Raw genomic sequence first — 144,179 nt, 5'->3', positions numbered from 1 at the left:
TGGAACTCCCATTTGACCCAGTGATCCCACTTCTAGGAATACATCCCAAGAAACTAGAAACACCAGTCAGAAAGGATATATGCACCCCTATGTTCATAGCAGCACAATTTACCATAGCTAAAATTTGGAAACAGCTTAAGTGCCCATCAGCAGATGAATGGTTTAGAAAACAGTAGTACATCTACACAATGGAATACTACGTTGCTATAAAAAGAAGGAATTCTTACCATTTTGCAATAGCATGGATGGAACTGGAGAGCATTATGCTAAGCATAATAAGCCAGTCAGAGAAAGATAAATATCACATGATCTCACTCATTTATGGAATATAATGAACAATATAAACTGATGAACAAAAATAGATCCAGAGACAGATCAGACCATCAAACCTCAGAGGAAAGGTAGGGGAGTGTGGGGGTAAGGAGGAGAGATCAACCAAAGGACTTGTGTGCATGCATAATAAGCCTAACCAATGTACACAGACACTGGGTGGGGGGGGGGGTTTGAGGGCATGAGTGGGGGTGGGGGTGGGGAGGGCAATGGGGGGATAAGGACACATATGTAATACCTTAATCAATAAAGAAAAAAAGAAAAAGAAAAGTTGCAGGATATTGGGCAGAAGGAAACAGATTTTCACAGAGGATAGAGGAATGTTGCAAGATAAGGGGAGAGAAAGAGAGGGCATCACGTGGGCTTTGAGCTTTGAAATTGATACTATGTAGTAGAATGACCAATGAGAAAAGCACACGGGTCCTAAATTAAGGAAGGATCAAATTAAAAAGGGTCAGGTTCAAACAAAGAACTGCAATATATATAAACCAGAGACAAAGGGACATGAGACAGATTTTTATATTTAGATTTTTCCCATTGGAGAGAGAGAGAGAGCAGGCTTTTCCTATTTGGGGGATCCCTCCCCATGGGGTCTCCTTTGGGAAATCTATTAGTCCACGAATTTATTTTTCATCTTCGTGAACGAGGACCCACGAGAAGAAAAGTCTGCACTTCGAACCCCACATTTCACTATCTTCTCTAACCCAAGGACACTCAAGAGTAAATGGTTTGTGCCTTGCCAGTATGGCTCAATGGTTGAGCATTGATCTATGAACCAGGGAGGTCACGGTTCGATTCTCCATGAGGGCATATGCCTAGCTTGTGGGCTTGATCCCTGGTGAGGAGCATGCAGGAAGCAGCCAATCAATGATGTTTCTCTCTCTCTCTCTCTCCCTTCTTCTCTGAAATCAATAGAAGTATCTTAAACAATAAATAAATCAGGACAGATACAACCAAATATACAAGATATCCTTGAAAGGGCAAGCAACATACAGACTGCTGGGGACTCCCCTGGAATAGCAAATATTGGCTTCTCTCCCTCATGCTTCCCTTTGCTGCACCCATAATTATCTTCATACTGAGAGGAGAGGAAGTGAGGAAAAGGGGGGTCCATGGGAGAGGAATGCCTACATGACTGGCAAAGACAACTCCAAACCACCAGATTATTTACAAGAAAAAGGGAAGAAGAGGGGGGCATCAGGTGAGCTTTGAAACTTTGAAACTAATACCATGCAGAAAAAAAGGGGAACGTGTCCAATTAGGAAAAGCAGGGGGGACATAAAATAAGGAAGGGTCCAATTAGAAAGTGGAATAAACGGGCAAAGAAGCTGCTAGCATTTATAAATCCATAGACAAAGAGACTGACTGGACAGGTTTTTTCCATTTTGGAGGAGAGAGAACAGGACTCTCCCATTTTGGGGGCCCCTCCGGGGCGGGGACGGGTCGGGGGTTGTATATTCTTGAAATAAATTTCCACACTTTTGCTTAAAATCTTTTAGTCCATGGATTTTATTCTTCAAACTTTGTAGGACAAGAACCTGTGAGGAGAGTCCCAGCTTGCCGTTTGGGGTATCAATACTACTACTAATATTTGGACCCATGTTACTCAATTTATTAAAACAATTAATTTCTTCTTATATAGCAGCCATACAACTCAAAATGGTACTGTCTGAAGGATAATAAGCCCTCATTCCCATGAAACACAATTCTTATTTTGGGTCTCTGGATGGACATTGGCAACCACCTCCTTTAGCCGACATCATGCAAGTATGGTAACCCAAAGCCCCACAAAGACCCCAGATCAGCTTGAAGCAGCAAGAGTGGTCTTCATCCAAAAGTTCCCAAAGAATTGGGTTCCTATAACTTGAGGGGGGAAATGTTAGGTAGGAAGTTAAACATGAACGGCTGGGTGGGGCCTGCCCTGGGGTCCTGAACAGCGGTCGGACCAACATTGCCTTCAGACCAACATTCTATGGGTGGCTCAGCAGCCAGCAGACAGCCAGCGGGCAGGTTCAGAACCAAATGGTTCTTGGTGCAAGCTCAGAGGAAAAGGACATGACCTCAATGTGACCTTAGTAAGGTCCTGAACTAATTATAATAAAATTTGCATTTTGGTTTTGATACCCCACCCACTGTGGATTTTTCTGTATGCATTATGGGTAAAAAAAAATAAATGCAAATGAAAGTCTCCACCCAGAAAATCCCTCTTTTAAACCATATAACTCAGGAGTATTGTCTCTCTCAACTGGCCCACTCCTCACTTGGAGTGTATCTTCAACAAATCCCACTTTGCTTTACTTGCATCTTTGTTGACCTTACAATCTTTTCTGCGCCCTCAAGAAGAACCGAGGTCCCAGCTGGTAACCCAAATCAGATTGGTGTCAGATCAGCTTTAATTTAAATCTTAATTCTGAAATTTACTAAGATTATGGCCTCAAGAAGATAACTTGCCCTCAATAAGCCTTATTTTCTCATCTGCAAAAATGGATATATTTGTATAAGGTTGTGAGATAATGTCCATAAGATGTGAAGCATAGTGTCATATTATAAGAAATCAATCTTGACAGCTGACTGTTTTCAAGGGAAATTAAATAGCATAGCTTGCCTAATGTTCACAATTAGTCAGTGACATAACAGATTTTAACTGTGGGCTTCCAAAAGAGTCACCCAAGCTGTGGCTCTATGGTATGCAGATTGTTTTGAGCTAAAAGCAAATTTAGCTTCAGGCTCAAGAGAAACTTCTGCCCACTCCCCATTAACTCTTCCTAGAAGAATTTGATTTAGAAGCCTTGTCCATAAGAGATTATCAGAGATAACCTCTTTTGACCTATCTATAGGGCAGGGAAAAATTCTATTTACTAATGGTCTGCTCTTCTAATCACCCTGCAAGGATCTCTTGAGGCCCCCAAGGCATTTTCCCTCATCCCTAGTTCAGGATGCTTATATACCTCTGTCCACACATCACAGCAGTTGAGTCTTCCCACTCATTCATAGTCTCCAAGCAACTACTTGTGCATATGAGAGTTAAAGCCAGTTCTTCTGATCCCTAAAGCATTTCACAAGATTTTTCTGTTACCGAACTAAAGAGGTATGTTCACTTGCATGCATCAAAGTCCAATCAAATATAAACAGGAGTTTTCAGCCAAAAAAGTAGAGGTGTATTTAAGGAAATGGTTTCAAACCTGGAAGCATAGGTAAACCTGGTTCTCTGATGGCTTCTAGGGTATGAGTTATATATGGGAAAAAGCATTAATCATAGTGATTAAGGGTGTTGGGACATGGACTCTACTTATTGGTTGGGGCCAGGGTAAGGAGTAGTTGATCCTCATATGAGGTCCTGATGTCAACTATGGGGTAGTTCTGTCTAGTTTCATGAGAGTGTTGTTGCTAGGGTCTTTACCCTTTCATAGACCCAGGGGTGGGGGGTTGGGGGGTGGGGATGGGGGTGAAACACAACTGCTCTCACGATGTTATCTTTAGTTTGATGAAACTCTGTTTCTGTTGTCAACAGACCTAAGGCTTTGTTCTTAAAACAATTTGATGCTGACCAGAATCTGATAGTCCTGAGGGCTTAATGATTGTGGAAGAGAATTCAAGAACATTAAGGAAAAAGGGTCACGTTAAAGTAATGGAGTTTCTGCATGGTTACATTTCTAGAACAATTCTCCTACATAGTCTTGAAAAGGGCAATTGCTGAAATTATACACTAACCTAATATAAAAACAAAACAATAAAAACACAACAGCTTTCTCTACTCTTAGGAGAGAATACTTATCTTCTTCTGCATTCCTGTTAATCTATGTTATAAGCTTATCAGGGAAGACAGACTTTCAGTTTAAGGACACATATTAGGGAGTGTGATTTTGACCCTATGTTGAACCATTTCTCCTAATCATACTCCTATGTCTTATGGCTCAATTGTTTCTAAACTCAATTTTAGAGTGATATTTATTGACTCTTATAAATACTGTTACAGAAAACTGAAGAAGAACAAAGCAATACTTAGAGCAGTGATGGGCAACCTTTTGAGCTTGGTGTGTCAAACTTCGCCAAAAAACTGAGCGTAACTCGGGTAGTGTGTCACTTTGAGGAAAAAACTAACTCCAAGACTCTAGTCGTAAATGTTTCATCCTCAGGAGCAGCAAACGTTTCATCCTCGGCATGCGGCCGCGTGTCATCAGAAATGGCTACGCGTGTCAGTGCTGAGACGCGTGTCATAGGTTCCCCATCACTGACTTAGAGAGATGGAGTTACATTTATTACGCACGGGTCCAGAGGAAAATGTATCTCAAATTCTGGGCCCCAACATACAGGAATTCTCCCTATTTATATGATTTTACCTTCTTTGTCTCCCAAATATGGAGTGTTTCCGGCCCCTTTTGCAAGTTCTTAAAGAGCCCGTATGTACTGGGCCTTGAGACCTCAACCAGAGGCCTGGCCTGGCACCAGCACTGATAACCTTGTCTGGGGAAGGTTCAATGGCCCCTCTGAAGTGGGAGTAGTCTTAGCAAGTAAGAATTTACAGAAGCCAATTAGCAGGGTTAAAATTTCAAACAGCAGTTTTCATACAAGATGGATGCTTCAATACTAATACCCATTGATAGTCAACTTGTGTAGTAAAGAAGAAAAATGAACACAAAATATGTCTCATTTATATATGGAATCTAATGAACAAAATAAACTGATGAACAAAATAGATCCAGAGACATAGAAGCATGCAGCAGACTGACATATTTCAGCAGGAAGGGCTGGGGGAGAGATTAACCAGAGAAATTATATGCATGTATGCATAACCCATGGGCACAGGCAATAGTGCAGTGAAGGCCTAGGGAGGAGGTGGAAGTGGGGAGGAAGGGGTTAATGGGAGAAAAAGGGGACATCTGTAATACTTTCAAAATAAAGATAATTTTTTTTAAAATGGACACAAAATATGGCTGTATTTCTCAAACCTTAATATATGCCTTGATGTGTTCTTTACCATCTGTCATGGCAATTGGTGATGCCCAGATAATGGAGATTGCTTCACCTTATGTCCCAGAGGAACTGTTGTATTGTACCCCGAATCTCACAAAGGACGCCTCAAGAAGTCAAAGTATGGAGTCATTTATTAAAGGCCAGCGGCATACGAGGAGCAAAAGTGCTCTAGATCTTGCAGCGCTGAAAAGCTTGCCGCATCTGGCTTATATAGGCAGAATATCACAAAGGTATCAATTACATCTTTGGGTTTGGAATGAGGAACCTGGTTTGCACAAAGCAGTTACAGAAGCAAAATTGAGCAAGTTAGTTATCTATAAAGATTAAGTATAGTTTTGGGTCTACGGATCACTGAATCAACAGAAACACATTATCTGAGGCCACCGAGGCAATTTAGAATAATTGTGCTGTCCAGATTCCGGGACCACTGAGTCAACCGAAACTCATTATCTGTAGCTACTGAGACAATTTAGGGTAATTGAGCTGTCCTGGTTCCCAGAAGAATGTGCTTCGATAACCAGTGAGATCACAATCAATGGGATATTCAAACCACCATCAATGAAGTATTCAATCGATTGGGATAGCATACATAAGTTCAGAAAATCAAAATAACTTTTCTATTGTTTTAGCAAGCAAATAATTACAGAAGCCAAACAGCAGGGTTAAAGTTAAGGTTAAAAAAACTGCAGTTTCTACCTGAGATGATTACTATCATACTTCAGAACACATCATAGATGATGGTTCCACAATCACTGTTTCATGCATGTGAGGTGAGCTGGTATATGTGGTCAACTGTATGTATGTTATATTTTAGAATTAGAAGAGGATATTACATTTTATGTTACATATTAGTGATATGGAGTTTTTGGACTACAAACCGGAATCTTTGTCCGCCGGAGTCTAATCCATGGACAGAAGATGGTATAGCAAAGGTGGAAATTTATTAAAGAACAAGTACAGACTCCCACGTGGGAAGCGGGAAAGAGTCCCACAGAATGGACTCCCACATGGGGAGGGGGAAAGGGTTCCACTGAGTTCCTTTTCCCTATGGCTTATAAAGGCTGCAGATCCTGGTGCCTTGCTATCCCCTCTGATTGGTCACTATTCCCTTAGACTGACTACTATAGTAACACCTAGGGCCCTCCTCCCTCATAGTCCTTCCATTCCTCTGGGCTTTCTTCTTTTCTATCTGAATGAAGGGCTTCCTTCTCTGTATTTTGTAAATATAGATCTTTCTTGGCTACTTCCAGTTCCCTTGTCTTATGTAAATGCAACTGTTGCTGCTCCCTTGTGTTATGGAAATGTACCTTTTCCCAGTCTGGACCCCACTTCTAAAAAATCCCTAAGCCTGCCTATATTCCCCTAAAATTCCTGCTTCAAATTTTTGTTTGTGTGTAGAAGTTCATATGTGTATATGTGTGAAACCACTGAGATTTGGGGATTCTTTTACCACATTTTAACTTACCTCATTTTGACAGTTGAGATTGGTACATAAATATTCAGTACTATATAAGAAAAGCTTAAACTACTGTTGCAGAAGACCAAAGAAAACCAAGGACGCTTCTGAGAAAAAAAGGAGGGACAGTTTAATACGCCAGCGGACTCAGGGAACAGCCTTCCAAATCTGAGTGAAGGAACATGCATGGAGCCCTCCCTTATATCTCCCTGTGGTCCTTGTCCCGCAAACATGGATTATGCTTCCGGTCCTTTTCGCGGGCCTTGCAAGAAGGCCCCCAGGTGTTGGGGGTCTCCAGGCCATATCTGATGGTCTGGCCTGGTGTCAGCGTTAATAACCCTCCCTCTGGGCAGTGCACTGTCCACAGCCCAATGGCCTCTGTAACCGGTTCTGCAAGACCAGTATCTGGGAAAGAGGTAATGACTTAATTATAGGTTATCAGGAATGTACACTGAGCTTGCTGACTTGGATTCAGATCACTAGCCTCTAAATATCATGGTTACATTGGAATTACCCCTTTTAGCCTCCTCACTACTACACTGATTTAGTGGTCACTTGGTGGGCATAAGGAAACTGTTATCAAAGACTGGAAAGACAGTGTTCTAGATCCTTCAGAGGCAAAATATCTGGTAAACTCCAATACCTGAGGTAACTAAGAAACAGACACTGTGTTATTAAAAGTTTGGATATTAAAAGTTTGTACTGTGTAGGTTTCTTTTTTACAAAAAAAAAGAGAGAGAGAGAGAGAGAGAGAGAGAGAGAGAGAGAGATGAGCACAAAAAAAAATGTCTAATTTTAAGAGAATAGAAAGAATCTATGAATTGAGGGAACTGTAGGATTTGAAAGAGAAACAACCTCCCCTTCCTTGAGAAGAATGAACAATGTGTGAGCGAATGAGAAAGAAAGAGATAGTGAGAAGGAAAACTCCTATTTTGTAAAACTACTGTTTGGAATTCTTTGAAGATAAACTTAGCTGCCTGACCTTGTAGGCCAGACACTAGATATGCCCATAATCTCTATGCCATGCCAGGTGCATTTTTTAATTGGATAGAACTGGGTTGTTTTCAAGGCCAGCTGCGAGATAACCACTAAGTGCACATAGGGCTGGCTCCTTAATACAAAGGGAAGTTCTACTTGTAGCTTGGCTTAGAATTTGAATTCATTTTCTCTAGGCCCACCTCGGTGATTAAAGTGAATCTCTCCAACCTCTCCTGCATTGTTTGATTGTTCCGAATCTCTGTAACAATGGTGTTGGGGTAAATTTATTTTAAAATGAATAAGCTATCTTTGGTGAGAACCAGAGAGCAAATTGTTGCATACACTAAAACAGGTCTTTATTTTATACAGAATCTCTATATCCTCTTCTCTCTTTTATAGCACATAATTTGGGAAGGAAAATCAATGATGTAGTTTCTGCTTTCTGAAATTATATGTCTGAGATGCATGGATTCTTTGGGTCATTGCTTTGCTTCACTAATGGAAAATATAATGAAACCTGCATAATAGAGCAGAAAAACAACCCCAATGAGAGCAGGTTAAACTGGTGCAGAATTTTAAATTTGAAATGTGAGCTATGATATAAGTTTCTAATATAAGTTGTCATCTCCGTGAAAATAAGCATTTCTTCATATGGAATGCCACTGAATTTTTAAAACCATTTTGAGTTTAGAATCTTTTCCTGTATCAAAAGATTTATTTTAATATTAAGTGAAGTTTTTACCATAGCTAGATAGTTAATAAAGAAAGGAGAGTGGAGGGAAGTCAGATATTGTTGAGCATATTCAGCGGGGAAGCAGAGGACTGTTTGCTTTTGAGGAGGAAACTGGTCTTGCAGAACTTGTTATCTAAATGCAGAGGCCATGAAACTGTGAACAATGCACTGCCCTGGAGGGGGGGAAGTGGGGGGGGAGGGTTTGCTATGCTGGACCATTGGATGTGGCCTGACACCTGGGGGCCTTCCTGCAGGGCCACGAAGGGGGCAGGGGGCATATCTGCAGGACAAGGACCCCAGCGGGATATATGTGGACAGGCTCTCTGCATGTTTCTTTACTCTGATTTGGAAATTATTCCCTGAGTCCACTAGTGTTAATAAACGAGGTCCGCCCTAACCGGTGTGGCTCAGTGGATAGAGCATCGGCCTGTGGACGGAAGGGTCCCGGGTTCGATTCCAGTCAAGGGCATGTACCTTGGTTGCAGGCACATCCCCAGTAGGGGGTGTGCAGGAGGCAGCTGATCGATGTTTCTCTCTCATCGATGTTTCTAACTCTCTGTCCCTCTCCCTTCCTCTCTGTAAAAAAAATCAATAAAATATTTTAAAAAAAAATAAACGGGGTCCCTCCCTTTCTCTAGGAAGCGTGCTTGGTATTTCTTTGATCTTGTGTAACACTTTACCAGGAAACCACCAGTCCATTCCCCCAGAACACATGGGGAAGGAATAGAACAGAAGGGAGGTAAGCACATGTGCAATGAAGTCAAAATGTCACAGGGAGAGGTGCTGGACCATACAGGCCTGCCAGTCTAACCTGGGGAAAAGATCGGGGGGGGTTGCGGGGGGGGGGGGGGGGGGAAGGGTGTGAAACCAATGCAAGCCTGTGAAAGTCTGGGAGCTAATTGTTCATTTTGAAAGAGCTTCTGGTTCCTCCCAAGCCTGAGAATACATAACTCCAGGTAAACAAAGAAGATTCTCTCTCTCTCTCTCTCTCTCTCTCTCTCTCTCTCTCTCTCTCTCTCTTCCTGGGGGGGGGCCCACAGCAGAATGCATCCACTCTGGAAGACTATGAAGCAGTAACTCTGGGCACTGGCCTTTCAGTATCCACTTTATTAACGTAATCATTTCGCTATTAAAAATGAGACTTTCATTATGTACAGTTTTATTATCTTTTTTCTTCTTTTAAAAGTATACCATCAGAGCCCTAACCAATTTGGATCAGTGGATAGAGTGTCGGCCTGGGGACTGAAGGTTCCCAGGTTTGATTCTGGTTAAGGGCTCAAGCTTGGGTTGCAGGCTCAATCCCCAGTAGGAAGCTTGCAGGAGACAGCCAATTAATGATTCTCTCTCATCATTGATGTTTGTACCTTTCTCTCCCTCTCCCTTCCTCCCTGAAATCAATAAAACTATATATATATATTTTAAAAAAGTATACCCTCAGAATTTCCACATGCCATTAGTATTATTTGAACACTTTAGGTTTTGGGATATGTGGCATTTCATTCTCTAACTATATCACAATAAATCTGACTTTTATGATTTCTAGTATTTCATTTGTTGATTTTTGGAAATAATACTGTTTGGACATTTTTACTTCTAAGAGAGCACATCCCTAACTATATTTAAGAATAAGTTTCTAGATCTCAAAATTTTATTATTTTTTCAATTAAAATGACTACTAAGTCACTAGTAACTAAGTGGAGATTTTAATATTATGTAGTATTGCCTGTTTCCCTCAAATGCTATTGAGTGAAATGTGAGTTCAGCTACATAGGCTCAACTAGAGTAATAGGCATTAATGCTTAATAAAAGTTAAATAAATATAATTTAATGATTGTGGTCAAATGTTTTTATTCTGCTAAGAGTAATAAGCCTCTGGTAAGAGGTTTAAATTCTCTTTGCTGTTTGTCTACACTTACTTTAATCATTTAGTGTTAAATTAATTTAGACCTGACTTTTGATCCAAAATCAAATTTTATAACTATACAAGCTTACAAAATCAAGAGACCTTAAATGGGAAATCTATGAAAAGCCTGATAGATTCCCAGATAAATGGCAGAGGTGACATTTTTAAAAATAATTTACAAAAAAAATAACCAATTTTTAAATTCTCATGTAAAATTTAACTGGGTATCTTTTCATTATAAGCAATACTTTTATTCATAGCTTTGACCCTAGATCATGATAAAATCAGGCAAGGTTTCATCTCAGAAAATATTGTGTTCACTATCGCACACAAGCTTAAATATAAGGAGCATAGAGCTGTCATTTTTGGCATGGCAAGAAAATTAAAGTTTGCTCTATAATGCTCAACCGATATCTAAAGTATTATTTTCTATTCCATTAGCCTGGTTTCTTATCTCTTCAGTGTGTCAAGCATTTTTGAGAACTTCTTACATGTATAATTTAATATTGACCCATAAGTCATCTACCATTCAACACTTGAATCAGATATGTACATGACTCAGTGTGAATGATTAATCCTCACATATGTCTGGCATAAAATAGTCTTTTAAAATTTATTTGTATTGGAACTATGGGAATTGAGGGCATTTGTAGCAAGGGCAGAAAAATTGTTTTAAAAATTACTTTAAGACCTAGACAGTTTGGCTCAGAGGACAGAGCATTGCCCTGCAGACTGAAGGGTCCTGGGTTTGATTCTTGTCAAGGGCATGTATCTCGGTTGCAGGCTTGATCCCAGCCCTGGTCAGGCATGTGCAGGAGGCAACCAATCAATGTGTCTCTCTCACATTGATGTTTCTCTCTCTGTGCTTCTCCCCCTCCATTTCACTCTCTCTAAAAAACAAACAACAAATAAACAAAAACAATGGAAAAATATCCTCAGGTAAGGATTAACAAAAAAAATAAAAATCACTTTAAAATATATGTAATAAAGAATAAACCTGACCAAATTTATTTGAATCAACTAATTATTTCAAATTAAGTAGAAACAATAAAAGCACCACCACTTTATAGTTTCTGGTAAATTCTACAGAAGTTTACAAAATGTGCTCTCCAGACAATTTTTTTTTTTTTTCTCTCCAGACTATTAAAGCAGAAATGTAGCCAGTAATATTAACACAAAAAGTAAGGGGGGTTGTTGAAGTCCTATAGTCAAATAATTTGGGGAAAGTTAGCTAAAGATAATTATATAATTTTAATTGTGTTTTGTGGTTGTTGTTCTGCAGTTTCTTATTTTATAGTTAATACTAGTGGCCCTGTGCATGAAATTCATGCACATTAAAAGAGGATTAATTAGAGAAAATATTTTAATATTGCTATTTTCCCTTTCTCTATAATACAAGTGTCAGAGATGAAAGAAAATTAGTAAAATGTATATGAAAATCTTCCTCCTGTCAGAGTCTGAGGTGCACCACGGGACCCAGAGTCAAGTCCCTGCCCACCCACGTGCACCTCAAACTAGCGAGAGACCCAGACCCAGCAGGCCCCACCCCCATTGGGCTAGATCCAGACCCTGCCAGTCCCACCCTTGTCAAGCCCCGCCGGGTGGGGGGCGTAGCCTCAGGTCCCCTGACCCGGTGCCAGGGTGGGGGGTGCTGCCTGAGGTGCCCTGTCAAGCCGCTGCTTGCACCTCCTGACAGTGCCGAGCAATAGGGACTGGTGTCGGGTGCCAGCAGTGGATGTGAGCACTAGCTCTGGCACCAGCGGGGCCGGCGCCAGTAGTGGGTGCGAGTGGTGGCTCCGGCCACAGCAGCAGGTGAAAGCATGGCAGGTGCTGGCAGCAGGTGTGTACCGTGGGGCAGGACCACAGAGCACGGGAGCAAAGAATTTTCAATAACCACCAGAGGCTTGCCCTGATGACAGCAACCAGCGCCCCGCCTTGGTCTGGTGCCCCTGCTCACCTGCTCTACCATCCCACTGCAGCCGACGCCTGCCATGTTCCACGCTCTGCCACCTGCTGCTGATGCCCGCCATGTTCCACACGCGCCCCCTGGTGGTCAGCACACGTCATAGTGACGAGTTGTTCAGCACGGAAGAGCTGACAATAGGTACCAATGTGGACTTTATCAGTAACTGTGGATTCCAGGTTTACAAACACTGCCCTAGGCACATGCTTGCCACTGAAAATGATATTGAAGGAGTCATCCCCCCTTCAATGGTCTTGTCACTTGGCATCTACCCATTGGGCTGGGTGCCTCATTCTAAGCAGGTGAACTTCCAGCAGGCATTGCCAATCTGGATACCAGTCTGGCCAACATGGATGGAGATGCACTCACACATAGCTGTTGCTTGCAAATGCCAAGCTGAAGGCAGTGAGGAAGAGGAGAGGTTGTTTGTTTTTACAGTGCTACTCTAGGTAGTTGATATAAAAGAACCTGTGAATGGGATTGTTTTTATACCTTCATCAATAAAGGTAAGTAAAATCTAAAAAAGAAGTAAAGCTAAAAAAAAAAGAAGAACCTGTGTAAACATGGCATTTTGGACTCATTAAGAACTTAAGGGCATTAGGCAAGAAAGCATCAACTATATGAGCCTCAAATAAATCATTCATGATAAACCAACATGAAATTTATTTCCCATGTTTAAAAATACAGTAGTAGTTGGCATGTGTTACACTGGATGAAGTAGTTATTAAACACAGTACATGCTTTACTTTTGTTAAGTTTATTAATTAGTAATAATTGTACTCATTTCAGATATTGTTACATGATTCATTTTTCTCAAAAACTAAAAGAAAAAAATTCCTAAAATATAAATGTATCTCAAGAAGATTATAAAAAAAACTGAGCTGTCTATAAAATTTTGTCTGCTTTTATTTACTTGATCCATGATAGTCTTCTAATTCAGATTTCTTTCCATTATGAATAATCAACACCTTGAGATCGAGAACTGTATGTGGACTACAAGATTCTCAAGCATTACATCCCATATAATAAAAGGCTAATATACAAATAGACCAAATGGTGAAACAATCAAACAACTGGTCACTATGACATGCGCTGACCACCAGGGGGCACGTGTGGAACATGGCGGGCATCAGCAGCAGGTGGCAGAGCGTGGAACATGGCAGGCGTCGGCCGCAGCGGGATGGTAGAGCAGGTGAGCAGGGGCACCAGACCAAGGCGGGGCGCTGGTTGTTGTCATCAGGGCAAGCCTCTGGCGGTTACTGAAAATTCTTTGCTCCCGTGCTCTGTGGTCCTGCCCCACGGTACACACCTGCTGCCAGTGCCTACCCTGCTTGCACCTGCTGCTGGCACCAGAGCCACCACTCGCACCCACTACCGGCGCCGGCCCCGCTAGTACCCACAGCTGGTGCCAGAGCTAGCGCTCACACCCACTGCCAGCACCCGGCACCAGTCCCTATTGCTCAGCACTGTCAGCAGGTGCGAGTGGCGGCTGCAGGCCCCGATTACCCCTGAGGTCTTCTCCACCTCTCGCAGCTCCTGAGGGGCTACTGGGGCAGCAGCCACCGCTCACACCTGCTGACAGTGCAGGCTCCGCTTGCACCAGCTGCTGGCGCTGGCCCCAATCATTCCGTATCATCAGCGTGTGGGAGCGGGGCTGCCAGCAGACAGGGGACCAGAGGCTGTGGTGGGAGGGGCCGGGAAGGGGGCACGGAGGATGGGCCAAAACCCACCCCTGTGCCCACTGCAGCCTCACAGCCACAGTTCCTTTCAAGGTGCATGAATTTGTGCACTGGGCCGCTAGTCTTAAGATAATAGAACATTTTTTGACTCCTACAGAGTCGTATATAACTTGTTTGAAGTTTATAACTGGAAAAATGGTAAGAATGTTTTGGTGTCTCTATCATTAGAGCAGCTCAAATCAATAAACAACTATCTTTTTTTTTTTTTTTCTCAAAATAGCTATCTATCATTTTTTATTCAGGTGAAAATTTTAAAAGCTGAGCAACATACAAAGTATATTCACTGGAAAACTATCATTTTTCTTGACACAACAGTGCCAGGCTTTATAAGGTGCTATTAATTTTGGAATGGGTTACACTATCATGAGCTTTGGGCAATATTATGATGTCATTCTATAAAGAAAAAATTAACTTGCATAGTAGCTACTTTATTTTAAATAATGCTGTTTTAAGACATCAAATAAAACTAAAAGGCAACAAGATTATGTTCATAACTAAGGCTCTAAACACAAGCAGGCTGGTTTCAAATTCAGCTTTTGCAACTTACAGCATATGACTTTGATCAAGCTATTAACTCCTAAAGCCTGAATTTTTTTCACTTTTAAAAATAGTATAATAATAATACCACACTATACTTATGTGAGACTTGATTAAATATTGCCTATAAAGTGCTTATTAAGTGCATATTATTTTTTAATAAATAATTTCAGCTTTTCTTGGAACACGAATATAATAGGGCAGGGTGAAAAGTAGGGGCACAATTAAATTGTGGAGAGCACTTTAAATAGCATGCAAAATTATTTCTTTTCTCCTAAACAATATGGTATAATTTATAACACTACTATTAACTGACTCATGACCAGAGAATTTTTTTATTAATTGTAAAGATCTCCTTAAATCGCCCCTGTGAGAAATACTCCTTTCTACATGTTTTCTTTTTTTACACATTTTCCCCGTAGAGGAGGAAAATATCCCTTCTTCCCTTATGGGTTTTTTGTTTGTTTGTTTGTTTGTTTTTCTAATAATTAAATTTACATAGCCGATTAACAAGAGAAAAGCAAATTTAATTTCTTACTTATAGTAACTCATAGAAATGAGACCTAAAGTGACTAAAGCAGGTAGCCTTTATACCTTTTAGACAAAACACACACACACACACACACACACACACACACACACAATTTGTGAAGAATTAACTAAAAAGGGAAATTGGACTTTAGGTAACTAACTAGTGAAGAAATAACAAGGTTTGTTTATACAGCCTTCTGGGCCCTGGATTTTTTATCTCTGGTGATAAGATGTTGTCTATTCTCCTGGTGTGGGGAAAGTACCTTCACATGGAGATTGATTTCCTGTTTTCATGGGGACAAAGGCAGATCAGAGTGTCCTTCCTTGCACTTGCTATTTCTTAAGTAAATTTAAATTCAATATAATTAATATGCCAAAGTGATATATTCTGGGGTAGCATATTCAGCTCCCTTTCACCTCTAATTTATAGATAGTAAGCACTGTACTTTCTTAGTGTGTAACTAATAAATTCCAAGAATAGATTCAGTACCAGAATATTAAGATGATATCTCCCATCAAAGAATGAGTATTATTTTGACAACAATTCCACTGGTGGCTGATTGTTTATTCCTGGTGACACCAAAAATGCAATGCCACCAACGGCAACTGGGTAGGTGGAAAGATTAGTAGAGCACATGATCAACAGATCGATTTCCTCTAAAAAGCTACAACTGAGTTTTCATTTGATTTTACACTTTTTCTATAAATTGTAGCTTTATCAATTTAAGAAGATACATTGATTAAATAAAAATAACTAAACACAATTTTAACCACTCACATATTAGCAGTCAAAGAAAATTCTATTTGAACCATGTAAAGATCTTAAGTTTATGGAGATACAAGATATTGATAAGGCTTTAATATGAATATGTCAATGTTAAATGTGGGGATATGGAGCTGGATGGGAAGAAAGAAGTCTGATCAGTCAGCAAATGTTAGAAGTAAAAGGAAAGTCATAGTAAATAAAGCAGTGACTATCCATTCATTGTCCAGCTTTTTTGAATTCCAAAAATAGCTATAGAGAATATAATGGGAAAGTCCTACAGAGAATGAGGTGTGAAGTTTATGCCACAACAAATGAAGAAAATAACAGAGTAAAATAGTGTTATAGGTTGAATTGTGTCATCCCCATCCCCAAATCCATATATTGAAGTCCTAATCCCCAATACTTCAGAACATAACCATATATGGAGACAAGATCTTTCAAAGGCTAATTAAGTAAAATGAGGTTTTTAGGGTGGGTCCTAATCCAATATTACTGTTGTCTTTATTAAAAGAAGAAATTATGTACAGACATGCATATCCACACATGAAAGACCATGTTAAAAAAAAAAAAAAAAAAAAACAGAAAAAGAAGATGGCCATCTACAAGCTAAGGAGTGAGAAGTCAGAAAAATCAACCCTATAGTTAAAAGACACTTTAATCTCAGACTTTTCACCTTCAGAACTGTGAGAAAATAAATGTTTAAGCCACCCAGTCTGTGGGACATTGTTATGGCAGCCCTATTAAACTCATATGAAGAGAAAGAGAAAGAGGGAGGGTGGGGGAAGGTAGAAGCTCCACTTCATCCAAGGTCATTTGGTGACATCATCATCTCCTTCCCATCAAGGAGATCCTTATGTAGTTTCCAAGAACCTACATAGGTCTTCCCGAAGGAACTTGTGATCTGTTTCCTGATCTCCTTGGGGTTCTTTATTTTTAAATTTTATCTACATTATGGTCAAACTGATTATCAACTCTTTCTGCTAAACTTCCAAGATTTCCTGGAAATTTTTGTTAACAGTCCTCAGTCAAAGGTAGAAACCTTTATCCAGTTGAGTATCGGCACAAAAAAAAATCATGGGTCTTGACCCCAAGATTGACCTTCTCAGATAAGCACATAGGTTGTCTTTCTAAGATTTAATAAAATTACTAATGGGCACAAACTATTTAATTCTGTATGCCAGTAAAAAATTTCAATTGTTAATTAATTCATTGGCATCTGAGAATCAGGCCACTATATCTAAATATTAGCATCTGTTTGTTCTATCTTTTCTTTCTTCACTTTTCTGCCACCCTTACTGTCTTCCACCAAACTAGGTAGCGCGGCTTGGAAAGTCCAGGGATATTGGGTGGAGTGGAAAGCTTTAGAAGTTAAGTGATATCATAAATACATTTTTATCTTAAAAATTTTTAAGTGGGGGATAAAATAGGCCTATAGGAGTGTTGACTATGTTAGATACTATGGCAGTGTTTGGAAGAAAGAGTATCTTTCAGAATCAAGGAGGCAGAGAAACTGGATTACGAATTGGGAGATAGGAATCTTAGCTGCATACCCAATGAGAATCTAAACACTATTGGAACAGAGGGGCATTTCTCCGCCTTTGTAGATATGGTTGTCTGATATATTTAGGTAGGTGTCATATCTGTTACAAAGGACAGAAAAACAGATTCAAAAGCTTAAACAGAAAGGCAATCTATTGGCTTACACGACTGAAAAGTTAAGGAGTTATTTGATCAACATTGAAATAATGTCCCAGGATTCAGTTTCTGATTCTCGGTCTTTTAATTCTACTCACAATATGTTAGTGCTATTCTCCAGAAAGCTCTTTCCTATTGGTTTTAAGATAGCTCAAACAGCTCCAAACTATACATATTCTGAGCTTCATATTTTAAAAGAAATAGTAATATTATTCATTACACCCCCATTAGAATTCATTTTGTCACATGTTCATCTATGAACCAATTACTGTAACCATAGAATTGTGTTGTGTTGATTGGCCAGATAAAGGTAATATGTCTATTTCTGGGTCTTAAGAGTAAAATAAATTTTATTCAAACCACATAGAATTGGGTTGAAAGAGGTGATAGTTTTAAAAACCATCCTTGGTTTCCAAAACAGAATAAGTAACTCCTGGGTGCAAAGTTTTCATATCTCAAATCAAACTTCCCCCAAGATTACTATCATTTACTAAACCCTATCTTTAAAACTATACCTTTGATGCTACAGGGCCAGCCCGTGAATTTAAGTAGTGTGAAAGCATGGAACTACTGACATCAAGGGAACACTACAGACAGACATGATGGATTTAGAAAGTAGCATTTCTTTTACACTTGGACTTGAAAAGTGAGATTAATATATTTTAACATATTTATAGCTTATTAAATCACTCTATTTTTCAATTACAGTTGACCTAAAATATTATATTAGTTTCAGGTATACATCTCAGTGATTAGACATTATAAAACTTATTAAGTGATCATCTCCCAAAATCATCATATCTACCTGACACCATAAAGTTATTAGAATACTATTGATGATATTCCCTATGTTGTACTTTACACTCCCATGACTACACTGTGACTACTAATTTGTACTTTTAAATTCATTTACCTTTTTCACCCTTCACCCAAACCTCCCTCTCATCTGGCAGCTTGGATGGGAGGGGCAGGGTCTCAGGGAATCACCAGGGCAGGGCAAACAGTGTGAGCCGGGTTCATGGAGACTCAGCTATGGTGCCTGTATGTCAGCTCTGTGGCAGGGGGGTCTCAGCAAAGGAACAATGAACTCTGCCAGCACTTTTATCTGGGAGAAAGCTTTGCCCCCAGCTCTTGTCTTGATGCCCGACATTTTAACTCCCTTCTGTATGTCCTGGTTCTTTGCAAGCTGCTGTCCCAGCACTGGAGCTCAGAGGGAGTGAGTCTGAGTAAATCCCTGTTTGGGCCTTTAAGAGAAACTGCCTGGGACCCTAGCAGTCTCCATGTCACTCAGCCTAAATCCCCGCTGGTTTTTACAGCTCAAAGTTATGGGTACTTTTCTTCGTGATACTGGAACCCTTGGCTGATGGAGTCTACAGTGGGGCTGGTACCCCTCACTCTTCAGGAAGGACCTCCGCACCCAAGATTCAAAACCCACCATACACGATGTCAAACCAGCCCACACCTCGCCTTCACCCTTCCTACCAGTCTCAAGGTGGTTTCTTTAATTCTCTAGTTGCAGGACTTCTATTCAGCCAGATTTCAGATGGTTCTGAATGGTGGTTGTTCTGCAGTTTAGTTATAATTTTGATGTTGTTGTGGGAAGATTTGAGTACTACTGCATTTACCTAAGCTGCCATCTTGACCTTCCCCCAAGATTACTATCTTGTGATAAGTATTTTAGACTTGCTTAGTAAATGTTGACCCAGAAAGGTTTCTGAATGTGTATTAGTAACTGTTATCACTGGAATATTGGAAAATCATCACAGAAATGCCAAACTATGATGACTATATATGACTCAGGTGATTTCTTATGACATATTCATGAATTAATAAATATACAAAACTATAACCATCTAATAATGTAATCATTTACTAAACCATCTCTTTAAAACTATACCTTTGATGCTACCGGGCCAGCCCTTGAATTTAAAAAAAAAATAGAGTAGATGGAGAGGGACATTTTACTTAAGGACAAAGCCTCTTTAAATAGAAAAAAAAAATCAAAGAAGAAAATAAAATCCTGGACCCATGTATCATATGTACTCTTGATACCCTTTGATTTAACTTCTTTTTCTGAAATATTAAAAATATACATCTATACTTCAAGGAGAAGATACCCTTTTGTTACCAGCATTAGGGCTGTTTTTTAATGTAAGAATGATGAAAACTATAAATATAGTCCCAACAATAAATATATATGAACTATTTCAAGTTCTAAAAACCTACATTTTGGCTCACACACTTCAGCAGAATAAATAATGAAGCCAGATGACCTCCGGTGGTGACAGATGGGCTCAGCTTTTGACAATGTAACTCTTCCATTTGTTCTAAGCTAGAATATCTTTAAATTTGATGAGGAATAAAATGAGAATTTTATTACACAATATGAAATAAGACACAGTCATATAAATTGAGCATGAACCCAGAGCATTAATTTGCAATTACTTTAGCTACATACAATTATGCAAACATTTATTCTAAGTTGGTAAAGCAGAAGCAATTTTACTATATAATAGTTCAGTTTCTTAGGAAGCTCAGGGATGATGTTTAATTAGTTTGCTCTTTTAGTTCACAAGAATATTTAAAAATTAATTCATTTTATTTTTCCTGGTAACTTGGTTAATTAAATGATATGTTTCCCCACGAGATATCTTTCATGCCAAAATTCAATACTTCAAAAAAAATTCTAAAAAATTGTCTTCACTTGATTACCTGTATGTCTATGGTTTAGAAACCAATTTCTCCCTGTAGAAAGTTTATTTTATTAATCATTAGTTACCTAAGTTTTTTTTTTTTCTCCTGGTACCCAAAGCATTCATTTAAAAATAGGTTTTATTTTTATTACCTATGATGTTTTGAGTCAACAAATAAGAAGAGTCCAAAGAAACTAAAAGTTAGAGATTTTACATATAGCTTTTATTATCCCTCAATATACTGAGATAGACCAATTGCCAAACATTTATGTAGTTATTTATTTAAATGGCAAGATACCCAATTTTTTCCAAGTTATTATAGTTAGCTGGAAATATTTTCATTTTTCTTTAAAATTGAATCAATGGGGGGGCAAGTGTGCATGTATTTTAGAATATATCACAGAATGATTTTTCAATATAACTTTCCTATGGGAACACTCTGCTACCAGACAAGTGTTTTAGCTGCTTTCCATCAGCTCATCTGTACCCAGTTATGAAATACATAATGACGTTGAATCTTGTTTCTTTTTCTTTTTTATTAGTTTGGGTTGTTGAAATCAATATCTTGGGTACATTAAAAAACAAGTATGAGTAAATCAACTAGTTCAGGAAAAGAGAGAATTTTTCTTTTTGTATTATTTGAACAAATATATATGTGCAACAGTTTTTTAAGTGTGATTAATTAAAATTTTTAGGACAAACTAACCAATCAGTTTACTTAATTCTCTGCTATCTTTGAGACTTTATTTGTCCTAGGAAAAAGTCATATTCAATGGTGAATAAAAATACAGGTTATTCAGTAAGGTTACTTGAATCCTAATGTTTATTTGTTACATGTGTAACAGTGGTAGTCAGAACTCATAAGACACAAATGAAAAACCCCAACTTATGCTCTTATAGAGAAAGAGAGAGAGTTCATTGACTCCTGGAACTATAAAAGACAAAATATAGATTCAGATATTACCGTATTCAGGGACACAAACAAAATCACCAGAACTCTGTCTGGCTCCATCCTCCAGTTTTTCTTCTTCCTGCAAAATCTATTTTCAGAGAGTTTCTCTCTTTATGTTATCAAAAAATGGCCACTAGTTGCTCTAGGCTGACACTATTTCTACAAGTAAGGGAAAAGTTTTCTTGGGAATAACTCTGGCTTGAAACTTGTTATATGTTCTTCACTGAAGTCAATCATTATAGTTAAATGAATGGGAATGATGTGCATGGCCTGTGTGACATAGATCCAAATACTAGATTAAAACTCCAATAGGTTAAGGAGGCAATTCCCAAAAGGAAAAGATTGTAAGCAGATAAAAAGACACAGATAACCTTGAGTGAGTTAACCAGTACACAAGTTGGTTCCCTCATCTAAATATATATATATATCATTGCTATATATATATATTTAACTTTATCTCTTTGATATCCTATAATAATAAAGACAACACAGAAATCATCAGTAGCAGAGATTTTGTTTTTAATTCTAGAGAATCAATAGTAAAAAGAACTCTATTGATAATTTAATAGAGTGAATGAGGTAACAGAAGAAAAAAAAAGTACAGGAGGGGCCTTTAGAAAAAACAGGAGTGAACCTGTCACCTTTAAAGAACTCTGAACTTGAAATCATTGGAGAATTAGAAGAAATAAAACATTAAGAGGATAAATTGAAAGTATGTTTAAAAGGCAAGTGGTGTCTCTACTTCTTTCTTTCCCTAATCCATCTACTCTACTGCCTTGCTTCTTAGGTACAAGTATCTGAGTATTTGCTCTCAGTCAAAAAAAAAAAAAAGTGTTCTCTAAAGAAATGAAAGAAACTGCATGGGGAAAACCAGAGCCTTTATGCCTCAGGGCAAAGCTTCCCCCGTCAGGTACTTGGGTCTCCATCACAGAAAAGGCTAGCTCTGCATTGTGTAGAGAAAAAAATGACAAATACACACCTGCAATGGAAACCTACGCCTTCACCAAGAATAATCAACTAAAGTTCTTCTAAATATAATAAAAGTATTAAAGATCACTAGGCATATGAAGAAAACCAGAAGTATAAAGTATTGAAATTATATAACAATTTGCCCTATACAAAATAAATAATTCAGGAACAAAAATAACTTTAAAAAAAATCAAGCATCCTTGGGGATATTCAGGTCAGACTATTTTGTCCCATAAAACAGAAATAGGTTATCACTTTAAATCAACAATTTCGGAGTTAAAAATTCTAAAAAGAGAGAACAAACACAATTGGGAAGATAATAAAAATAATTAAAGAACATATTCCAAAATTAGAAATATGATGATTCTGGATATTTTAAAGGGTCCCTACAGTGGCAACCTAAATGAATAAAAGATTCATCATTATGAAATATCAGTCTATAAAGAAAATATAGAGGATTTTAAAGGCTATTAAAGAGAGAGAAAAGTTAAATGTTGATCATGATAGAGCAATGAGAATCAAATTGGCAGTATGCCCTCAACAGAATACCAGATGGTTGAGGACATTAGATCAATGCCTAAAGCTCTGAGGGAAATGAATTTTGAATGAAGAATAGTCTACTCAGAAAAACTACTATTTTAGAAGAAGAAAATAAACATTTTTATGACAAATAGTGCACTCAATCTCAATTTCAAAAATGATAATGCACATAAGTGGTTACCTTCCAACCTCCCCCCAAAAAAATGAAAAAATAAAATTCAAGGAAATAAACAAAAAATCCAAGATCACAGCTGTGCAATGAGTCCAGAGTCATTCCAATTTAGAAAAAGTATTTGGTGGGATCCAAGAACAGTATCCTCATAAAAGATAATGGAATAGATATCAATAAATTGATAGTGTCAAATAATGTTTTGGATATTTTTTAAGATTTTAGAGAGAGACAAAGAGAGAGGGAGAGAAACATTGATGTGAGAGTGAAACATTGATCAGCTGCCTCCTACACACCCCCTACCATTGATCAAGCCCACAACCATGCATATGACCTGACTGGTAATTTAACCAGAAACCTTTCGATGAAAGGGTTGACACCCAATCAACTGAAATGTACACTTAACTCCCATAAAATGAAGGTATGTCAATTGTATTTTCTAATTAATTATTGGAGTAAACAATAAAATTTAACAACTAATTCAAAGAATACATAAATATAGGTAATCAGAAATCCTAAAATAGCCCACCCAGGATGGCTCAGTGGTTGAGCATTGACCTATGAACCAGGGGGTCACGGTTCAATTCCCAGTCAGGGCACATGTCTGGGTTGTGGGCTCCATCTCCCTTGTGGGGCGCATAGGAGGCAGCCAATCAATGATTCCTTCTCATCATTGATGTTTCTATATATCTCTCCTTCTCCCTTACTCTCTGAAATCAATAAAAATATATTTTTAAAAATGTTAAAATATATTTTTTTCAAAATAGAAAACTGTTCACTATCCACATGACAATAAATTGATTGCATTCCATGTAACAAAATCTATTTATATTTCTATGGACATGAATTATTTGCTTTCCTATACATTTTCTACAACTTGGAGCTGTAAAAAAGCTAAAAAACAATAAATGGCATAGATAACCCCTAAGGGTGAGAAAGATGGTACTTGCAGGAATCTTTTTTACACATTGCAAAGTCCTTACCATTTTTCCTGATACTAGAATGAATAGGAAGTTAGAGATATTAGTTATTTAATGAAAATAGTATGTTATTTTTTCCAGATTAAAAAAAAAAAGGAGAAAGGGGATGAAATAGGTGAAGGGAGGGGAGAGGAAGAAAGGTGAAGAGAAAGGAGGATAGGGAAAGAAAAAGAAAGGCAGGCAGGAAAATTGAAACTTCACAAAGAAAAGAAATGTCTACAAAACAATGGTCCAAATAGGAAAAATAAATAAATTGGCATTATTTAAATGACAATGGGATGCAAGAAAAATAATCTCTTTTACTTCAACTCTAAAAACATTCTCTTTCAAAGAGCAATTCCAAACCAAACAGATGTTATCTGCAGTAACTAAAACTCACATAATCATGAAAACAGAACTTGTTTTAATATTTTTGAATTTGTATTAAAAAGTAAGCAATTAATTTCGAGTTACACAAAAATTAATATACATAAAAGGCTAAGTGACCAACCGTATGTACATCCAACCATCTGACCGACTGGTACATTTGATGCACACTGGCAATTTAAAAATAAACATTGACTCACTCATGCATGATACATATAAAGCTCTTGCTGGCACCAATCGCATGTTTTAATTTTATAATATTACTAGAGACCGGTGCATGAATTCCTGCACAGGTGGGGTCCCTCGGACTGGCCAGTGATCAGAGCTGATTGGGCTGGCTGGCCAGAGGGAGGGACTGTTGGAGGTTGGCCAACAATGGGAAGTTGGCTGTGGGAGTGCACTGACCACCAGGGGTCAGCTCCTGTATTAAACACATGCCCCCTGGTGGTCAGTGTGTTTAATATATACATATATATATATATATATAGTATATTATATACATATATATTATCTACACTAATAAAAGAGTAAGATGCAAAATGACCATACCATCATGATGCCCACCAGCCAATCAGGAGTGAGTATGCAAATTAACTCGAAAAAGATGGCGGGTTAATTTGCATATGCAGGCGCTGGGGTGGGACACTTACATTATCACCATGGTGACGACGCAGGCATTCCACACAGCCCCAGCTGCTCCAGGCCTCTGGGCAGCGTGGGAAGGTGGAAAGGTGGAAAGGTGGCTCTGGGCCAGAGTGGAAAGGCGGCTCCAGCTGGAGCGAAGGCAGTGCTGGCAGCCAGGGGAAGGAAGGCCCATTCTTGCACGAATCTTCATGCATTGGGCCTCTAGTATATAAAATAATATTATATATATATTATATATTATATATAATGTTATATGTAATATATATATATATTATATAATAGTATATATATATATACTATATATATATATATATATATATTATTCTGACATGTAATTTTTTTCAGTAACATAATTACCACACGAATCTTTCTTCTAATTAATTTCCTTTCAATGTGCATGAATCTGTGCACCGAGCGAATAGTATATAAATCTAAAGGCACCCCTGCAAACTTTTGGAAATAAAGATACACCTGCACAAATTTTGGATGCTGTGATGGAAAGAGGCAGAAAGAAGCATAAAAATCCGATAACAAGACCAGGTAATATTGAAATTAAGCAGAATAAAAAATAGCGTTGCTTTTTTTAAAAAATTAAATTGTATTGGGGTGACATTGGTTAACATGAACATATAGGTTTCATGTGTGGATTTCTAAGTTACAGAATCTGTATATAGCACCATGTGTTCACCACCCAAAAGTCAAGTCTTCTCCTGTCACCTCATATTAGAACCCCCTTTCCCTCCAACCCCCAGCAACTATCACACTGCTGTTTGTGTTCATAAGTTTCAGTTTCATATCCCACATATGAGTGAAATCATATGATTCTTAGCTTTTTATAGAGGTTTAAAGTATGTAAAGTTAATAAGCCACAGCATCACTTGCAGGACTTACTATCATCCACTTTATTCATTTTTTAACGTCTTCTCTGTATTACTTAAGAGATCCAGGAACTACATTTTCCAGAATTTAATTCCCTGTGTGGTTGTGGGTTAGAACTCAGCAACACTTGGGAGAAGGGATGCCTTTATTCTCTGGAGGAAGCTGTGGCTTGATGTGCTGGGAGGTGTGAGACTGACTCACAATGGGTTTTGGTAAAACCCATTTTATATTATTTAGATCATTTAAATCATTTAATTAGATCATTTTACTGTGACTTGAGAATAGTAGGATCTTCCTGGAAAGTTCTTGTAAAATTATCATTTGCTGAGCTTTAGAGTGCTATCTTCCCTGACCCTGACCTTTAGAAGCGAGGTCCTTAAGCTTGACCCAAAATCTGCCCGTGTTTGTGCATGCCTCTAATGCTATACTATATCTTTTATCTTGGAACATATGGGATAGCATCTGTTTTCCTGAGCAAATTCTGATTGGTATAAGCTATAAGCAAATTGGAAGAAGAAATGGAAGTAGAAGTAAGTCAATAACATTTAGAGCTGATAAAACAAGAAATATCTATATGAGTGGGCTGTGAGTAAGGAAGGTTTGACTGGGTACAGGAATAAAACCCCACTATCTTGGGATATGTACAAGATTATCTCATATTAAGAACATTAAGAACCTTCTCTGTTCTTTTGTTTTTCTATCACAGGTACATTTAAATGTGGGCAGAAGAAAATATCTGAATTGGTAATCATGGTTTTGAAAAATATATAGTACAACATAGATCAAATTTGTTCCAAACACTACTGGGAAAGGAGAGGCCTAGGCTTCAAGGAAGAATTTACTTAGGAATGTACCCATCAGTGTCAAGGAATGAGGGCACAGAGCTAGAGCTAGAGACAGGCCACTTATTTTATCATCTCTGTACACATGTGGTTCCAATTCACATCTTCTATAATGAAAGTATGACTTAAACAAAGAGCAGTATCTTCATTCATTTATCCATTCCACTTTTTATTTAATGCCTACTGTGTATGAAATAATAGACAACAGCACTGTGAGAGTGAATATATTAGGCACATTCTTGGAGATTGTAATATTATGTGTGATAAAATATAATGTAGAATTGTAAGTTTAAAGAAGTTAGTGTATTTCTTAGTGTCAATCATCTTCTAAAGTCAGCCAAATTTGCATATCCTATCTAATAAAAAAGTAATATGCAAATTAACCATCACTCCACTATGCCCACAAGCCACGCCCACAAGCCAATCAGGAGCAAATATGCAAATAAACCTAACCAAGATGGCTACGGCCACAGAGAGAAGGAGGGAGGCTTGGGTTTCCCCCGCAATGGAGGAAGCCAAGCTTTCCACTTGCCCTTGCCGGCCTAGGCCTCCACTCAAGGCTATGAAGTTTCAATGATAGAAGATACATAAATCCAAACAGAAATGGCAGCAGCCACGGAGCAAGCAGAAGGCTTGGCTCAGCTCCAGGCTACAAAGTTTCAATTGTAGAAGGTAAATAAATTCCAGATACCAGGGCCTCCGCTTGGGTCGCCAGGGGGCATGGCCGGCCTGTAAACCACCACAGGCTCCTTGCTCAGGCCACCCCACGCCCCAAGGGAACCTCCACCCTGATCTGGGACATTCTTCAGGGCAAACCAGCTGGCCCCCACCCGTGCACCAGGCCTCTTTCCTATCTAATAAAAGATTAATATGCAGATTGGCCATCACTCCAACACACAAGATGGCTGCCCCCATGTGGACACAAGATGGCCATCACAAGATGGCCAGCAGGGGAGGGCAGTTGGGAGGGACCAGGCCTGCAAGGGAGGGCAGTTGGGGCAATCAAGCCTGGAGGGGAGCACAGTTAGGGGTGACCAAGCCCGCAGAGGAGGGAAGTTGGGGGTGACCAGGCCTGCAGGGAAGGGCATTTGGGAGGGACCCAGGCCTGCAGGGGAGAGCAGTTGGGGGGGACCAGACCTGCAGTGGAGGGCAGTTAGGGGCAATCAGGCTGGCAGGGGAGCAGTTAGGCATCAATCAGGCTGACAGGGGAGTGGTTAGGGGGTGATCAGGCTGGCAGGCAGAAGCAGTTAGGGGCAATTAGGAAGGCAGGCAGGCAAGCAGTTGGGAGCCAGCAGTCCTGGATTGTGAGAGGGATGTCTGACTGCCCATTTAAGCCCGATCCCACTGGTGGTATCAGGCCTAAACGGGCAGTCGGACATCCCTCGAGGGGTCCCAGATTGGAGAGGGAGCAGGCTGGGGTGAGGGACACACACCCCGTGCATGAATTTCATGCACCGGGCCTCTAGTCTATCTATATAAAGAAGAAATATGCAAATTAGGCTGGGACTCTGTAACAGATCATGACCAGACAGGAGGAGGTTGCGCGTGCAAGTGAGGCCCGGAACGGAGATGCAGACAGAGACTGGGGGGCTGGCAAGCTGCCGTGCATGGCTCGGGCTAGCCCCCCAGAGCCAGAGCAGACACGGACAGGGGCAAGGGGGCCAGCCCGCAGCCTCCTCGGCTGAATGCAGGCCCCGAGAGTAGACAGAGGGCCTGCCTCCCGCAGAATTGGCGTGGGTCCCTCCCAGCTCCCACGGAGGCAGCGCAGGTCCCTCCCGGCTCCCGTGGAATTGGCGCAGCTCCCTCCCAGCCCCCGCGGGCACCGATGGCTCGCTTTCCCCTCCCACAGAAGCCGCACAGCTCCCATGGAATACTGTGTGCGACATCGCGTGATGGGCTACTAGTGTGTATATAGTCAGAGATTCTGTGGGTTTTTTGTCAAAATTTAAAATGTCACAGAAATAGAACATTTTATTATGCTATCCTATCTAATAATAGAGTAACATGTAAATTACTATCACTCCGCTACACCCATGATTGGGCGACGGGAGGCTGGGTGGCTGGACTCCGGGTGGCCTATCCGGCCATTGAGAGGCACGGATTCGCTGCCACTGAGGGGGGCTACCCTGATGTTGAGAGGCGCAGGGGGCGGGACTCCCGCCCCCTGCGCCTCTCAATGGCCAGATCCACGGCCGCTGAGGGGGCCTGCCGTGGACACCCAGCTGCACCTCTCAACGGCAGGGTAGCCAGGTGTCCACAGCATCCCCCCTCAGCCGCTGTTGAGAGGCACAGGGGGCGGGAGTCCCACCCCTTGCGCCTCTCAATAGCAGGGTAGCCCCCCTCAGGGGCCGCAGACCATCAAAAGTGGGGGAGCTGGGTGCCTGTCTGCTCCGGCACCAGGCCTTTCAGAAGCCTCCGCCGAGCCGGTGGCTTCTGAAAAGCCTGGTGCACCAGCGGACAGGCACCCAGCTCCACTGAGAAAAGCAAAAGCATGTAGGGGACCCTACATGTGCATGATTCAATCATGCACTGGGCCTCTAGTATGAAAGAAAAATGAAATTATTATTTTGCAAAGTACATATAAATTGGCAAGTAAATTTTTTAAGCCTATTCTTTGCTTCCCCTTTTCTCTAATAGATATCTGTTTTTAAATGTTATCTTCTATAGAAAACATTAAGGTGTTCAGTCCATGTTATCAATATACTTATTACTTTCATTAAGTATATTGGTAGCTAGGGCATAGGTTTATTTATATTTCATCTACTTAAATAGTACATTCCAATAGATAATCTCTAGGAAGATATCTATGCCACTAGGGTGTATATTATACATTCCTACAATGTAAAAACAGGATCTCCTTGACTAATACAATAAATTAGCTGTCTTTTAAACTATTTTTTAATTGGAAAAGTAAAGGTAAGAATTCAGAACACTTTAACATCTTTTGGACACCTATGTGATGCACTGTGCTAGTCCCCAGGGACAAAAAGATAATGGATAGTCCATCCCCTCTTTCAAAGGGATCAGAGTCTAGTGTATAGAGATGGTGTGCAGGTGCACACAGAATGTGTAGTTCTCACTTCTTATCATCTCCCTTTACTCAGCCTAGTTGTGATACATTTTTGTTTCCAATCCAATTCACCTTGCAGCCTGCAGCCTTCGTTATCTCTTTCTAAAACCTATATTATCTCTTACACTAACATGTAACAGGAAAATAAATATGCTATAATAAAAAATCTGTGTTAAGTAATATCTTAAGTTAATATAACTAAAGTAATAGCATGTAAATAAGTTTAATAATGTTCCCCTTTGGCTACTTTTCATTTAAAAAAATAACTCAGTTATGCACTTTAAAATTTGTAATATTATGTGTGATAAATTATTGAGTTATTTACTACAAGAATAGGAGCATATGCACATTTAGTTTAGTAATTTATCATTCTCTTGGTATCATTTGTTAGAGGTTTCTTAAATAAAGTAATTTCTTTTTGTTTGTTTTGAACCTGATTTTTAAAACATAATGTTATATAGTGAACATCTTCCCATGTCAAACAAAAATATGGATTTTCAACATTATTTTTAAGTGTTCAAAATTACCCCATCATTGAATTCTAACACAAATTATTCAACAAGACATTACTAGTAATTATTGGACATGTATATTTTTCTAACTTAAAAATCAAAACAACATTGTGAGAACATTATTATGAATGAATTTTTGAACCTAGCTTTTTTCCCAGTTTAAAAGAATTATTTTTCAATTACAGTTTACTTTCAATATTATTTTGTATTAGTTTCAGTTGCATAGCACAGTGGTTAGATAATCATATAGTTTACAAAGTGATCCTCCACATATAGCTAAATAAATGTCTGAATGTTTTAACATATACAAAAGTTGTTTTGGATTAGTTTTGGCAGTAATTCTATCAAGAAGTCAATATTTTTGAGTGCCTATCTGATTAGGCACTATACAAAGAAGAGTTATTAAAAATGAAAAAAAAAAACACTAAAGAATGATAGACACAGAGAAACAAATGGAACACAACCATAAAAAAGAAAAACAAAAATGATATAAAAAAAAAATAAGACTGGCATTTGGAAAGAATTAGAAAATGGGAAGTTATGAGATTAAAAAGTTTAAAGGGCAAAAAAATGAAATACAAATAAATGAAATACAAATCAGAACCAGCTTGGTCAGAATGAAACAAAATACAGTTTGCAAGGAGGAAAAACATTACAGAACATGTTTCTAACAATCTAAAGGCCTGTCACAGGCCACTTAAATATGAAGTCTAGTTGAGGTAAGTGCTCAGTAATCAGATATCTATAGTTAAAATTGGAAAAATAATTAAGATTAAATTGGTTAGAATATAATTTTGAAAGATATCCATCAAAGGTAAATGGTTTATAACAAGTTGAAATAAATGGTGCTTGAAATACACCTCTTCCAAAAAGTACAAATTGGAATTTGTCAGTGTAAAGATATGCTCTCACTAAAGATATGATAGAATACCATTTGACATTTGTTGCTTTTCAAAGTTTATCTTTATTATAACATATTTATTTTCCTTGTCTCATGTATAAAACTTAAATAAAAAACACACTTTATTTTTTTTCCATGAGAACCTGTGGTTAAGATATATTTGGAATGAAGTTATATTATGCAATATATACATATATATATATTTTTAGCCTGTGACATTAAAGAAATCTTCGTTCCTAATCCTAAGAGAATTGAGTGGAATTTTCTATCTTGAACTTGTAAAAGTGAATAAACCTAGTCAAATAATGAAAACAATAAAACAAAAAGTGTTCCATTTTGAAAGACCTTTAGAGAGTTTTGGTTCTCACCAGAAAAAAAAAAAAAAAAAAAAATTCTTGGCATTTAACTTGTGTTCCTAAAATTTCCAAGTAAGTACTGTCTATATTTGATTTATGGATCTGCCTTAGAGCCATTACCTAGAGTAGATAAACTATGTAATAAATGATTTTGCTTTATTCTTCAGTATGAGTTTTAGATAAGAAAATATAGCATAGGAAGATGCTAGGGTAAAAAAAAACTTTCAAAGACAAAATAAAAATTATTGTATTTAAATGTTCCTTTTCTCTTTTGTAATAATTAAAATAAGTTATTACTATTATTAAAAATTAGAAAGTGTCTGCATGTAAATTACTAACTAGTCTAACAGATTCTATTGTATAGATAGCAACATACATACATATGTGTGTGTGTATATATATATATAGAATGTTGCAAAGTGAAAAGCCTACTTAGCTATAGGACCAGACTTTTTTAGTTTAACTCCCATCTCCAAATACTCTGGCAAATTATTTAACTTCCTTATGACACAGCTTTATATCTATACTATGGGGATAATAATGCTACCTCATATGTTTATTGTAAAGTTAGTATGTGTAAAGTGCTTACAACAGTGCTTCCTATAGTATTACCATTAAAATTATTAGTATATAATACACAAGGAAGTGGAACTTGCAATTAAAAACTATAAATATGGCAAACTATTGAGTACTTATTTATCAAAGTTTTCTTTTTTAAAAAATATAATTTTATTGATTTCAAAAAGGGAGAGATAGAAACATCAATGATGAGAGAGAATCATTGATGGGCTGCCTCCTGCATGCCCCACACAGCCCACAGCACAGGCATGTGCCCTGACCGGGAATCAAACTGTGACCTCCTGGTTTATAGGTCGATACTCAACCACTGAGCCATACCGACTGGGCCATCAACTTTTCTGTCCTCATTATTAGCATGTGATCTTTCAATCCAAGAGTGAAAGATGAGGCATGTGGTAGAATATCAGAATGAACAGGATCTTTTTCCAAAATGCATTTGCCTAGAATTCATATTAAAGCCTACTGAGTTAAAATTAAGGATGGGCCAAGAAGAAAGGTAAGTTGTGTGTGACATCCTCTCATCTGCAACCTTTGAAAGCCATTTTTCCAGGATCTAGATTCCAGAAGGATTCACTCAGAGATTGCCCAATGTTTAATCACTGCAACCGCCCTTTCCTGTTTCTCAATAATCCCCAAGAACAAGATGTGACAAATGTTCAGTTATTCTCTCCTCTAGAGAGAAAGAGAGAAGAAAAATTTAGTAGTTCAGCCCCATATTCCCTGTGTCCTTTGCCTCATCAAAGTCACCTAAATCTACAGATTTAGACATTATTTTTCATTTTTAATAAGAACAGTGAGCACGTTATTGTTACAAGATCAAAGGAATGGCAAAGTGTATTTCAGTTGCTGGCTTCAGATTTAAAACAAAAATAATTTTAAAAAAGATTAGCCAATTTTAATGATTAGTAAGATGCTTTGTTCTTGTTCTGAGAAAGGGAAAACAAAATTTTAACAACAGGAATATTGAAAAGCTGAAAATATGAACTAAAGAGAAGGCACATATGCTGTTTTCTTAAAAATGTTATAAATAATATTCAAATGCAATTTTTTGTTTTAAATATAATCCACACTAGCGCTATTTGGTTTGCCTTAGTGGTTGGAGTGTCAGCCCATGGACTGAAGGGTCATGGGTTTGATTCCAGCACCGGTCAGGGTGCATGCAGAAGGCAACCAATCTATGTGTCTCTCTCACATAGATGTTTCTTCTTCTCTCTGTCTCTCCCCCTCCCTTCCACTCTCTGTAAAAAAAAAAAAAAAAAAAAAAAAAAAAAAAGTCAGTGGAAAAAAATATCCTTGGGTGAATAATCTTATATAATAAAATAAAAGCCTAGGTGGCATCGCACTACAATGTCATCACAAGATGGCCACCACAAGATGGCCAGCAGGGGAGGACAGTTGTGGGGGCAAACAAGCCAGCAGGGGAGGGCAGTTGGGGGTTACCAACTGATTGTGAGAGAAATGTCTGACTGCCGGCCTAAACCGGCAGTTGGACATCCCAGATTGGAGAGGGTGCAGGCCAGACTGAGGGACACCCCCCCTACCCGGTGCATGAATTTTATGCACCGTGCTTCTAGTAATAATAATAATACACACTAAATTTTGGTCATCAAATTTTGCCTGAGTGTATTTGCCTGCTTGTAAGTAACCTGTGTAACTAACTGTAATTATACATTGAATTTTATAGCAAGTTATGTGTTCTATGCATTTAGAAGTCTTATTAAATAAAATCTTTAAATTTATCAAGGGATCAAAAATTCTATTTAATATTCAATTCATGCACTGAGAGGCATCACTAAATAAAAATTATGTATATTTAGATGCAATTTATGCTTTCCCCAATCTGTAATAAGCACATTACCTCAAACTGACTATAACTGAGATAGTATTGGGCTCCCTTAGATGGATATAATGATTTCTGAAATGCTAGTTCCATTTGGTTCTTTGTTAATTTGGTGACTGGGTTCTCTCTAGTTGTGTGGTTATTTATGAGTCCTTCATCTATTAAGTCAACAAAACAATTATGAGCCTATTATTACCTGGCAAAACAAACAAGACAAAATACAGTTCTTATTCTTTGAATCACTGGGAGAAAAGCCTAAAAATCACTGTGGAGAAAGCATAAACTCTTGCAAAAGAATGGAAGGCAACTTTCAAGCTAGGCTTGCTTGGATGTTGGGTTCAATTAGGAATTGGGAATTTCAGGTTAAGATCTAAGATGAAGAGAGGCTACTGAATAGAGAAGCCCAATATTGTGAGAGAATATTCTCTCCTGATTTTTAAAGGGCTGTAGAGTCAATAGCCATGGCAATCTCAATAGAGTAAAGAAGAAAAGAAAATGTTTCTTTTGAATAAACAAAACAGGTACTCAGGAAGAATCTTGATGTTGATCAAGGTCACTAATTGGGGAAAATCAATAGATCTCATTCATCCAGTAATTTAGCAGTATCATGTGGAAGTGTTCTAAGGGGCTAACTGACTGAAGTTGGAGACTTATGGAAGACATTCCTGAATAAATGATGATTGAGCTGAGAAGCAAAGGATCATCGAGAGTTAACTAGTGTAGAGAGATGAGCCACAGGGGCACAAGAAGCAGGCCCAAGCCAAGGGAACACCTGACCAATGAAGATAAGCTGCAATAGGCTGATTTCCCAGCTGTCAGCGCCTGACATCTAATCCAAAATGTTGGACCCAGAGTTTATGGACATTCTCCTTCACAGTAAAAGTGAGATGCAGAAAGAGACTACAGAAAACAAATGGTGATTTATTTGTGGGGAAACCATCTCTAGCAGAATTTTACATGGGAACTTTTTTTGTCCCAGTCAAAGCTATAAGAGTGTGGTAAAAAAAAAAAAAAAAAAAAAAGTATCACCCTTAGTAGATATCAAAAGGCAGGTAGAATAGATTACGAAGCCTGTGAAACTAAAATGGATTTTCCAGTGTGTGTACAGGCAGTACTGCCCAAGCCAAAGGGTTAATGTGTGGCCACTGAGACTTATAGTCCTGAAAAAAAATCAGAAAGAAAAGCATGAAGCCTGACATATTTTAGGAGACCAGGTGGCCAAAATATAATGTAATTCTTATTAAATAGCAGATGTAGAGTGCAGGATGTGGCAATTCAAGTCAAGCAAAAGTAATGCAATGTTCAAGTGAAGCCAAGAGAATGTATAGCAGCAGCAGTAGCAAAAGAAGCAGTGATGGGAGTGAGGGAGGGCTTTTGTGATTTAGATAAGCAAGTCCTTGCCCTGTGGCAATCTGATGCTAAAAAAAAAATTGGAGTTGAAATCTGAAAATCACCACATACAATCTAAAAGCTTGAGCATTAAGAAATCAGATTAGTGTTTTTCATGAGTTTATAAATATTGCTTGAGCTCCCACTCTATTTTAGCTGGTGTTCTAGACATTAGGGATACAACAGTGAACAAAAATGTCCTTGCCCTCACTCTACTGGGGAATATTAATAAAAACAAATATATGTTTCGTATGGCAGATAAATGATAAATGCAATGGGGAAAATGTGAGATAGGGAGTTAGAAAATGCTGATAGTGGGCAGTCAAGCATGCTTCAGTGGCAGTGTGGCATTTAAACACAGACCCAAAATAAGAGAGAGAGAAGGCTAGAGGATTCCTAGACACATGCCAAGCAGATAAGAAGAAATCCAGGACCCTTACTCCAGAGATTTCCTCTTGAGTCCACAGATTACGTAGGTGGAGAACACTAGAGAATAATCCTAATAATGATTTAGGTAGTACTTACTGAGTCCTAGGCACAGTCCTTAGAGATTTATAGAAGTGCACTTGAATAACTCACTAAATCCCAACAACAACCCAATAGTTTAAGACATATACTATTATCATCATCCTCTGTATTTGATAGATGGGAAATAAAGGAAAAGAGAACTTCAGCAATTTGTCCAAAGTTACAGTCACCCTGAGTCATTTCTGGGATTTGAACCCAGACATTCTGGCTCTCTGTTAGTCTTCAGTCTTTCACACATTACATCTCATCTGACCTCTTCCTTGGTCTCTTCCTTGGCACTTCTTCCTTTCTCTTCCAATTCTAAGGACACTTATGATTATAGTGGGCCCATCTACATAATCCAGAATATTTTCCCTATTTTAAAGGCAGCTGTTTATAAACCTTAATTCTATTTGCAACATTATTTCTTCTTTGACATGCAATATAACAAATTCAAAAGTTTTGGGGTTTAGGATGTCATCGTCTTTTGGGGGAGGGAGAGGTCATTCTGCCTACCACAGGCTCCAACTCTGTACTCTCAACCACTAAATGACTCTACCCTTATAAACATGGCCATAATACAGCTGGTTTCTTTGTGGGTCAGCCAGACTAAGTCTCTGCATAGTCCAGGCACCAAGACGATTAAAGCCAGACAAATTTGGGTTTCTGAAATATGTTTTTAGTATAGTCATAAACCCAGTAGGTACTGAGTTGGAATGTAGAAAGCAGGGGTGCTACTCATTCAATTGGCCTGGGATGTTAATCAAATACAATTATTTGAAACACAACTTCTTTATTTCTGTGTTGCAAAAACATGCACATATTCTTAATTTTAAAGAACCTAACTAATATTTATGTTCACTTTTCACATAGTTTAGTCCTATTGAAAATGACCTACCTCATTTCCAGTAGTTTTTCTCTGCATTTATTTATTTATTTATTACCTGAAAAGCTGAAAATGCTATTCTGGTCTGTGATCTGTGTTCATCCAAAAATTTAAAAGCAAAAAATTGAGTTTTTATCTACCAAAATGACTTGTCTCCCTCCCAACTCTCAATTAAATCCGTTTACCTTTTCCTAAATACTTCCTATACTTGGTCTTTCCTGTGACCTTTCCTTCCTATTCCCTCGCCCTGCAGATTAATCCTATTCATCCTTCAAGGCAGGTTCTCTTTCCTTTGATCTTCTACTAGCCTTTTTTTTTCCTTCTTTATAGTAGCCACACATGTTATTTTGTCATAATTTATTGTTACCTATATGCATTGTTATGTATTCTCTATCAGATTTTATGTGTAGCAGAAGTGAACTTTCCAATGATTTTAGTAGGAAAATGGAACTTAAAAAACATGTTTGCTGAATCAGTACAGTGATTTTTTAAATTTTTCAGATATATAAAATTCCCTTTTATAATTTTCTAATACTCCATTACTTTTCTCTAATGAAATGCATAGATAAAATAAACTTACCTGTCCACAGTTAAAATTAATCTATTGCCTGAATTTGGGCATTTGTGAAATAAATATTTTTAAAATTATAATAAAGCACTGCTTTCTTTCCCTATGTTAATGCTCAGGCAAGTCTATACTAAATGGTACAAAGTAGTCAGAAACTCATGCCTACCCTACCTTATAATAGAGAAACATGCAAATTGACCGCACCTCCGCTACGCCCACAATTGGGCTGGCAGGAGGCTGGGGGGCGGGACTCCGGGTGGCCTATCTGGCCGTTGAGAAGATCAAGATGGCGGCGCCCAGTCCTCTTAGTTACGGGGGTCCCTGGGAAGATCGCTGCCCCGGGGTGGTGAGACCTGGCTGCCCAGACGCTCCAGAGGGTCCCTGGGGAGATCGGCAACCTGGGGAGGCGTGGCCGGGCCCATCCAGCCTCTCCCAGGGGTCCCTGGGGAGATGGCAACCTGGGGGGGCATGGCCGGGCCATTCCAGCCTCTCCCGGGGGTCCCTGGGGAGATGGCAACCTGGGGGGGCATGGCCGGGCCCATCCAGCCTCTCCCGGGGGTCCCTGGGGAGATGGCAACCTGGGGGGCGTGGCCAGGCCCATCCAGCCTCTCCCAGGGGTCCCTGGGGAGATCGGCAACCTGGGGGTCGTGGCCGGGCCCATCCAGCCGCTCCCGGGGGTCCCTGGGGAGATCGGCAACCTGGGGGGGCACTCTCCCGGGGGTCCCTGGGGAGATTGCCAACCTGGGGGGGCATGGCCGGGCCCATGCAGCCACTCCCGGGGGTCCCTGGGGAGATCACCAACCTGGGGGGTGTGGCTGGGCCCATGCAGCCGCTCCCGGGGGTCCCTGGGGAGATCGGCAACCTGGGGGGGGGGGGCGTGGCCGGGCCCATCCAGCCTCTCCCAGGGGTCCCTGGGAACATTGCAGGCATGTGGTTGCTGAGACCCAGACCAGGCCTCTGGCCACAGATTCATAGCTTTGCCGAGACCTAGGGCAGGGATCTGCCTCATCTGCAGAGAGACAGAGGTTCTGCAGTGCCCCCAAGACGTGGGTGGGCCCAGCCAGGGATCAAGGGGCATGGAAGGACTCCTGGCAGAGGGGCAAGGACCCTCACCCCTGAGGTGGGGGTTGAGGGGTGGTGCCACCTCAGTGGAGGGGTGCTGCACTGCAGGGTACTGGACTGACTGATGTGATTCAGAGAAGCTCCCAGTGCTAATGGGCCTCGCTCAGGTGGCCTTCACACTTCAGAGGCAGTGACTCCTGCTCCTGCCTTGACCCAAAAGCAAGCTCGGGACACCCTGCCCCATAGCAGAGCATGCCTAGGCAGTGAGTGGGAAGCCTTCCACCTGCTTCGGAGAAGGGGGGGCAGTAAAGAATGGGGGGAGAGGAAAGAATGTGGAGCATCCGCAATGAAGAGGTGCTTGAGAAAGAGGCTGGGAAGCCTGACTGGAAGGTTTGTTCTGTTTGCTGGGCCGCTGCCCCTTAGGAAGCGCAAAGAGCATGGCTCTGAGGGCTTCCTGTGTGCTGAGTCAAGTTCCACAGCCAACTGGAATTGGCCTCAGTTTCCTGGTCTGTAAAATGGATGAAGCGTGTCCCAGTGCCTTCACTGAGCTTTGATGGCCAATTGAGATACTATATAAAGAAAATGAGGGAAGAAGTGAGAAAGAAAAGGAAGGACAAAAACACAAAAGAAAGACTGAAAGGAACCTATAAACCCATTGTCACTTAAATAGGGAATATAGTCAGTAGTGTTGTAATGATGGTATGATGCCAGGTGGGTACTAGAAATATCGGGGAACACTTTGTAAAGTATATGATTGTCTAACCACTATTCTGTAACTAATATAAAACCTGAAACCAATACAAAATAATGTTGAATGTAAAGAAATGAAAATTGGAGTGAAATTTTTATAAATTTCAAAGTTTAAATAAAAGCTGTAAAGGAAGGAAGGGGAGAATAAAAAGTGTTTTTCATTTTGCCACTTCATTAAAAAGAAAGTTGTCTTTATATGGTGCTTTTATACTTTTCTAAGTCATTATCTCATTTTAATTTCCGGGCAACTTAAAGACAAGATAAGTATTCCCTCCACTATTCAAAGAAAGGAAATCTTGGTGTCTGGTCCTAATGATTCAATCGTCAAGCCCTTATTGTAAAGCAGGGTTAGTAAAATTTTCTGTGCAGGGTCATATCTATACTAATAAAAGCCTTGGGGGTGATCAGGCCAGCAGGGGAGCAGTTAGGGGGCAATCAGGCAGGTAGGTGAGTGGTTAGGAGCTAGCGGTCCCGGATTGTGAGAGGGATGTCCAACTGCAGGTTTAGGCCCTGTGGAATCGGGCCTAAACCTGCAGTTGGACATCCCCCGAGGGGTTCCATATTAGAGAGGGTGCAAGCTGGGCTGAGGGACACCCTCCCAAGTGCACGAATTTCGTGCACCAGGCCTCTAATCTATATATATATAAAAGCCCAGAGACCAGAATGGCAGAACAACCAGAATGACCAGAACAACTTGTGGCTATGACGTGCACAGCAGCAGCCAACCAGCCTGATCTGCCTGCCACCCCCTGGTCAGCCTGGCCTCCGATGGGCCCCCAACACCCTGATCAGGGACTGGGATGGCCAGCCAACTGCTCGGCGCCTCCCCCCAACCCTCGCCTCCGTCAGCCTGGCCCAATGGGCCCCAATTGGGGTGGGCTGACCAGACCCCACCTGTGCACAAATTTGTGCACCAGGCCTCTAGTATGTGGAATATAAACAGTGGATTCATAACCACAAATGCTGACCCATACTGTGTATATTATATTGTTTTAACTATTATCATTGGAATTACTATTATTTATTTTATTTCCCACAATATGAAATACTCTTGGTAAATTACCAAACAGAACAGTATATAACTTCCCCTTGATTTATATAATAGTCATAATTTTTATAAAATTCAGTGTACATTAAAATTATGCAAAAAACCTTTTGTGTTTATGTGTAAAATAGAGGGAGATCTTAGTGTCAAATAATTATGAATTTTTCATCTACAAGATTGATGATGTCAATGTTTAAAAGTCATAGGACACAGTAAACTTATTTTTTGTATTGGGCTCTCTCTCACATTCCAGCATTTCTAGCACTCTGACGGAAGGTCTCTGAATGCTGGCAGTACAAATTAATAGTAACAACCAAAACCTTGCTTCACAAAATTCCAATCCTGCCCAACTCTCAGGAGTTAATATGATTGTTTAAAGACCCAATAGTAAGATTAATTTTACACTGGGAGAAGCATCCCACCAATACCAATAGAATCCAAAATCTCTGAAATATTTCTTTGTGGAGAGCGGCTACAGTGTTTGGACAGGTTCAAGCCTCAGACTAATGAGAGGGCACAGTCCTCTCATGGCCACATGCAAGTCCCAGCTTGGAGGGTAGAGGCCTCCCAGCACAATTATAGCCAACAGCTATGGTTGTAAGCTTGAACCTATGGTCCGAACACGTCGCCCCACGTGCCTGAGTGATGTGGGCTTGATAGAGTTCAGGTGCATGTAATTGAGTAGGTTCGAAACCCATGAGAATGTTGTAAACATCTTGATCATGCCCTTACTTTGCCTCGTGGCATCTGGCTATAAAATAAAGATATGGCTTGTAGTCCGTGGCGCTGTTGCCAGCTCTCTATAAGAAAGAACAGCGTCCCACCGAGAACCCAGCTTTCATTCTCTTGTCTGTCTTTTCTCAATCCTTCACCGCCCCCTCTCAGGCTCACCGAACCTGGCTGAGCTGGCACGGCACATAAGGCGCCCTGGGGCTGAGTATGCCATGGCAGTGCCAGCTCGCCACATTTCTTAGTAACGGGAAAGTATTTGCAGACTGACCCTTTCCTGTTCTCTAGGAACTAAATATTTAGACAATGTTAAATGGTCCATCAAGGTCTACTTTGAAAGAAAAAGAGTATTCCTATGGAGGGATAAAAAGACCATGGACAGAATCCCAACACAGTTTTCCAAATTATTTTCCAGACAAAAAGGTGGAGAGGTAGAATCCCACTGTTGGGGAAGTATAAGGTCAATGGGGCTTGCTTTCATTTGTTTGGTTTTTGTTTGTTTTAAATTTATAGGCCAACTTTACTCTGGCCTGCTCTCCAAATGATGGGAGTCATGAGACATTTGATCTGCCTCGTCCAGGCTGACCACAGGAGCTAAGTATTCTGCTTATAAACCACGTTCTCCTTGATAATTACACAATTGGGAAGGCAGACAGGCCAGGAGATTTTGTTCTGATCCTCCTGAGTACAAAACCAGTGTATCAAAATGTGTGTCAGCCTAAAAAGAGTTTCTGCACACCTAGCAGCATAATTCAAAAGAGATGCAATTCCCGTATCTGCCTTTGGGGTGAGTCCATTGAGAAGTGGGATGTATTTATTAAATTATCTTTCCACTACAGGCCCAGTGCGGTCTCTAGGCCTGGCCGGCAATCGAAGCGCAAGCGTCTGGCATGGAAGGGCAGGTCCCAGCTGACCTTTGTGCTCTGGGCAATACCTGGGCCCTGGGCCCCCATGTACCCCCCTCCGCCTGAGTCATGGTGTCTGAGTCCCCACCCGGAAATGCGGTGAGCGTGGCCGGACACCATGGGCCGGGGTGCAGCATGGGCCTCTGGGCCACCCAGCGGTGCTGCACGGAAGCCGGGCAGGCAGCGCACTCTCTCCTGGCAAACCTCGCAGACCAGCTCCTGTGTGAACCCACAGGGAGCCCAACCAGCCCCTGTGGTCCTGGAGGCTGTGGCCCAGCTCACCCAGAGGAGGCCGTGTGGGTGTGGGATGGGCTCCTCACAAGTGCCTGGCACCTGAGCACAGCGGGGGAGGGGGGGAGAGGGGAGGAGGAGGGCTTCCCCGGCAAGCGAGCCCTGGCGTCTGGGGGAGGGTAGCAGGAGTAGTGAGAGCGAGCCGGTGGACATCCCACATGCTCACTGCACCTCTGTCCCTGTCACCCCTGCCCCTAGGTAGCCGGCAAGAGGTAGCAGCACGTCACAGACACCTGCTATGTTCCAAGCCACCCCCTGGTGGTCAGCACACATCATAGCAAGTGGTTGAACTCACGGTCAAACGACCACCCGAGGGGACAATTTGCATATCAGGCTTTTATTATATAGGATAAGGTTTATAAGCTTTTTTTTAAATAATCCCTCCTCTACCACAACCACAACAAAATCCTAACACAATTTGGCAAAGAATAGATTCCAAATACAAAACTTTAATTGATGTTTTGCTATATTCTTTTTTACTATTTACTCTCTTTGCAATAAATAAATAAACGAATAAATAAATAAATAGTTCTATAGAGTGTGGTTTCACAGCATTATCACTTAAATATTCTAGGATTTTTCTAAATGTAGTTTATAGCTTTAACATTCATCTGTACACAGTGTACAGCTAAGAATTGATCAAACCAACTAATAATGATCTGTGTGCATGTGAAGGTGATAATGGGAGCACAAAATAGGTACCTTAGTAAATATTGGTTAAATTGGATTTAAATGTATTATAATCGCCACATTCATAGTCCTTCTTTTTTCTGTGTTTTTTTTTTATTTCTTATTAGATAATGCATAATTAGGACGATTGAAGTTTTGTCCCAAAGTGCCTTGTACAACATTGTATACATTATATAATTCAGTAAATATTCTTGAGTAAATTAATAAATGAATGACTGAATAAAGTGACTACTAATTTTTAAGTAAGAGGGTTAGCAAGAGATAAAAAGAAAATGATCTGTATTTAGCTCCTGTCTTGTCAACTATAGAATTAATATTTTGATTTAAATGTTATTGTAATTTTAGAAACTAATACCATTGAATTTCCAATTTGAAATTGGAGGCTCTTTTCCTTTCTTCTACCTACTTGTATTTATAGTTACATCAAGAGGAACAACAAATGCACAACTATCTTTGGGTCTTTTGAGTATGGTTTCTTGTGCCATGAACTATGTAAGTAAATCAACACATTCACAACTGGATGACCGAGGCCAGTAAGGAACACACAGATACCAGCTTCAAGTCTGTCAGGAAATCTGAGCATCAGTGCCTCCTGTGTGCCATCTCAGGGTGGGTAACCTCTGCAGCTACAGCGTTGCTGAAGTGCTGTATAATGGAAAATATAGACCCCCCATTGGGTCAAATGCAAACAACTATGAAACAGTGAGCTCTTGATAGACCACAAGTATATTTAAGTAGTAAAATAGCATCTCACCATGTGATTACTTTAGCCAGCTGTGTGAATTTGCCTTGAGCTGAACCAGGCTTTTTGCAGTGCCAGTTCTTCATTAGAACTCTGAATAAGCATCTTTCGGAGCCAAGAACATGGGATGGTGGGGGAGGAAGAATCTAAATACCTGGTGCTTTTTGGCAAGCAAACCAATTGGACATAATTACACTCTAAATTTTGCTTGGTGAAAAGATCATAGCATAAATGCTGGGAATAAATGTCTAACTGATTTGTTTGCCCTTGCTCACTTGAATAAAAGAGCACTAAATCAGCCATCAGACAATGCTTTATATCCAGAGAAATGTAAAACAAATTATTCACTACATTATAGTGATGCAGGGAAATCTTTATTCCCCCCCTGATGATTTTTAAAGAGTCAACAAATATTTATTACCCCTATCCTCTGTGCTAGGAGGTGTTATGTTTACTCAGCAATACCTGTGAAAAACTGTCACTATCCTTAAAGAATTTATGTTCTAATAATAAATGCAAAATAAATAAAAATTATATATGTATATGTTCTATAGAGAGACAGAGGGCTTAAAAATACAGAATAAAGTAATATAATCTACACTAATAAAAGAGAACCATGCAAATTGACCGTCCCTCTGCTACACCCACCAGCCAATCAGGAGCAAGTATGCAAATTAACTCAACAAAGATGGTGGCGGCCACAGAGCTGGATCAAGTAAGAGGCTTGGGTTGACCCTGGCAATGGAGGAAGCCAAGCTTCCAGCCCACCCTGGCCTCTGCTCAAGGAGGGGCTGGGGGCCTGGGTCACCAGGGGGCATGGCCAGCCTTAAAACGGCCCTCAGCCCCTTACACAGGCTGGCCATGCCCCCATGGAGTACGAGTCCCCACTGGGGGCCCTGGCCAGCCTGCAAACAGCCATCAGCCCCTCACCCAGGCTGGCCACGCCCCCCAGCGAGGACCCTCACCCCGTGCAGATGTGGCCAGACTACAAACCACCACACACCCCTCACCCAGGCCACCCCACGCCCCAAGGGAACCCCCACCCTGATCTGGGACACCCTTCAGGGAAAACCAGCGAGCCCCACCCATGCACCAGGCCTCTATCAATACTAATAAAAAGGTAATATGCTAATTAGACTGGGAGACCTTCCAGGAGACCTTCCGGACATTCTTCTGGACAAAGCCATGGTGGCGGGGCCAAGGTAGAGGTGGTTAGAGGCCAAGAGGGGAGGGCAGTTGTGGTGATCAGGCCAGTGGGGAGACAGTTGGGGGTGAGCAGGCCAGCAGGGGGCGCAGTTGGGGGTGAGCACACTGGCACAGGGGGCAGTTGGAGGTGATCAGGCTGGCAGGGGGGACCCTTTGGGGGCAAGCAGGCCAGCATCGGGAAGCAGTTGGGGACAAGCAGGCCAGCAGACAGAGTGGTTAGGGGCAATCAGGCAGGCAGGCAGGTGAGCGGTTAGGAGCCTGCAATCCCGGATTGCAAGAGGGATGTCCAACTGCCAGTTTAGGCCTGATCCCTGTAAATTGGCAGTAGGACATCCTTCGAGGGGTCCCAGATTGGAAAGGGTGCAGGCAAGGCTGAGGGACACCCTCCCCCCCGTGCACGAATTTTTTGCACTGGGCCACTAGTAGAGTACTAAAATAAAGAGTGACTAGAGTAAAAAGTTTGAAGGTAAGTCACAGAAAATCTCTCTGAAGTGATACTTGAGTTCATATATATTTATTCATTAATGAAGCATGTACTATGGGGTAGGAATTTTTCTAGCAGTTTGGTGATATCTGTGAACAAAGATTCCTATCATCACTACCTTCTAATAACGGTGGAGGAGAGTGAGAACCAAAAATAACCAGTAAGCATAACATGTCCTGGCCAGTGTGGCTCAGTTGGTTGGAGTGTCCCATACAAGGAAAGATCACGGGTTTAATTCTTGGTGAGGGCACATAATCAGGTTGTGGGTTTGATCCCTAGTTGGGGTGCATATGAGAAGCAACCAGTTGATGTTTCTCTCTCTCCCTCTCTCTCTCTAAAATAAATTTTTAAAAGAACATAATAAAAATTACAAATAAGTAATATGATAGAATGTGATATGTACTAAAGTGATGCAAATAAGAGCTGGTGGAAAGTTGTCACTTGAATAGGGTGTCAGGAAGGCTTATTGAGTAGAAAGTATTTGGTCAAATACTTGAAAGAGGCAAGAGATCTGCCAAGGGTTGGGGTAAGTATGAAGAAATATCTACTGCAAAATTTTGTAAGTGGTTTCTTAGGGATTTTCATAAATACTAGTAGCAGGGAAGCCAGTATGACCAGAGCAGAGTTCAGCAAGGAAAGAGAATTAGATGATTTCAGAAGTCTTTGGATTTAGTTCTGAACAATGAGGCTGTGACTATGTGTCAAAATATTTTTGCTTCACAAATCAGTGCTCCTATGTTTGGGAGGAAAGAAGCTTTGAGATCGGGAGGCTCACCTCCTCAGAATGGAACTCTCCTTCTCTCTCCTGACCTCTAAAAAACTTGCACCTCAATTCCTATCCACATACCTCCCAACACACCCCTCCCTCTATGTGTGCTCTTGCGAGATAAATCATTTCTTCTGAGTCAGTGGTTCACCATCCTGGCTGAGACTCAGTCACTGGTGGAGCTTAATAATATCACAGATAGCAAAGGCCCAATTAGGTGACCCAGATTCAGAACTCGGATATTGCCTGGGACTCTTTTTTGTTTTTAAAACTCACCAAGGTAACTTTGATAGGCAGTCAGTTATAGGATCCACTGCTCTAAATCCCAGCTACTCAGCGTGTGGCCCCAGAAATATCAGCATTGTCTCGTAGATTGTTAGAAACGCAGAAGCTCAGATTCATCAGAGAAGTGTGGAATCAGAATCTCTACTCTAACAAATGCTTCAGGTGACTATACGCACATAGAGTTTGAGATGCACTGCTTTAGATCACTGCCTTCATTCTCAATTCTTTGCATTTAGTCTGTGTAGATATATCCCAGTACTGCAAACCCATTTCTTAGCTGGAAGTAAATGTAGGCCACTGGAATAAAAATAATCTCTCCAACAGAAACTCTTCATGAGACTTCTTGTGTAAATTTGTTCTGCTTTCTCACAGTATTTTTATAAGCTGGAAACAATTTGTAAAATAGTGTATAGTGACCAGAAATCCATCATGGCAATTCTATGTAATTTGATACCATTATAATATTATTTTTTAATTCATTGGTGAGACATTTAAAAAATATTTCTGTGAAGCTTTCTTGAAATTGGAAATTTCTCTTCTCCTAGCTTGAAGTATGAGCAGGCCCTCCTGCATGTATAAAATTTGAATATGGTCAAATTCATACAGAAAAAAAAAATTAGGGAGTATATATCTCGCAGGATCTGGCAATCAATGTAACTTTTTTTTCTATTTTGTTCTTTTCCTCTTTTTGTTTTCAATGAGTAGACATTAGTATTATATTATGGGCTCTGAATTTCTTTCTACATGTAACTGTTTAAAAGTACATAATAACCTATAATCAAATAAAATATTTTTAATTTAAAAAATAAATTGGAAGGCCATTGCCAGTGTATTCAGTGGTTAGAGCAGTGGTCGGCAAACTCATTAGTCAACAGAGCCAAATATCAACAGTACAACAATTGAAATTTCTTTTGAGAGCCAAATTTTTTAAACTTAAGCTTCTTCTAATGCTACTTCTTCAAAATAGACTCGCCCAGGCCTTGATATTTTGTGGAAGAGCCACACTCCAGGGGCCAAAGAGCCACATGTGGCTTGCGAGCCGCAGTTTACCGACCACGGGGTTAGAGCATCAGACTTCCCACCAAAGGGCCAGGGGTTTGATTTTCAGTCAGGGGCACATACCTGGGTTGCAGCTTTGTTCCTGGCCCCTGTCAGGGCGCATTTGGGAGGCAACCAATCGTTATGTCTCTCTCACATCAATATTTTTTTTTCTCTCTTTCCTCTGCCCTCCAACTACCTATAAAAAAAATCAATGGAAAAGGTATCCTCAGGTGAGGATTAAGCCACACACACACACACACACACACACACACACACAATAATAATGAATTGGAAGTATTTAGTGTATTTTCAGAATATATGTATATAAAATATACATGTATATGTACATATTGAAACTATGTAGTGTTAAAGGCAGTAATATCCAGCAAAAACAATAGACTTCAAAACTATATGTAATTATGCCCACATAATTTCGACAGCTCTCAGAGTAATGCCTCACAAATCCCTAAACTATTACCAAGAGACAAAATAAATATATCAAAGAAAAATTTTTTCTTTAGGTTTATAACAAAGATGACATAATCCTGATTCAAACATCACATCTGAAAATGCATATGTTGCAGAAATAGCAACTTGCAATATTCTCTGTGGTTGATGATGAATTGAAGCCATTCCGAATGATTCACATCTTTTTCTGCACTGGCAGGAGGGTGAAAAACTGGTTAGTTTATTTAATACCTAATTTTGAAGCTAATGGTGTTTCTCCATGAAAAGTCCATGTGCCATGGGAGAAAGTTCATTTGAAAATGGCAAGGCTGATTTGTTAAATGACATTTAGTCCTCTTTTGTATGGTATCCTAAAGACTATCACTTGCTGGTAGGAGTCACTTCTAATAATGAGAAATCATTAACTGAGTCACAAATCAACAAAACAAGTAATTGGTTCAGAAGAGCAAAATACTTTGCAAAGAACATTAGAATGCTGTCATGGAGTTTAAAAATGACCTGCATCTTTGAAACTCAAACTTGACTTTATCAGATAAAATTTACTGCATGTAAAAGGTGTTATTTAAAAACAATTCATGATTTTTCTACATTTTAGAGAGTTTTTATGTCCAATATTTTATTTCAGCCATGCTATAATTCAAAAAGACAAAATTTTAAGATTGCATCTCAGAAAACATACTCTTTAACCATTTTAAACCCATTTTCCATCTGTATGTGCACACTTCTGAAATAACTCTTTTCTCTAGCTCTTTCCACGTTTTCTGAATATTCAGTGGTATAAGAGGCATAGGAGGAGGAAGAGAATACATGACATCTGCAAATTTATTCAATGGCATACATAAGATTCAAAAGGAAATGCCCCTATTCCTCCATTTTTATAACTACAGAATTTTTTTTATTACAACTAAGTTAAACTGTCCTTATTTTAACTAAAACCACCAAAAAGTCTAATGCACAGCTTTGATAGCAGAAATTAAAATAAATGAATGGTTTTCAATATGGTATTAAAGTAGTTTGAATAGTTCAGGCAAAAGGAAAACTTTTGGTGAATTATCTTGGTAAAAGAAAAATATGAGTTGTAACTTTTCTTGCGTTGCATGGAAATTGGGGAGATAAGAAACTAATTAATGATGACTTATTTTAGCAGTTCTAAACAATGTTATCAAATCTTTCTTCAAAATGTAGCCATTGCAAGACCAGAAATATACAAATTTGGGTCACTTACAAGAAGGTTTAAATCTTTTGAAAAGTATTTTTAAAGAGAAACAACTTCTTAGTGACACCCACATATTTGTATACTATTTCAGTAGTTCTAAAACTTGGCCACTAAAGTTACTCATTTTATTTAATAAAAGTGCAGAATTCAAGTTAATCCCTGCAGATTTTGATTCAGTAAAACTCCAGAAGTGGAAAAAATTTTGAGGACGTCAACAGACTTGAATGGGGCTAGTCTAGATATAAGGATTTAGGATCTAAGCCAAAAATACAGGCTCATGCTAAAGAGACAATAAACAAACAGACTAATATAAAAGATAATATGTAATAATTGCCTAAAAATCTACCAGTATTATATTTAAGTGCTGGTACTTCTTGAAAATATAGATAAATTGCATTGCTTTTTAAAAATAAACTATTAAATCCAACTTGCTTTAAGCCATTTATTATCTCGAAGATCAACCATATTGACCACTAAGTGCAAATGGGCACTCATGCCAGTGTCCTGTGGTAAACCGAATGATTTCAGGCAAGAGGAAAACCGCACCTAAATATCTCTGCAATTATTATTTTCCAGACTCCATTATGCCATGTTTATTCTTACTAGTCTCTCCTCTGAGATTATTTGATCTATGGTTTTTTCAGGATTCTGCCTGGGAAACAAAAACATAAAAGGTTTGGTGTAGAGATTATAGGACTGTTTAGAAAAAGCTCATAATTTCCAGATGCTGAAATTAGGAATAATTTTATTTACTTTCATAATTTTTCAATATTTCCAAAATTTCTATGATGCTTATGAATTACTTTCATAACTAGAAAAAATTCAAAATTATGCCAAATGGTAATTGTAAGTGGTATGAACATTGTTATAATGATCAAGGATATTAATACCAGTAGATTTACTCAGCTGGCAAGAAAATTTATCGAGTTGATAATTTGTGTATTTTCATTTTTGTTAAATCCTTTTTATCAAGTCATGACTTTGGGCTCCTCTGCCTCAAGAGCAGCCAGTCTTTTCTCTCAAGCATAAGTTTTAGTTCATTGAGTATAAAGACAGAGTTTGAGAGAAAAAGGAGGGAAGATAAATGTCTTCCTTTCTGTGTGGTGGATCTAAGGCAGAAAGATTCTTCAGACCCAGGTGTTCCACAGAATTTTGGAGCTAAAAGCATTAGGTAGAGTGAAATAATTTGTGCATCTGAGTTCGTGAAACATAATATATACTCCCTACACTGTTTTTCGTTTTCAATTATGAGTCAAAATTTATTTCATATGTTTAAAATCTGTGGAAGAATATTTCTCACAGTAAATTTCACAAATATTTGCATTCAGATTGTAAGAGATATTAGTGAAAAATAAAACTGATTGTTGAGTCTATTTCAGACTCATTAAATCACCATTTCTAAGGATCAGAAAGCTATCATTTAAATAAGCTTCCTAAGTAATTTTAATCACAGTAAAGTCTGAAAGCAATTGTTATAAAGGCATAAATTTATATTTTTCAAAAACTTTTCTATGCAGAAATTAACATTTATCATGTCATCACACATCTAATTTTAATACTAGAGGCAAAACTTTCATACATGACTCAGTCTAAGAGGATGTCTTCTCTGTCCACAATAAGATGGGAAAATGAAGATAATGTAGTGAATATGTACAGAATTTAGAAACCACCCTCTCTCTTTTCTCATTCTTGACCCATTGGAAAACTGATTGCTACAAGCAGGAAAATAATAAATTGTTGTATTACCCTCATTCATTAATTTGCTTCTGTATAGTCTAAAGAAAGTAAATGTGATACTTTAGTTTTCCTACAAAGGGATTTATTTTGTAGAGGAAGATACTCTTAAGGGACAGATGCTTGGAAAATGCACAGCAATTAGCATTATTTTTCATTGACCCATAACCCTCTGTGTATAGTTTTGGAATTAAGAAGAGGAGCAAAAATGTGATTGAGAACACTTTGGTATCTACATGATAGGCAAAGTATCCTATAGAGAATATAGAATATTTAATATAAATCTGGTGAATCAAATTAAAGTTATCTGATGTCTGAGATTTGCTTTAAAATACTCCGTGTTGGGGGGGAAGTAGTTCTGGAATATATTTAAAAAGATAAGCCAATCCTTTAAAATTATTCAAGTAGGTGAACAGAATACATAAGGGTTTATTATACCACTAGAGGCCCAGTGCACAAATTTGTGCATGGGTGGGGTCCGGCTGGCCCCTCCCCCAAGAGGGGTGGGGGGGCCAATCGGGCCGGACTGGCTGGGTGGAGGGGCTGCGGGAGATTGGCAGACCAGCCCTGCCCCCATCAGGCAGGTTGGCCGGCCGCAGTGCACATTCTGGTCGTTTGGGTCATTCTGGTCACTTGGCTTTTATATATATATCTGTTACCTCTTCCCTCTGTATGTTTGAAAATTATATAATAAAAAACTCAATGTGTCCTATCCCAGGAAATGATCCCATCTCTGCTTTTGTCTAGCTCTAAAACAGTGACCCCATAAAAGTTATTTTTCCCCATATTAAACTATGAAAGAATTCATATTCAATGTGCAGGTTCAGTATTTTTTCTTTTATGCTTAAATGTCCTAGTTACTACCATTTCTCAATAGAGTCTTATAAATGGGGGACTAGAAAGATACCGACAGTAAAGTTTGACCTCTCACATGTGCACATCTCTGTTGAAAACATGGTAGCATTATCCTGGGAGGCCAATGATCCTGAAACTCAGACCATCATCAGCAAAGTAGCTGCAATGTGTGGCAATCTGTTTCAGAAATGGGAGGCTTGGGAAACAACACTAAAGAAGTCTGCTTTCAATTAATCTACTTAGCTGAAGATATAATTACTTTTGTCCCCAAATATAGTAGGGGAGAATGATCTTTAAAGAATACCTGTGGTATGTCTGCATGGTCTATGTTGAGTAAAGTTAGTTACTGTTTTTTCTAAGGAAGGACTGATTTATATTCTGATAGCATGTTATTTTTTCATTTGTATTAAAATGTCTTTTCTTAATGAAGTGATGGTGCATGGCAAAATATTTTTAATGTTTTTTTTTTATTATTTTTTATAATAGTTTTGGAATTGTTCCCTCAAAAACAAAACAAAACAAATAAAAAAAAAAAACACAACTAGGGATTACTAACTTTTAAAAATCTTTATTTCGCCTGTTTCCATCTCTTCATTTCTTTAATCATCCACTTCTACAATTTCTTTACACCTGTAGTTATTTTCTTGTCTAATCCATACAGCTTAATTATGTTGAGCAATTTATTCTATTGCATATATTTTTCTTATTATTTTTTATCACTATTGACTGTTGTCTCTGTGTAAGACTCCTAGAGGCACACAATAAACTTGTGTAACAGAAAGATACACAAGTTATTATTCCTAATAACATCTTTCATTTTATAATAACAAAGAATGAGGGAGTGAAATGTTCAGCATTTTTCCAGATATATGTTTATTGATGGTATCTATATATATAAAAGCCTAAGCAACCATTATGACCAAACAACCAGAATGACCAGAACAACCAGTCACTATGATGCACACTGACAACCAGGGGGCTGATGCTTAATGCAGGAGCTGCCCTCTGGTGGTCAGTGCACTTCTACATCCAACCTCCCATGGCCGGCCAACTTCCCTCAGTCTCTCTCCCACCGGCCATCCAACCTCCTACCATCTCACCCCTGCCCCCCCCCCATGCACAAATTCATGCACTGGGCCTCTAGTTGTTAATAAAAGTCTATGAAAACAGAAACCACACTAGTTATTTTAATAGTGATAATTTAATATATCGAATTGGTTAAAGTAGTATTGGTGGGCTCAAAATATATATTTTTTTTTTGCAGACATCACAAAGATATTAAAGGGGGTAAGCAGCTACCAGCTACTATCATTAAGTTAGGGAAAGGAAAAGTGAATGAGTATTAGAAGCTAGAACCTTGAAAAGAGATTTCTGAGGAGCTCTCAGTCCTCTTAGGAAGGGAGAAGAGGCTCAGCAGAGCTGAAACCTAGGCCTTGGGATGGAAGATGCTGCCTGGCTGATGCTGGTACTCAGGAACTCAGAGCTTGGCAGAGATGAGCCCAGATCTCTAAGGAGAAACTTCTTCTCAACCAGAACAGATTCATCTGAGGGGACATAATGAGGCTGTCTGGGGAAATGTGTTTTTAAAAGGCTGGAAACTGGAACTAAGTGCTGTTCCCAGAGTGTGCAGCTATTGCTAGGACAGGACACACTGTCGGGAGCAACACCAGCATCTCAGAGCAGAGAACAGATTAATTACCAGCAGGGTGAATCCTTTCTGCTACTCATCCCCTATATACAGTCTTTTTAGGGTGCATGTTAGAATGCCATATAACGACTATCTCAGTTTCATGCTTTCACCTAAAAATATTCAGTGATCTTTTAGACAGATGAAGGTGTTCTCATCTACACCCTAAAAAGGGCAACACAAAATCCAGTTGGCCAGAGAATTCATCACTAGATATCATTAATTACTGTACTCCCCGCATTCAGTCCTGGTCCCACTGAATATTCTGTAACCTAAAGACAAACACATAAAGTTAATGACCCTTGACAATTCTTAATAAAATAATAAAGATGAGAATAAAAGTGGGGCAAAGTCATATGCACACACAAACACACACCCTCAACATGCTGGAGAAAACATGCAGAGCTGTACAGTACTTGTTTTTATAATCAGTCATGAAGCCGCAGTTGATACAGGCCCTGCCTTGCAGAATTTGCTGATATCTGTAGTGTAAATACTTCCATCATCCAAAGTGATGTCACTGAACACAGAGTTGAGAAATAACTCACATAATCAGTGCTTGGGAGTCAATGTGCATCTGCTCCAGTGCACCACAGCCTTCAGAGTAATGGCCTTTAAAACAGCATCTGCCATTTTGTATTCCTCATGCCATGCAAGCAAGAGGCAGAAGATGATAGGCCAGGGTGATAGATCATAATTAGTAAGAATAAATTGTGGTTGCTGCCATACAGTTGGGGGGGGGGATGTCTGGAACCTCTGGGATTCTCTAGGGTCTCCTCTTATTATTTTCATAAAACAATTGAAAATTAGAGCAAAGCAAATACATGAGCAAATAAACAAGCCCACAAACAAACAGACAAATCAGGCAGGTCCACTCATGATTCAAACCCTTCAGGAATCAACATTTAAATTACTACCAGGTAAAGAACTTCAGCCAGCTGTGAGCCAGTAGCACAATCTCAGCGACTATTAATTTTGGGGGGCACATTTAAGTAGTCAATAAGTATTTTCTACCAGAATAAAATTGATCTACGAGGGTAATCATATAAATTGTCATTAATCCAAACGCTGTTTTCTGAACTAAGCTATGGCATACATAATGACGTTGGGTTTGAAATTCCATTGTTTGTTCCCCATAAATGTTTGCCAGAGTAGAACAAAACAAAAAGTGACTGAATTAACTTTGGCATCTTGTCAAAAATATGAGTAATCCTAATTTCATATTCCCAGATTCCTCACTTTGCTTCTTATTATACAGCTATAAAAGATTCTGGAGAACTAAAGAGAAAATATTCACCTTCAACTGACTAAGAGCAGGTGCAGAGAAAGAAGCCATTAATTTGTATACTGAGCTCAGGAAAGAATAACACCTCCTTCCTATGATAGGTATCATTTGTTGATTCTCTGTGTCATCCCTGCCTTTCAAAGCTTTCTCAAAGACTTCAGGCAAAGGAAACTAAAAGCCACATTTTCGAGACTCCTTCACCAGCTGAAAGGTGGAGAGAAGGAGGAGGCGTGAGTAACCTGTGACAGCTGCTGCCAGATGTGTGGACATCAGCAGGCAAGCAGCACATGAAGGGTATTTTTAGCACCACTGAATTCTTCCTGAGTATTATCCACTTCAGTGTCCATGCCTGTAAGATCATTAGCGGATGTTTCCTGGGGCTTCCTGGACTCCTGAAAATAACCCACCCCAGGGCTGCAGGCAGCTGAGGTCACTGGTGACGATTCATTCTTTAATTTCATTTTCTGCAAGTGCTTTCTTCACCACCACATCCTCAGCTCTTGCAATGGTTTGGGAAGCCTCTTGTTATCCATCTAAATGCCCTTCCTATATCAGATTAATCTAGAATGAATGACCTCTGAATAATACACCATTCTATCCCATACTTTTTTTCTCATAAGTGACATGATAGAGATGGATGAAGCAGAAGGAAGCAAAATAGAAGGCAGAAGAGATCAATATTTGTTGATTAGTCTTTGAAATGAATGCAAAGATTTCCTAGTCCCTGGGATCCTTGGAAAATAATCAGATAAACATTTGTCAGAAAATACTGAAATACAGTATTGTTTTTAGGAGTCTAGTAGTCACTTGTAAAATTACTTTTAATGCTACTTCTATGCACCATCAGGTAGCAACTAAGGAGTGGGTGTTCTGAACCATTATGGAATTGCTATTAAATTATCTAAAATGTGATAGAATAATAGAGGTAATCACATTGATAGCTTACATTAAGACTTTAAAATGCTTCAAGGTACAAGTGCCTCATAAAACATTCACTATAGAAGCAGTATCCTATAATTATGTCCACACTTTCAATGATTTCCAAATGATATAAAAAGTATCAATCAGCATATATGCAATATACATGGAATATTTTACATATGCAAGACCCTATGCTAAGCATGTACTTTGAGATATACCAAAATGTATCATTGACATGTTCCCTTATTTTACAGAGCCCTTCACAGTCAGCCTTAATTCTTTCACTCAATCCATCAGCCTCTAGCTGTAGGTTCTAACTAAAAGTATATCTCAAATGCATCTTTTTCTTTTCATCTGCATTGCATCCACTCTGGCTAAGCAATGATCATCTCCCACAGACCTGCCCCTCACTCCTGCTCTCTACTTCTTCCTCTTTTCTCCCCCAACCCAATCCAATTTACACTTGGCACACAGAGTATAATTTTAAAACATAAATCAGATCATGTTGTAAAATTTCCAGGGCTTCTTCTTTCTTCTGTTATAAAACCCAGTGCCTTTGGCGAGCAAGATAGGGCTCCTGCACATGTCTGAAGCCTAACCTGGTACACAGTGCACCCCTCCCCTCCCTATGCTCAGCCACCCCACCCTCCTGTCTCTACCTCCCTTCTCAGCTTTAGCACCTTGGCATTCACTGTTCTCTCTCCCCAGTAAATTCCTCCCTCTTGCTTTTATGAAACCTTTATATTTTGAAATAATTTCTAATTTACATAAAAATCACCAGGTAATATTAAGGCTTCTTATATACTTTGTCCAGATTAGGACACTTGTTTTCATAACCACAGTAAAATCATCACAATCTGAAAATTACTATTACCAAATTTTCATTAGATATTATCACCTAATCCACAAAATCCATAATAATTTGCTGTAAAGAACTAAGATCCAACCCTGAGTTTTATGATGCACTAACTGATGTCTCATTAGCCTTTTTTAAGCTGAAGGTGTTCCTCAGTCTCTTCTTGTAGTTCATGTCTTTGATAGGTTTAAAGACTACAGAGCAGTTACCCTGTGGACCTTTTATATGGATGCATGTTCTCATTATATTGTACTAGAGGCCCGGTGCACAAAATTCATGTATGGGGGGGGGTCCCTCAGCCTGGCCTGCACCCTCTCCAATGCAGGACCCCTTGGGGGATGTCTGACTGCCTCTCACAATCTGGGTCTGCTGGCTCCTAACCGCTCGCCTGCCTGCCTGCCTGATCACCCCTAACCCCTCTGCCTGCCTGCCTAATTGCCTCTAACCACCTCTGCCTGCCTGATCTCCCCTAACCACCTCTGGCTGCCTGCCTGATCACCCCTAACTGCTCCCCTACTGGCCTGATCACCCCTAACTGCCTCTGCCTCGCCCCGCACCCAGGACCCAGGATTCCCTCCCTCTGGCCGGCCGCAGGCACCCAGGCCCCAGGCCAGCTTCGCGCAGTCTGGCCGCAGCCAAAGGGCACCGTGGGCAGGCAGCTACGCCCAGGACACAGCTGCAGGTGCTGGCGCCCAGGACCATGGGGCGGGCTGCTTGTCCCTCTCCAGGGCTGCAGCCCCAGTCGCTGGCACCCAGGACCACGGAGTGGACAGCTTGTCCCTCTCCTGGGCCGCAGCCTGGCTGGTCCCCATTCCGCTCTCCCCAACATTGAGTGTCTGAGCTATTAAGGCATTACGGTGTGAGGGCATGATGACCATTTGAATATTAGCTCTTTATTATATAGGATTAGAAAATACACTATGGCTAACTGTAATTTCACTGGTGATGTTAGCCTTTATTGTTTGGTCAAAACACTCCCTGGTTTCTGCATTGTGGAATTAAGTACCTAATGTATTTATTAATAACAATTTAAAGGTATTTGGTGGCAATATAGTTTGATACTCTGTAAATATTCTGATCCTCATCAATTTTTGCATCTATTCATGATGTTTGCATATTTATCAGTATGAAAGTTGCCAAATGCTGATTTTCCAACTTCAGCATTCCTTTTATTTAAAGAACTTATTGTCTCTTCAACTTAATGCATGGTTACTTATTTATTTTTGTATGTATGGATTTTGAATTTCTGGTTTACTCAAAGCATTAACAGTTCTTACTTTTATTATTTATTTGATGTTAAATTCTCTCAAAGTTGGTCAGTGGAAGCCTTTTCAAAGTTGTTGCTGTATCCTTTTGACACATCTCCATCATTCTTTTAGCACTTCCTTGTTCCCAGCCCAAGGAGTTGTCCCAAGTTCATCTTGTATTTTCCTTGCCCAAGCCCTGGAGACAGCCACTTCTTTAAACAGCCCTGGTACATTTTAGTGGAGAACAGTGTTTGTAAATCAAGCTCTCAGTGCTATTTGTGTTAAATGGTACATTATTACTCATTGGCTGGTCAGTGGAGAGATATACATTTATAAATAGATATACTAGTCCATTTATATCTATTTCTATACCTACTTATCTACAATTTATTTTAAAAATCATAATTTCACACTGCTAACTCCAATTCTAGTCACCCCTTTCTATGTTTGTAACTCCATTATCTTCAATTTATTTGCTTATTTTCTTCACCCCCCTAATTTACATGTATCAATATTCCAGCAGTTTTAGGAAAAGCTCATTGCCTACTAAGGAGGAAAAGAAAAATCAAAAGGGGGGGTGGGGGAAGGAGGAGACCTCACCATATCTTTTAATCACTTCAATTTCATTCTTGGGTCCTAGCTCAAATGCAATCATATTTAAAATTGACTCTTTTTTACACAGTGACACACAGGTCAAAAGTAGAAATATAAGATCGACTACCTAGTTTTTACAAATGTGTGAAATTTTGATGTTTTATTTTAGCAAACTGGTTAAAATCTCTGTTCCTGGAGACCTGACTCTGCCACTTACTAGCTTGTGACCTTGGTCAGCAGATTTTAATCATTAAGTATAAAAAGGGGCTCATAATATTGAGATAGCTAACTCCTATGGATGTTGTAAAGAATAAACTTTACATCAGAAATGCAAAGTTCTTACTGTGAACTTTATTCAGCATAAAATAAGCACTTAGTAAAAAAAATGTTAGTTGTTGATTAAATGTATTTTGGGTAGTATTATTGATATGAAGTTCAATTCAATTACATTTCTCAGATTTAAGTTCTTAAAAAAAAAAAGTATGTATCCCAAAATCATGATCATATATTGTACAAATATCATTACACTACCTAAAGATTTCTCTTAAGAAACATTATGAGTTTACATCAATAAAAAATATTGCATATTATATTTGTGAGCATATTATATAGTGTGAATACATTTATTTTGCTATATTATCTCTTACAAAGAGGTACACTTTATTTTCAAGTTATTTATTTTCAAATGATGATTCATGGCATTCTACACTTACTAATACATACACACAATAAGTATTGAAATGGAATTTTTGGACTGGAACGAGGATTCTTTGTCGGCTGGGATAGAAGAATGAATCCATGGACAGAAAGTGGTATAGCAAAGGTGGAGATTTATTGAAGAACAAGTACAGACTCCCACATGGGGAGAGGGAAAGAGTCCCACAGAATGGACTCCCACATAGGGAGGGGGAAAGGGTCCCACTGAGTTTCTTTTCCCTATGGATTATAAAGGCTACAGATCCTGGTGCCTTGATATCCCCTCTGATTGGTCACCATCTCCTAAGAGTTGGTTACTATAGTAACTCCTGGGCTCAAAGGTCAAACACCACATGGGACATGTGATGCCTTCCTCCCTCATTGTTCTTTTCTTTCTGGCTTTCTTCCTTCTTTATTTTGTAAATATAGACCTTTTTGTCTGCTTCCAGCTCCCTTGTCTTATGTAAATGCAACTGTTGCCCTCCCTGCACCTGGCTTCCTTGTGTTATGGAGATGTACCTTCTCCCAATTTGTACCCTGTGTTTTTCCATGGACCCCAATTCTAAAAACTCCTTAAGCATGCCTATATCCCCCTAAAATTCCTGTTTCAGTGTCAATACAATGATGAGAAAATTGGCTAATATATTTTAGCTACTTATATTTTAACAAGAGAAAAGTATTCTCAAAATATTTTACTAATGTTCAGAATTGCTACTGGAATATCAATATATTATGTTAATTTTATCGTTGCTTTTATTAAAGAAAATATTTGTAATTATTGTTTTTTATTTTTGTTTTTAAAAACCAATTATGTTGGTCTTTTCATCTTTTACACAAATTTTATTTCTACTTACAAATATTTTTTCTTTTAAAGTTACATCAAATAAAGCTGTAAAAAATATAGCTTTAAGCCATAAAAATTTTTACATAAATATACAACATCTGAAGCACCAATTATTATTGTCACTTTACTTAGTCTTAATGTAAATGAAAATACTTGAAAACCTTGCATTGTTATCAAAATGTGCTACTGCCCTCTTATGGAAGGCACTTGTACGACACGCAGAGGTTTTTATACATCTCAAAGTGGAGAGAGAAAAAAATTTAAATATGATTTAATTCCTTATATTCTATTCTGTCCAATTATTGTTTTGTTGTTTTTTTCTTTATTGATTAAGGTATCACATATTTATCCTCATCCCCCCATTCCCATCCCACACCCCTCCCCACGCATGCCCCCACCCCCCTGTTGTCCTTAACCACTGGCTAGGCTCACAGGCATGCACACAAGTCCTTTGGTTGATCTCTCCCCTTTACCCCCACCTTTCCTTACCCTCCCTCTGAGGCCCGACAGTCTGATCCATGCCTCCTTGTTTCTGGGTCTGTTCTTGTTAATCAGTCTGTGTTGTTCATTATTTCCCCTAGATGAGTGAGATCATGTACTAATAGAAATACACTTATAAGAACCAAAAATGAGAAAAGCAATAATGGTTATGCTGACAGGCAAATGAGTTAGTCTGTAGTGAGTTTCTTTCTGGGCCAACAGTTCTTTTGAGACCCAACTTCAATGTCAAACAGTTCCTTATGTGTACATGTCAGCAATGACATTTCAGTTCTGGATGGTGGACAAATGGTGGTAATGCAGGTCCGACTCTCTCTGGTTTGGTCCTGGGCAACCTGCAGTGACGCACAGCTGCTAACTGCTAGTATGGCAAGGCGACGTCGGCGTCTTCCATCTCTGGACTGCTTCTTTTCTGTCTCCATGGCTGGAGTAGTTATTGTTTTATTTTTTGTTAGTTAACTTCCTTAGTACAGAACAGAATTTAAGAATTTTTATTTGTATAATTTTTCTCCTTAAATTAATCAACATAGAATTTCCACAAATTTATTTCTCAAATAGTGTTCTTTGAATTTGAACCAGAGTTAGAATAGTATATTTCATGAAACACTGAAATATAACAGTTGAGTTTATGCTGGGTAAAAATTCTCACTTTAGAATTTAAACAATAGCTGCTTCCCATAGATGGTTAATCCATATGAAAAAAGTTGAATAACATAAGAAAATATTGAAATAATAGTTCTATATAACATGTGCTATTTTATATGCATTGTTCTAGGTAAAAAAGCATTCTACATATATTCACCCACAGAATTCTCACATAAATTATATTTTAGAAATAAGGCGAGCCCCCAAATTCAGGGGTCCTGGTATAATACAAAACATACTTGGGAGCCAGGCAGCAAAGCAAATATCTTTATTTCTATGTAGAAGGGTGCGCACATATGGTCTGGAAGCACACACACACTGAGCTGGCAGGCTGCTCGACTTTATAATCTTGATGCATGTGACCTGTCCCTTGCTCTTGATTGGAGCTCAGGTGCACAGTCTTTCGCGATTGGCTAATTTAAAAGGAGGGGTTGGCCTTTGCTGTTTCAAGATGGTGACCCACAGGGAGCTGCAAGCCATGCGGCCAACATGGCTGCTGCCAAGTTACACGGTCCAAAATGGCGGCTGTCTAAACTTCTTTTTGATAGAAAAGATGATTTGTTTATCCTCACACATATAAGGTAGGTACTTTATCATCCCTAATATACAGATAAGGAAAAAGAAGCATGGAGAAGTATATGAATTAGTCACTTGGATACTAAGTTTCAGAGATGGCATTTGAACCCAGGATACCTGTTTCCCTGTTTCTCAGTCTAAAAGTCTACTGGTATTCTAATCAAGATAATTTATTAAAAAACAAAACAAAATACCTGATAATCAATCCATGACTCCTAAAAGGAACCCAAATATTGTCAGTTCATTCCTTGTTAGATCATTTTAACAAATTGAATTGATAGTCTAGTTTGATCCTACTTAATAAGAGTGTGGGCATCTGACATGGCCTTTTTTATTCTCCTCTAATGCTTCTTCTTTTTTCAATACCTCCTTCTCTCCTCTTCTTACTCCTGGGCCCCCAAAAACTGTGCATGACCATTCTGTGTCAAGTCCTATCTAAGTCCTGAAGATATAATCCTATATAATAAAAGCCTAATATGCTAAGTGTCCAGTCATCCGGTCGGCCATTCAACCAATCAAAGAGTAATATGCTAATGATATGCTAAGGCTGCTCAACTGCTTGCTATGACATGCACTGACCACCAGGGGGCAGACAGTTGACTGGTCAACCAGTCGTTATGATGTGCACTGACCATGAGGGGGCAGACACTCCAACCAGTAGGTTAACTTGCTGCTGGGGTCCAGCTGATTGGAACTGAGCGAGATGGGCCAGACACACCCTAGAGCCCTCCGATGTCCCTCCCCAGCCCAGATCATGCACCGGTGGGGTTCCTTTGCCTGGTTTGTGCCCTCACACAATCCAGGACCCCTCTGGGGATGTCAGAGAGCCGACTTCAGCCTGATCCCACAAGTTCTAAATAAAACAAAGCATTTAACCATTGGCTAATGTGGGGAACAGAGAATTTGAATATAGTGGGATGGGTGCCAGTCCAAGTATAATCAGAGCACAAAAACAAGGCAAATCACCCCACAAAGGAAATAACATCTAAACTGAGAATTGAAAAATGTGTTGATTCTAGCTAAAAATAAAGAAAGGGCTGGGGAGAAATGGAGATCAATCTGGACAGTATGTGCAAAGAAATGAATTAGAAGGAATATAAGATTCAAAGAAGTGTAAATACAGCACTTGCCCACTGCTGGGGTGTAGAATATGCTGAAGAGATGAGCCAGAAGTAAGGCAGAAACTTATTGTGAAAAACCAGATTTATCATTGTAAGCAGTTTGAACTTTATCCTGAGGGAAATGCAGAGCCTTAGAAAGATATTTAAGAAAACAGTCAGACCATAATTATACTTTTAAATGTTCCAGTTATTTGCATTTTCCTCTAGAAAGTAAAGAAAATGGTAAAATATATAATTTATAATTTCATCAAGAAAAAATTGAACACAAAGGAATACAGGTGCAACCTCCCCTGTAGTAGGTTGAATTGTGCTCCCCCCCCCAAAAAAAAAAATATATATATATATATGTATAATATATATATATATATATATATATATATATATATATATATATATATTAAAGTCCTAACCTCTGGTACCTCTGAATGTGACCTTATCTAGAAATAGGGTTTTTTTCAAATCAAATGAAGATAAGGTCATTTTGGGCCCTAATACAAAAGACTGCTACCCTTCTAAGAAGAGGTATAGGCCTGTGAAGAGAGAGTACCATGTGACAATGAAGGTAGACATGGGTGTGATGCATCTGCAAGTCAAGGAACACCAAAATTTTCCAACACCTCCAGAACTAAGAAAAAGGTGTGGGGCATTCAGAGAGAGCATGGCATGATTTCAGACTTCTGAAAAGTAGCCTCCAGAACTGTGAGAGAATAGATTTCTGCTCTTGTTAAGCCACCCAGTCTTTGGTACTTTGTTATGGCAGCCTTAGAAAACAAATACACCCTCCCGCCTTGTTCTGTCTTTGAGATTTCATACCAGGAGCACTCCAGAGCACTCCAGAATTTACCAAGGGCCAGGCAGTTGACTTATGAAAACAGACATATTTTGCAGGACATTTTTACATATTTTCTCCATTCTGAATTGTCTATATGTTTATGTGTTTAGGTAAATACAGTTGTCTAAGCACCCAAAATTTTTCATAAGTTAACTCCCATGTCTTCTTATTTGCCTGCTGAGATAATAGTGCATCAATAAATATTCCATGACCATGCCATTCCCAAGATTTTATATGGACTCCATGATGATAGTAATAATAAATGAGATATTGTATGTGATGTGATTATAAATTGGCAGCCTATTAGCAGAATGTGGCCTTTGGCTGTATGTTATTTTATTAGCACATGTTTCTTTGTTTTTTATTGCATTTTGAATGAATTTAGACATGTAGCCCAGTCACCCACCTCCTCTCATGCTCTCTAGATTCTCAGATCTGAATTTGTCAACATATATTATCCAACTTGCTTTCCATATATGTACCTGTCATCTTGGCTATATTATCTTTATAGAATGCAAAGAGAGTCCACATTGATCTGATTCCTTTGAGCCAATACAACAAACCATTTCTACCCCCATATGAAGGAGATTTTTGTATTTCTGTTCACAAAGTTCTGGTCCCTCAAACCTCATTCTTTCATTTGCTTCTTTTTTCCGATTCCTTCCTTAACTCTCTTATTTTTAAAATATATTTTTATTGATTTCAGAGAGGAAGAGAGGAGAGATAGAAACATCTATATATATAAGAAAGCAGTGACCATGATGACTGAAATGACCATTCAAACCGTCACCATGCGGTGCTAGCATAGATGCATAGACACAGATAAAGTCTATGAGTGAACTGAGAATGAACAAGACAAATGCTTGCCTTCACGGAGCTGGCACTGTAAGAAGGTTGGGTCAGGGATGAGAATTCAAAATTGCCACCAGCACAAACCTGAGGTGTCACTTCTCAGAGAGGCCAGAGATACACCTGGTAGCGGACTGGGGGCGTGACTGAAGGGCTGGTGCCTACGTGAAGGCAGGGTCATTCTAGATTTCCCAGAGGAGCCAATGGCTGCCTAGGAAGTGGAGCTTTTGACTCTGACTGGCAAATAAACGGACCAATCAGAACCTAATCTGGGTGAATTGCGAAGGCAGAACTGTGAAGGCAGAACCTAAGGTGGGGCTGAGTAGGGGTATTAAGGGCAACAGCTGTTTCATATAAGGTGTAAGAAAGCAGTTCAATTTTGTAATAACCGGTTTGGCAGTATAGTGCATATTGCTGCCTATCAGTCTAGATATAGGGGTTATGTATTTTTGTCTGCCAAGAGCATCTCCTCCTGCTGAAAAAGGCTTCCCTCCCCCATTTAAGCAATCCTATCCTATATAATCTATCTATACTAATAAAAGGGTAATATGCTAATTAGACCGGGTTGACCAGCCATCTTCCGGATGTCCAACTTCCTTCCGGACAAAGCTATGGTGGTGGGGGCTGAGGTAGAGGTAGTTAGGGGTGACCAGGCTGGCAGGGGAGGGCCGTTGGGGGCAACCAGACTGGCAGAGGAGGGCAGTTGGCGGTGACCAGGCCGGCAGGAGAGGGCAGGTGGGGGCATTAGGCAGGCAGGCAGGTGAGTGGTTAAGAGCCAGTGGTCCTGGGTTGCAAGAGGGATGTCTGACTGCCAGTTCAGGCCCGATCCCTGTAGGACTAAACTGGCAGTCAGACATCCCCCAAGGGGTCCCGGATTGGAGAGAGTGCAGGCCGGGCTGAGGGGCAACCCCCTCATGCACGAATTTCATGCACTGGGCCTCTAGTCAATGATGAAAGAGAATCATTGATCATCGGCTGCCTCCTGCACACCCCCACTGGTGATTGAACTAAATTTCCCTGACAGGGAATTGAATAGTGACCTCATGGTTGGTTGATGCCCAATCACTGAGCCATGCAGGCTGGACCTAACTCTCTGACTCTTGATTTTTGGGCTACATTTTCTTTCTTCAGCCCTGCATTCATTGGTTAGATCCTGTAACATATTTGGCTTCTCTAATTGGCTGTATTTTATACGTAGCATTGGCTTAGGAAATGTATTTGAAATAGAACAGAAGGATATAAGGCTTTAGCCATTTATAAATTCGGAGGCTTAATTTGTCTTGGCATCTCACAGCTGTTCTTACATATAGGAAAATACTTATACGTGGTTTGATTTTTAAGTATTTTGGAAAATTTCAAGATTTTATAGGCTCACCTTCAGCATTTGAAGGATGCCTGAATATAAATACCACTTAATATGTACCAGCAACTATGTTGAGCATTTTATCTTATTTTCCTTAATTCTCATAATAGCTATAGACGGTAGATACTCTTAGTAAATCCACTTCACAAATAAGGAATTGAGGCTCAGATTGGCTTGATAAACTGTCCAGAGTTACATACTAATAAATGGTAGAGCTTATATTAAGAAAAATATAAATCTGAATTCAGGATCTAAAAGTTCTTATTTTATATATATTTCATATAAGTAAAATTGAAATATTTGCATATTGTCTTTTGTAAACTTGGGATTCATTTTTAATGAAATCTTACCCAACCTAAAACTTAAAAAAATGAATCTACTTTAAGTTGAATACAAGGGGATGGAGTAGAGCAGAAGCCCTTTCCACTGCCACTCCCTCTTACCCCCCTTCTCCCCCCACACACACACTAGGGCTCCCTGGATTAAAAGGGGGCACTGATTTGAGACTGTACTCTCTGTCAAATGGGGCAGTTGTCCCTGAGAGTAGAGCTAAAAACCTAAAACTTTTACCAGTCGTTTATGCCTTGACTAGTAGATGTGACTTAAGGATAAGGCGAAGAGGACAGAAGAGTGCTAGAGACCACTGCCGCCTGAACGTACACAAGGAGAGAGGAAAGAGCCAAGGGGAATCAAGTTGACTTTAAGTTTAGGGCTAACCTGGTAAATCCTGTAAACACACAACTTCAATGGTGTTAATAGAATTAGGGATGCAATAGCTAACTTCTCTATATCTAGCTGCCCAGGCCTCAAAATTAGAGCTCTTAAATGAAATTATTTCACTGTTTCAAAAGTTTGGACTATAATTTTCAGCAGCCGAGACTCTATTTTTTCAAATACATAGTACCTGAAACATACTATGCTTCTTACAACATGAATGACAAGTGTGGGCCATTTTTCTAGATTTCCCATAGCTTATGCTCAGCGATTAACCCTCTCTCAACTTGTTCCCTGGTGTTTTTGAAGATGGGGCTGCTGTTAGTGCTGGCTACATTCTAAGGTGACAGGTCCTAGTATTTTCTTTGTGTGAAACCAACCGGACAAACCTAAAACCTCGACAACACAAGCTCCAACTCCGCCATGCGAGCTAATGAATTAAGAGCAGACAGGGTTGCCATGCCTGGCTGATCAGTGAAGGCTAAAGCAGCAAGACCCACAGTCCAGTCCTCTGTCTGGTTCACACAGGTAAGCTCTTTTGCTGGAAATATCTCCCTATTTTCTCTGAACAGACTAAAACCGCTTTGTTTTTTATTAATGATATACAGGTAGTACATTTTTTTTCAGTTAAAAGACAGACTCATAAACATATAAATTACTTTTCGATTACCTTAACAACAATGTAAAGACAAATTTCTGTTCAGACTATTGGCAAATTATCATTATTATTTCAGACTATTGGCAAATTATCATAATTATCATAATAATAATAATTATCATTATTATTATTATAAATTAGCATTATTAAATGATGCTATTCACTCAGAAATAGCATCATTTAGTGCAAAATTATTCTCTCCCTATTTCAAAAATATCCTTCATGGCTTTAACATTACCTGAAATTATTCTATCATAAAAAATAAATAGTTATGCCTTAATCATATACAATTGAATTCCCATGAAACAAACTGTGAAATGTCAAGTTTTGTGTTTTTGTTTGTTTTGTTGTTTTTTTCATTTCATGGCAAAATCAAGGAAAAAAATCTCTAAACTAGAGCTCATCATTGTTGTATGTATTATAAAGTATACTTTTGTGGGGAAAATACCCCCAAAAAAGTGATTATTCTATCAATCAATCCCATCCTAGAGGCATTTTACTGACTGCCTGAAAATAGAGAACTAGTTTCTAACAGTGTTATTTAAATAAATTGATTTTGAAAAATTAAAATATTTTACAAATTAGGATACTGCAGTTTCTAAAAGAAAAGAAGTAAATTAAATACAAAGTGATGACAAAAAAGTGTGTTGTTTTTGTTATTGTAATCCATCTGTAAACTTCAATAGGAAGGTAGCTTGTGAAATGGGATTTGTTTGGGTAACTTGTTTGAACTGGGATTTGTTTGCATATAAATATTTTATGAAGAGGTAGGGGGAAAATCAAAGTGAAAAAGTTTTCAATGAAAAAAATCCCCTCAATATGGTATGGATATTAGGTATGACTATGAGGTGAAAATAAAGTATATAATAAATTCCATATGATAATACATATTATGTAAATAATTAGATTTGTTCTACTGAATCTAAGTTCTAGAATCAGTTTATTGGTGACCACACCTGGCTAAAAAAAAAAAAAAAATGAGAGTAAATGCTTCTATTTCAAATTGAAACTGGACACAAAAGGATCCTCCTGCCCATCAATACCAGAGTCAAATAAGTAGAGACAAGGTTGAATCTTTGTGGTGCTTTTTATTATTCAGATGACTGGCCATCTGAGAAAGCAGCAGGTGTAATACTTTGAAAAGACTGCTCTGACATTTCATTTCAAGCCAGTGCTTCTATAAGGTTAGAGGGTGGGTAAAAAGAATCTAAAACTAGGGAGTTCCCGGGGCCTTCTTTCTATCATTGTCCTTGCAAAGACAGCCCCGGGACACTGCTTCCTCTCAGGTAAGTTCTACCCTTGATCCGTGCATAACAGGTATCTTCTTTTTATTGTCCGGCTCATCTGGGCTTTCAGGTATCTTTGTCTCTGACCCCTGATTTCCTTCTGGCGACAGTTGGGATGAAACATCCTTCAGTTTCCCAGGGTCTGTAAGAAAAATCTCTTTTCTATGTGAATAAGTATAAAACAACTGTGATTCTTTATCTATTACATGCCCCTCCCCTATTAAAATGGTTTGTTGGTTGGTATTCTATATCGACATTGCATTACTTTATACAGCAACTAAAAAAAAAAAAGAGTCAGATGATTAAATATCTTATAGGATTACTAGAGGCCCGGTGCACAAAATTCGTGCATGGGGGTGGGGGGGGTTGTGTGTGTCCCTCAGCCCAGCCTGCACCCTCTCCAATCTGGGACCCCTCGATGGATGTCAAACTGCCCACTGGGATCGGGCCTAAGCAGGTAGTCTGACATACCTCTCATAATCCAGGACTTTTAGCTCCCAACTGCTCACCTGCCTGCCAGCCTGATCACCCCCTAACCACTCCCCTGCCAGCCTGATTGACACCTAACTGCTCCCCTGCTGGCCCAATTGCCCCTAACTTCCCTCCCCTGCCAGCATGGTTGCCCCTAACTGCCCTCCCCTTCAAGCCTGTTTGCCCCTAACTGTCCTCCCCTGTAGGCCTGATTGCCCCCAACTGTCCTCCCCTGCTGTCCCAGTCACTCCTAACTGCCCTCCCCTGCAGGCCTGGTCCCCCCAACTGCCCTCACCTGCAGGCCTGGGTCCCCCCCAACTGTCCTCCCCTGCAGGCCTCGTCACCCCCAACTGTCCTCCCCTGCAGGCCTGGTCCCCCCCATCTTCCCTCCCCTGCAGTCCTGGTCCCCCCAATTGCCCTCCCCTGCAGGCTGGGTCTCCCCCAACTGTCCTCCCCTGCAGGCCAGATTGCCCCCAACTGCCATCCCTTACAGGCCTGGTCCCTCCCAACTGCCCTCCCCTGCTGACCATCTTGTTTTTATATGGGGGCAGCCATCTTGTGTGTTGGAGTGATGGTCAATTTGCATATTACCTCTTTATTATATAGGATTTACAAAAAGGCTTAATTAAAATAATTCTACCCAAATGTCTATTAAGAAAGCAGACAATCAATAAATTTCTACTTGCTTCCCCCCCCCCCCCCCAGAGATTGGACCATCCAGATCCTCTGTTGCTCAGAAAATATCTTCATTGTTTAATTCTACCAGTTGTTGATCTAACTGACCTCAACTCTCTCAATTTGATCATTTAAAATTTACCCAAAATAAAGCAAACCTTAAAATGAAAGGAAAAAAGCATATTACTGACAAAAGAGAGTTCTTTGGAGAAAAGAATATAAGCCAGGCCTCTGCATCTATGAATTTGGTGTATCTGGTTAATAATGTGGGTAGAGTCCAGCCAGTGAAGCTCAGTGGTTGAGCATCAACCTATGAACCAGGAGGTCAAGGTTTGATTCCTGGTCAGGGCACATGCCCGGGTTGCAGGCTTGATTCTCAGTAGGGGACATGCAGAAGGCAGCTGATAGATGATTCTCTCTCATCATTGATGTTTCTATCTCTCTCTCCTCTCCCTTCCTCTCTCCAAAATCAATAAAAACCCATTTTAAAAATAATAATAATAATATAGGTAACTGCTTGTGATGAACAGATAAAATGAATGCCATCATTGCTACCATGCTCACAAATGTAAGTTTTACTCATTCATTTCAGATTGGGGTGCTCTGGGGTATCATGTTCTGCTTTTTTCTTTCTTTCTTTCTTTTTTTTTTTTTTTTGGTTGCTTGTTTTATAAGCATTCCTTTAAAGAACAGTAAAATGAGATATTTTTGCAGCCCTTTTAATGTGTTTCTTTTTTACTGAGAATATTGTATTCTTAGAAATATGTCAGTCCCTTCTAAAGAACCTTTACCTTCCTTAGTACACAACTGAATATGCCCTTAAGAGGCCATCAGTGCAAACAGAATAGCAGCTGAGATATCACCATTCATCTACAGGCATGGCTCCTTTTATGTACATGGCGGCACATATGGCATTGCATAGGCACCACATGGCACATTTCTTGCTGTTCATATAAATCAGGTATTTTGTTTTTGGTGGTGGTAGTGTGGTAATACATACATCTGTGTGTTTTGATGATGGTGCCATGAATCACTGTGGTATGCTAAAACATGAGTAGAATTCAAAAGACATTGATTTTAGGACAAGATAATGTCTCAGCTCCTTTTCTCTTTTTACCTCCACATGATAAGCATTCTTAAGGCAATGTTTTAGGTGGGAATGCATATCAGGATAACTAGTAAATCAGCCAATTTTGGAGTCAGTCATTTGAGGCAAAATAACATATGGAACATTTTACTTCGGTTCTCAGTTATAAAGGTAAAAATGTGCTATGCTCAGTAATGGATAGCTTATGGAAAGTGTTATCTTTAATATTTCCAACAGTTTTCTAGAGTTATATAGTTTTTTTTTTTCCTTTTTGTCAATACATTATGGCTCAAAAAATTTACAACTAAAGTGTATGGAAAAAAAACCATGTAATTACTATTGATTTTATTCATAGTCAATCAAGATAAATTGGAATCTCTTTGGGATTGTTCAGGAAACACAGTGACCAGAACAAAATCAAAAGGAGAAAGATATTTTACTTTCAAAGGGTTTATTATAAATTCCAGCTTCTTTTTTTTAAATTTAATAAGTCTTTATTGTTCAGATTATTACAATTGTTCCTTTTTTTTCCCCCCATAGCTCCCCTCCAGCTGGTTCCCATCCCATCCTCTTCCCTTACCTCCCCCCCCCTCTGTCCTCATCTATAGGTGTACAATTTTTGTCCAGTCTCTTCCTGCACTCCCCACACCCCTTTCCCCCTGAAAGTTGTCAGTCCACTCCCTTTCTATGCCCCTGATTCTATTATAATCATCAGTTTATTCTGTACATCAGATTTTTAATTCACTTGATTTTTAGATTCACATGTTGATAGATATGTATTTGTTGTTCATAATTTTTATCTTTACCTTTTTCTTCTTCCTCTTCTTAAAGAATACCTTTCAGCATTTCATATAATACTGGTTTGGTGTTGATGAACTCCTTTAGCTTTTTCTTATCTGTGAAGCTCTTTAGCTGACCTTCAATTCTGAATGTCAGCTTGGCTGGGTAGAGTAATCTTGGTTGTAGGTTCTTGCTATTCATCACTTTGACTATTTCTTGCCACTCCTGTCTGGCCTGCATAGTTTCTGTTGAGAAATCAGCTGACAATCGTATGGGTGCTCCCTTGTAGATAATTGACTGTTTTTCTCTTGCTGCTTTTAATATTCTCTCTTTGTCTTTTGCTTTTGGCATTTTAATTATGATGTGACTTGGTGTGGTCCTCTTTGGATTCTTTTTGTTTGGGGTTCTGTGCACTTCCTGGACTTGTAAGTCTATTTCTTTCACCAGGTGGGGGAAGTTTTTGGTCATTATTTCTCCAAATAGGTTTTCAGTATCTTGCTCTCTCTCTTCTTCTGGCACCTCCATAATTCTGATGTTGGTACACTTGAAGTTGTCCCAGAGGCTTCTTACACTATCTTCAAATTTTTGGATTCTTTTTTCTTTTAGCTTTTCCAGTTAAGTGATTTTTGCTTCTTTGTATTTCAAATCTTTGACTTGATTCTTGCATTCCTCTAGTTTGCTGTTGTATAATATTTTTTATTTCAGTCAGTGTATGTTTAATTTCTAGTTGGTCCTTTTCCATGTCCTCAAGGGTCTCTCTCATATCCTCGAGGGTCTTGCTAAATTTATCAGCCCTTTCTAGGAAATTCTTGAAAAACCTTATAACCATGGTTTTGAACTCTAGCTCCAGTCATTTGTTTTCCTCCATTTCTTTCATTTGTGATCTGTTTCTTTGTCTCTGCATTTTTGCTGCTTCCCTGAGTTGGTAGGGTAGCTTTGTGTTAAGTGACCTATATGGGCCAGTGGCTAGGTCTCCCCAGTTACTTGAGGTGGACACTCTTGGTGCACCCCTTTGTGGACTGTATGTACAGCCTTGTTGTAGTTAAGTCTTGATTGTTGTTGGTGTCAGTGGGAGGAGTTGACCTCCAGGCCAATTGGCTGTGAGGATCAGCTGTATCTACGCTGGGAGACAGCCTTATTCGACTAGACTTGCAAAATTGCAAAAGCCTCTGTGCTCAGCTTGGATGGGGCGGAGTTTCAGAGTGGAGCCTACAGCCTTGGCTTCCTGTCAGCCCCGCCCTATGAGGTTCCTGGGTCTCAGTGTCCCTTGGTACTCCCTGCAAGTAGCTCTGAGAGAAAGGCGCCCTTGAGTTTCGCCCACTGCCAGACAGTCTAGTCTCTCCCCCAATGAATCTGGATTCCCAGATTCTCGCCTGGAACTGGGGTTCAGTGCAGTCAGAACTGGGGCTCAGCGCAGTCCGGAGCTTTTGTCTCCTTCCCGCTAGGGCAATCCAGTGCAACAGTCAACAGTCCTGTCCTCTGCGCTCATTCACGTGCGCGCCTCTGGAGCTCCGCTTTTCGCCGCTCCCCTGAGTTTCCGCCTTACAGCCCAGATTTCCTCAGTATGAGCCTGGGTCCCCAGGGTCTCACCGGGAACTGGGGTTCAGTGCAGTCGGAGCTGCTTCTATCCACCAAATTATTTTCACCCCGTTATCACAGTTATCACATTATTTTCTTTCTTTTTCAAGACAACTAGGGTTCATATTTTACTTGTACTTCTTTTTATCTTTTTCATATCCAGGTACCTAACTAAAATTAAACATTACAATATGTTTTTTTAAATATTCATGTCCTGCATGATTCATGTCCTAAAAGGATTCCAATTCAGTATGTTTAAAATATGCAGAAAAGGCACAGGTAACTCAAAAGCATAATTATCCTAAATAATAAAAGGCTAATATGCAAATTGTCCCCTCAGGCGGGAGTTTGACCAACCAGGAGTTCAACCGCCAATCTTCTGAGTCCCCTCCTCCAGCCCAGATTGGGGTATGCCGGCCAGACCCCACCCATGCATGAATTCATGCACCAGGCCTCTAGTAATTAATAACACTGTATCTTGACCTTAAACTTTCTGCAATCATGTACATATTTGAATATTTGATGAAAAAAGAAACTTCTGCCTAAAAATGCACAGAAACAGAGACACATGGAAATGCAAATATACTTTCATAAAATTACATCCTAAGACTTCATTGCACCAATATGTGACTCTAATATATAATAGTAAATTATATATATAATATATAATTTTTTTCTCTGTTGACCTTATATTCCACTCTGCACACTCTATCAGCCCTCCTGCACACTCCCCAGCCTGCCTTTATATGTGAAAATACACAATACTTGGCTTTGTTATGTTTAGGGGCAAGTTTACACCATAGTTTACAGAAGTAGTGGAAAGTAATACAAAAACAAGTAGCCTCAAATTTTAGAGTGCAGAGAAGAATAATTCATACTACCATTCATTGATTAAATACTACACTGCCTAAGAAACGGTGGTAAGGGGTGTCCGCAAGGAAGGAGATAAACTGGGGAAAAGATGGATAATTCATATTCTGTTTACAGTGGTGCATGGCTTACCATTAAGAATAAGATAGATTCTTGGTGAATAGAAGCTGAAAGCAAGGATGAGCAAATAAATAAATGAATGGGTAGCTGAAGAACTGACTAATGAAAATAAACAAAAAGGAGAGACCTTGTCTATTCAGCTTTAACTTCTATGGTCAGTTTTCTCATCTGCCAAGTGAGGGCATTAGAAACAGTGTAGATTCTCTTCCTTCTCAAAAATAAGATTCCTATATTCTTCTTATCACTCTGTGAATAGAAACTTAGACAGGTGGAGACCTAATTCCCTAGTGGAAAGCAAGTATCCAAACTGTAATTAAAAGCCACGTGACAAGAGAGGGAGGAAAAAAAAAAAGCTGCTTATTTGGCAGTGTATCATGATAAGTTAAAGGCTGGCAGATAAACTATTTGCTATAAACTCTTTAATATTAAGGTAGCTTATAAACATATTGCTTCAGCAGAAAAGATATATAAAATATATGTTATTTCAACTTCTAAAATAATGAAGCTGATCCATGTGCCTTCATATGAAACACTGTCCAAAATAAGTTATTCATTGAAATAAATAAGATTCAGAAGAAAGAATACTAAATGCTGTCAGTTATATAATGTGTGTTTATAGAACATTTCCACGAGAATAAGTAGTAAACTGGCAATGGGGGCTGCCTTCAAAGATGGGAACTAGGAGGCTAGGAGAAGTTTTAGGGGGAAAATTACTTCACACTGCATTGTTGTAATTTTTTAATTTGTATAATGTGCATTACTGCCTACCATAAAATATTTTTAAAGAGATACAAAATATACTTGTGGGAGCCCCTTTCACGTCCCTCATGATTCAGGGTTCAGGTTCAGGGTTCGGTTTCTGGAGAAGGGCCACATGCAAATTAAAAGAGACTATAAGAAATTTAATTTGGCGATATGGGGGGCCAGGCAGGAGCCTACCTCTAGTGGGAGGACTGCCGCTAGGCTCTGGCCTTGCTATGCCTTTTATTGAGACTATGGGATACACCCATTACCCTTAAGCAGGTTTGGGATACACCCATAGCCCTTAGGCAGGTAATAAGCAGATTATCATATCAGTAAGAACTTACATGATTACAAGATGGGGAAGTTGCCTCAGTTACCATTGTCTCAATTAGATAGGGAGTGGTTGGCTCTGACCTTTCAGAGCTTTAAGGTTGACCAGTCTTTTTCTATTAGTGAGACAATGGTTGGTTTCCGGCATATACTGAATATGTAAAGCAAAACACTAAAAATTTTAATCACCAGTGGAATTCTATTCTAAATGCTGTGATGCAGTCTATAGTATATGTCTATTGCAAACCAATAATATTTGGCAAAAAAAAATCAATGGATATGATGTAGTACTATCTCCCATTTTTGTTGCTTTATCCATCATTTAAAAAATATAACTAATGTATTTTTTATAGTTATAAATAAAAGCCTTTTAATGAGATGGTACTCAGTGGAGTTCTCCTGCTTCATCTAATTTCATATATACAACAGTTTCATAAAAATCATCATAATGTTTATACTTCTAAGGCAATACTGACCAGCAAGCTGTCAACTGTACATGTGGTTTCCTGGGAGACTACAAGTATTTTTTTCAACAATTGTGGGACCACATCAAAACACCATTTCACCATAATACTCTACTTCGCTGTTGTCTCCAAAGTGGTGGTAACTCTGTTAATCATTTATTGATCCTACTTGAAACATGATGGCTAATTATGATGAAATTTCTAAGTGCTGACTGAAATGCAAAGTAATCCAGTTCAAGTGATACAAGAAAAATCAATGTGAAAAACAAATATCATTTTTAAATTTTATTTGTAGCTTAAAATGTAATGCCATAGAATTTTAACAATCACTTAAAAAAGGATTCATATTTGCATAAAACAGAAGCAAAACATAAAGATATGAAATAAAATGCCATCTTGCTTCAAGTTTTCAAATCAGTACTTAGAATACTAATAACATCTATATACATTGCAAGTATATTGTATAAATATACTATGAGTAATATTGAATCCACAATAAACATCAAGTAGGTTTTTTAGGCACTTGGCATAGAAAAATGCAGAATCTGCATAATTCTTGAGAGTGCTAAGTGACTCACACTTACATCATTTTCACACATATTTCACACAAAATATACAGCCATCACACACATGATCCTAAATATAACCTTTCATCCCAACATTAGTGCCTTCTTATTCTTTGATACTATTGCACTACACAGCAATCACATAAGAAAATATTTTGTAGTTTTCTTCAACTAATTGCAATGCAATGCATCCAAAATAAGTACAGCCTATCTACACAAAACAGTCACAGAAATGTGCTGAGAGGCACCAACTTACAGAACTGCTCATTGTAATACTGGGAGTTACCCTAAAGGCAAACATGCATTTTAAAGTGCGTACACCATTTTTGAATTGCAAATGCCATTACATCCAGAAATTACTAGAAACTGAGTTAACACCTGTTTTTTTAGAGAAAGAAATAGTTGAAAAATCACCAAAAGTGTTTTTAAAAATTCTGACAAACATGAACCTCAGTCACTGTAAGCTTTGTCTGCCACTCTTCCTGTGCAGATGTAAACTGAAGAATACAAAGGAATACACCAGCTGAATTTACATACACTGTTAGTGTTCTAGATCACAGCCAGGGAACACCTGAGATCGCCCTCTGACACGTGAAGCCTAAGGCTTCTCTTTATGAAGTCAATGTTGATTGATAGAAATTAACTAAAATAAAACCCACTGACCCAACACCCCCACCCCCGGCTACAAGTCAGATTCCGGCATATCTGGCATATCTGCCACATCTGCCATCAAATAGCCTATTCCATACCGCCCATTGGGAGCAGTATCCAAAGTCGGTGATCCACTCTGTTTCCGATAAATATTTTTACCCAAATTTGGAGATGACATTTCGCTTGGTATCTTTCCATGAATGAGGCTTGCATCATCTCCCTCTAAGTTTACAGGCTCCTTTAGTACCCTTCCTCTTTTATAGGCCACAGAGGCTAAATTACCGGAACTATTGTCCTTAAGGTTGCAGCAACGAATGAAGAAGACAGTCGGGATGGGGAGTAGTGCCAGGATTACCAGAGATATACAGATAACCATTGCCCACGCTGGAAATTTCAGAAATTCCTTAGATGCCTGTTAACACCAAAATATGTATTAATAATCGATTTTCCCTGCAAGTATGGAAAAAAATATTATATTTGTCTCAGGTTTGTAAGCAAAGAATTAGAGCTGTTCTTGTGACATACTATGGCCAACAGAATGGCGTGGAAATAACATTAAGCAACTTCAAGGTTAGACCTTAAAGGCCTTGCAATTTCTGCTCTGCTTCATAGAATGCTGCCATAAGTCATATTAGTTGGAAGAAGCCAAGAATGAAAAATTACAGAGAGAAACTGGCTCTTCAAGTTTAATCAACTGTATGAGTTAGCTTAGGCAAGACCAAGAGAAGACTCATCCAGCTCACCCACAGCACCCAAGAAATAATAATCAGCATTGCTTTCAATTGTGACATTTAGGAGGTAGTTTGTTATTAAGCAATAGATGCCTGTTACATATGCCATATTGACTTTCTGAAATCTAAATTTTACGCATTTCTGGGTTTTGGTGAGGGATAACAGACTTGTTTATGCCCAGTCATGAATTCAGTTGTTATTATATAGAATTTTTGATCATAGAATAAAGGTCAGAGATACTTCTGAAAAATAAGCACTCTAACTTTATAGCATCCCATGTATACATAATGGTTGCATTATGATAGGGTAATACAGCTTGACGACAGAATTGAAATAGTCATTGATAATATTAAATAGTTATAACAAAATATTACTTTGATAGTTGTTTACATTATATCTATATGGTTAATGCATCTTTTCATCAGAAAATAGTATCTGGTATATGATTTAATACATTTATAAGGGAAAATATTTCTGGTGGTTTGAGCAAAATGTTTTCTAGTTAAAGATTGAATAATAATTGGTTCTTCTACATGGTGACATGAATAAAGCTACTTTAATGAGAACCAAATTAGTATTTGATGTAATCTACAATGTATAAAAATCTACAATGTATAAAAAAAAACATATATTTTTGGGAATGAACAAAACATATATGTCAAGATCCTTGCATAAAAGCAACACCAATCATTAAATAGTAAAATATACTGTGAATAAAGCAAAAGATAAAAACTTCCTTATTTTGTATTTTACCTTGTCTTTATTCCATGCATCATAGCCAGGAGGACTTAATATCATATTCACAGTAGTAGTTATTAGCAGTGATAATAGCACTATAGGAGTACTATATTTCCACAAATAGTAGTAATATCTGTAGGGAGCAAAGCCCATCATATCTCTTATGTCTTCCATAAATCTAAATAAAAAGAAGGTAATTATCTCTCAATTTTATGTATTACCTTATAAATGTGCATTAGACCAATGATTTGACAGGGAATTAGACATGATACCATATGACATTTTATGCTTATCAAAAAGTTACACTGGAAGATGTCATAAATTAAGAACATATGAAGTAAAATGGAACCAGTTAAATACATACTATAATTTTTATTTAGGTAAAGCACTCTTTAGCCAACTACTGAAATGTTTCCTTCTACTGATGACTTCCTACTCTATGAACACAGCATTAGCAATACTTGATCAAATTTCAATACAATGCAGGTTAGAACTTGTGGGTAGCTTGATAGAGTGTACAGATGGCTGGTTTTGAAATTAAAGTCTAAGTTAAAGTCCTGGCTTTACAACTAATATACTAAGTCCTTCTGTACAGGCAGGGCACATTCTCCATGTGACATGGAAGCTATTAGTCATCACAGAGTATTTTTATGAAGTTTAAGAATCAGTGCATGTCAGACAGCTATTGCTACTATTGCTGTCTAGCACATGATTATAAAATGGAAGGTCCCCTACCTGGAGCTTTTGACAGTAATAAAAACATTCTCACAAAGCTTATTCAATGTTAATATGTTCCTCTCTGTGTTGGGTAAGAGGGCTCTGGTCTTCATTTAACACACATTCTTACTTTACACAGACCTCTAACAAGCTTGATGATCTTATTGTTTTAGTCTATACATGTTCACTAAAGACAGCAACTTAAAAAGAAATTGGACAATATTTTGCCAAAAATGCCTCCAGGAACATTTTTCTTCTGAGATTACTCTAATGCTTCATCTCGCAGCAAGTATATATATTTCTCACATCAAGCAGGTATGTAACTCAGAGGTTAAAGGCATCTTATGAATCCAAATAATGACTCCATATAAATATGACGTTTGTTTATATCAAATGCCATATATATCTCAGAGCAGATATCTGGTGTCCCAAAAATGTATACACACACTTTGAATAATTATAAAGGCAGTGTTTATTAAAATACATTTCATTCTCAAAATTGAGCTATCAGCTATTAAACTGTGTATACATTTTTGGAGGACACACTGTATTTTCCCAAAATTGGCCTGTTCCATAAGGCATTATGTAGCATAAAAATGAAATTCCTCTCATGAAACAGGTCAGAAAGTAATTAGAAGCATAGGCTGGGAGCTAAGCAGAAATGACTATGAGTCCCAGGTCTGTCTCTGGGCAGGTTCGTTGAACAAGTTACTTGGTATCTCACTGAGCCTGAGTTTTCTCATCTGTAAAACGTAGATAACAATAGTAACTCAAAACAATAAGGTTTGTGGAAAATAGCCACTAGATCTTGGACCTTTCTAATTGACAACGAGCATTAAATCAAAGCTTCAGAATCCTAGACTACATTACCATCTACACAATTCTATCTAATTACCTAATAGGCAAATATACTTTATTAAAATTGTTAAATAAAGTAGAGCCTTCAAAAGATTTCATTGTGGCATTTTCTTCTCTAATCATTTTTCTCCCCTTCTAAATTAAATAGATAATGTCAATTGGTGTTTCCAAAATAGAGATGAAAATATACTTACTTATCTGTGCCATAGACAAAGGATACAGCAATATTCTCAAAAATGACTATAATTAGAAGTGGCAGCGTAGCAGAATAATCATCAAACATTGTAACAAAGTAATTTCCAGAGCGCTGCACAAATATCAGGCCAATACAAAATGCCAGAAGACAACAGATAACTGGACAAAAGGAATAAATGAAAAATTAAACCCTTATTCAGAATCAAGTATTTTAAGTTGTATTATGAATTATTATATTCAAAATATATTTTTTTCACTTTTATAACTTGTCAATAATATGCAAAGGCAATAGCTTTCCTAATATTGTGGAATATTACATAGTGGTAGTAGTTACCTGGATTTAGCACAGATTTAATATAAATTCACTGTTAGACAGTAATACAACTATCTCCCTTAGTCTGTGTAAACTTTGTGCTGTGTAAACTTACTTACCAAGCACAAATAATAAATGAGGTAAACCTGTGAAGATTTTAAAAGTATAAATCCCCATGCCTTTCCTCTCTTTATTAAGAGCAGTGACCTTTTCAAGCAGAAAATTTTCATAGGTCATTCCTATGTTTTTTTAAAATATGTTTTATTGAGGGATAGGGAGATTGAAACATCAATGATGACAGAGAATCATTGATCGGCTGCCTCCTGCACACCCCAAACTGGGGATAAAACCAACAAACCAGGCATGTGCCCTGACCAGGAATTCAACCACTGAGCCACGCTGACTGGGTGGTCATTCCTACTTTTAATAGCATTTTATTGTTTTGGAAGCTCTGAATTTCTGCATTAATAATGAGAATAATGCCGATTATAATAAAATTGAAGGCCTGGTGCATGAAATTCATGCACGGTCGGGGCGGGGGGTGTCCCTCAGCTCAGCCTGCACCCTCTCCAATCTGACATCCCTCTAATGGGCAGTCAGACATCCCTCTCACAATCCAGGGCTGCTGGCTCCCAACTGCTTGCCTGCCTGCCTGCCTGATTGCCCCTAACTGCTTCTGCCTACCAGCCTGATCACCCCCTAACCACTTCCCTGCCAGCCTGATCAATGCCTAACTGCTCCCCTGTGAGCCTGATTGCTCCTAACTGCCCTCCCCTGCCAGCCTGGTCACCCCTAACTGTCCTCCCCTGCCAGCCGGGTCGCCCCCAACTACCCTCCCCTGCTGGCCTGGTCCCCCCCAACTGCCCTCCAATTCTTGGCACATGCGCACACAGGGACCATGATTCTCAGTGCAAGGTAGCACCAAGCAACAGAGACTCTGATACTCGATTCTTAGTGCGGACACAGAGAGCCTCTGACTCCTGACACGCACTAGGGGATTTTGATTTTTGGCACACGGGTTCTCTGTTTCAACGTGGTGCAGGCAGGGTCCCTGACTCTAGGTGCACACACAAGTCTGATCTGGGGCGAGCCTGGCTTCCACCAACACACAGCAGCTGCACATCTTGGTGTCAGAGCTCTTCAGTGACACTTGGGGGGTGCAAAACTCCCACTGCACACAGCCCAGGCCCCTGCAACTCGACATTTGAACCTTCTGGTGATAGTCAGAATAGGGAGAAAACGATACAACCCCCAGAGGAAAGAAAAGAAGGAATTGCCAAGAAAGGAAATAAGTGAAACAGAAGCATGCAACATGACAGAAAAAGAATTCAGAGTAATGGTCATACAGTTCAGACACTGGATAGATGAGAAAAATCAACAACCTATGCAAAAATCAGGAAGAAATGAAAAATGATATAGCTACAATCAAAAACACCATGGAAGGCTTCAACAGTAGACTAGAAGAAGCAGAGGACTGAATTAGTGAGTTAGAAGATAAAGTACAGAAACAAGCCCAATCTGAACAGCAACTAGAGAAAAAAAGCAGGAGGAGAGCCTAAGGGAGCTTTGGGACAAGCAAAATGAAATGACATATATATAATAGGGCTGCTAGAAGGACAAGAAAAGCAGCAAGGTTTAGAAAATTTATTTGAAGAAATAATGAAAGAAAACTTCCCTGATATGGGGAAGAAAAAAGTTACACAAGTACAGAGAGTCCCAAGCAAGATGAATCCCAAAAGACCCACACCAAGACACAACATAATTACAATGGCAAATGTTATTGACAAAGAGAGAATCTTAAAGGCTGCAAGAGAGAGACAGAGAGTTACCTACAAAGGATCTCCCATCAGATTATCAAATGATTTCTCAACAGAAACACAACAAGCTAGAAGGGAATGGAAGGAGATATACAAAGTGATGCAAAGCAAGGGACTGAATCCAAGAATACTCTATCCAGCAAGACTATCAATCAAAATTGAAGGCGAAATCAGGAGCTTCACAGACAAAAAAAGGCTAAGGGAGTTTATCACTACCAAGCCAACAATGCAAGAAATGCTAAAGGGAATGCTGTAAAAAGAAGAAACAAAAAGGTAAGAAGGAACACAGCCTCAAAAAATAAACATGGCTACAAACAAGTAACTTTCAATAATAACTTTAAATGTAAACGGACTAAATGCTCCAATCAAAAGACATCAAATGGCTGAATGGATAAAAAAACATGACCCATATATATGCTGTCTACAAGAGACCCACCTCAGAACTAGGGACTCACACAAACTGAATGTGAAGGGATGGAAAAATATCTTTCAGGAAAATGAAAATGAAAAAAAAACTGGGGTAGCAATACTTATATCTGACAAAATAGACCTCCAAGTGAAGGCCATAACAAGAGATAAGGAAGGCCACTTCATAATACTAAAGGGATCGATACAACAAGAGGATATAACACTGGTAAACATATATGCACCCAATGCAGGAGCGCCCAAATACATAAAAAAACTCCTGGAAGATATCAAGAGAGAGATCGACAATAATAAAATCAATAAAATCATAAAATCACTTTAATACACCACTGACATCACTGGATAAATCTTCCAGACAAAAAATCTGCAGAGAAACAGCAATCCTAAATGACTCACTAGACCAGATGGACTTAATTGACATCTTCAGACCATTTCACCCCAAAGGCATGGAATATACGTTCTTCTCAAGTGCACATGGGATATTTTCAAAAATAGACCACATATTGGGTCACAAGCAAAGTCTCCCCAAATTCAAGAAGATTGAAATCATATCAAGCATCTTCTCAGACCACAATGGCATAATATTAGAAATAAACTACAATAAAAACAATCCCAAAAACTCAAACACTTGGAAACTGAATAGCATGTTATTAAATATTGATTGGTTTACCAATGAGATCAAAGAAGAAATTAAAAACATCCCTGGAAACTAATGAAAATAAAAACACAACAATCCAAAACCTATGGGACACAATGAAAGCAGTCCTGAGAGGGAAGTTTATAGCTCTACAAGCCTACCTCAAAAAACAAGAAAAAAATGGTAGTAAATCATCTATCGCTACAACTCAAAAAAATAGAAAGAGAGTAACAAGAAAAGCCCAGAGTGAGCAGAATGAAGATAATAAACATTAGAGCAGAAATAAATGACATAGAGACCAAAAGAAAACCAATACAAAAGATCAATGAAACCAAGAGCTGGTTCTTTGAAAGGATAAACAAGATTGATGAACCTTTAGCCAGACTCACCAAGAAACAAGGAGAGAGGACCCAAATAAACAAAATCAGAAATGATGGAGGCAAAATAACAACAGACTGCACAGAAATACAAAGGATTGTTTAAAAAATACTATGAACAACTCTATTCCAACAAACTAGACAACCTGGAGGAAATGGACATATTTCTAGAAAAATACAACCTCCCAAAACTCAATCAGGAAGATTCTAAAAATCTCAATAGGCTGATAACTATGGAAGAAATTGAAGCAGTCATCAAAAAGCTTCCAGCAAACAAAAGCCCGGGGCCAGACAGCTTCACAGGAGAGTTATACCAAACATTCAAGGAAGAACTAAAACCTATCCTCCTCAGACTATTCAAAAAAATTCAAAAGGAAAGAACACTTCCAAGCTCATTCTATGAAGCCAGCATCACCCTAATAACAGAATCAGATAAAGACAATACAATGAAAGAGAATTATAGGCTAACTAGAGGCCCAGTGCACGAAATTCGTGCATGGGGGGGGGGTGTCCCTCAGCCCAGCCTGCACCCACTCCAATCTGGGACCCCTCGAGGGATGTCCAACTGCCCATTTCGGCCCGATCCCAGTGGGATCGGGCCGAAATGGGCAGTCGGACAACCCTCTCACAATCCAGGACTTCTGGCTCCCAACTGCTCACCTGCCTGCTTTCCTGATTGCCCCTAACCGCTTATGCCTGCCAGCCTGATCACTCCCTAACCACTCCCTTGCCAGCCTGATTGATGCCTAACTGCTCCCCTGTCAGCCTGTTTGCCACTAACTGCCCTCCTCTGCAGGCCTGGTCACCCCTAACAGCCCTCCCCAGCAGGCCTGGTCCCCCCCAACTGCTCTTCCCTGCAGGCCTGGGTCCCCCCCAACTGCCCTTACCTGCAGGCCCAGTCGCCCCCAACTTCCCTCCTCTGCTGGCCTGGTCACCCCTAATTGCCCTCCCCTGCAGGCTTAATTGCCCCCAACTGCCCTCCCCTGCTGGCCTGATCCCTCCCAACTGCTCTCCCCTTCTGGCCATCTTGTGGTGGCCATCTTGTGTTCACATGAGGGCAGCCATCTTTGACCACATGGGGGCAGCCATCTTGTGTGTTGGAGTGATGGTCAATTTGCATATTACTCTTTTATTAGATAGGATATCCTTCATGAACATAAATGCCAAAACCCTCCACAAAATTCTAGCAAATCAGATCCTACAGTACATCAGAAAGATCATACACCATGACCAAGCAGGATTTATCCCGGGGAAGCAAGGATGGTACAATATCCACAAATCAAAAAACGTGATGCATCACATAAACAAATTGAGGGAGAAAAATCACATAGTCATATCAATTGACGCAGAAAAAGCATTTGACAAAATCCAACACCCTTTCTTGATAAAAACTCTCAGCAAGGTGGGAATAGAAGGATCATACCTCAACATTATAAGAGCCATATATGATAAACCCACAGCCAGCATCACACTCAATGGACAAAAACTAAAACCATTTCCCCTAAGAACAGAAATAAGACAGGGATGCCCACTCTCACCACTCCTGTTCAACATAGTACTGGAAGTACTAGCCATTGCTATCAGACAAGAAGAAGAAATAAAAGGCATCCAAATTGGAAAAGAAGAAGAAAAGCTGTCCTTATTTGCCAATGACGTGATACTGTACGTAGAAAACCCTAAAGACTCCATCAAAAAATTATTAGACTTAATAAATTAATTCGGCAAGGTAGCAGGATACAAAATTAAAGCCAAGGAATCTATGGCATTTCTATACAAAAATAGTGAACTTACGGAAAAAGAGACTAAAAAAGCAATATCATTTACCATCACACCAAAAAAATTAAGATACCTAGGAATAAACTTAACTAAAGAGGTAAAAGACCTATATGCAAAAAACTACAGGACACTGAAGAAAGAGATAGAGGAAGATATAAACAGATGGAAGAATATACTGTGTTCATGGATTGGTAGAATCAATATCATCAAAATGTCCATACTACCCAAAGCAATCTATAGATTCAATGCTATCCCCATTAAAATACCAACGGCATATCTCAAAGACCTAGAAAGAACTCTCCAAAAATTCATCTGGAATAAAAAAGACCCTGAATAGCTGCAGCAATCCTGAGAAAGAAGAGCAAAGTAGGTGGGATCTCAATACCAGATATCAAGCTGTATTACAAGGCCACTGTTCTCAAAACAGCCTGGTACTGGCACAAGAATAGACATATAGATCAATGGAATAGAATAGAGAATCCAGAAATTGACCCAAACCACTATGCCCAATTAATATTTGACAAAGGAGGCATGAGCATACAATGGAGTCAAGACAGTCTCTTCAGTAAATGGTGTTGGGAAACTTGTACAGATACATGCAAAAAAATGAAACTAGACCACCAACTTATACCATACACAAAAATAAACTCAAAATGGATAAAGGACTTAAACATAAAAAGGGAAACCATAAAAATACTAGAGGAATCCACAGGCAGCAAAATTTCAGACATATGCCAAAGGAATTTCTTCACTGATACTGCTCCTAGGGCAATGGAAAATAAAGAGAAAATAAACAAATAGGACTATATCAAAATAAAAAGCTTTTGCACAGCAAAAGAAACCATCAACAAAACAATAAGAAAGACCACTACATGGGAGAACATATTTGCCAATGTTATCACCAATAAAGGTTTAATCTCCAACGTTTACAAGGAACTCATACAACTTAACAAAAGGGAGATAATCCAATCAAGAAATGGGCAACGGACCTAAATAGAAACTTTTTGAAAGAAGACAGAAGGAAGGCCAATAAACATATAAAAACATGCTCAAAGTCACTAATTATCCGAGAGATGCAAATTAAAACGACAATGAGGTACCATCTCACACCTGTCAGAATGGCTATCATCAACAAATCAATAAAGTACAAATGTTGGCAAGGATGCGGAGAAAAAGGAACTCTTGTGCACTGCTGGTGAGAATGCAGATTGGTGCAGCCACTGTGGAGAACAGTATGGAGTTTCCTCAAAAAACTAAAAATGGAACTTCCATTTGACCCAGTAATCCTACTTCTAGGAATATATCCCAAGAAGCTAGAAACATCAATCAGAAAGGATATATGTACCCCTATGTTCATATCAGCACAATTTACCATAGGTAAGATTTGGAAACAGCCTAAGTGCCCATCAGCAGATGAGTGGATTAAAAAACTGTGTTACCTCTACACAATGGAATACTATGCTGCACTAAAAAAGAAGGAATTCCTACCATTTGCAACAACATGGATGGAACTGGAGAGCATTATGCTAAGTGAAATAAGCCAGTCAGAGAAAGGTAAATATCACATGATATCACTCATCTATGGGAAATAATGAACAACATAAACTGATGAACAAAAACAGATCCAGAGACAGGGAAGCATCGATCAGACTGTCAAATCTCAGAGGGAAGGTAGGGAAGGGTGGGGGGTACAGGAGAGAGATCAACCAAAGGACTTGTATGCATGCATATAAGCCTAATCAGTATACACAGACAACAGGGGGGTGAGGGCATGAGTTGTGGGGATTGGGAAGGTAATGGGGCAATGAGGACAAATATGTAATACCTCAATCAATAAAGAAATTAAAATGCAAAATAAATAAATGAAATAAAATACCCAGTAAAAAAATTAATAAATAAAAAATAAAAGATGACTGTGTTCTAGTTGTCAACAGAGGTGAGCAAAAGCAAAAGAAGGCAAGAACAGAGAAATCCCTGGGTTTGAAGATGGGGTTTGCTAACAATCTCAACAGGTATGGGTCATATTAGGCCATCTCTGAAGCACTATGCTAGGGTTATGAGCTGCACCATACATAAACAAATATATATAAACATATGAGTAGAAAAGGAGAAGTAAAATGTACTATATTTGGATCTATCATATATTGAAACTAGAGGCCCGGTGCACGAAATTCGTGCACGGAGGGGTGTTGTCCCTCAGCCCAGCCTGTACCCTCTCCAATCTCGGACCCCTCAAAGGATGTCCGACTGTCCCTGGGGATCGGGCCTAAACGGGCAGTCGGACATCCCTCTCATAATCCAGGACTGCTGGCTCCCAAGTGCTTGCCTGCCTGCCTTCCTGATTGCCCCTAACTGCTTCTGCCTGACAGCCTGATCACCCCCTAATCACTCCCATGCCAGCCTGTTTGCCCCCAACTTCCCTCCTCTGCTGGCCTGGTCACCCCTAACTGCCCTCTCCTGCAGGGTTGATCACCTCCAACTGCCCTTCCTTGCAGGCCTGATCCCTCTCAACTGCCCTCCCTTGCAAGCCTGGTCCCTCTCAACTGCCCTCCCTTGCAGGCAGGGTGCCTCCCAACTGCCCTCTCCTGCTGGCCATCTTGTGGTGGCCATCTTGTGTCCACATGGGGGCAGGATCTTTGACCACATGGAGGCAGCTACATTGTGTGTTGCAGTGATGATCAATCTGCATAGTTCTCTTTTATTAGATAGGATAGAGGCCTGGTACAGGGGTGGGGGCCAGCTGGTTTGCCCTGAAGGGTGTCCCTGATCAGGGTGGGGTTCCCTTGGGGCGTGGGGTGGCCTGAGCGAGGGGCCTGTGGTGGTTTGCAGGTGGGCCACGCCCCCTGGGATGCAAGCGGAGACCCTGGTATCTGGAATTTATTTTCCTTCTACAACTGAAACTTTGTAGCCTGGAGCAGAGCCAAGCCTGGGGCTCCCTCCGAGGCCCAAATACATTTGTGTTGGGGTTATAATTGAAACTTTGTTGCCTTAAGCGGGTGGGCCCGGCCAGGGTGTGCGGAAAGCTTTGCTACCCCTGTTGCTGGCGGCAACCCTGGCCTGCTCTCTCAAGCTCCATTCTGCTGCCATTTGTTTGAATTTGTTTACCTTCTATAATTGAAACTTTGTAGCTTGAGTGGACGCTTAGGCCTGCAACGGCCGGCAGAAAGCTTGGCTTCCTCTGTTACCTAGGGAACCTTGCTCTCTGTGGCTGTAGCCATCTTGGTTTGGGTTAATTTGCATACTCGCTCTGATTGGATGGTGGGTGTGGCTTGTGGGCGTGGCTTCTGGGTGTGTCGGAGGTATGGTCAATTTGCATATTTGTCTATTATTAGATTAGATGTTTAAATGCTTGTGACAGTATATTGTACTTAAAAGTATCAGGATGGAAGTAGCAGAGCTTGAATATGGACCATAGTCTGTGTCACTTTCACTGTCTCCTAATTACACCCGAGTATAAGGCAAACATGAAGAAAGTATATTCTAGGTGGTACAGGCAGAGTTTTGCTGGAGATGTGAGATGAAAAGATAATGGGAGGTTTGCTTATTTAAATCGCACTGTTCTACTAGAGAAGACAAAAACACATGTGGCAAAGTTGATGGAGGAACGCTTCATGGGGTCAAATGTAACTTGAATATAGGTATGATCCCGAAGACGGGTAATGGGAGAAGAGAGTACATTCCCTTTGCTCTGCCCAAATAGGTCTCTCAGTAGGCAGTAGACACTACAGTGTGTGTTTTTCCCTCTACACTGTTGCTTTCTCCTGAATTTGCAAGCCCTCTTACCTCACGGGCTTTGGATATGAGACACAGACGAGGGAAGCAGCAAAGATGGCTCTTATTTAGCCTGCACATCAGGCAGAATATTGATAGCCTTAAATGAAATAGACACTCAAGAAGTAGAGACTGCCTTTTGATAAAGATAAAGACGTTTCTCACTTATTTTCAACTGAGTGGAGGATATTTAGTATCAATATTTAAGGAACTGCTTAAATTGTTTTACACACACACACACACACACACACACACACACACAGCAGAGCAGTAAGTGGTAAAGGTGTATATTTGAGACTTACTTACACATAAAATATTACTAAGATCTTTCAGAGCTAAACACAGAGCCTCGGGAAGCTTGTGCACCACTGCCCAGCATTCAAGATCACCTACGGGTTTTTTATCCAACTTATGTTTGCATCACTTACCGACACTGTTCTTGCACGCTGGTCTGGTTGGCTTCCTTACTGTTCACTTTATCTCTACATGTGCTACATCCTCTGACCTGTGAGAAGACCTCTCCTCTTTCAAATTCAATTTCCACCTTTTTCATTGTCAGTTCAAGCATATACTTAGATGACTTTTGTTTCTTCTTAATTCGTATAACATGTAAAGTCTCTATTATGCTATCTATAAGTATATTACATGGTACAAGTCTTTTTATCTACCCAGCTTGCTTTTAATTAACAATACTATTATTTTTTTGAGAAGGGGCTTGCCTATATCTTTGTTTCTCTGTTATAATTTCTCATATCTTTTATATCCCTCAAATGCAGTACAAAACTAGTACTTTACTAAGTGCTTGCAGATTGGCTTATTAACAAGCATCGATATTGATAAGTTGTTTTATTTGCTTTCCTACCTAGAGCTATGAACTACTAGTAGACCACAATTGCTATTTTACACTAGAAATTTAGATTTGTCAATTTTAGCTACACACTTTTGAAAAAGGAGTTTTGGTTCTGAGACTTGTTATTTGACTTGTATACAAATTAATACATGAACAATCTATGACTTTATTCTAGTGCCAGTAATTCATGATGACATAACTACTAATTAAGAGCAATCCTATATAATAAAAAACTAATATGCAAATTGACTGAACCGCAGAACAAATGGTCACTATGATGCCCACTGACCACCAGGGGGCAGACGCTCAATGCAGGAGCTTCCCCCTGGTGGTCAGTGTTCTCCCACAGGGTGAGCTCCACTCAGCCAGAAGCCAGGCAGCATCATGGTGGTGGCAGAAGCCTCTCCCGCCTCTGCAGGTGCTAAGGATGTCTGACTGCTACGGAGCGGGCCTAAGCTATCAGTTGGACATCTCCTCCAAAGGCCGAGAGGGCACAGGCCAGGCTGAGGGAACCACCCCTCCGCCGCTGAGTGCACGAATTTCGTGCATCGGGCCTCTAGTATAATAAGTAATCACTAATAATATGATATATTAAGTCTATCATTTGCAATTATACATTATATAATTATATGATTATACATTTATATAAATAAAATAACAAATAATAGCAATACATATTTACAAATAGACATTAATAAAACCCCAAACAACACATTCCTATTTCCACTTCTGGTCTCTCACCAAGAGTAAAATGGCCTATATCAATCAATGGAAAGTCAAATACATAAAAACTCACCAGTAACCAAGTCTTTCCTCACTTTGAAATTGTCTACCACAGGCGTGATGATCCCTTCGATGATTCCAAACATGCTGCTGAGGCCTAGATTTATCAGCATGAGGAAGAACAACACTGACCAGAAGGGAGCTAGAGGGAAATGTGTCATTGCTTCTGTAAAGGCAATGAAAGCTAAACCAACTCCCTGAATCTCCTGTAAAATAGACAGAATAACAAAATGAATACAGAGCAATTTTAAGTGATGGCTACATACATCAGTTACAAAGAAGAGGAACTCTGAATAATGCCTTGGGGGGACTGGAAATAAACATGCAGAATCATATTCTCCCCTAAGGAACTGTGCCTTTCAACTAACAAGTTGGTTGTGTTATCTCATAAAGAAAAAAAGTAAACCAGAATTTAAAAACAACAACAAAACACCTTTAAAGGGTAAGATAGTAATTGTCTTTCCATACAGGATTCAAGATTTTTATATTAATGACTAGAGGCCCAGTGCACAAACTCATGCATGTGGGGGGTCCTTCGGCCTGGCCAGCAATTGGGGCCGATTGGGGCCATCTTGCCCAGTCTCAATCAAGGCCGATGGGGGCTGGCCAGCCAGAGAGGGACACAGGAGGTTGGCCAGCTGGGGCGGGACCACGGGGAGGTTCCAGGGCAAGTCCAGCCTATCTTGCCCAGTCCTGATTGGCTGGATCCCAGCATCAAGCCAACCTACGGGTCAGAGCATCTGCCTCCTGGTGGTCAGTATGCATCATAGCTACTGGTTGAACAGTCTACCAAACAGTAGACCAATTGGTCAGACACTTAGCATATCAGGCTTTTATATATATAGATGGCTTTATCCATAATTTTCTGCATGATTTTTTTTTTTTTTTTTTTATGTTCAGACCTATCCTGACATGTATATCTGACTGACTAGCTCTGTAACAGTTCCCCCCATGCCAATCCTTGGATGCCTGGCTCAAGGAATATTGGAAACAGGGTCCTAGCAGAAAATCACTAGGAGTGAACAGGGGATTTGAAAAGGTGGATCAGACCAAGCCTGAGACCTGATGTCAGCAGGGCACAGGGGACCAAGGACCACAGTAGCCCTCCTTCCCAAAGCTACATGCTCTGTGAGAGAGGGCTGCATGGGATTAGGAAGCAACATAATCATGCCACAGGAGCCCCCAACCCCGCAGCTGTGAGTGTCCTTCACTCTGCCGAACAAGGAGTATATTATTTTTTGTTTGTTTTTAAATAATTCTTTATTGTTGCAAGTATTACATATGTCCCACTTTTTCCCCCATTGACCCCCTCCAGCCCACCCAGTCTCCCTACCCCCAGCCTTCACTACCCTATTGTCTGTGTCCATGGGTTATGCATATATGCATACAAGGTCTTTGGTTGTTACTTCCCACCCATCCACCCTCCCCTGCCTTCCCTTCCAGATTCTGCACTCTGTTCCATGCTTCTATGTCTTTGGATCCACTTCTTTCATCAGTTTATTTTGTTATTTAGATTCCACATATGAGCAAGATCATGCTGCACATGATTCTTTATGTTTAAGTCTCAAGTATCTTAAATCAAGTGACGAATGGTAATTTCTCTATGACATTTTATTTTCGACAATCCAGAGAGAAAGTGACAAGCAATACAAGAATATTTATTAATGTTCACCTATTTTATATTTATTAAAATATATTACACTGGCTAAGAAAAAGAACTTAATCATAACTTGTTGAACACAATTATTAAAATGGCCAAAAATCATTAATGTGCCAAAATAATAATGAAATATGTGATAATCATGATATAATTTTTATATTAAATATTATACAAGGAAAGGTATCAGACTGATTTCATTTTATATGATGAAAATCACTTCATTTATATTCATATTTTAAATTACTGTGGATTAATCAATGAAATTGTTTTTCAAAGTAAAGGAAACCTTTAATGATTTAAGAAAGTTGTCCTCTGAAATAAAGAATGTGAATATTAAAACTGTAATGGTCATTTTCCTAACCAAAAATGTCTTCTGGAGAATGAATATTTTAACTGAATGATACCTATTTTATTGCTTAAACATAGCTACTAACTTTATTTAGCTCATCTTCAACATGACAGTATTGTAGATTAAGAGCAGGAAACTCCTCCCCTTTCACTCTTTTAATGATGTCATAAACTTCATGATAACCTTCTGCAGTAATAGCTGAAAAGTTGATGTGAGGGGGAATAATAGCCTGAGAAATGCTGCCCATTTTCAAAAATGTTTCAATCATTTTAGTATTTCTGAAAAAGAGAACAACATGTTAATGAACACTTAAGAGGTTTTTTTTTGGGGGGGGGCGCGTAATTTTTATATAATTCTGCCATCGAAAGCTAAAGGAAATTAATATTCATACTCTTTAATGCATTGCTCATTTATGACGTTTGCTTTGAAGCCCAGAACTGCAAACACCACCAATGTGGCCAAGATAGAAGTAAAAAAATTGATTAAGGGCACCAGCATAGCATCAAACTGGCAGTTGTTGTCTCTCTTGTTGTAGCTTGAAAAGGCGATGACACCACCAAATCCCAGACCAAGGGCGAAGAACACCTGAGTAGCAGCTTCCCTCCAGGCTTGGGGCTCCAGCATTTTTTCAAGCTGTTTAAAATGAAACATAATAGAAATCAGCTTCAAAATAATATTTCAGAATAATCTACATGGAATTAGTTGTATTGGTTAAATATATCATCATAATATTTAAATCAGGGAGATAATATGTTCTTAATTAGAAATAGTCTTTTTTCATTTGAAAATGAAACAAGGAATATGAACAAGAAATACTGTAGACTATCAAACTTACAGATGGAGATGTTACTTACATAGAGATTTTCTATCTACATGGAAATCTAAATTTAAAACAAAAGTATTTGTTTTAAATACTTTAAGACAAATCATCAAAGGACTATTTAAAAGAGAAGTGAACTATTTTCAATTACTTCCTATTTATGTCTTTGTTTTCTATCCAAAGCAAAATAAATCGATTATCAATAAAAGTTAAATAATTACTTAACTGAAACCCTATTTTGTGTTTTCTGGTGGAAGTCTAATGGTCAAAGCAGATATTAATGATGAGTATGGTAGAGTTAAACTATTTATATTTTTTATATTCACATATGTATTAATTCATATATTATTCATTCATTCAAATAGACTTCCCTGAAAGCCTTCTTTTTCATAATTAGAGAAATGCACCTACAGGGGTGGACAAAAGTAGGTTCACAGTTGTGAGTATGCAAAACAGAGCTTAATCTTGTGTCATTATTTATTAACTAGAGGCCCAGTGCATGAAATTCATGCACTGGGGGGGGGGGGGTCCTTCAGCCCGACCTGCACCCTCTCCAATCTGAGAGCCCTCAGGGAGCCTTCTCCAATCTGGGAGCCCTGATGGCCTAGGCCCACTCCCCATGATTCTCTGCTCTATGCGGGGCCTGGCTGCTCCGCGCCTGCTGCCCAGACGCTCTCCATGGCCAGGGTGGGACACTTGCCTCATTGTGGGCTTGATCCCCAGTTGGAGGTGTGCAGGAGGCAGCTGACTGGTGATTCTCTCTCACTGATGATGTTTCTGTCTCTCTCTCCCACTCCCTTCCTCTCGGAAATCAATGAACATACATTAAATTTAAAAAAAGAAGAATGAATAAAACAAAGCGAAAAACAGCCATTCTCTGGATCATTGTCCCAACCCCTTGAGATTCTTCTTCCTGGCAAGTGTGGACAGTTTGGCTCAAGCAAACTCATAAAAGTTATCTACTGGTTTGAATGTTTTTACATGAACACACGTATACACCTGCTGGTTTCTGAGAGCGAGGCAACAGAATCAGCCCATGAGGTCTGCTGTGAAACTGTAGAGGAGTCTGTTTTTGCTGTCAAAAGCCAGGTCACCCTTAGAAAGAGTGTAGAAAACCGGAAATGGGATTTACAAAGAGAAAACAGACAGAAGCTAACAGAGGGATGCTCCCATACTCTTTTCCACCCAGATAGGCCAGTTTCTCAAACATCCTCCTTCCCTGAAGTTGGTGAGCTGTGGCCTAAGGGTGGGGGCGTCTGAGAAGCCTGAGGCGAGGTCCGAGGCTCTGACATCACCCAGAGCTTTCTGCATTTGAATGAAGCCTTGGAGTGAGATCCATTGGAATGAATCGCCCTGACCTCCTCTTCCCCGGCTTGCTCCCTACCCACCCCCTACTCCCAGAGCCCAGGATCTGTCTGCTCCCAGCTGCCTCCCCTGAACAAGCCGGGCACAGGTGAATCCCAGAGAGTGGGCACTGCTCCCCACAGCAGCGCTCAGCTCCGGAGGGTGCCAGCGCCCTGCAGCCTGTGGTGCTGTGGTCCCAGGGACAGCAACACCCAGCAATGGCAGATCCTCAGCCTCCCTCCAGACACAGGAGGAAAGACAACCTAAGCAGCAAGCCTAAGGGACACCCGGGAGGGACCTGCTTGCCGAGCTTCCATGTAGAAGGTCACGCACGCGTGCTGCCCAGAGGCCCTCCGCGGCAGGAGTGGGACGCTTGCCTTGTTGCCACAGTGATGAAGCAAGCATTCCGCCAGGCCACTCACGCTGCCCACTCTCAAAGGCTACCCCCCAGGACTCGGGGACTCCGGCAGGGCTGAGGGGACTGGGCACCGCCATCTTTGTGACGGAGTGATGGTTAAATTGCATATTATCTTTTTATTAGATAGGATTATTGTGTTATTTACTTGTATTATTATTATTATTGCTATTATTTCAGATCCCTACTTATGATTTACTTTTTAAGTAATAATGGCTGGTAAATTAAACCTACTTCTGCCCACACCTCATATCATATCTAAGACTCTTTCAGATCCAACTTCTGAAGTTCTGAATCTGTGCTGAACATGTATTTTAAGTAATTCTGCTTTACTTCTTAAATAATTATCAAATCTTTCAAGTGGAACAATTAATATTAGCCATATATGTCAAAGACCACAATAAATAGTTAAATTGGATTTTAGTAACAGTAGTGTTTTTAACTGGCATTTTGTCCTTTTTATTTTTATTTTTACAATTGTGATGAAACTGCCTTTTGTGGGAGCAATGCCAAATATAGGTAAGAACATGAGATCCATAGACAGTTTCAGATACTGATTCTGCCACTTAATAATCCAAATAGTCTAAATAGTGCCCCCTAGGGTAAGTGGCCTGTCCTTTCTGTTTCTGCTTCCTCAACTGAATCATAGGAGTAATAAGACATACAACTTGCCACATTGCCTACCACACGCTCACTGCTCAAAAACTGCTAACATATATAGACTACAGTGGCAGGCACATTGATGAGCACTTTATATATATTATCTGATTTAATATTTACAATAATCTCTGAAATTGTTGCTGTTATTATCTACATATTCAAAAGGAACCTGCCTAAGGTTGCACAGCACTTCTGGGGTGGAACAGAAATGTGAACACACTCAGAGATGACAAAATCCATGGTTCTCTCAAATATTAGAATTTATTGCTCAATTAATTTTAGTTATTATTATTGAAATGTATGAATTTTTCATAGCACAATAATTACTATACTTATAATGTATGTATAATTAACTTAGATATGCATATTGTTTATTGAGCATTGTTATCTTGCTAATTCTGTGTTGATCTACTAAAATACTACAATCAACTGCCTATCTCCACTTCGCCCACTAGGTGGCAGAAAGCACTTATTTACTTTATTATTCAGATTGCTATACTTCTAATTCAGGAACTAAATCTACATTCACGGTTTAGGGAATATTTCATGTGTTTAGGTACTTTTTCCTTATATAAGCAATATAAATTAAAAGTAATTAACACCTTCTTATTGTTATTATATCAACTATCACCTGTATACTGAACTAACACAGAATCTTATCTACAGTCAATGAAAAGTGATCTGAACAAAGAATTAATATATTTTAAGGTAATCCATAGACCTGGTTTAGAATGTTAATAATAGTGCAGATTTGAATATAGGGGCCATGTAAAAAGTGCCATAACAAAGGGTTTAAATTCCAAAATATCTATTTAAATCAAATATTTAGATTTATGTCTCAAGCAATTGCCAACTTAGAAAAAGTTGATATGCCAGAAATTCATACCAAAGCTAGTTGGTTGTTTTAAACTTAGAACACTTTTCTTTTTTAATATTATAAATAATTTTGATCACTAAGTTATGTCCCATTTGAAGGTGATTTGCATTAAAATGTAGCTAAAACTGATGAATCTTAACTAGTTACTCAGTGAAGTGTCCCAACAATGATAAATGTTAAACAGGACTTATGAACCACTCAAGAACACCAGATACCAATGTCAATATTTTCGCTACTAGAGAATGAATACCAAGTTAGAACCAGATACCTAAAAAACACAGCCCCTTTTACACAGTATCAAAGCAGCTACCAGCAGTGACAAATAATTCTTGGGAAGCGAGCATCTTCTGCCCAAATTTCACCCCATGATCATTCTTCAAATAACTTCCAATTGCTGACCTACATTTGAAATTGTATTTTTATAACTCAGTATCTGCCTTAAATAGTATTATCAAAGTAGTAGTGAGGTATAAGTTCATTTCAATGACTAACCAAATAAATATACGTCTCAAAACTTGGTTTCCTTTCCTGTCAAATCAAAATAACGGGCCCACAAAAATTGCTGTGCATGTTCAATGTGCCCAGCATTGAGTTCAGCTCTAAGCTGAATGACAGAGCATACCGAAGTTCTGAGCCTTTTATGAAATCAAATGAGAATTTTCCTAAAATGTACATTTATTTACAAAAATTACATAACTTCTCAAACTCACCAGGTAAATATTATTTTAGAAAGTACAAAATCTCAAAACAAAACAAGATTGATTTTCTCTGAGAAGGGATTTAACCTGGGTCCATGGATTGTATATGTTTTTGTCCACCTCCTGAGACACTAAGCAAATGAATATGTTTTCTGGTAAGAAGTTCCTATTACTGTCTTTTTAAAGGGATCCATGCCACAAAATGTTAAGAACCCACTGAAATAGAAGGAGAAAAATAAAGATTGAAAAGTTCTAAAATTTACAAGTATAAAAATTGGAAGTTAATCTCATATATATATATAAAAGCCTAAGCAACCAAATGACCGAATGACCAAACGACTGAACAACCAGTCACTATGACACACACTGACCACCAGAGGACATATGCTCAATGCAGGAGCTGCCCTCTGGTGGTCAGTGCACTCCCACAGCCAACCTCCCACAGCCAGCCAACCTCCTGTGGTCCCTCCCCACCCCCCAGCCAGCCCACCCCAATCAGCCCCAATGGCCCCCATTGTCGGCCAGGCTGAGGGTCTCCACCTGTGCATGAATTCATGCACTGCGCCTCTAGTTTAATATAAAGGAGAAATTATTAAAGTTTCAATAGTGACAGCCTTAATCTAGAACTAAAATGGGACATTTAAAATTGGAGCTAGATGGAGATAATTAAAGACATATAAAAGCTCTTGTTTATCTAGGCTAGATAACATAACAGCTATACTTTGAAAGCCTAATCCTATCTAATAAAAGAGTAATATGCAAATTGACCATACCTCCGCTACACCCACAAGCCATGCCCACAGCCACGCCCACAAGCCAATCGGGAGCAAATATGCAAATAAACTCAACCAAGATGGCTGCAGCCACAGAGAGCAGTAGGGAGGCTTGGGTTTCCCCAGCTATGAAGGAAGCCAAGCTTTCTGCGTTCCCTTGCCGGCCCAGGCCACCACTCAATGCTACAAAGTTTCAATGATAGAAGATAAATGAATCCCAACAAAAATGACCGCAGCCACAGAGATGGAGAAAGCAGAAGGCTTGAGTTGCCCCCAGAGATGGAGGAAGCCAAGCTTTCCCCACACCCTGGCCAGCCCAGGCCTCCAATCCAGGCTACAAAGTTTCAATTATAGAAGATAAATAAATCCCAACAAAAATGGTGGCAGCCACGGAACTGGAGAGAGCAGGAGGCTAGGGTTGCCCCCAGCAATGGAGGAAGCCAAGCTTCTGCAGCCCTTGGCCTGCCTTGGCCTCCACTTAAGGCTACAAAGTTTCAATTATAGAAGATAAATGAATCCCAACAGAAATGGCTGCCGCCACGGAGCGAACAGAAGGCTTTGCTCCGTTCCAGGCTACAAAGTTTCAATTGTAGAAGATAAATAAATCCCAGATACCAGGGCCTCTGCTTGGGTTGGTGGGGGGGCGTGGCTGGCCTGCAAACCACCACAGGCCCCTCGCCCTGGCCACCCCATACCCCAAGGGAACCCCCATCCTGATCCGGGACACCCTTCAGAGCAAACCAGCTGGCCCCCACCCCTGTACCAGGCCTCTATCCTATCTAATAAAAGAGTAATATGCAGATTGACCATCACTCCAACACACAATATGGCTGCCCCCATGTGGTCAAAGATCCTGCCCCCATGTGGACACAAGATGGCCACCACAAGATGGCCAGCAGGGGAGGGCAGTTGGGGGGGACCAGGACTGCAAGGGAGGGCAGTTGTGGGCGATCAGACCAGCAGGGGAGGGCAGTTGGGAGGGACCAGGCCTGCAAGGGAGGGCAGTTGGGGCTGATCAAGCCTGCAGGGGAGGGAAGTTAGGGGTGACCGGGCCTGCAGAGGAGGGAAGTTAGGGGCGACTGGGTCTGCAGGGAAGGCAGTTAGGGGTGACCAGGCTGGCAGGGGTGGGCAGTTAGGGGCAAACAGGCTGGCAGGGGAGCAGTTAGGCATCAATCAGGCTGGCAGGGGAGTGGTTAGGCATCAATCAGGCTGGCAGGCAGAAGCAGTTAGGGGCAATCAGGAAGGCAGGCAGGTGAGTAGTTGGGAGCCAGCAGTCCTGGATTGTGAGAGAGCTATCCAACTGCCCGTTTGGATAGCAGTCGGACATCCCTCGAGTGGTCCCAGATTGGAGAGGGTGCAGGCTGGGCTGAGGGACACCCACCCCTGTGCATGAATTTCATGCACCAGGCCTCTAGTGTATATATATTAGAACAATTATCCCTTGAAACAAAGTGTGGGAAAATTTTAACATCAGACATAATGCTTTCAAGATCATAAGCCTTAAATATAAACAAAGTACATACCTGAGGGGTAAACATGTGTCGGATGCCATAAATTGAACCTTTTAGAAAGAGTGTTCTGACTAGGAAACATAGAAGTACCACATATGGAGACAGAGAACTAAAATACACAATCTGCAAAGAAAAAAAACAAAATAGGTGAGACACATATATTCTTTTTTATAGTTCAGATTGTGTTATGTTCTATACTTTGGCAGTTACTATTTTTATATGGTTAATAAAATGATTAATAACTTGTATAGTCATCTTAGAATGGCTTATTAGTCTTGATTTAATGACTTATTTAAGATCTTGTTTGAGATGTACTAAGAAATAAGTTCTACTTAATCTCCTTTACAATGTTACACAGAGATATTGTGTAACTTGAATAGTGTTGATTCCTTATAGTTTATAAAATAAACAATATTTAAGAGAAATAAATGGACACTAATTCCCTAAAAAATTCCTACTTTATTGTTTTAGGTTAAAAAAAAAAGTCTTTTTTTTTTTTTTTCATTAACCAAACTTTCACTATGATTATGTCTAGCTTCTGGACTAGAGAATGGTCTCTTTTAAATCCTCCAAGGAACTTAGACAAATAACCATCTGCTTCAGAAGTTTTGCTTTAAGTTAAGCAAATGTTTTTTACAGAAAAATAATGTCCTATCCAGACATTTACTGCCTCCTTGATATCTCCAGGGGGAATCCTATTAGGTCTCTAAATTTTTTCAGATTCAGAAGGTAACTTCTCAATTTCCCCCAGACCCATCCTCTCTCACCGCCATCTCAGTAAATGGCCCACCATCCACCCAGTTCTGAAATTAAAGGTTCAGAAGTAGTCCTGCACTTTTTGTAATATTTTTCTAACTGGTTTCAGGCATTTAACCAGAAATGACTGGGATTAGTTCATCCCCTGGTTAGCATATCCTAGGGACTTTGAATACAGTTGAAATAAAATCCCAATTCTTCTCTCGGACCTGCAAAGCCTTACACCAGAGCCCTAGCTGCCTGCCCCACCACTCACTTCCCACTTAACTCCAGCCCCCCAGGCCCTTGTTACCTGTCCTAAGACCAAGCTCTTCAGCTTGAGGCCAGAGCAGGGCTGCAGTCATCTCCCGTATCTGCACAGGAGTTTTCTCCTTGCTATTTATGTCTCAACTTTATCTTTTCCAAGAAGTCTGCTCAGACTAATCTAAAACAGCTGTGCTTTTTTCCATCCAATATCCCTAACTGCCCTCCCCTACATTCCATTTACCCTCTGTGACATTATATTGTTTTGTTTATTTACAGCACTCAGCATTGTTGAAATTATGTTTGTTTCATATTTTGGTTTGGTTTATGTTTGCTTGTTAATTTCCAGTCTCTCCTACTTGATTATAAGCTCTGTGAGATCAGGGGCCTTTTATCTCCTGTTCACTATCATATCCCAAACATCTAATACAATTGCTGGCACATAGTAGGTATACAATATGTATCTGTGGAGGGAAGGAATGGAGGGAGTGTGGGAAGAATGGAGGAGAAATATGTGTAGGGCAGGTAAGAAATATTGAATCCTATAATAACTATAGACAAATAACGTACAAGTCAATATTATAATTTGCGCCCCAACCGGTTTGGCTCAGTGGATAGAGCATCGGCCTGCAGACTAAAGGGTCCCAGGTTCGATTCCAGTCAAGGGCATGTACCTTGGTTGTGGGCACATCCCCAGTAGGGGGTGTGCAAGAGGCAGCTGATTGATGTTTCTCTCTCATTGATGTTTCTCTCTATCCCTCTATTGCACTTATATTTAAATGCACAGGGAACACCCTAACAAAAAATTATCTACCTAATAAGAGAGTAACATGCTAATAGACCGTACCTTCATGATGCACACCAGCTAATCAGGAGTATGCAAATTAACCCACCAAAGATGGCGGGTTAATTTGCATACACAGGCATTCTGTACCAACCCAGCCGCTCCGGGCCTCTGGGCAGCATGGGAAGGCAGAAAGGTGACTCTGGCCAGAGCAAAGGTGCTGCTGGCAGCCAGGGGAAGGAAGGCCCATTCTTGCATGAATCTTTGTGCATTGGGCCTCTAGTCTATACTAATAAAAGGGTAATATGCTAATTAGACTGGACATCTTCCAGACATCCTTCCGGACAAAGCCACAGTGGCAGGGGCCAAGGCAGAGGCAGTTAGTAGGTGATCAGGCCAGCAGGGGAGCAGTTAGGGGGCAATCAGGCTGGCACGGGGGCAGATAAGGGGAGACCAGACTGGCAGAGGGGCAGTTAGGGGGTGGTCAAGCCAGCAAGGAGAGGCAGTTAGGGGTGATCAGGAAGGCAGGGAGGCAGGCGAGTGGTTAGGAGCCAGCAGTCCCAGATTGTGAGAGGGATGTTCACCTAAGGGATCGGGCTTAAACCGGCAGTTGGACATCCCCCAAGGGGTCCCGGATTGGAGAAGGTGCAGGCCGGGCTGAGGGACACCCCTCCCTGTGCACAAATTTTGTGCACTGGGCCTCTAGTTCTATATAATAAAATGCTAATATGCAAATTGACCAAACGGCAGAATGGCTGGTCGCTATGATGCGCGCTGACCACCAAAGGGCAGATGCTCAACACAGGAGCTGCCCCTGGTGGTCAGTGTGCTCCCACAAGGGGAGCACAGCTTAGCCAGAAGCCAGGCTCACGGCTGGCGAGCGCAGCAGCGGTGGCGGGAGCCTCTCCTGCCTCTGTGGCAGTGCTAAGGACCCCTCAGGGTCCTGGACTGCGAGAGGTCCCAGGCCGGGCTGAGGGGACCCCTCACCCCCTTAGTGCACAAATGTCATACACCGGGCCTCTAGTTATGCATAAAATCCCAACATACTTAAAAATCGATATTTTAATTTAATTAGTTATAATAAAGCATAATTTTATAATTATTTCAAATTGGTTTAATTCCTTAATTACTTGAGATCAGAATGCCTTCAAATGGAGTGCTTTTTCTTATTCTTCTTGCCTACTTTTAGCATTCTTTAAATTTGCCAGTTTATGTATCTACTTTAGTCTTGATCTCACTTGAATTAAAGCTATTCTTTTTTATGATTTTTCTTCAAAAATCTTAATGCTAGCCAGAAGTAAGAATTTACTTTGTAAAAGAGTTTTGTTTATTTTTAACAGAATTCAAATTTGCTGCCTCATAAGTGACTTACTTTCATTAATTCGACTTACTTTAAAAGTGAAAATGAAGGCTACACAATATAGTAGTCTGAATAGGTTATGGTTTTTTTTAATAACTGTGACACATTATCAGCATGTTCTTAATATAACTTCAAATTAGAGACTAAGAGAAGAAATGACTCTTCCTGTACTTTTATTTGTCCAGGCTAATCACACCCATACTAAGTCCCTCTTGCCCATGTTCCATAACCAACTCATCAAGCAAAATTACTGATTCTACCACTGAATTCACACATATATCTCATTGTTTCCATCAGTAATAATAATTTCCTGGTTACCTAACCTCCAGATTTTCCCTTCATTCCGGAAATCCATCAACTACACTAGAATGATCTCTCTAAAGTAAATATTTGATGGTGTCAATGCACAGCTAAAGATTCTAAAATGGTCTACATTGTTTGTTATGTAACAGCCAATCATTCTAACAGTCCATTTGCAGTTACAATGTAAGTCAACTTACATTTCAAGTTTCAGCTCCCAAGAGCTGCACAAGTTGTATGTAAAAGTCAAAATGATATGTGCACTCAGCAATCTTTGGGCTTTATACATGCATCCATTACTTTTTTCTCCTGAAACACATACTCTAGTCCCAAAGTTACCTTCTCTATGAAAACGTCCCCCAAATCCATGTTAATTTCAGTGACTACTTCTAAATTTTGAACTTATTTGTTGATTTGAAAGAGAGAGAGAGAGAGAGAGAGAGAGAAGAGAGAGAGAGAGAGAGATCAATTTGTTGTTCAACTTATTTATGCAGTCATTGGTTGATTCTTTTTTAAAATTTTTATTTATTGGTTTGAAAGAGTGAGAGAGAGGTCAATTTTTTGTTGTCCAACTTATTTATGCATTCATTGATTGATTGATTCTTGTATGTGCCCTGACAGGGGATTGAACCCACAACCTTGGCGTATTGGGGTAACATTCTTAACCAACTGAGCTACCCGGCCATGGCCTATCATGAATTTTTTATACACCTCTATTACTGCATTTATTCTGCTGTAATTATCTATCTCACCCAATAAATTATGGGTTCCATGAGGACAAAACTGTGCTCTATTCATATTTTCATATTCATTAATTCTTAACATATAGTAAATACTCAAAAAATTGTACAGAATTTATACAAAGTTAAGTTTTCCTTTATGCATACATTCCCTAAAAGGTAAGCTCATCTTTATTCTGAAGTATTTTTAAAATTATAAACTAATTATATTGTCAGAATCATTTCAATTTTCATTTACTATTTCAACAAGTATTTGAGTTCTTAAAGACCCTGATTTGGATTCAATGAAAAGACTCTAGCATAGCTTCCTAAAAGGAGCAATACAACTTTATATTTAGCCCTGGCTATTTTGGCTCAGTGGATAGAATGTCGGCATGCGAACCAAAGGGTACCAGGTTCGATTCTGGTTAAGAGCAATCGGTCCAACATGCAAGAGGCAGCCGATCAATGATTCCCTCTTATCATTGATGCCTCTATCTCTCCCTTCCTCTCTGAAATCAATAAAAATATATTTTAAAAAATTATATTTAATGTGACATGGAGAAAAATAATGGCCCAAAATTTAAACACTAAGGTAGTATTAAGTAAAAAACACACACACACACACACACACACACACACACACAGAGACACACACACAACAAAAAAACAATTATTAAATTCTGAGATTTAAGATAAATCCTAAGCCAGCTTTTTACAGGGGTGTCCGGACGGTGTTTTTAAACTCAAATTATTTATCTTTAATCATATGGGTATAATCTTATCATACAACATATTTGCCTACTATTATTAAAAATAGGTTAATCTACCTCACTATATGTAAAAGTCTACACTTTCTCCTTACAACACTTTATTTTATGCATTGCTAAATGAAATTATTTTTCAAATATGTTTATTGTCTTCCTCTGCCACTAGACTGGATATTCCGTGAGGACAGGTGTTTTGTCTGCCTTGTTCATCCCTCTATCTCCAGAACAAGGTCAGTGCCTGGCACATAGTAGGTGCTCAATCAATATATATGTATTAAATGATTTGATGAATGATTGACTACCTCTTCCAGAAAATAAACACTTTTAAGAACTGAGAAATGAAATAGTGAAATATGTTTCTTTGGCTAATTTTAAGACCTTCTGGATCTTGACAACTGGAATGTCTTTCAGTAAGAGATTAGTTTACCAATAAAAACATTGTATGGAAATATTTCCATTCCACTGAACCATGAAGACCATAGAACATATGAAATCATTTTGTTAGTTTTTTAATATTAAAATGCTTATTATAAACACACTTTGAGAAAGTCATTTTTGAGGACTTCATAGCCAATTATTTGTTCTCCTTAAATATGCTAACTTTGCAGGAAAGTGAGGATAAAACCATGCAAATCACCTGATTGATAGAAAGATTTACACATGATAATGTATACAAAATCCTTAGCATAGTAGAAGGAATAATGGCAAAGTATTACTGGCCAAAAAGTATTAACTTAGAGTTAGAAGAAACATTAGAACTCCTCATTTACATACTTCGTCTTGGGGCAGGTATCCCCTTAACAGAGATCATAACAAAGGGACATGCTCACTCCCACTGAGAGATCTAGTTTCCTTGTTATCAGGCTTGATTCCTGAAAAGTCTTCCTTTCTTTGAGGATTTATCACTGCCCCACCACTCTCCATAATCCACACTATTTGACCATAGTTCTGTTCTCTATAGCACAGATTAAGCCTTATTCTTCTTTTTATTCAACTAGGTGAAGATTGCGATCACAGGGCTGAAATTTCTCTCCATAATACAGGGAGAAATAAAGATTTCAGTAAAATCCAGTATTATAGGCATGGATCAGCTGAGTTGTTCCTACTGGCCCAAAGGAGATTGACATTGTCATACTCATCTTTTATCTCATGAAGTTTCTAGTTAGTCCTTGTGGTGTGTGTGTGTGTGTGTGTGTGTGTGTGTGTGTGTTGACAAAGTGTAACGCAAGTTGACTCACATTCTTCTTTTAACTGCTAAATTCTCTAAATGGTTTTCTCATATACTACCTCTAAACCATATTGCCCATCCTATCTAATAAAAGACTAATATGAAAATTAACCATCACTCTGCTACACTCACAAGCCACACTCACCAGCCAATCAGGAGTGAGTATGCAAATTAACCCAACCAAGATGGCTGCAAACAGGAGGCTTGGGTTGCCCCGGTGATGGAGGAAGCCAAGCTTTCCACACACCCTGGCCAGCTCAGGCCTCCACTCAAGGCTACAAAGTTTCAATTAATTATCCTATTTAATAAAAGAATGATATGCAAATTGACCATCACTCCAACACACACAATGGCTGTCCCCATGTGGTCAAAGATGGCTGCCCCCATGTGGACACAAGATGGCCACCACAAGATGGCCTACAGGGGAGAGCAGTTAGGGGTGACCAGGCCGGCAGAGGAGGAAAGTTGGGGATGACCGGTCTGAAGGGAAGGGCAGTTGGGGGGACCCAGGCCTGCAGGGGAGAGCAGTTGTGGGGGACCAGGCCAGCAGGGGAGGGCAGTTAGGGGTGACCAGGCCTGCAGGGGAGGGCAGTTAGGGGCAACAGGCTGGCAGGGGAGTGGTTAGGGGGTGATCAGGCTGGCAGGCAGAAGTGGTTAGGGACAATCAGGAAGGCAGGCAGGTGAGCATTTGGGAGCTAGCAGTCCTGGATTGTGAGAGGAATGTCCAACTGCCCATTTAGGCCCAATCCTACTGGGATCTGGCCTAAACGGGCAGTCGGATATCCCTTGAGGGGTCCCAGATTGGAGAGGGTGCAGGCTGGGCTGAAGGGCACACACCCTCATGCACGAATTTTGTGCACCAGGCCTCTAGTCCTATCTAATAAAGAGGAATTATGCTAATTGACCATCACAAGATGGTGGCACCCACAGCCAATAAAGAGAGAATATGCTAATTGACTGTCACACCCTCAAAGATGGCGGTGCCCACAACCACAAGAGGTGGCGCCCAGTCCCCTCAGCCCTGCTGGTGTGCCTGCCTCTCAGCCCCCCAGCCACCCAGGGCCGGCCCGAGGTGCAGGCAAGCCTTGGATGGTGGCTGCCCATACGCCCAAAGCTGCCCAAGGCTCAGGTAACCAGGGCCGACCAAGGCTTGCACTTCCGGCAGTGGCAGCAGCAGAGGTGTGATGGGGACATCACTTTCCCCTGATCGCTGGGTCGCCTCCCGCCCCTGAGGGCTCCCAGACTGTGAGAGGGGGCAGGCTGGGCTGAGAGAATCTCCCACTCCCCCATGCATGAATTTCATGTACCAGGTCACTAGTAAATTATATTTCTATATACTGTACTTGTGTGATTATTTATTTGGAGGCTCTTTTTGTTTCACAGGCAATCAGAGAGCTTTATATTTATTCCTAGCACACATTTCCCTATTAATTTTAACTTGTTTCAGACTGAGGAATTATGACAATTTCAATTTTCATATCTTTGCTCAAATTACAGCTTTTTCCTCATCTGTGACTATTGAATTATTTCTTCAAATAATGCCCCAAAGCCATTGAAACCTTCTTATTTAAATAATAAATTATATATAGTATATAAGTTTATATTAAATTTTTCTAAAGTTATATTGTATGACATAAGAAAAATCACAAAATTTTGTGATAAGGATGAATTTTTTAAAAAAGAATGATAAGACATGCTCAGATTAAGAAGAAACAAAATGTGGCAGTGAGACTCAGCACAAAGTTGTTTTTTACTTCTCTGGCTAACCACTTTTGGTTCTCTTTCTTCCAAATGACATTATCTTAAGAAATATGTAAATGTGGTTAGATGTGACTTAAGAATCGATTCCTTTATTTGAAATATGACTGTAATGTGTCTCAGAATGGTAGAAGATACCAAATTGAACCAATTAATTGAACTTATTTAATTGTACATTGACATTCAGAAAAAGATGAAATGATATTTAGATGTGTTATCTATCACATTGATTTTTCCAAAGGAAAAATGGTGTGGGAGTTCCAGCAGGAAGGTAAATATAAAATTTGTTGTGATTTACAAGTTAAAATCATCATTTTAAATTTAAGATGAAGTAACAGGAAGCAAAGATGAATTACATAGATTTCAAACCTAAAAGTGTTAACTATATGGTGTTAAAAAATATGGCAGTAGAGGCATTATAGGGTTGCAATTAAATAATATGGGCTCTAGATTTAGGCAGAGCTGGGTGTAACTCCAGGTAGCAATTACTAGCCATGATTCTTTGGGCAAATTACCTAATTTCTCAAAATTGTTTTATATCTGTAAAGAAGGCCTGAGAATAGTAATTAATTCTTTGAGTTTTCTTTAGAATTCAAGTACCTATCACATTTCCTAGAGCAAAAAGCACTTGCAATAAATATTGGCTTCTGTTATTGTTCTTGCTCTGTTCATTGTGGGAGTCACCTTCACCATCATCATTTATTACCACTACTACTATTATCTCCACTTCTACTGGTATATGCTGGTGATTGGTAATATATTAGCCTGGAAAGATATATAATCTGATCTATGCTTTGGAAAGAAAAAAAAATAGTAGAGATGGATTATTAAGGGCAAAGAAGAATCAATAATAAATTCTTGCTATGGTCCAGCCAGGAGATATAAGAGCATTAAAACAATAACAATAATAATTTAAAAATGCAATATGAAACCAAAAGAGTGAATAACAATTACTTTCCTAATGTATTTATAAAAAAAAAAAAAAGAATTCAAAGTTTCTAGAATTCACTTAATGTCTTTTTTTAACCACAGCTATTTAAAATTTTCCATTTGCCCTGGAAAGCATGCCCTTTAGTCTTTTACATTTACTCTGAGTTTGTTGTTGAGATTATCATAACTACCTAGTGCTGCTCAGATCTTTAAGAACCCCTCCACACTAGAGACCATATTAAAATATCTTATGCAAGTATTCCTTAGAATAACTATAATAGAGAAAAATGAATGATATAAGACAACTAAAATGAAAAAATTTTTATTCTACTACTTTCTCCAATTTCCATGTTTGGAACTAATTGATAATCAGAGAACCAAAATATTAGGGTAAACTCAATAAATAGAAAAAAAAATGGTATTGACAAAAAATTTCAAAACTCTTGATGAAATAAGAAAAGATCATAAATTACTTTATATTTCGGTATAAAACACTTATCTCTTTGCTTATGTCATTTTATTAATGTAAACATATTGTAAAAGCACCACTTTTTATCAATCTTTAATTAACTACATAGAACGAAGCACTACTTGCAGTTTGCCCGCAGAGAGTGCAGAATCAGGAGGATCTCTAACATACTAACTTTTACAGAAGACTGAATGCCTTTGATCATAGCTAAGCAAACCATGGCCCAGGCAACTAGCAAGCAGATGGTCATCTTCCAGTTTAAGCCCCCACTTTCAGAAATGGAGCTGGAAACATCCAATGCTTTTCTGTACCAGTAATAGGTGGTGGCAGAACTTTTTTCACATTCTGGCTCTACCACTGTAGAAAGAAAGATAACACAATAATTTCAGATTATAAAGAGTAATAAGAATTTTTTTTTTCAATAAGCCTATAAATCATTTCTCAACATTTCCTAGGAAAGTATTGCTATTCTACAGAAGCATTTTAAATTCACAATAAAAACTCAACTGCAAAAAAGTGAAATATCAACAGACATGTATCCTCTTTGATATTTCTTATCACACACTTATTAATAAAAACACATGAGCTTTTTATCAAAGTAATTAAAACATATAAAATTTATAGTCCCTTCCACTCCCAGAATTGTCTTGGGGGGGCACAGCTGTCAAATGCACTGGCAGGTGACCATATGTGACTTTTGCAATAAGCTAGTTCAAAATGACCTGTGTTGTAATATACAATACAAAGAGAATTTTGGAGACTTAGTATGATAAATATAATGCAGATTATTACATTAATAATTTTATATTAATTATATGTTGAAATGTTAACATTTTGGATAATAGGATTAAATAAAATATTTCACTTATTTATTTTTAAATTGTGGCTACAAGAAAAATTTAGGCATATTTTATATTTACTGGACGTCACTATAAGGAAATATTCTTTATTATATTCTGAGATATAAAAACAAATGATAGAAAAACTATGAAATAAAAACAATTTCTTCAATAGAACTTTTTTTGTCCTTTGTTTTACTTTAACAAAAACTATAAAGCATCCAAAGAGGTGTACAAAATTAAAGACTGTCAAAGTTAACCATATTTCACCCTAATATCATGGGGCACAACAAAACGACTTGAGGAGAAGGTAGTCAATAATATTGTGAAAGGTTTGCACAGCAATGGATGATTACTAGAATTAGTGGGGTTATTACATTGTAACTTACAGAGATATCAAGTCACCACATTGTACACCTGAAACTAATATAACTAATAATATATTGTACACTAACTATACTTAACTGAGAAGAGATAACTTGGGAAGAGCTAGTAAACTTAGATGGTGCCCAATTTCTATCTCTCTGAGTATGGCAATCCTAAATGTGAGGAAAGTTGTTATGACAATAATTTTTCCTACATTATTTTTTAAAATCTTAAAAGCTCATTTCTTTACCAACTTTATAATCATTAAATATAAAAACATTATATTGTCCATGTCTTACAAGTGTGTGTAGCATTTTTCACCAAAGGGCACTGATCCCAAGGTAGAGGAAACTGAAAAGACTGAGAAAAATAAAACACACTCCAGCCAATGATGACATTGTAGTAGAGACCCACAAACAAGCTCACCTGCAAAATAAAATAATACGATTACGTTAAACCTCTGACGCCCCTTCCTTTGAAACAATGAGATGATATGTATATGACCCCATTTAACATTTAAAAAATCTTATTCATTTTATTTTCATTTAAAACACATTATCTCTTCTAAAAAAAAGGTCTCTCACAGGTATTAAGAACATGCATTAATAAGATTGAACTATATTAATATACTTCACTTTGTTTTGTATATTAGTAAAAGCTCCTATAGTGTTTTTTTAAAAGATAATTAAACAGTTGAGTAGAAATACACAGACAAATATTTTATTTAAATACAAATAATATAAATCCAAACATTATAAAAATTATATGTCTTATAGTATATTAGGAAACTTACTACACAACTTGCAAATCCAATACCACCCAATTTAGGGCTTATGTAATTCCACACACCGATGCTTCCTCGCCGAATTCTTTGCCCCACAGCAAGTTCCAGAAAAAAAAGTGGAATACCTATCATCACAAGCAATATAAAAAATGGCAAAAGATATGCACCTACAGAGACAAGAACAAATAAAATAGATTATATTTTTAACAGTAGAGAATACACTAATTCTCATTATCTCATAAAAGATTATATTTGAACTTTTATATATAATAAGTGTAAAAGACTTTAAAGAAAATGCAATTTCATTACTTTAAACTTTCTAGTATTTGAAACCTCAATTTGACTTTTACAAAGAATTTCTGATAAAAAATAATTATGATAAAAGTATCAATGAATAGCTTGGTTTCATTTTAATGAAAGGGTAAACAAGTTAATTTTTCATAAAAATAGTTGACTCCTTAACATTAATTATTTTCTCAAGTAGGTTTCACAAACTCATGAAATCTTTTTTTTAAATATATTTTTATTGGTTTCAGTGAGGAAGAGAGAGGGAGAGAGAGATATAAACATCAATGATGACACAGAATCACTGATTGGCTGCCTTCTGCATGCCCCCCACTGGGGATTGAGCCTGCATCCTGGGCATGTGCCCTGACCAGGGGTGGAACTGTGACCTCCTGTTTCACAGGATGACATTCAAACACTATGCCACATCGACCAGGCATCATGGAAATCTTATTCACATAATGGTTATGAAGTACTTTATTAAATTTTATTCAAATTCATCTATTGATATTAAATCATGTACTGCAAATCAGATAAATTAAAATGAGTGTAATTTTATGTTACTAAAACTGACTTTTCTTCTTAAATAACAACGAAGGAGAAGAAATGCTGCTTCAACTAAAAATATAAAAAATAAAATAACCTCTAACACAGAGAAATGTCATTTTCCCATATATACTTCATATAAAAAGTACACTTTAGGAAACAAGCAATTTTTTATTTTTCCAAAATTCTGTGATGGGGTGGTGAGATTGACAGAAACAAAGACATTTAATATCTATCATAAAATATATGCTATTATCCTTTTTAGTAGAGTTTCTATGCTTAAAAAATACGTTATAGCTAACTTGCAAATTAAAATACATAAATAGTGATTTTTTAATGTACCAGTTTGACAAAGTTAATATTAGACTATTAATTGATAAAGTTAAATGTTAAGCCTATACTCACTTCTACATGAGAATATGTATACAAATCATTCCTTAAATAACCTGTAAGACCTACATTCAAATTTCTTATTGGAGTTTTGTCCAACCAGATACTGTCAGGTGAGTTATGCAATCAATTGTAGCAATTACCTTTTTAAATAAAAGGCCATTTATTACATTTTCCAATTTTTAAAATGTGTTAAGTGGTATTAAATAGATTTGGGAAGCTATACAAATTGTTCGGGTATTCGGATGAAGAGTTAAATATTAACATATTAATATTTTTTCAAATTATTTATCTCAGTATTTATCTAATGCTGAAATAATGACCATATGCAAGAATTTTCCTAATACAGTGGTCAGTAATAATTATTGTATTATGGCTGACTTTCAGTCTTTCAGACTTTAATTGATTGTTCAGAGGAGTATATACTGTAAAGCATGGATGCATAGCTTATAAAACAGAACTACCAAATTTCTAATTCTAAAATGATTTGTAATATTTAGACACTAATAACCTGAAAATGTTTCCAAAAGAAATGAAAGTGCATTTTAACACCTTCATCAAATCCTAGAATATGAATGGGTTTATGTGTGAGTGAATGACCAGGGGAGAAAAAAGAGAATTAATTAAGACTGGACTTATTGGAAATCTTTCCTCAGTTATGTATGCAAGAAATTATATTAGATACTTAGCTTTTTTCTCTAACTCAAATTACTCTAATATTAGTCTCCAAATTAAAAATAGTCATGGCTAAAATATGACTATATACCATTTGTCAGGTACATTTCTAAGCCTATTAAATGTAATTAGTTATTCATTTATTCCTTACAAGAATTCAATGGGTAAGTGCCATTATTTTCCTCATTTTATACGTGTGGGAAATAAGCCAGAAAAAGTACGTTAACTTATAAAAGATCACATGGCTAATGTCTGAAAGAGCTAGGCTTCAGAGTCAAATTGATTTCAAACTCTGAACTGGTAGCTTCTATGTTATACCACTTATTAAGCTTAACCATTGTGCTTTAAGTATATTTTCAGACAAATCAACTTACATTAGGTTTGTTACTTATTATTTCTATTATTTATAAAGTGCCTCAAATGATGAATAAGGCCCTAACCAGTTTGGCTCAGAGGATAGAGAGTCGGCCTGCGGACTGAAGGGTCCCAGGTTCGATTCCAGTCAAGGGCATGTACCTTGGTGTGCCGCGCCAGCACAGCCAAGGGTTCAGCGAGCCTGAGCGGGGGCGACAAAGGATGGAGAAATGATAGACAAAGAGAAAAAGCTGGGTCTAGGTGGATCTTCTGTGCCTTGCTGAGGCCACAGAACAGATCCAGACTGCAAGCTGATGGTTTATTTATAATCAGGGACAAACAAGGTAATTTACAATGTTCTTATAAGTTTCACTTGTTTTGGCAGCACTTGCTGCCCCTCCCACAGCCCACTAGCTACCCAGGAAAGATCTAGGGAGCAGTTACAAGATCAAGCTTAATTATGCTTAGAGGACTGTGCCCTCCAAGCTGGGACTTGTTTGCGGCTTTGCCAGCAGGTCAGTCCGAGGCTTAACCCTATAACTGCTTCCTACACCTTGGTTACGGCCACATCCCTAGTAGCGGGTGTGCAGGAGGCAGCTGATCAATGTTTCTCTCTCATCGATGTTTCTAACACTCTATCCCTCTTCCTTCCTCTCTCTTAAAAATCAATAATATATATTTTTTATATTTTATATATATATATATATATTATATATATAAAAGATGAATAAGTAAGATTTGGGTAGCGAGGCTCTTTGACTCAGCAGCCAGAAGATACTACTTGAATACCTAGAAGGCTCAATGAAATACTGCATATTGAGCAAAATCTTTTGTACTCTAGCAGCCATCTTGAAATGAGAAAAGTCCACTGGTATTTTGTAATATCACTCTCTAGTATTTGTGATATGAAGAAAGGAAACAATATTAGGAAGGATATTTTGACTACTTTCACATGAAAATTAGAAAGAAGAGCCATTTTGCTAATTACTAAATACGAAATACTTTTTCAGCTCTTCATCAAGACAAAAATTGTATTAAATGGAAGGCAACCTGATTCTTCAGTCAAGAAAATTTTCTTCTTTTACAGTATGAATAAGGCTCATAAGGGGAGAGGTCTGAAAATTAGGTTTCATCTATTCAAAGTCTTGGCAAATGAAGTGATTTATGAGAAACCCAAAGCAGGGTAGTGCACAGCTGCTGATAGTTGATTTGGTAAATAATTAATGGGATGTTACCGACTAGCTAAGGAGCTCACAATTTCCATGGAATGATGTGATCTGTAGTGCATCATCGACTATGTATTGATTCCGACCTCTCAGGAAGATTCGTCAAACAGGCTAATTTTTCAAACCTGTTATTTTGTGCCTGGTTGAATTAACTAAGCAAGATTTTAAACCTTATTTTGTCACCATAACACTTTTATCTTTAGTGGCTAAGAAGAAATTCCACATTGAATGGTTATATTATTTCATTTGATTTGTAGGTGGCAATTACATAATTACATAAAAAATAAAAACATATATTTGTCCAGTCAACAAAACTATCACAAACTGGAGTCAAATAACAAAATATTCTTTCTACCCTTTGGTTACTGAAATAAGGCACATAAAATACTTAGTTTTTAGCCACACTTATTTTAACAACTCCCATGTATATAAATAATAAAGCTTCAAACTAAATGTTAGTTAACATTCAGTTTGACTTTGGTGAACTATAAAGATTTTGTCATACACAAACACTCTATTCCTTTGTATGTGTCCACCCCCCTTAATTTTTAAGAAATATTTGCTAAATAATCCCTGGTATTTATATGCACAAATACAAACAACTACAGTATCATGTAGATGTATATATTTTTGTTTAAAACTAAGGATTCTAATTTCTTTAAAGTTTTCTTTAAAACAAAACATTGTCCCCAAATACTACAGAATTGGGAACCAAATATGTATGATATCCTATATAATAAATGGGTAATATGCAAATTGACCCTAATGGCAGAACGACTGGGAACAACAGGTTGCTATAATGCACACTGACCACCAGGGGGGCAGACGCTCAATGCAGGAGCTGCTCTCTGGTGGTCAGTGTGCTTCCACAGGGGGAGTTCCGCTCAGCTACAAGCCGGGCTGACAGCTGCAAGCACAGCGGCGGTGGCGGGAGCCTCTCCCGCCTCCTCCTGTCTCCTTGGCAGCACTAAGGATGTCTGACTATGGATGAGGCCCACTCCCCCTGGGCTGCCAGAGGAATGTCTGACTGCCATCTTAGGCCCACGGGAGATCAGCAGGTAGACATCCCCCGAGGGGTCCCAGACTGTGTGAGGGTGCAGGCTGGGCTGAGTGATCACCCCAAGTGCACGAATTTTCATGTACTGGGCCTCTAGTTTAAGGATAAAGAATGTCTGGTATTACACTGAGTGGCCAGATTATTATGATCTCTGAACGCATAATAATCTGGCCACTCATTATATATCCTATATAATAAAAGGCTAATATGCAAATTGTCCCCTTGATCAGGGGTTCGACCAGCAGGCAGGCCGGCCAACCACCCAAGTCCCCTCCCTCTGGCCAGGCTGGCCGGACCCCACACATGCACGAATTCATGCACCGGGCCTCTAATACACACACACACACACACACACACACACACACACACTGAGTGGCCAGATTATTATGTGTTCAAAGATCATAATAATCTGGCCACTCAGTGTACAATAATTATCCCATTAAATCCCTTCTACTGAAATCTTTAAAGTTCTGATCAGCATTTGAACATTATAATCATTCTAAATTATATGTAATTTTTGTTTTTATGGAGAGTAAAACAACTTAAAAAGTTCAGATTTAATAAGTCATAAAGAGAACATTTTTTCTTCATAAATATTGCCTTATACCAGAAACTTTAGTTTTTTTCTCCAAAGAGAATAACTGACAGGCACAAGGGAAGCAACATTTGTTTAAAAAGTCAGTAATTTAGAGAAGTTTAATAGGATCCACAGAAAGAATCTGAGAATGCATTACCTTTAAAGCAATCCTTGTGTATTCACAGCAAGCCATCTGCTCCTGTGGAAACCTCTTCTGAAAACAGTTAAACTCATTTTCAACAAAGGAGTCTCCCTAGCTTTATAATAAAATCCATAGTTTCTAAAATAATGAGACTCCAGCAACAACAGCAGCTATTTGAGATAACCAATTAAAATCTATTCAGCAATGTATCACTTAAAAAAATAAAACTTACCACCCCCATTCTTCTGACATAGGTATGGGAATCGCCACACATTTCCTAGACCTACAGAAAATCCAACTTGGGCCAGGATGTATTGTAGCCTATTGTTCCAACCTGGTCTTTCATCTTTGATGTTAAGTCCTTTAGCATCTGTATGTTTCTCTTTTTGGACATCAACAGTTAGTTCACTTTTCTTAAAAGCATCATCAGCTGCATCTTCATTGGAAAGAAGGTCTTTGGCAGATTCAATAACCTCATCTTCTAATTCTTTTTTTATCATCTTGCTATTCTTAGGAATTGAAAAGTGCAGGTTGTATTATTTTTCTTAAATTTTCTTATGGCAAATTTGTTAATTCTTTTAAAAAATAATTTAGTTAATATGAACAAAAGATAGAGGAGGATATCAAATAAATCCTTGATTCAAGGTGATCCTGGATCTGTGTGTCCAATATTCTGCAGGTATCTGTAAAATTTTAAATTAAAAATGATAGTATTTAATGAGAAAAGTATTAAAATTACTAAATACCATTTATTAATTTATATGATAAAATATCTTTCTACAGAATATAAAACATGATTGTTGGCCTTTCAGAGCTTAACATTTCCACAAGTGTAGGAATTGTAGAGTTTACATGAGCTTCATACACATTTTCTTTTAGTTAACATCTTCCTTCTTTCAAAATTCCACTTTGATAGGTCAAACTCAGTGCATAAAATATACTCTGTTCGTTTATAATGAAAATTTAATGACTCTTCCCTCGCTGGTTTGGCTTAGTGCATAGAGCATCGGCCTTCGGACTGAAGGGTCCCAGGCTCGATTCCAGTCAAGGGCACATGCCTGGGTTGTGGGCAGGATCCCCATTGAGGGGCATGCAGGAGGCAGCCAGTCAATGATTCTCTCTCATTGTTGATTATGCTGTTTCTATTTCTCTCTCCCTCTCCCTTCCTCTCTGAAATCAATAAAAATATATTTTTAAAAAGTTTGTGACTCTTTTTCTTGATTCTTCCTTTTTTTCCTTTCTAACTAAAATATAGCTCTCATTTTATTACTTATAGAACTACATATGCAATTGCATGCCATCCCTGTAAATTTATTTTATACAGAATCTCTTCTGTTCGTGTATTCATTTATTCACTCATTTGATATTGTGATGAACATTAAGGAATACAAACATTAATGAAACATGCACTATCTGCTTTAAGTTGCTTATATCTAAGAGAAAAAGGCATATCACAAATAATTACACTATATTGCATAATTTCAATGACCCAGCTTCATTACAGTAAAAGAGATCAGTAATGTTGGATAAAAGTGACACAAGAGTTGGGCAGAGAGTAAGACCACACCAAACACAAGGAACAACATAAATACACACAGAAAGTAGTAAAAAAATACCTCATGGTATTTGTGTGAACATTCTCTCAAACAACTCAAGAAATGCACTGCCATCACTTTGGCAGTTTTTCTTTTTCTAGTTCATTTTCTGTTATACTGTATCTCATACCCTTTTCAGACACAGACCAAGTAAGTGTACAAGGCTTGTCTATAAACCAATGAGACTGTCAGTTTTAAAACGTGACTAAACATGTGTGCTTCTCTTCAAAACTGGATCAGGCGCTTTATAAATGATACCCCAAGAATTCTGCCAGTTGTTGCTAGAAAAATTGAAATAATTTCATGGAATTGCTGTTATTTTTACTTTAGAAGTCAGAGAAGCAGCCCATCAACTTTAATTTATAATCTTAATTAATAAGACAAGATAGATGGTAACCCTAAGGAAATATAATTCTTTAACATGACCATTTAACCTATATTTTTGCTTTTATGATTAGACTAGAGGCCCGGTGCACGAAATTTGTGCACGGGGGAGGGGGGGTTGTCCCTCAACCCAGCATGCACCCTCTCCAATCTGGGACTCCTTGAGGGATGTCCAACTGCCCGTTTAGGCCCAATCCTGGTAAGATCAGGCCTAAACGGGCAGTCGGACATCCCTCTCACAATCCAGGACTGCTGGCTCCCAACTGCTCGCCTGCCTGCCTTCCTGATTGCCTCTAACCACTTCTGCCTGCCAGCCTGATCACCCCCCAACCACTCCCCTGCCAGCCTGATTGATGCCTAACTGCTCCCCTGCCAGCCTGTTTTCCCCTAACTGCCCTCCCCTGCAGGCCTGGTCACCCCTAATTGCCCTCCCCTGCAGGCTTGATCACCCCCAACTGCCTTCCCTTGCAGGCCTGGTCCCTCCCAACTGTCCTCCCATGCTGGCCTGATCGCTCACAACTGCCCTCCCCTGCTGGCCTGATTTCTCCCAACTGCCCTACCCTGCTGGCCATCTTGTGGTGGCCATCTTGTGTCCACCTGGGGGCAGCCATCTTGTGTGTTGGAGTGACGGTCCATTTTCATATTACTCTTTTATTAGATAGGCTAGAGGTCTGGTGCACGGGTGGGGGCCAGCTGTTTTGCCCTGAAGGGTATCCTGGATCAGGGTGAGGGTTCCCTTGGGGCGCGGAGTGGCCTGGGCGAGGGGTCTGTGGTGGTTTGCAGGCTGGCCATGCCCCCAAGCAACCCACACAGAGGCCCTGGTATCTGGGATTTATTCATCTTCCGTAATTGAAACTTTGTAACCTTCAGCAGAGGCCTGGCCCAGCCATGGTGTGCTGAAAGCTTGGCTTCCTCCATCACTGGGGAAACCCAAGTCTCCTGCTCTCTCCGTAGCTGCAGCCATCTTTGTTGGGTTAATTTGCATACTCGCCCTTGATTGGCTGGTGGGTGTGGCTTGTGGGTGTAGTGGAGGTACAGTCAATTTGCATATAACTCTTTTATTAGATAGGCTGTTTAGTTGTTTCCAAAATTAGAATATATACACTTAAAGCAAACACTTATTTAAAATTTGGTGAAGATTAATAGGAAGACTATGAAGAAAATTTTTAAAGAGAATCATTACCAATATTTTAAACTAGTGGCCTGGTGTACAAAATTCGTGCACAGGGGGGGTGTTCCTTCAGCCCAGCCTGCACCCTCTCCAACCTGGGACCCCTTGGGGGATGTCCTAAACCGGCAGTCAGACTTCCCTCTCTTAATCTGGGACCGCTGGCTCCTAACTGCTCACCTGCCTGCCTGCCTGATTGCCCCTAACTGCCCTCCCCTGCTGACCTGGTTGCCCCCAACTGCCCTCCCCTGCCAGCCTTATTGCCTCTAACTGCCTCTGCCTCGGCCCTCACCACCATGGCTTTGTCCGAAAGGAGTCAAATGTTCAGAAGATGACCAGTCGACCTGGTCTAATTAGCATATTGCTCTTTTATTAGTATAGATAAATTATATAGGATAGGATTGCTTAAATAGGGTGGGGAGGTAAAGCCATTTTCAGCAGAAGGAGATGCTCTTGGAAGACAAAAACACATAATCCCTATATCTAGACTGATAGCCAGCTATATGCACTATAGTGCCAAACCAGTCATTAAAAAATTGAACTGCTTTCTTACACCTTATACCGAACAGCTGTTGCCCTTAAAACCCCTCCTCAGCCCCCACCTTAGGTTCTGCCTTCGCAGTTGACCCAGATTAGGTTCTGATTGGTCGGTTTCTATGCCAGTCAGCATCAAAAGCTGTGCCTCCTAGGCAGCCATTGGCTCCTCGCAGTTCACCCAGATTTGGTTCTGATTGGTCGGTTTCTCCTATCTCTCGGCCTGATAAGAGAGGCATGGCTGATCATCAGCCCCCGCGGCTGCTAGCGAGGCCTGGAGAGAAAGAGAGGCAAGGGCTGATCAACAGCTGCCACAGAGTCTGCGGATCAGATCCTGCTTCTCTCTCCAGGCCTGATCCGTAGCCCCCTCAGCAGTCAGTGCTGGGTTGCCGTGGTGCCTGCAGCACTAACTGCAGGACTGACTTTCGATGTTTGGTTGAGCCTTTGGTCGTTTTGGACATTACAGACCCTGGCTCTTTATATATGTAGATAATAGACACATCTCTAGAAAAAGCACAAAACTTCTCATGGTGACTGCTTGGAACTGTCCAACAAGGTTTTGTTATGGAAAAGGTTTTGAGAAAAAAAGTTTTAATTTGCATTATTTCCCCCTAGAGCTTAATAAATAGTAGTTGACTAAATGAATAAATATAACCATTGAATAACTGAAATAAGCTAATTTTCCAAATTATTTTTGCTGTAAGGAAACACCTGATATATAAGAAATTGTGATTTGCAAGACATAAGTTAACTAAAGGTCTACATTAATTGAATTATCTAAAGATAAACTGTTGACATAGTAATTTAACTAATACATGGATAACAGCATTGGTTTAATCTGACAAACTTGGAGTTGCATCCTCAGTCTATTATTTATCAGCTGCATAACTTCTACTAGTTATATCACCTTTATGCTGTTTCCTCAGTAAACAGTCTGTTATTCCTTTTGCTTTTTTTCATACAAATAGAACACTGAGGAATGTATCAAAAATTAGAGATACTATTACAGTAAAAACACCCATCATTTCATAAAGGAAAAATTTAAAAGATAGTGTTATTCATGAACCTCCACCATATTATCTCAGAAATTATTGTATTTCTTCTCTACATTTATAGTCTTGAAGAAAAAAAATGCACAAACAAAAAAATAAAAATGAAAAATAATACCTTTGGACACTGCTGCATGTTTTTTACATATCCAATGAATAATAATACCAATTTACATAGAATAATCTTTGACAATATCTACATTTAAAAATTCCTGTTAAACTACCCAAAGTTCATAGTTTCTGTTAAAAAACAAAAATATCGAATGTAAACAGTTTAAATGCAACTTTCTATTTAAAAATGCCTGAAATATAAGTAATTATACATGTGTATTATAAAATGCAACACTAGCCAATTTTTATAAAATTAAATGTATCAGAAAAGGATGTTAAATGTGTATTTGCATGAATGTAGAGTTCCTTTTCTAAGTTATAAAAAAGTGATAATATATTGATGATATTACAAGTAAAATAACTTTAACTCTTTCTTCTCCTTCCATTTCTAACCCTCTGCTACCTCCTGCTTTAGTCTGGGGTGGTTGCAGAAAAATATGGTATAGGGTTGCAGTTTAATATTAAAATTTCCACAAAAACATACTACGTCTAGGGGTAAAGTATCTGTTTTCTTCACTAGGCCATAAACTCTTCCTGGAGAATAATTTTATCTTACCAATCCAACTAACATTCTCAATGTATGAAAGGAAGTATGACAGAATAACTAGTGGCCCAGTACACAGATTCATGCACATTGAAAGGAAATTAGAAGAAATGTTTTAATATCACTATTTGCCCTTTCTCCATAATAGAAGTGTCAACCAAGTTCACGATCAACAATGACAGATCAAAAAAAGCATGTGATTGGTGCCAGCGAGAGTTTTATATGTATCACACATGTGGGAGTCAACTTACCCTTTTATATATATACTAGTAGCCCGTTTGCACGAAGATTCGTGCAATAGACCTTCATTCACCTGGCTGCCTGCACCAGTTTTCTGCCGGCACCGGGGACCCAGGCCTTGGCGGTGGCCACTGCCCTCTACCTTCTTTCAGGGTCCGGGCTTGGCCCTGGGCGGTGGCCTTGGGCTCAGCTGCACCCAGCATCCCTGCGACCTGATTGCAGAAGCAGACCCCCAGGTCGGCTCGCTCCTGCCATCGGAGCAGGCACGCACCCGGCTGGCGCCCAAGGCCCGGAAAGCCCCGGGTGGCTTTCCGGTCCTTGGGCTCGGCCACACCGCACCCCAGCCGGGTCCCTGCTCCGATCAGAGCACGCACCCGGCTGGCGCCCAAGGCCCGGAAAGCCCCGGGCGGCTTTCCGGTCCTTGGGCTCCCCCGAACCGCACCCCAGCCGGGTCACTGCTCCGATCGGCCCAAGGCCCGGAAAGCCCCGGCGGCTTTCCGGTCCTTGGGCTCGGCCGCACCGCACCCCAGCCGGGTCCCTGCTCCGATCGGCCCAAGGCCCGGAAAGCCCCGGGCGGCTTTCCGGTCCTTGGGCTCGGCCGCACCGCACCCCAGCCGGGTCCCTGCTCCGATCGGCCCAAGGCCCGGAAAGCCCCGGGCGGCTTTCCGGTCTTGGGCTCGGCCGCACCGCACCCGAGCCGGGTCCCTGCTCCGATCGGAGCACGCACCCGGCTGGCGCCCAAGGCCCGGAAAGCCCCGGGCGGCTTTCTGGTCCTTGGGCTCGGCCGCACCGCACCCCAGCCGGGTCCCTGCTCCGATCGGAGCACGCACCCGGCTGGCGCCCAAGGCCCGGAAAGCCCCGGGCGGCTTTCCGGTCCTTGGGCTCGGCCGCACCGCACCCCAGCCGGGTCCCTGCTCCGATCGGAGCACGCACCCGGCTGGCGCCCAAGGCCCGGAAAGCCCCGGGCGGCTTTCCGGTCCTTGGGCTCGGCCGCACCGCACCCCAGCCGGGTCCCTGCTCCGATCGGCCCAAGGCCCGGAAAACCCCGGGCGGCTTTCCGGTCCTTGGGCTCGGCCGCACCGCACCCCAGCCGGTCCCTGCGATAGGAGCAGGCGCCCGAAAAGCCACCGGCCCCAGCGTCCATGTAACGGTTTCCTGGTGGGCGTGGCTTGGTTGGTGGGCGTGGCTTGGGCGTAGCGAAGGTGCGGTCAATTTGCATATTTGTCTATTATAAGGTAAGATACTAGAGGCCCGGTGCATGAAATTCGTGCACGGAGGGAGGGGGGTGTCGCTCAGCCCAGCCTGCACCCTCTCCAATCTGGGACATCCATCCCACAATCCAGGACTGCTAGTTCCCAACTGATCACCTGCCTGCCAACCCAACTGCCCCTAATTGCCCCCCTGCCAGCCTAGTTGCCCCTCACTGCCCCTGCTGCTAGCCTAATCACCCCCAACTGCCCGCCCTGCTGGCCTGTTTGCCCCCAAGTGCACCCACCCCACTGGACTGGCCATCCCTAACTGAGCCCCCTGCCACCTGGTCACCTCTTACTGCCCCCCTGCCAGCCTAGTTGCCCCAACTGTCCCCCCACCAGCCCAATCGCCCCTCACTGCCTCTGCGTGCTGGCCTGATCACCCTAACTGACCCCTGCTGCCGGCCAGGTCGCCCCCAACTGCCCCCTACCTGCTGGAATTCTCGCTCCTAACTGCCCCCCTGCCGACCTGGTCACCCCTTACTGCCCCCCTGCCAGCCTAGTCACCCCTCACTGCCCCCGCTGCCAGCTTAATAATCCCCAACTATACCCCCTGCCAACCTGGTCACCCCCAACTGCACTCACCCCACTAGCCTAGTCGCCCCTAACTGTGCCCTCTGCCAGCCTGGTCACCTCTTATAGCCCCCCCCCTCCTCGCTGACCTGGTCACCCCCAACTGCCTGCCCTGCTGGCCTGGTTGCCCCCAACTGCCCCACCTGCCAGCCTGGTCATGCCTCAAAGCCCCCCCTCCCCTCCCCGCTGGCCTAGTTGCCCCATGCAGCCTGCTGTTCAGTCATTTGGTCATCCCTCACTAACCCCCCTGCCAGCCTGGTCATAGGCAGCCATCTTGTGAGGGCATGAGGGTTAATTTGCATATTAACTCTTTATTATATAGGATATACTAGAGGTCCAGTGCATGAAATTTGTGCACGGGGCAGGGGGGGTGGGGGCGGTCCTTCAGCCTGGCCTGCATCCTCTCCAATCTGGGACCCATTGGGAGATGTTCAGCTGCCATTCTCTCAAAATCCAGGACCTCTGGCTCCTAATCACTTACCTGCCTGCCTGATTGCCCCTAATCACCTCTGTCTCAGCCCCCCCACCATGACTTTGTCCAGAAGGATATCCAGAAACATCCAGTCTATCCAATCTAATTAGCATATTACCCTTTTATTAGTATAGACTAGAGGCCTGATGCACGAAATTCATGCAAGGGGTTTGGCCTGTACAACTGCGGCAACTTGCCTCGGCCCTCACAGCCCCTGCTTCATCCAGAAGGTTGTCCAGAAGGTCGTCCGGAAGGAAGTCTAGAAGGTCATTCAGCTGTCTGATCTAATGAGCATATTATTCTTTTATTATTATAGATAGAATAAACTTGCTTAATTAGACCTGCTTTCTGATTTCACTAAACTTTTTCCAGCCCAATGAAGCACCTCAACTTCTCTTTCAGGTAATTGTCAGCAACACAGCTGTAAATATCAACATGAAGCAGATTATTGTAGATCATGCAAGGAGAACAAAGAGTAAAATATTTAACTGCAGCAGTGTTTGACTATATTCTGTGCAGTCAGGAAAACTGAAGTCATTTTCAAGGTCCACCATTTCTTACTTCTTTTCAGTTGGGTCAAGTTTCTAAGCTTTCTAAATCTCCGTTTTCTGGCTAATGAAGAGAAAATAAGATTCCACTGAGTCTCCTATCTACCTACTCCAGAACTTCTGTGAGGATCAAATGAGATGAGGCACAGGAAAATGCTTCACAGACATTTGGTTAAAGTGTGAAATGTTTGCAGCTGGCTATAAAGCAAGTCATGTTCCTGGGCAGAAGAAACTCCAAGAAGGCTAGTTGCGAGGAAGAGGAAGCCAGCAGTTGCTATGTGACATCATTACCCAGCGCCCACAGCCACCATTTCCAGGCTTGGCTGGACTATGTGCAGAATATAATCAAACGCGGCTTCAGATAAATATTTAACCCTTTTTCTCCCTGCATGATCTACAATAATAATCTGCTTCATGTTGATAATTACAGCTGTGTAGCTGACAATTACCTAAAAGAGAAGGTGGGTACTTCACTGGGCTGCAAAAGTTTAGCTAAATCTATATATATAAAAGGTTAAGTTGACTTGCACATGCATGATACATTAAAAGTTTTCGCAGGCACCAATAGCACATGTGTTTTGATCTGTCATTGTCAATCATGAATTTGGTTGACACTTCTATTATAGAGAAAGGGCAAATAGCCATATTAAAATATTTCTTGTAATTAATTTCCTTTCAATGTGCATGAATCCATGCACTGGCCAACTAGTTTTAGTATAATTTAGAGAAAAAGCTAGTGGAAACTTAAATTAGATAAAGGTGATTCAACAAACTTAAAATGGGTATACTCAGGCAAGAGAAGAGAATTAATAAAACACAAAATAATAAATAATAAAATAACAGAGGTTTTGCTTAAATTTGTATTTTCAGATAATAAAACTACTGTGAAAGGGTTAAGACTGAGAAATTACTGAGATAAAAATTCCTAGGAATGGTAAGCAAAAGTGGGAAGGGAAAATGAAAAGACTTCTCAGGATATTTAATTACCTCTATTAAAACTAAGACAGAAAATATTCAATCTCCAGTTTTCATACTCAATTACTTCGTACTCCAACTGAAAGGCCACAGGCAAATATTTTTATCCATGAGATATCTGATAAACCATACTGGGAAGGATTACCTGATCATGAAAGTAAGCCAACCATGAGAGAAAACAAAGTAAAGATCTCAGTAACAGAGAAGCCACGTTAGAGAACAGACGTGAACATTAGTTTACACAACAAAATAAGCTTTAAAATCTGTAGGAATTATGTTGACAAGAAAATATAAAACCTAAAATTTGAAAGAAACATAGCTAACAAAATCAGGACTTGAAATGTGATAGAAAAAAATAAAAGTATGAGAATGTCCTCTTCTTTTATAGTAGGAAGAAATTTAGAATACTGTCTAAATATGAAACTCATACTCTAAAACAGGAAAATGAACTGGATCTCACCATGTTTTCATGTAATCCTTATTTAATTTTAATGGGATATTATAGGAATTAACATTTATCACTCTGAAGAGTTATGTAATGATGCCAAAAATTTACATCTAGGTTCTAGAGACAGACTGAGTTGAAATCCTAGCTCTTTAACTTGTGGTTTTATGGCTAAGTTATTTAATTACACTTATGTTTCTTCATTTATAGAATAAAAAATATATATACCTATCTAGTGATAAAGTATTTTGATAAATGCCAGTACATTGAGAGGACTCAATATGTTTTCTATCACTTTGATTATCACCCTTCTTGTGGTTGTACTAGAGGCCTAGTGCATGGATTTGTGCACTGGTGGGGTCCCTCTGCCTGGCCTGCAGGTATCAGGCCAAAACCAGCTCTCCGACACCCCCCAAGAGTCCCCAGATTGTGAGAGGGGCAGGCCAGGCCAAGAGATCCCACCGGTGCACTATTTGGGCCCAGGAGGGACCACAGGAGGGCTCCAGGGCATATCCGGCCCGTCTCACCCAGTCCCGATCGGCCAGACACCAGCAGCAAGCTAACCTACTAGTCAGTGTCAGTGTGCATCATAGTGTGAACGGTCAGACACTTAGCATATTAGGCTTTTATTATATAGGATTATATTACAACTGATTCGTTGCTTATTATTCTATTAAGAATAATGTGAATCCAGAGCCAATGCTACATGATTTAGTTGTTTTAACACTATTCTTTTTATATACATGTATTCAATTCCTGCATAGCAAATTACCTCAACACTTAGTGGCTTAACATACAAAAAATAATAATTTGCTCATGATTCTGTGGGTTAGCAATTTGAGCTAGGCTTAGAGGACCCGTTGTTTTGCTGGTCTTGACTTGGGTCACTTCTGCACTGCAGTCATTTGTCAGCTGGGGTGGGGGAGGGTAGTCTAAGATGGTCTCACTCACATTCTGTCAGGGGGCAGGCTTTCAGTCAGAGAGCACTTTGGTTCTCCCACATGGTGTCTCTCCAAAATGCTAGCTCCACCTTGTTCACATTGTAAGCTCAGAGTCCCACCTCTAACCAAAAAAAGTGAGCCCAACATGCAAGTGCTAGCAAAGCCTCTGTGTCACATTTGCTAATTTCTCACTGGCCAAAGCAAGTCACACAGCTAAGGCCGCATTGATTCAAGAGTGGATAGACTCTTCTTCTTGATGGAAGAAGCAACAAAGTCAAGTTGTAAAGAGCATGAGTAGAGGAAGAGAATATTTTTGGCCACATCTTTGAAAACAATCTTGTATATCTGTTAGATTTCTCCTTCCTGGAGTATGACTCTCAAGGAAAGAAACAATAAAAGTTGACATCTCAATCAATTCCAACGGTACTATGCCCAGGCAGTAACTACAGCAGTCATGGGTCCTGGGTCATAATTTTCAAAACTGTTTTCATCCTCGCCCTTTTCCGTCTCATTGTAAAGCACCTGATGTTCCTTTGTTTCTTTGAGCCCCTGGGACCTTGTCTTAGTTGTATCTGGTCAATATATATGCTTTTTGGCTCTTAGCCAGCATCAGTTCCTACAGCTTGCTAGCAAAGAGCCCTAAATAATATACCTATTAAAAATGTAAAACAATTGGTGTCTTTCCATTCATCAATTGCATGTAAAAACTTACACAAAATATGTTGGAAATATAAAATTATTTAAATCGGTGCTTATATTTACACTAGAGGCCTGGTGCACAAAATTCATGCACGGGGGTGCAGGTGGGGGGTGTCCCTCAGCCCTGTCTTGGCCTGCAAAGACGCCAGCATCCCTCACCCTGGCCTCTAGCCAGAGGTTCCTCCCCTCCTTCTGCACAGCCTCTGGGAAGATGCTTGTCCTGGGGCCCCCCTCAGGGCCCTGGCCCACAACACCCTGCAGTTCGGGTACTCGGGGGCTTGGGATTTCAGGTCTGGCTTCCTCACCTGGCATGGTGAGCATCAGCTGCCATGGGAGCCTTGCCTTAGGAGTCACCCCCTTGGACCATACTACTTGCGAGTGTGTGTGGGGGGGTGGCCTCGGTGGCAGTGATTTGATGTCTGTAGCATGCCCACTGACATCCACCACCGCGGCGCCACACTGGTCCCATCTGGACTGCTGGCAGGGGGCTTCCAGTCTGCGACTGGGGCTGATGGGCTGTGACTGGGGGCTGCAGGTGGAAGACCCCGGCACCCATAGGGCTGTCAGCATCAGGAACTGGAAAGATCCATTTTTCTGGTTCCTCCCCTGCCACGCGGATGCTGAGCTCCAGGCCCCACAGGCCCGTTCACTCCCGCCGCACGGCCGGCCAGGGTGAGGACGTGGGCTCGCTGCCCCAGAGGCCTCTTCTGTGCCGCAGCACAGCCATGGCGCAGACGCTGAGCTCGTGCCACCGCTGGCGACACGAGCCCAGTGTTCCGCCGGCCCCATTCGGTCCCCACTCAGCAGTGTGGTGGCCGATCGCATTGGCGGGAGGCTCAGGGGGCGGGAACTCGCGAGTCTCCACCCCCCCGCGCCTCCCGCCAGCCCAATCGTGGATGTAGCGGAGTGATGGTTAATTTGCATATTACCCTTTTATTATGTAGGATTTTTCTCATTCTCCCATTTTTATATTGCTTTAATTTTCTTCACATGTAATTTTTCAGTAAAAATCTATTTCAAAGCACTTAAAACTAGATTAATAACTTTATAAAATTAACATAATAAATTTCTAACTCAGTGGATATCAACACTAACCACTTTTAGTGTGTGTGTGTTTACGTTTTAAGATTGTTTATTTGACTTTGCACATAAAATTTGAAATTAGATTGTAAATTTCTACCCCAAAAAACTGCGCTGAAATTTTGGATGAAATTACATAGATTACATTTGGGAAGACTGACATGTTTAAAATTTGAGTTTTGCCATCAATGAACTTGGTATATTATTTTCACTTACTTATAGTTTCTTTACTTTCTCTCTAAAAAAGGTGTGTTTTTTTTTTCTACACACTTTCTATCCTGCAATAATGTTAAATTAAGTTGTTAATTTTTTCATGATCCCTTAGGATTTTTTGTTTTTAGATATTTTTATTGATTTCAGAGAGGAAGAAAGAGGGAGAGAGAGATAGAAACATCAATGATGAGAGAGAATCACTGATTGGATCCCCATTGGGGATCGAGCCCACAACCCGGGCATGTGCCCTTGACTGGAATCGAACCCGGGACCCCTCAGTCTGCAGGCTGATGTGCTATCCACTGAGCCAAACCAGGTAGGGCAATGATCCCTTAGGATTTTTTTACATTTTTATTTTTTAACTAGGGACCCGTTGCAGGAACATTTCCTGCAAGACTTCTGGCGGGCTTCCCTCCCACCCCCCCACCTCTCCCGCTGCGGCAGGCGGGGCGGGCCGAACGGGCGGGGCACCTCCCACCCTTCCCGCCCACCCAACCCAGCCCGCCTCACCCCACACTCCCGACCCTCTGCGCCCACTGACGCAGCTGCCTCTGTGGCCGTGCACTGCCGCCACCTCTGATCACCCCGACCCGCCTCCCACGCTGCTGCCGCCTCCTTGGCCCCGCGCCCCACCCGCCCCGCCCACCCCACCACGCCCTGCCCGCAGCCACCACCGCCTCCAAGGCCACCGCGGCCTCGCACACCGCCCGCCACGCCCCGCCTGTTGCCTCCACCTCGCGCCCCGCCCACCACCACCACCGCCACTGCTGTGGCCGCATTGCCGCCGCTCACACTGCCCGCCACCGCCTCAGAGGCCACCATGGCCGCGTGCTCCACAGCTGCGCCGCCGCCCACCTGCGCAGCTGCCATGCTTTCTGTTTTCTTCACTCCTCCCTCCCTCAGCATATGCAAATTAACCGCCATCTTGTTCACTCTGATTGGCTGTGGGCATAGCAAAGGTACGGTCAATTTGCATATTACTGTTTTATTAGATAGGATATGTTTTTATTGACTTTTAAATTGATTTTTATTGATTTCAGAAAGGAAGGGAGAGGGAGTGAGATAGAAACATCAATGATGAAAGAGAATCATTGATAGGCTGCCTCCTACACGCCCTCTACTAGGGGTCAAGATGGCACCCAGGCATGTGCACTGACTGGGAATTGAACTGGTGACCTCTTTGTTCCTGAGTCAATGCTCAACCACAGAGCCACACCAGCTGGACTCCCTTAGGATCTTTAAATGCATACCATCAGTAAATAAATATAGCTTACCTTTTTCTAATTGTTTACTAATTTTTCTTGACTTATTGTAGTGTATGGACATCCACTAAAATTTGAATGGAAGTGTTAAGAGCAGACATCTTCCTCTATGCCTCAGTGTTAGTGAAAAAGTACTCAATATTTTACTATTAAGTACAATGTTAGGTATAGATTTTTTCACAAATACATTTTATGAATTTAGAAAAGTTACTTTTTATTCCTAGTTCAGTGAATTTGGTTTGTTTGTTGTTGTTGCTTGAATCATGAATAACTGTTAAATTTTGACACAGTTTTTGCCTTTGGTAAGATAATCATATAACTTCTTAATCTGGTTATATAGAGTATTAAAGTGATTTTGGTATCTTAAACCAATCTTTCATTATGGGATAAGCCCCACTTGGTAAAAATGTATTTATTACATTTTTTAAAAAGCACTGAAATAAATTTGCTAATATTTTGGTAAAGGTTTTTTCAACTATATACATTGGAACATGGATATGTAATTATTTATTTACTTATTCATTTATTTTTGTGCTTTGCTTCTCTGATTTTGGTAGACTGAGTTTTTAAGCAGTTTCTACTCTATTTTGTGCAAATATTTGTAGGATTAGTTGTATCTTGAATGTTTAGCAGCATTCCCCTATAGAAGCATCGGGGTCTGGAGTTTTCTTTTAGGAAATATTTTAAATTAAAAAATCAATTTTTCATTAATGTACAGCTACTTAAGTTTTCTTTTTCTCATTGTGTTAGAGTAAGTTGTATTTTTCAAGGAATTTGTCCATTTCATCTAAGTTGTCAAATTTATTGGCTTAAAGTGATTCATAGTATTTCACAGGTTTTTTTTAATATCTGTAGGATTTACAGACATATTTCATTTTTATTCCTGATATTGATAATAGGTGTTTTCTCTGCTTTTGTTTTGATTGGTCTTATAAATATTTTCACTATATAATTAATATAAAATATTGTGCAACTTATTCCAACTTTCAAGGCTTTTTAGCTCCTAAACTATTGTTATAAATTCTTTTGAAGTTATATTAAATTTAATTAATGTTTCCACTGAATATATGCAAAGACCTAATAGAGCAGGCAGGCACTTGCATCTTAGAGATGAGAGATGACTCAAATAGACAGGCCTGCACTGGCTAATTATTGGCATTTGCCACAAACTTATCGTTCTATAATAAAGAATTAGAAAAACAGTAAATTATTCATGTCTTGGATAAATTCAAATTCTATTGAACAAAAATTTCTTTAAATATGAACCAATTCTGAACCCTGAATCTGAAATTCATTGTGGATTAAAATAAAACATATTTTTCTAATGCTAAAGTATAGGGTAAAAAGTGAAGACTATCTGAATAAAAACAAAATGTTGAACCATATTACAACACCCAAGAAACATGGCCTGTGTTGAAAAGTTAATAGTTATAGAGTAACTGCAAAAGAAAAAAGAGATTTGATTAAATACTAAAATAATCATCTTGACAAGTATTATAAAATATTTTCAACAGTGTACAGTGAAACCTACACATTTCCTTTACAAATTATATCCTCATTTATGTAAAATGTTTGCATTAAGCAGAAAGACAATAAAAATCACAGACGCAATCAAAAAGAGGGAAAGAGCCTAGCCAGTGTGGTTTAGTGGTTGAGCTCTGACCTATGAACCTGGAGGTCATGGTTCAATTCTCAGTCAAGACATATGCCTGGGTTGCGGGTTCAATCACCAGTGTGGGGTGTACAGGAAACATCATATCAATGATTCTCTCTCACCATTGCTGTTCCTATCTCTCCCTTCCTTTCTGAAATCAATAAAAATATATTTTAAAAAGAGGAAAAAAATATTTTTTAATAAATGACAATACAAAGTCACAACTTACACTTTGTAACATAGGTTTTGTCCAAATATGGACTATAGTACACCTATCAGTATGGCTAACATTTTTTAAAAAATAATAATACCAAATGTTAGTAAGGAAAAAAATGTTAGTAAGGATGCAAAGAAACTAGATCAATCATGTATTTCTAACAAAAACATTCGACATTATTAGCCATTAGGGAAATGCTAATTAAAACTACAGTGAGATGTTACTACACACCTATCAGAATGACTAAAATATGGTGACAACAAAATTCTAGCAAAGATACAGATATGGATCATTCATGCATTAGTGATGAGAATGTAGAATGGTGCAGCTCTCAAGAAAACTAAACATGTCATACCATATCTAACCCAACAATTGCACTCCTGGGCATTTATCTTGGAGACATGAAAACGTGTGTTCCATAAAACATGAAAAAAGCAGCTTTATTGTAATAACTCTAAGCTGGAAACAAGCCAGATGTCATCCAATGGGTGAATACTTAACGAACTGGTAAATCCATACCATGGAGTACTACTTAGAAATACAAACAAATGAACTACTACTGATACACACAACTAGGATAAATCTATAGGTAATTATGCTGAGTGAAAAAAGCCAATTCCATAAGGTTGCATATTGTATGATTCCATTTTTATATCATTCTTTAAAAGACAAAATAATAAATACAAAGAATTAATGAGTCAAGGGGATGGAGCAGGGGTAAAATGATTGTGCTTATAAAGAGGCAACAGAGGAATCCTTATAGTGATCGAAGAGGTCTGTACCTTGACTCTGTCAATGTCAACATTCTAATGGTGATGTTGTAGAATAGCTTTGCAAAAAGTTACATTTGCACTTTGGGTGGTGGGCACACGGTGCGATATCCAGACCTTGTAACATAGAAACCCACACCTGAAACCTATATGACTTGTTGACCAATGTTACCCCAATAAATTTAATTCTTTAAAAAAGATGTTACATTTGCAGGAAAGTGACTGAAGGGCACACAAGATCCCATCTGCTGCTCTAATGTAATTTTATTACTAAAAATGTTGAAAGAGAAAACTTTCCTGTAATTTCAGAAACTATAAAAATCACGCAGTTAAGTGGGAAAAAAGGAGACATATGTAAAACTTTAGACAATGAGTTTTTAAAAATCATGGAGTTAAAATACCTTTCTACCTTAATCATCTCATTTGACAGCATATGATACCTGGATACTATTCTCCCAAGGGTATTTGCTATTGGTTTCACATTAGAATAATTACAATGTGTATTTTGAATACATAATATGGTATTAAAGGGTATAGAGTGAAAAATATATCTTCTCACCCTTTCCCCCCAGCATATCCAGTCCCACCCATATGTCCCCTTAAGGCACCAAAGTTCTCTACAGGTATTTGTATATTGAAGAGAACAGGTATATTCAAGTTAATGTGCTTTTTCCACACCTACCCAACCTATTTCATTTTTTATACAACTGTTACTAATGCCAGTATTCACAATTCTGCATCTTGATTTTTCACTCAAAAAAGTCTTCAAAAACTTTTGCTCTCAATAGCATGTTTTTCTTTTTTTTTTAAGAGGGTATAATGACAGTTCATGGTATAAGTATGTCATATATTTTGTTCAATTCTGATCATTTGCTACAATGTTCATGCAACTAACTTTGTATTACCTGGCATGTGCATATCTGTAGAATAAATTTCTAGAAATGGAATTGCTTGATCAAGGGGTATGTGCTTTTATATGTTGGTAAATATTGCCCTTTATAACAGCTGCCTCAATTTGCACTACCACAAGCAATGTAAAGTGCCTGTTTCCCTCTGCCCTCGTCAGTACAGTGAATAATCTTTTTTACCTTACCAATCTGATAGGTGAAAAGCTCCCAGGGTGGGCACCTTAGTAATCACGAAGAAATAAAGTGACCTTTAAGACTGAAAACAGCTCTATCTTATATCAAGTGATATTGTGTACTTAAAAGCACCCTGCATCCCAGTATATAGAGTTTGTTTTTCACCAAGAAATATGAGAGAATCACTATTGATCAAAGTTAATATTTAAGCAGATAAATTTTTAATTAAAAATATTCACTAAATATGTCTGGAAGAATAAATAGGACTTGTTTTATGTTATAAGGAAAATTGCAAATAAATCTAAGATTCATGCCATATAACCTTAAATGTTTTCATGTATCAGATGATGCCTATGATTTTTGTTAATAAAGCCATCTGCTCAAAAACTATTTTAAAATCTACCGTGAATAAGAATATGTTATTATATCTAATCATGTATATGCATGTAGTAATAGAAGTTGAGAAGTTTTCAGAGCTTTTGATAATCACCAAGGTTTCTTTCAAGTCTATCATTCTAAGTCAATGATTTTTTAAATACTTGGAGAACAACCCCAGAGATCTAAAGAATGCAAATGCTTGCCTATTTATAACAAGTTTTGTTTTTTGATAGAACTATATTTTCTATCATACACACAGTAAAATTTGAACTGTGATCACTGAATAAATCATTATAAATATAGATTTTAGGTTTTAGTAATTATTCCAAGTTGTTTTAAGTATTCAATTATTGAAAAGTCAGGCATCTCATCTGATTATTGGTCTCTCGAATAGCTATTATCCAATTTAAAAATTCTTTACTATTTGCTGTGGTTTGAATGTTTGTCTTCCCCCATTAAATTCAAATGTTGAAATCCTAACCCCATGTGATAAGAAGTTGAACCTTTAGGAAGTAATAAAAAAATAAAAATAAAATAAATAAAAACAGAGCCAACTTAGACCCTTCCCCTATGTGAAGGCACCATCTATAATCCAGGAATCTGGTTCTCACCACACACCTAGGATGTGCTGGTGCCTTGATCTTGGACTTCCCAGCCTCCAGAACTGTGAGAAGTTAAATTTCTATTGTTTTCAAACCACCCAGTTCATGGTATTTTGTTATGGCAGCCTGAAGGCACTAAGATAGCATTTCTTATTTATTAAGTGGATAATAGAGCACTTATTTCCTAGAAACATGTATGAAAACTTTTCATAATGTCATTAAAATACTATATTTTGAGCTACACATATTGGAAGAATAAAGTCATTCTTGAATCAGGTATACAACTGCAATCAGAAAAAGAAGTGTCAACAAACAGATTGTCTTCCTTTCAAAACAGTTATTTTCTTGTCTTTCTGGAGAAAACAGAATATACTGAATGCTTCATTTGGAGAAAAATCATCAACGAATTCAATTTAAAATTTGGTGGGATAATATATTGCAACAAAGATACATGTGGGTAAAAATGGCACTCACGCTCACAAAAATGAAATCGACAACTCCGATGGTCGAGTACTCTGAACTTACTGAGAGCAATGCACGTACTCTTCGGGGAAAATCCAGGCATCAGGTACTAGTTAAGAACCTATTACAAGCCGAGCCCAGTGCTGGGCTCCGAAGACAAGTCTGTGTCAGCCTCGTCCTGGTTCCCGCAGCCTGGGGCCGGGCGGGGTCAGCATCTGGGCGGGGCTGCTTGGTCAGAGGAGGACATTTCCTGAGCACCCAGGCGTGCAAGGCTCTGCAACAGCTTTCAAAACTGGGTGATGAGGAACCCAAACCAAGTACATAAAGCAAAGCCTTCAGCCCTCTGGCTTTCTGCACAGGGAACCACACAAATGGTGCAGACGAACGACGGGGTCTACCTTTAAGACCTCCAAGGAAAACGGCCTGCCGGGGAGAAACGGTCGCAGTCATTTGCATAAGCACCCAAACACTGTGACGTCACCGCGCCCGAGGGCGGGCCGCCGGGTCTCACTGCAGCCCTTCCCGGTTAGGGGCGAGGAAAGAGAGGGAAACCGAGAGCGCGAACCTAGGGCTTCCGTTCATCGCCAACGCGCACGCGAACGCCGCTTCCCTGCTTAAAAGAAACTAATTCCGGCCCCCGAGGCCTCTGCGACCCAGAGGGAGACAACTGTCTCAGAGACCTCTCATTCATTCATTCATTCATTCATTCATATTTATAAGGCCGGTTGGAGTGCCTTCAAGAAAGGCTCTCCTAAGCTCAGAATTGTCCTCTGGCCAGGCCACTCGCAGACCAGCCCTGTGAATGAAACGCAGCAATGGTCTGGGTTTCCAGTCCCCCCCATCATCTCCTTGAAATCCCAGCAACACCACCCTCACGGCACACTCTCCAGTTCCAGGGTGCGCAGGAGCACAGGGGCTGGGCTGGGCTGGGCTGGGCTGGGCTGGGCTGGGCTGTCCGAGGTAGCCACGGGCCTCCGGCTCCGGGACAGGCTCACAGTAGGAACACAGATCGCAGCATGCCTCGGGCAAAAGGCAGTTGGGCTCCGGGGAAAACGCACAGCCTTCGGCGGTCGCCTCGTGTAGTAGCAAAAGCGACCGGGGCCCACGAGGAAGGAGGCTGCTCCTCGCCCCGCCTCGCCGCTCACACACGCGGCGACCGGTTTCCAACTCACCTAGAGCCTCGGACGCGCCTTTCTGCGCCGCGATCCTCCCAACTTTCCTCCTGGACTTGCCCCAGGGGAACCCCACCCTCAGCCAATCCAGATTTGACCTGGAAATGAGCGGTCTCTCGGGGAGGCCGTGGGCAATTTCCACGACAAGAAGGAAAGAGGGAGGGCGGCACGTTTTCGACCCATGTGCTTCCCCCCACGCTCCGCTTCTCGCCTCCTCTCCGGGGGTGCTCGGACGGGGCGCAGGGCGCAGCGCCTGGATGGTCTCCTGCACAGCCCAGCGTTTTGGAGTCTCCCTCCCTGCCCTCACCTCAGGACACACAGCCTTCCCGGGTCCTGCATCGATTCCGCTCCCGCCCGTGTCCCCGGGCTCCCAGGGTGGCTGACGGCGAGCCCCCCCTCCCCTCCCCCCACCTCCCCAGCAAAGCGAGCCCTCGGCTGTAGGAGCGTGCGTTACCGTTAGCGGGTCCAACCGGCTCCTTTTGCCGCTTCCACGTCCGACAGGAGCAGCGGTGCCAACGGGTCGGGGCCAGGTGCCTGCGATGGAGGGGGAGGGGGGGGAAGGAGCGGTCTGGCTGCCTGCCAAGGGCGGGTCCGGGGGCGGGCGGAGGGGTCGCTGCCCAGAGGGCTGGCACCGAGGGACTCGCCAGGGCCTGCGAGGGGCTGGGAAGGAGCACGAGATGCAGCGCGCGCGTGGCGAGTGTGTGTGTGTGTGTGTGTGTGTGTGTGTGTGTGTGTGTGTGTGTGTGTGTGTGACGGAGGCACCCACGAGCCGGACCCGCCCGTGCGGGGAGAGGGGAGGCGGAGGGAGGCGGGAGGCGGGAGGCGGGGGGCCAGAGCCCCGGGCCGGGCGCCGCCCCTCCCCGCCCCACCGCCCCTTGACGCAGAGGCCGCTGCAGCTGCCGGGCCGTCCTCCCAGCGCTCAGGCTGGACCCGGCGGGGCTGGGTGGACCTGGGAGCCCGCCCCAAAGCTAAACAAAGCAAATCCCCGGGCCACCCGGTCCTCCCCAACCCGCTCGGAAAGGGTAGACACCAGTTGCCCGCCCCCGCACCCCCACCTTTGTCTCAGCGAGGGTAACAATAGAAATGGTCTTACCTCTCACCGTCTGAATATTCTCTGAGAGTCAGCAATGGGACTAGAAGAAGTGGGTGACTCACGGAACCTTTTATTTATTTATTTTCCCTTGCTTTCTCTCCAAAAAGAAAAGCACTCTGGGCACCCTCCCGCTAGCCGTGTCCTGATAGCGCTCAGGGCTTCTGGCCACGTTAGGAAAGGCTGTTTCTGGCGCTGATCCGCACCCTATCTGGCCCCTTAGCTTCCAACTCTTCTCCAAGGGGTCTCATCACAAGGTGAAGGCTGACTTACCTCTTCTGGCAATCAAGACGACATAATCATAATTAAGCCATGTGGAGAATTCCTAAAATATACATCACTGAGCACAGAGCTTAGCCTCCTTTTGAAAATGGCTGAATCTTCCCCTAAACATGGCTTATGCTCCAGAGATTAAATATCATGTCCTTGAAATTTTCAAAATTTGAAATAAATGCAAAATGAACCTTAAACATATAGCAGAAAGTTTCTGTGACTTGGTAAAGGATATTTTTCGCTTCCAGATGGTTAATAAAAATACCTCTGTGCGCTTCTAGGCCTTCCAACAATCCCACAGATTTTAACAGTCCATATCCAGTTATGAATGAATTAAATAATAAACCCATTTCAGACAGGTTTTTCATGCATTGAAAAAAATCTCCTAGAAAGAAATCATAAGACCTAAATTTCAAGTCAGAACATTGCTACTAATCCTTAGCTTTTAAGGCAGCCAAAAAAGCTTTTTCTCAGTCTCTGTAAAATAGGTTATTTTTAATTAAATTTGATTTTATCCCCTGGATGCCCCTGCCTTGCCATGTGTAAAAAATACTCTGATTGCTACCCCACAGGAATAAAATAACAGTTTCAATAAACCTCTTACAGAATATCATGCATAATTTGCTTTTTACTTCACATATTGGTGGCAGGCAAATTTTGTGTTCATACATATAATCTATATAATAAAAGCCTAAGCAACAATTAAGGTGGAACCACCAGAACAACCAGTCCCTATGACATGCACTGACCACCAGGGGGCAGACGCTCAATGCAAGAGCTGCCCCCTGGTGGTCAGTGCACTCCCACAGGGGGAGCCTTGCTCAGCCATTAGCCGGGTTCATGGCTGGCAAGTGCAGTGGCAGTGGTGGGAACCTCTCCTGCCTCCATGGCAGCACTAAGGCCAGGAGCCAAGTGGTAAGGAGCAGCAAGCAGGTGGCCGGTAAGAAGGAAGGGGTTGCAGACTGCGAGAGGGATGTTGGCTTAGGCCCAATCCCCAAGGGGAGCGGGCCTAAGCCAGCAGGCGGACATCCCGAAAGGGGTCCCTGACTGCAAGATGGCTCAGGCTGGGGTGAGGGTGACCTCCCCCCCAGTGCACAGATTTCGTGCACCTGGCCTCTAGTTTGTATATATTGAAATTGAGATATAGTGAAATAATACCAATAACAACTGAGAATTAAGAAAATAAGTAGAATTAGGATTTTCTGTGGAAAACAAAGGGTTTTTTTTGCATGCTTATAGGAATGGTTTACAGTAGTAACAAGAAGGCTTACTAGTACTTGCCTACAAGTATTCCCCCCTCACTCTTTTACATTGATGTTTGACACTTATCTCAAATGCATGTACAAAGCACCAAGTCACAAAGTATTTGGGGAGCGGTATTCTCAAACATGACCAATACTAATTTATGTCCTGATACCAATGAGGGAGGTTAAGGGAAAATAGCTATTAAGTTTCGCAATAAGTACCTAGGGCTTTAAAATGGTTTATTTAATCTCTTCAGTAATCAGTGAGGTGGTTTCCCTAATTTAGACATTATACAGAGGTGATACTCAGGCAAAAAATGCAAAGCATCACACAGCTAGTTCAATGATAGAATGGAGATTTAAACCCAGATCCACAGGCTTCAGACTTCATTTTTTCGTGCTCTCTTGTGAAGGTACAGATTTTAACAAGAGGAAAATGGAGAATGAACACAAGGGCTAGATCCCTTTGAAAACAAGAAGTGGGAGGGGGCGGGGGGGTGGCGGGGGGAATCCCAAGAGGTAAGTCTGACAACCTGTCACAAAGATACAAAATATCCATTTGCAAACTTTAATAATAAAGACCCTTAACATTTTTAATGTTCAATTACTATATTTTAGCTAATGAGTATTGAGTGTTTTCTCATCACAAGGTGGGAAAATGACCACATTGTGTTGGTGTGGGAGCGGGAGGAGGCAGCACACACAGGGGAAGAGCAGAACTTGCAAGATTTCAACCTGCAAGGAAAAGAAGACTGGTCTTTTTGGCCACTCTGTATTTGCAATGTGTGGAATAATTTGTATGCTTCATTTTTCTTAATCCTTACACCAACCCTATGATGTAGGTACAGTTATTAGCCACACATTGCAAAATGAAACACTGAGACTTTGGTTGTCTGAGTTCACACAGTCAGAGGCATCTGTTACATACTGTAAAAAAAAATAATAATAAAATAAAATCTGCCCCTCTCTAAATCACTTTCTGAATTTGGTACCCACTTTTAAGCACCAAATTTTTCAAAATGACAATATTATGAAAAAAACTCCCAAAGATGTAACACCAGAGTTCAGAAAAAGAGATTTACAAAAAAAAAAAAATGTTTTTTTCTTTTCTTTTCAGGGTTTCCTTTTCTCCACATCCTCACAGCACTTGTCATTTGTTAATTTGTTGATGGTAGCCATTCTGACAGGTGTAAAGTGATACCTCATTGTGGTTTTAATTTGCATCTCTCTGATGATCAGTGACTTTGAGCATTTTTTCATGTTTTCTGGCCATCTGTATGTCCACTTTGGAGAAATGTCTATTTAGTTCCTTTGCCCATTTTTTAAATTGGATTGCTTGTCTTCCTTTTATTAAGTTGTATGAGTTCCTTATGTATTTTAGATATTAACTCCTGTCAAATGACAAATGCTGCTGAGAAACAAGGTCAACAGTAATTAATATAAATGCAAGAAGTCTGGTCAGAAGGCTGAATTGGGCTCTTTGATATTCACAGGGCAGATATCTGCATTTTATTACCTACTCAAAGGCCTAAAGCAAACTTCCCCAACCTGATAATCTTAATGTTTACTAAACAATCACCTTTGATATGTCTGTTTGCAATCCTAAAAGGCAATTGGGTATTCTAGTAAATAAAAGCAAATGGGAATAGAGATTCAGTGGAAATTGGTCTCTTGTACCAGGCTCACAATTGGCTTCCCTCATAATTTCCAAATTTATATTTCTTGTTTTGTGTTTTAATTTGCACCTCAGCCCTTTCTCCAAGTCTTTGAACCCAAGGCCATGCTGGCCATGGCTTCACAAAATGCTGGAGAAGATGTAGAGAAAAGAGAACCCTAGTATACTGCTGGTGAGAATGCAGACTGGTGCAGCTACTTTGGAAAACAGTATGGAGTTTTCTCAAAAGATTAAATATGGAACTGCCATTTGACCCAGTGATCCCACTTCTAGTAATATATCCAAAGAAACCAGAAACACCAAGCAGAAAGAATGTATGCACCCCTATGTTCATAGCAGCACAATTTATAATAGCTAAGATTTGGAAACAGCCTAAATGCCCATCAGCAGATGAGTGGATTAAAAAGCTTTGTTACATCTACACCATAGAATACTATGCAGCAGTAAAAAAGAAGGCTAAGCAAAATAAGCTACTTAGGGAAAGAGAAGTATCACATCATCTCACTCATATGTTGAATCTAATGAACAAAATAAACTGATGAACAAAATAGTTCCAGAGCCATAGAAGCATGGAACAAACTGGAATCTCAGAGGGAAGGAGGGGGTGGGTGGGAAGAGATCAATCAAAAAAACTTGTAATCATATATGCATAACCCATGGGCACAGACAATAGGGTGATAAAGGCTTGGGGTGGGGGGCAGGGGGGCACTGGAAGAGGTCAATGGGGGAAATAGGGGGACATATGTAATACTTTCAACAATAAAGAGTTTTTTAAATATACAAGCCAAATCCATGATCATTTTTAAAACCTCATCTTTGAATATTAAAGATTCATTTAATTGTTCAAATAGATGAGGATAAAAATGTTCCTATATCCTTTAACTGAGATTATTGGTGTATCACAATATACCCAATGGGTCTTTGAAATATTTATGATATTGAGTCATAGATAAATCTTGTTTTATATTTGAATTTTTAAATTCAAAAGTTTTCTCTGATTTCTTTAGAAATAACTAAATTCAAATTGGTACAACCAATTGTGGTTTTTACATAGACATGTATACAGTTCAGATAAAATATAAATATAACTATAAACTTTATTCCCAGTTTAGTGGTGGTTAAGTAGAATTTTTCTTTTTATCCTGAGGACACTACGATACTACAGGGCATAAAATTGGGAAAGTAGGACCATATACAAATAAATACAGATGCAGAACAGTAAGCCCATCAGTAATACATATTTTCCTTTATCTCAGAAAAATGAGCATTTCATGAAATAATAAAGTAACTTACACTCTGTAAATAACTGAATACATTTTATATTTTCTTACTTTGTAATATGAAAAAAAATTGGCTCAGGAAATTTAAATGAATAATTAGCTGCAGAACCAAAAGGGGTCATTTATCTTTCTAAAGAAATAATTGATGTAAATAAATTTAAAGTTTTTTGTCAACTTCATTATATTTCATTACTAAAGATATCAGCTATATTAATACTAGTTAAAGGGAAAGTAAAATGTACCCTTCATTATATCACACCTTTAAAAACTGTTGTTCTAGCAGAATTGCTTTTTCCTTTTTAGAAATATTTCTTAAAATCAGAGAGTTAATACAATGAAAGTAGGCCAAATAAAGAGATTTGATAAAGCATTTTACCATTTAAAACATAATTTACTTAAAAATTAGAAAAATTTAAATTTTGTAGTTAAAAATTGATTAGGAAGATCACTAATTTACATAAAAACTGGCTCATTATCATACCAGCTGCTATAAAATGTGTGAAACAAGTTTCATGTTGGCAAGCAGAACTGCAGGCTGTCTTATGTTAAAATATCTGCAAGTGTAAAATATGTTCTCTATGCAATTAGAGAAGCACAGACCCAAATTTCTGAGAATTTCTTTTGTGGATGATTTTCAGTCTCAGTGAAGATAGGAAGTTAAAAGGAAAGGTTACCTGACTTTGCTAATATCCTGCAACTAATGTTACCTACACTTAGATAAAAGTATTATCTATCTCTCTATATATAAAGAGCCAGGGTCCGTAATGTCCAAAATGACCAAAGGGATGGCCAAATGCTAGGCTGCGCACGCAGCAGGCTCGGGTGGGCGGGGACTGGCGAGAGGGCTGAACTGCTGATCTCTGAGAAAGAGAGAGGCGGGGCTGATCAGCAGCTGCCCCAGGCTGCTGGTGAGGCCTGGAGAGAGAGAGAGGCAAGCAGCTCAGCCTCTCTCTCTCTCCGAGAGGTCAGCAGTTCAGCCCGCTCCTCAGCAATCTGGGGCAGCTGCTGATCAGCCCCACCTCTCTGATCAGGGCCATTGATAGGCCCGGAGATGCTGACTGGCATAGAAACCAACCAATCAGAACCAAATCTGGGTAAACTGCAAGGAACCAATGGCTGCCTAGGAGGTGGAACTTTTGATGCTGACTGGCATAGAAACTGACCAATCAGAACCTAATTTGGGTGAACTGCGAAGGCAGAACCTAAATTGGGGGGTGAAGAGGGGTTTTAAGGGCAACAGCTGTTTGATTTAAGGTGTAAGAAAGCGGTTCAATTGTTTAATGACCGGTTTAGCAGTATAGTGCATATGGCTGGATATCAGTCCAGATAATCTCCTGCTAAAAAATGGCTCCCCACTGCCACCATTTTAAGCAATCCTATCCTTCAGCCTAACCTGTGGAGATTGGGCCGAATAGTAAAATATCTTTAAACAAAACTTATTATCTATACTAATAAAAGGGTAATATGCTAATTAGACTGGGTTGACTGGCCATCTTCCAGATGTCCAACTTCCTTCTGGACAAAGCCATGGTGGTAGGGGCCAAGGCAGAGGCAGTCAGGGGCAACCAGGCCAGCAGGAGAGGGCAATTGGGGGCAAGATCAGGTCAACAGGGGGTTAGGGGCAATCAGGCCAGCAGGGGAGGGCAGTTGGGGGCACGATCAGGCCAGCAGGGGAGGGTGATTGGTGGCGATATCAGGCCAGCAGGGAAGGGCAGTTGGGGGCAAGATCAGACTGGCAGGGGAGGGAAGCTGGGAGCGAGATCAGGTCAGCAGGGGAAGTCCATTGGCGGCGAGATCAGGTCGGCAGGGGAGGGCAGTTGGAGGCGACCAGGCCGGCGGGGGAGGGCCATTGGCAGCAAGATCAGGCCGGCAAGAGAGGGCAGTTAGGGGTGACCAGGTCGGCAGGGGAGAGCAGTTGGGGGCAATCAGGCAGGCAGGTAGGTGAGCGGTTAGGAGCCAGTGGTCCCAGATTGCGAGAGGGATGTCCGACTGCCAGTTTAGGCCCGATCCCAAGGAG

The 144,179-nt window shown here is 40.0% G+C and overlaps 1 protein-coding gene across 3 annotated transcripts; it reads right to left on the bottom strand.

Annotated features, from left to right (window-relative positions):
- Positions 1-67,971: 67,971 nt before the first annotated feature.
- SLC6A15 (solute carrier family 6 member 15) lies at positions 67,972-137,137 on the bottom strand. Of its 3 annotated transcripts, XM_028148594.2 has the most exons (13): positions 137,055-137,127; positions 116,413-116,863; positions 110,938-111,095; positions 110,444-110,570; positions 109,115-109,296; positions 99,635-99,745; positions 92,916-93,157; positions 92,610-92,802; positions 90,529-90,721; positions 79,765-79,924; positions 78,011-78,173; positions 76,808-76,937; positions 67,972-68,331 (listed from the first exon to the last, which is right to left on the bottom strand). In XM_028148594.2, exons 2-13 carry the CDS (start codon positions 116,678-116,680, stop codon positions 68,186-68,188), a joined length of 2,073 nt encoding a protein of 690 aa, XP_028004395.2. In that variant the 5' UTR covers positions 116,681-116,863; positions 137,055-137,127; the 3' UTR covers positions 67,972-68,185. The 3 variants fall into 3 exon arrangements, with proteins under 3 accessions (XP_028004395.2, XP_028004391.2, XP_028004393.2); XM_028148590.2 differs by lacking the exon at positions 67,972-68,331 and having other exon boundaries at positions 76,557-76,937; positions 137,055-137,137; XM_028148592.2 differs by lacking the exons at positions 67,972-68,331; positions 137,055-137,127 and adding an exon at positions 136,908-136,924 and having other exon boundaries at positions 76,557-76,937.
- Between the last annotated feature and the right edge of the window lie 7,042 nt (positions 137,138-144,179).

This window comes from Eptesicus fuscus, chromosome 7 (genome assembly GCF_027574615.1).
Source record: "Eptesicus fuscus isolate TK198812 chromosome 7, DD_ASM_mEF_20220401, whole genome shotgun sequence".
Classification (NCBI taxonomy): domain Eukaryota; kingdom Metazoa; phylum Chordata; class Mammalia; order Chiroptera; family Vespertilionidae; genus Eptesicus; species Eptesicus fuscus.
The sequence above is the reverse complement of the archived record's forward strand: the minus strand, read 5'-3'. Positions and strand labels throughout refer to the sequence as shown.

What these genes read in the sequence shown, in the direction of transcription:
- SLC6A15 (XM_028148590.2), bottom strand. Translation starts at nt 116,680, where the DNA reads ATGATAAAAAAAGAATTAGAAGATGAGGTTATTGAATCTGCCAAAGAC. An exon ending in GCATTCAGTCTTCTGTAAAA is followed by an intron (nt 99,746 to 109,114) that starts GTTAGTATGTTA and finishes TTTTCTTTGCAG; the next exon opens with ATTGTGTATTTTAGTTCTCT. An exon ending in ATGCATGGAATAAAGACAAG is followed by an intron (nt 76,938 to 78,010) that starts GTAAAATACAAA and finishes TGGTGTTAACAG; the next exon opens with GCATCTAAGGAATTTCTGAA.